The following is a 144,179-nucleotide window of genomic DNA, read 5'->3' as shown; positions in this document are numbered from 1 at the left end:
TGATGGCCAATCCTTGGTCTACGTCGGGAAAATAAAAAATCCCTGATGTTTGACTGAAGGCAGGCGGAGGCCTGCTGCAGTGACGTTTCGGCTTTGAAATTGACATCCTTCTTCTGGGCCAAAAGGATTGTGGTAGCCTAAATTAATGTGTAAGAGAAGAGAAGAAAAGAAAAACCTGTTTTAGATATAGGACATGCTCGTGAAATTGTATACACGGCAGGTAGTGTTGGATCAACAGTTAAAATACAAAGCTCAGAAACACATGAGAATGTGTGTTCTGGTGTAAAGGGGATTAAAATAACTGACCTGTGGTAAATACGGGCTGGAGAGGAACAGGTGCAGAACAGACTTGGACTGGACCGTGGTGGGTGGGATCCAGAGACTGGGTGTGTGTGACACCTTGTTAAGGCATTCAGGATGGCGGCGGTAGGTTACAGTAATGTCCGCTGGAGAGGCTGCAATACTGTCACACCAGACAAGAAAAAAAGGAAAAAAGGGGAGAGGAGAATTGTGAATGAACCTCTGGGTATGTGGTCTGGTGGTCAGCAGACATAAGGCTAAAGTTGTCAAAAATAATGGCATACCTCGAGTATTAGTCCGACATGGGGGCGGGCTGCTGAGTGGCTGTAACGGAGGAGAATCCATGTAGCTGTAAGGATAGTTGACTCTCCTGGTCAGATGCCGTGTGCACGTTCGTTACATAGTGCATCTGAAACGAGGAAAAGGGCATCCGTTAGGAGGGAGCTCTGTTGTGGAGCCAGACTGCATGAAATGAGCAGTGCAGACCAGGGTTGGCCTGCTGGGACCTATAGCCTACCTGCGCGAGTGTCAGGAAGAGGACTCGAATCGAATGCTGCTGCAGTCTGTGCGTATGTGTCCGGGCTGGAATAGGCTCGACGGAGAGTAATCTGCTGTGCGCATGTCATGTAGAGCAGTGTGCGCGGCAGAGAGGGAGAGTCGTGCAGCTGTGCGCATGCGCAGGGAGTCAGCATTACAGCTCCGGGACGGAGAGTGTAGTCCCTGGTGCGGGGACGCAATCCCCTAGAGGGATCTGCATACAGTTGTAGAGGAGCAGCCAACTGCCCCTGCAGGAAGTCCTGCCCCCCCTTTACCTGTATGCCGGCAGCCTGAAATTGCGCCATGCTTGACACCAGCAGTTGCGACTATTCTGCGTTGAAGCTTCGAGATAAAGTATCCACTAAGAAAACCCCATCAGATGTATTCCCGAAAAGATGACAATCTCTTGGAGGAGATCCCCGAAGGAATATGAAAAAGAGAGAAAGAGAAGTTGGTGACATCACAAGAAACAAGCGTGACGCACTGAGAAGACTGGCTGAAGAAGAGAATGTATGGACCTTATAGAAACTGATGATTAAGTAAAGAATCGAGTAAACAATCATGTGCGAAACAAAGATTGCACGTATGAAGAGCACTGTAGAAAATGCAACCAGTTCAATAACTACAGATGCAGCAATACAAGTAGATGAAGTAATCCTAGAAGCTGGCTATACGTAGTGAATAGACTGCAGGCAGAGCCGCCATTACATAGAAGCTGGACATCGAGCGTCACAAGCTTATTAATTTCAAACCATGAAGAGAAGGGCTGAAAGCTGTGGTGTCAAGACTGAAGGCAGCCAAAACTGGTTATTTATTCTTGAAGGTAGAGAATGTGAGAAGCTGAATCATCCCTTGTAAAGGTGCAAAGAAAGAACACCATGAGTGCCAAGTTTTATTAATTCAAGACAATTAAATGCTGCAAAATGGGCCGAATTGTCGTCTCCTGTCACGTGAGCACAGGATGAAAATAGAGCTGGGCACGCAGTTCCAGAACTATGATAAGTATGTGAAGAGAATATAAAGCAAGGCCAAGTTCAAAGACAATATTCATGGCAGAAGGTATGGGTGATGAAAGATGTTGCGCTAATTGGGTGGGGAGGTACAGTCCAGTACACCCCTGGCACCTGGGGTACGAGCTTACGTGCTGCTAATGAACCGAATGTTCCAGAAGGGCATGAGCATGGCAGCCAATCATAGAGGGCCATATAACAAAGGGTCTTATAGTTTGAGAGCCAATGATGTGCCGTGTTTCTAATAACCTTTGAAGATGACATGCACTAGGGGTGTGCATGTGTTGTCCATCTGACTGTAGAGACCCAATCACAACCCGACCCCTTATAGAAAGTATACTTAGATGTTCCCCTTAAGCCAACCACATTCCCATTTAGGATTTTCTTATTTGCCACATAGTATGACGTCACGTATGATGAGTTTCTACTATAAAAGTGTTATTTTTTATGAAATGCTTCAGGAGAACGCAGTGCGGCGCTCATTGATGTGTGTTGTAACTCCCTGTTTTAGACAATTGATAATTAAACAGAATAAGGACTTTGCCATCTTCCTGAGTTGGATTGATGATTTGGTGTAAAGAGTTATTCTGCTTCCAATCCAACTGCATGACACGTTACCTGCCAAGGGCCCTGAGTTCAAAGTTGTTGGCTAGAGTGTTAGATCGACAAAGACATCCCCAAAGTGCTGTGAACATGTCTTTAGGTCCTGGAATTCGTATTAAGCCAGTTCCTTTGGGAATAGAACAAATAATATTGCAGAGATCTTCTCCCTTTCTCCAGACTCCAAATGACAGTGGCTATAAAGTAATCTGATGGTGGGCCTCGGAGAGTAGCTAACGCTCATACGATTGCTGATCAAATTTGATTTTCGTTTACATTCCTACCTGACATTCGCTACAAGGGAATCTGTTGCATCATTGTTATGGTACTCCTTTGGTGGATCAGGTAAGTCATCCCGCGTCTATCCTTTAACATGTGCCTTTGATCTGGAGATCCCTATAGTTTTTAACATCTTAGGTAAAACCTGTTGGGGTGTATTGTTTTGGACATGCTCTCTGAAACCGCACGTGCCCTTCTGTCAGTCCAGAAAAAGTAGACACCCCTCAATGATGGAGGCAATGTATTAAGTTGGTTGAAGAACAACCGCCTCATGTGTTTAGAACTAGAAATACATAGCCATAAGCTTGACTAAAGATCTGCCATTTTGAAGTGATTGAAATCTAACCTTTGCCTCTTGCCTTCTGTTAAAACTGCTTTGCTGAAAACCTATTCTGCTCCACAAGTACATTATTGTTCATGCATAGAGCAAGGCCGCGAGAGACTTGTTGAAACATAACGCAGCGACCCAGACAGAAATGCCCGGTCTCCTCCCTCACAAATCCTTGGAAGTAAGCAAGAAGGCCTTTAATCATTACACAGGTGCCAGCTAGTCTTGCTAATGCAGTAGAAATGTTAGAAACAAACATTTAATGGCTTGAATTATGCTCTCCTTTACGCCCCCCCTACCCTGAGCCCTGGAGAGCGAGTTGACCCTCAGTACACAAATAGAAACTAGGAGATAGCGAGGCCTGGAATGTGTCTCTCCCCTGCACGCAGCTTGCTTGCAGAGAACAGAAGCAGTGTGTTCCTAAAACAAAGAATTGTGTCTGCAGGCTCATGAAATTGCAAACTGTTGTTAAATAAATATCTGAAGGTGTCATACTTGTCACAATTGTCAATCATCGAACCCAATTCAAAGGAAATACATTATGGGTGGTATTGAATGTGTCACCACTGATTGTAAGATGCTTTCTTTGAATATATGTAACTGTTTTACGATTCTCACTCTCTTGCATCCCCCAGAGTCTGGAAACACACGTCGGGGGGCGTGAGACCCTGTTGGCCAACTGAGACTATTTGCTGTGCAATAAACCCTAGCTTTTGGGAATACAACCTCGTGTATGTCGTATCAGTTTGTGTGTGGTGATTGTGCCTTGTTTCCATACGCAAGGGTCCCCTATGGGCCCCTTCACTTCAAGGTGTACAGTAAAGAGGATAATGTAGAGTGAGGTTTCTCAAGCCATCAGTGTGCCTGCTACTTCCTCTCTGTCACTTGACGGCAACTCTTCTGGATCTGCCCCTCCATTGTTGCCGTACAATTGGTAATTGCTCTGTCTGTGCCAAAATGGTCTTTGAACTCGGACTAGTCGGGTACCCATGAACTGCTTTTTTTCTATCTGGCCCTTTTTGCTCCAGTTAGGGGTCTGATACCTAGGTCCCTTTGCATACACTCTTTCTTCGGTCCATAAATAGGCAGTGGCATTAGGCAAAGGTAACATAGTTCTATCACCAAGTTGACAGAACAACTTACTTTAGTGTGAACCACTTTGCAACACCAGAAAAGATGTCTAAGGGCCCTCAACCCAACTTATGTTACCTCCAAGTATTTACCTGCACAGAGGATCCAGCAAAGTGCCTAGAGATTCTACTTTGTGTAGGTGCCTAAATGCTTGAATCTGGACTACCCAGATTCCTTATCTCACAGCTCGTATTGACGTTTAGCATTGCATTTAAGACTGCTCTGTACCTTTCTCCCATTCTTATCACATCACCCCTTACGTTATAAGGATGAGTATGTTTGTCATACATTCCCATAAGGAATCATTGTAGGCTCTGCCCACTCCTGCAGTTAGGTCTTAATCAAGCAGTTACTAGTAACATGCCCAACCCTATTTTTAACCAGTTTTCTTGTTTGGGAGTTACAAGTTGTGCATTTTGTATTGTATTGCCATTGTTTTGTTTACATTTTATCCAAAGGTAACCCTGGTGGGATTGTCGGTGAACAAAGGGTATTCAAGGAGGCTTTTGGCTTGCTTCTATTGTGCAGCAGCTCAAGAGTGTAATATGATGTACTGTAAATGGGTCTTGTAAAGAGTGTCTTCTGCCATGTGGGTGTCCTCTAGGTGCCAGGTCTGTAAAGGATCGACAGAGGGTTGTAATTAGTAGGGGGAAAAGGGAGGGGCAAGATACAAAACATGTATTGATGTATGCAGATTATCGAGGTTAGCGACGTCATCGCAGACTTTCCTGCCCGGCATGATGACATGTTCGCGAACGGGTACGCACTTCGCAAATTGGTCCGTGCTTCGCGAACAGTTAAGAACTGCATATTCCAACTCAACTAGGAACTTTGAAGCTCAAAGTTTACCCTTGCACAGCTCCTACACTTATTCTTACTCATTATCCATTAACAATCTAGCACATAACACATACTTGGAACAATATTAGGAAAACTGCTATTTATCTTAAAAATGGCATCAGGTATTGCCATGCCTCCTCCCCAAGAGCCACCACCGACACCAGCTGGAGGACGTACACAACGAAAGAATCGCAATATTTTAAAAGATAATCAAAAAGATCAGGAAGATAAGGTAGAAGAAGTGCCTACCTCTAGCACCCAGAGAGAATCATGAGTGTGGCAGTTCTTTACCACTGTTGGAAATGTACCAAAGTGAAATGCACTGATTGTACTCAGTTGCGCAATACCTGGGCAGTACTCCTACGGGACCACCTCCATGCGCCTCCACAACAAATCTGCCCAATGCAATGCTCTGAGAAAGGCTGTTCCTTTCTAAGAAAGTAGTAGGCTGTCTTCCACTACCTCATCTTCCCCAACCAATACTGTAACCAAACAGCCTATTTCTGTGGAACACAAAATTCCCCCAGCTACTGTGCAAACAATAAAAGAGGCTGTTGATCCATATCTTTAAAAATAAAACATTACTATGTATAAATTGCAACACACCACTTTGCAGGGGGGGGATCAATTTCGAAGTGCTTTTGAAGCTGTAATCAAGTAGCATGAGAAACACTGCCTGATACCTTAGATTTACCACATGCGTAACATCTTCCCCCAACCACCCGCTGCTCCATATGTGTGGTTGATGCCCATTCCCTTATTTGCCTCCCCACCTTACTTTCTATGCTGTCCTGCAAAATAAAGAAAAAAAACATCAAAAAAGGTTCCTTTAGGAACCACCTTTCACAGTAAAAAAATACAACTAAAAAAATAAGCTCATAGACGCCATCTACTTTACATTTTAATAAAGTATTTAGATCCAATAAGATTTTCCAACATTCACATTAGCATTTTCTACTATGCTAATGGAAATAATGGACAATTGTATACTAGAGAAAAAAAAGCGCAGAAACAAATTTCTGTCCAAAATTCTTCTCTCTAATATGCAATAAACACCATCATCCATTGCCGTTTATGACCATCCACAGTCTCTGCATTGCCCTGTCTAGCCCATACCTTATTAGAAAATCCAGATTGCTTGTGCACACCATCACACAGAACAGCCATTGTACTCTTTTTACTGTTATGTTTGTAACACTCCCTCATTGCCTGCTTTAAACCATTCACACATATATCCAACAATCACCTAAAACGACTCTACATACGGCCTATAAACATATTAAACTTCCACCCACCAACTGCGAGTTAACAATGTTCTACAAATCTTTTGCATCTACATTTACCATACTTATACCAGAAAATTGTAGTTTGCTCCTATAAATGCACATATACTTCGTGCAGTGACAGAAGTGCATAAATAAAAGGGGCAGTAAGGATGGACAAGTGCACATGGGAGCCCAGGAGGGAAGTGCCAAAGGATCCCAAGGTGGGAGGCCACTAGCTAACTGCTGAGACAGAGGAGTCCCAAGGATGGGGTACATCTTAACCGTAACGTCCCTTTAACAAAGTTTTTTCTATCAAACACATGACAGATTTGCAAAAGCATCCTTTCAGATACTTGTTGATGCTCCTCGCGTATGTTTGCTGCAATCCCGTCCAGCACTCCGAACTGCAGCTGCAAGCAGAATTTTCTTCTCTTTTCAACCTAGAGCTTCAGCTATGCTGCATGCCCCAATAAGTAACTTGGAGCAGGCATTCGTCCTTGCCGAGGACCAGGCCCATTGTCCATGCACCAAACTTATGTCACCATTTTTTGTGCACTTTTCCCAAGGGCGTTCAACCTACCAGTGCTTTGAGATCACACCAATAATATATAGAGTGCTATACAAATACCAAATAACATAACATAACTTTGGAAAAATAAAACATAAAACAGATTTGCAAAACCATGCTTCCAGGTCCTTGCTGATGCTCCTCACGCAGGTTTGTTGTCATTCAGTACAGCACGTCAGTCTATAGCCACAAGAGAAATATTTCTTCCCATTCATAGCTAGGGTTTGGCCATGCTGCATGCCCCAATAATAAAATCCGTATACACGATTATCAAGTAATTACAGGCCGGTAGAATGGGTAGATCACTGCGCTTCATCTAGTACTTTAAATAGATTACCCTGCTGCTGGTGTTGCGGTTCTTTTGTGAAGGTGCCCTTCCTTCTTCCTTCAAGTGTTAGGCTTCGAATAGGAGAGTGAGCCCTGTTCACCTCAGCACTGGCTTGTTCAATAAGTAACTGTTGTCACAACGAGTGCATTTTCTGCCTTGAGAACGACCCACCAGGTCGAAACACGTGTCGGCTAATTCTACAAATACAAAGAAGAATTTTGTCATGTTTTAATGTGTGGACTATTATTTCTGACATTAATTCTACGATTGTTACAACACTATTATTTGGAATACTAGTTCCAAGCGCAGTGACAGTCCGTCAATAACTCTTAAGATAACTTTACTGTACTGTGAACCTTTAGGCGGAGGGTTCACCTTTTGAAGGACTCCTGCTGCTGGCTTTACTTTTAGAAATGTACTGTTAATATTTTTATAGGTTGATGAATAGCGCACAACTCCAGTATCATTCCACTTGAACTGGTGCTGTATATATATCTGTCCTCTATCTACAGAACTGTGTAAGCATGTTCTTCGTTTGTGCATGTGTGTCCATGTACCTTCGTGCATGGATGCAAGTGTGCTTCATGGCTAATGTTACTATGTCGTGGTGTCTCCCACAATGCCAGCAAGCAGGATATTTGTCATTAGTTGATCATGTCCAGTGAGGCGCCTGGATCCATGATCAGTGTTGGGGTACACCAATGACATCCATGATGACGTTAGCATGATAGTGTTTGAATGTTTTGTCTGAGAGAATATTTGTTGGCATATGCAGTTGTCAGTGGCACTCCTGGGGCTGTCCAAACAGTCACTGACATCTTGGATCTCTGGTTCTTCAGGCTGTCATGCTTATGGGGTCAAGAGGGGCATTCCAGGGACCCTCTCTTCAGTTTAAGAAAACTCAGTACACTTTATTGCCTGACCATTCGCCTGGGTTCCGTCTGGGGTTGGTAGGTCAGTTATTGGGTGCCTCATGTTTGGCAAGAAAAATCCCTATCCAATCCATTCCTGTTTTTGATTCCATTCTACTGGTTCCGGTTCACGTTTTCTTGGTTGAAACCAAGTGTATTCTTGGAGTTGCTGTCCTGAACGCTGGTCAGAAAAAGTACTGGGAGGCATCATGTGACAGAGTGTGGTACCATCATTGAAATTCAATTGGGAGGGCTCCAGGGACATGGACCTCCCCAACTCCTGCACCCTACAACTGGGGTGGGATCAGCTCCATATTACCCGTTGATATTCCGTCAATCCTAGGTTAGGAGGGGTATCTATTCCTCCTGATGAAGTCATGACCTTACCCTGTACATACCTCCACCCTTTCACCAAAGCCCCCTCCTCTTTCAGCCATATCTAATTTTGCCCAGATATCTTTTGGGACTTTCTTTCATCCTAGACTTCTCTGATCCCAGCTAACCAGTGGGACTTGACATGGAGCTCTATCGGGATAATGATAGGAGATATGCCTCCTTGCACAACAAGCACAGAAACTGGTTGCGTGGTTCACCCAATGAGGTATGGCTGGTGTCCTATAACTTTGTTTTTGGTAGCATAAAGCCGGAATTCATCACCTGAATCCAGGAAACCTTGTCCCCACCCTCAGATATTCTGGGAAATTCAGGATCATGAGAACTTTGGTGCTCATGATTGTGCCCCTCACCTGGATTAGCACCCTTTCCATGCTGTAAGTAATCCAGTGTCGGTGGATGCAACAAGTAGCCATGTTGTTCTCTGTGCGTGGATAGCAGACTGTCTCACCCCGGATCTGACAAAGAACCCTGAAGGAATCTTCTGGCAGGTCACCCCAGTCATACAGCATCCCGTGGAAGCCTTTTTTGCTCTTGCCTTCCGTTGCTGGTTTCACTAAAGGGGTATGATCCAGCACCTGGTAAATGGGGAGAGGGCACAGATTCCTAATGGGCACTCTAACCCTACAGAGGCACAACATGCCCTCTGCCTTGCTCCTGCTCCTATATGGGAGGTCTGAGTCTTCTTCTCTGGGCCACCACTGCAGAAAAAAAGCCATGAGTTGTGCTATTTCCTTCTGGGAGGGTCCTTTATCCTCCTCAGAGATATCTCCCTGCTGTAGCCAAAGTGGTTATATCTCCACCTCTCTAGATCCCCTGGAGTTGTTTCTCTCTGTAGGTAATGGTACCGTCATGAGCTTAGGTAGATCGTCTGACTGCAGACTTTCCGGCAGCCTGTTTGGTGTTTTTCCCCAGGTTCTCCTTGGGACGGGTCTTCCGGTCTTACACCCAACCCAGTCAAGTTGACCCATCAGTCCTCCCTCAAAGTTAATTGCATGTAGCCCTGGGTCTCTCATCTCTTCTTAATCCTGGTCTGGGCTATCCTTGTCCTGGGGAGGTAAGGTTAGCCATGCAGAACTAGGCTCAAAGGGTCAGGCAGGCACAGGTTTGTGTCCTCCTCTTATCCACTCTCTATTTCCTTTTCAGGATCTACCTGTAGAGGCAGGGCTCACGGGGGGCTGAGATTGGTCTTTAGGCTCCTTCATGCCACTGCAGCACCCAGCAGTCTTCCTCGCATCAACTCGATGGCAGGTACTGCTCCACGCTCTCTGTGAATTCCTTTAGGTCCTCTTGAGGAGGTTCCTATTGTCAAGAAAATGTTTTGCGTTCAGCAATGGGACTGGATTCCCAAGGTGGAGACCAACTATCCACTCTTTGGGTCTTATTCAGTGGTCCACAGAGTATTCCACCAAAATCAGCCAACTATCTCCCCCTCTCAATCTGGACAGGGCTGCAGAGGAGGCAGACCACTAGGGCTCAGGGCTTACTACAGTGCTTTGCTGGGCTGACCACAGTAATCAGCTGGTATTATTGTTCCTTTGGATTTCTCTTGGGTTGTGATAAAATACCCCAAATTGTTTGCGGGCAGGTCTACCCTTAGGTAGGTCTTGGCGATGATCTTCTCATTCGCTGGGACCCAGTAGTTATAGGCACTTTGGACATCAAAGGCATTTTCCCATGGGGATCTTCAGGTTGGTGGGTATGCCCGGTCAGTCAGTGCCTGGAAAGTCGGACCCAGCACTCTGCTCTTCTCCATAGTGTTCTGTTCAGGTTAGTGTCTAGGACTGGATTTTGCTTGTGTCCTCATTCTTTCTCCGGTGGGCTTCCTGTGTATTGGGGCCTGAACGATTGCACAATGACACCACCTGGCATTGAAAGCTTCAATAACTTGCAGACTCTGAAGGATGGCTCAAGGGGGGGTATTTTAAGAGTGTTAAAAATCTGAGTTTGTATTCTGGTCAAGGTGGGGGCAAGGTACTCTAATCGGCTTCCCTCTCTCAATCTTCATTGGACTCACTCCACCCTAACCGAAGCATCCTAACCTAACAGCCTCCAGCTATCATAACAGGACATTGTTTTTGTGATGATAAATGATACCCTGGAGCCTTTCTCTGATGCACACACTCCCTCTCCCTCCTTTCCCTGATCTCACTACTCCTTCCGCCTTACCTTCTACTCACACTCGTTCCACTACCTTCTCCTCCTTGTCTCACACACTCCGGCCTTCTTCCTCTCCCCTCTTTCCCCTTTTTTCCCTGAAATGTAAGCAAAATAGCTCTTCTTCTCTCCCCTTCTCCTTTGTCCTCACCTTTCTACACACCATTCTTCTCACTCCATCTAGGACCTTCAGCTGGCCGCTCTGTGCAAGGCTCAATTTCAAGTTTGTCTCATCTAGTCCCAATTCCTCATGGTGGTCAGTACCACCCCACCGACACAAAGCTAGAGGGGGATGGGATAGGCTAGGCGAGTTTCAACTCATTAATAGAAAACATGCTCAAAACAAGTCAAAGCCACATTCTAGGCACTGGAAAACATTTGGAAGCACATGACTCCACCAGTGCAGGGATTAAACATGAAGGCGAGCCAAGCACCGCACCAACAGCAGCAGAGCAGTAAGCAATGAGGTTAGACATGATGAGGACGGATGCAACTGCAGTGGCTGAGTAGGCACAAAGACAGATTCTGCACAAATATGGTGCTGGGACTTGGAGCAAGCACCAATAGTCAGTTATGGAGTCACGGTTACAAAGACCAGTGCCAATGGCGCATGCTCAAGGATTTTGCCCATGCTTGCCCTAAAAATCTCCCACTCTGCGTGGCCAATCGTTGGTTGCACTAGGGACATTTTACCAATTTATAATGTAGGTATCATCTCCTCTTGCAAGAATCTGTGACCAACCACTGGAGTTTGATGGAATATTTTATTACAATAGAAAAAGAGGACCAGCAGTTGAAGAAAGGCAACTTGCTCTGTAACCCAGACCACTTTTACTGACATTTCCTTGTGTCCGTCATGGCTTCCTTTCGGGTGCTGGATTGAATAGAAGGCACAGGGATTCCCATCCTTCTGAAATCGAACACGCTAATCAGCAGAGCTCTCCATGGAAAAAACCTTCAAAAACAGACCGGATAGAAGGATGGCATAACTGCAGTAGGGTCAGAGACTGGCACTCCTTCCCCGGTGGGTGCAGTGCAGCAAATACGTGGTTCACAACTCTTGCTGATGGCCTTAAAAGATGAACATGCGTCAGTGTCGCAATCCAAGCCCAGGCATCAAACACTGAACTGATGGAGATCTGCACCTGGCTCATGTACTCTACACCAAGATTAAAATGACAAGGGCACTGTTCAATGAAAAAAAGCAACTACCTCAGAAAATGGAGGAAAGGGAGAAAGGTTACTCAGCATAGTGACTGCTGTACTCCTAGTCTAAAGTCCCCATTCCTCCATACTTACTGGAGTTCCTGCCGAGCAGGGACAGGATCCAAGCATTAGCAAAGCGCTGACTGCTTCCCCTTTAGGAATATCAATGTGAAGGCCCTTTTATCTGTTCCCACGCTCCTTCCCTTTATCCGTCTAGAGCAGGGTTGTCCGTCTCCAGGCCTCGAGGGACAGATCCGTGTCAGATATTCAGGATACCCCTCATTAATATTCATGAGATAAATCTGCATACAATGGTTCGAAATGTATGCACATTGTTTCTCATGAATGTGAATGAGGGACAGCCTGAAAACCCCTCAGGATTCCGGCCCTGGTCTAGAGGACAGGGAGAACTATGTACAAGTTTAGGGAGTTTGAGCAGTGGGTGTATGGAGGAAAGGGGATATCCGACTAGGAGTACAACAGTTACTACCATGAGTAACTATATCCTTACTTCTATAGCCCATCCCTTTTCCTACATACTGATGTGAGAGTATCAAGCACCACTCTACCTCAGGGAAGAGGAACCTACACTGCTGCAAACATTTTCCCGAGGAATGCATGTATGAATTGTGCATGAACTCTGGAGCTCATGTTAAGGGTCAGGTAATTACTGCAGGAAGCTGAATGGGAGGACATGTGGTCGCTTTGCTGATCACCTTGCATGCTACGTGCCGCTGAAAGGCTAGTGCTGTGTTCTTTGCACTAGTTAGGTGAGCATGCAGACCCATAGTGGGAGTTTTACCCTGTCATTCATAGCAATGTGTAATCCACGAGAAGATCCATCTGGCTATTGCCACATGCTTCTTTGGTTTGGTACCCCCAAATCAGGGAAAACATTTTTCTTTCAGGTGGACTTTCTAAGGATGAATATATTACAATTTGCCCAGGCACCTATGACGTTATGTGACATCCACCTTTCTCTACTTGTCTTCCCTTTAGCATACCTTTTGACCCTTGTCCCGTATTGACTGCACAACGTCTTGCAGGAGCTGTGGACTCATTCAGATTCTATTGTGTGTGCGAAGACTGCAGGTTGTTGTCTGGCTTGGGAAACTGGGCCAAAGACAGCGTCGCAGTGTCGGACTGGGACAACAAACATGCCTGGGTAACAAAACGAAGCTAAAGTGGTTCACAAACAAAAAGACGGGTCGATTGTAAAGATTTCCAGTGATTCATGGCTCTCTGCAACATACCACCTGAAAAGAAGATGGAGGGGTTGAAAAATAGGAAAAGCCATGTCAATGTATTTAGTTCCTTGCAAAAAACGAAAAGTGAAACCCCACACCTGCAAACCTCCAGAACCAGACCCAATGCAAGTATGTCCTCCTGCAACCCACATAGAGCTGTTTCCAACAAGCCCAACAAGAAATGATGAGCACATTATCAGCTGTAAAATCTTCAAATTTCAAAGTGGAGGGGGCAACTGACCGTCCTGAATTAGCCCAAGCAAACGATTGCAGTGGGGTGTAATAGTACATTCCACAGCACGCACACAGGAAAATTGGGTAAGAAGCCATACAATCTGCAAACAGTTCTTTAGAGTTACACATGAAAACCGTCAGCAGGAGCCAGCTCCCTGATACTTTACAGGGGCATTGGACAGCCTTTTATTTTGCTTGTGCCCAAATAAATGCCAATACTGTCACAGTAAAAACATATTCAAAATCCCTGTGTCTACAACATATGCCAGAATTGCCCTGTAAATCCAGCTCATGATGGTCCCATCATACGAAATTGATGCATGAGTCTGGTTTCTCTGACAAATGTGGTGCTGTGGCTTGGACCTCTCCTGCATCATTCGTCCTCCTCTCGGGGAGCTGAAGGTTTCCACGGTGGGTTAGGCTAATATGGATTAGAGGTTTTCGGCTGCGTATTTGGTTTTTCGGTTTGTCTTTGCTTGGTTTATTATCATGATTTTGGTAGTAATATTTTGGTTGTGTCCTGCCATGAACCTGGCAAAGTATTTGCAATCTATTTTCAGATCATTAAGCCCATAGGTTCTCTGGTAAACTCTAGTATGGCAATTGATTGATTGATTTATGGCAAAATGATTGTGGATCATAATCATTTTCTGGTGTTCCGATTCAGCATTTGAGTAATGGGAAAAGGCTAAAATGAGACAAAATGCACTGGCAATGGGGGAAACAGCCTGGCCCAGTTAAATAGGGGCAGAAGGGGCGAGTACAGAGCGAGTGTCCCTGTAGCCATTTTAGAACTACTTAATGGAGTCTCACTAAAAACCCCTCCCATCTCAGGCTTGTGCAAAAGTGGAGTCGCAGGAGCAAATGAAATTGTATAAGTGGTACTAAAACAAGGGACAGATATGGGCAAAGGACAGTCAAAGTAGGCAGCCGCACCACCAAAAGGCACACCTGCTCACGTCATGTTTTCTAACTACAATAGCGCTACGTGTGAGTTTCTTGATGTCTGGCATCAGTTGACGCAGGACAATTGACATGCTCAATTTCCATAAGAGGGTATTTTTAGTTTAGAAGATATTACTAGCTTTGAGACATGCCTCGAAGCACATAAGGGAAAGGCGAGCATGAGGCAGAGGGTGTATGACACGTGGTTTGAGGAAACAACAGGCAGACAGAATGCATCGAAGATTAGGAGACTGAAGTATTACAATGAATGAATAAAAGGACAAATTACATTTTTAAGAAGCAACGGGGCAAACCGCATCGGCCAGGTCATCCACCCTGATATTCCCCAAATAATAGATGAGAAATAGTATGACAGGCAAGAAGTGGTTAATGCCATTATTTTATATTATTTCTTTACTAATGTGTGCACAACGTTTTTGTGAGCTCAGGTGGTAGCTATACAGGCACCCACTGTGCCATGTCTGGTACTCACTGTAGTAATGTAGCGAGGAACGAGTACTCAAGGCCCCTTTTCCCCAGTTAGAATAGGGGAAACACGCCCCAGGTTTGTGCCAATACCTATTTCGCCCCCACATTATACTCAGTCTGTCATGAGGGGAGATACAGAGTATGTATTGGACCATGCAGTGTTTCAAGCGCTTAAAAGGCAGGTTTCAGAGACTGCAACTGGGGAAGGAGTAGAACCTGATTTACGCACCATTCATCTTCTTGAACTTGTGGGGATTTGTGAAATTTGTCCATAGAATCTCCGAATATACGAGAGGAACCTCAGCGATTTCTTAAAGAGATCCTTGCAATAATCCAGTGTTATAATCCTGCCTGGATGATCTAAATCATTTTATGAGTGTAACTATGCCTCAGGACAGCACATTAATTGCAGATAACCTAAGACAGGCAAGGAATAGGTTGGTTACTGGCATCCCTAAAGTGTGACCCCGAAAAATTGATCAGGGCAAGATAATAAAGGCAAATCTCTGGAAGGCTATTTATATCGCTTGAAAATACTATTTTCTCAACATTCAAGCATTAATAAGTCTGATGGGACAGCACAAGAGCAATTGCAAACTCTGGTCACAAGTACGATTAAAAGCCGTCTATGTAGGATGGCAAAATAAACTGTTATCAGAGCTGGTGGCCATAGCAAATCACTGTTTGGCGCGCCAGGAATAAAAAGAATAAACATTGCGAATAAGCTTATGACATCTGCTGGAAGGGGCTGATTTGGGGAAGGGCTTTGGAGCCAGGGAAGAGGAAGACAGCAGAGGAACCCCAAATGTGAAACAGGGACAGTACATGGATCCTATGGCATGTAAATAACAAATGATTTATTTATGTACAGCAGGAACAATGCTCTTTTGATCACAAAAGAACGCATTTAGGTACAGGAGGAACAATGCTCTTTTGATCACAAAAGAACGCACACTAGATAAGAAATCAGATTTGATGGGAAGCAGTGAGCTTCTTATAATGGGGTGAGCTTGAGGGACATTCTGACCAGGTTGTGGAGGGGAGTAAATGCAACAGTCACTGGGAACACTACATAAGTGGACATACATAGACAATGAACATTTGACATGTGTAAAGGCAGGTAGGCGGTACGGCCCGCTGTGCTTGGGATATGACTATGATGGGTGAAGTGGTAGAGTGGAGACAGAGGAAGTGAGGGACAGAGGCAGATTAGAGGAGAGGGAAAAATGTTAGTTAGCACGCAGATGAGAGGTAGGTTATGCGGGTAACTTTGAGGCGAGGAGGTAGGTTTTTAGTTTGGTTTTGAACAAATCTGTATGGACTGCTTCTCAGATGTCCGGGGGAAGAGAATTCCATGCAAGTGGAGCAAGGATAGAGAAGGAGCGGAAGCAAGAGGAATCACTGGCAGGGCGAAGCACCAAAAGGGTAGTAGAGGAAGCCGAGCAGCGATTACGAGAAGGCTTGTAGAGTTGGATACAGTGGTGGCTTACTGTGGATAGATTTGTGAACCAGCAGAAGAAAATTTAAATCTGGCTTTTTTTTTGCATCGTCAGCCACCCAGCCTGGTGACGGTACGAGGAAGTAGGTGTGAAGTGAGGGAGTTCAAAGAGAGTCCAGGTAACAAAGTTAATGATTTGTCGAGAGGACAGGAAGCATAGTCGGAGAGACCAAAGAGGATGTTGGCACAGTAGTCCTGTTTAGAGAAGACAAGAGTCGTTAAGAGATGCTTGGCAGTGTTGATAGGAAGGAGGTGGCGGATTTTCCTAATATTGAGGCTGAGGTGAGCTGCAGTTCCAGTTTTGGAGATGAAAATTGAGAATGTGGCAGAAGCTTCATAAATGACGCCGAAGTTTCTAGCTGAAGACGAGTGGGGAGAGTGTCTGGTGGGAACTGGATAGGCAGAGGAAGAGATGAGGAAAGCTTTTTGCAGGGAAAAAGAGCATCTCTGTTTTGGTAGAGTTTAACATCAGTGAGTGAAAAGCCATTCACTATTTAATGGCAGAGAGGCAGTTGGAAATGTTGTCAGTGAGATCAGAGGAGTGTTCAGGAAAAGAGAATAAGATCTGGGTGTCATCCGTGAAGAATTGGATTTGAGAACCTGCAGGAGGAGATTAGAACCCCAAGAGCAGAGGTGAAGAGTGTTAAGAGGTGCTAACCCAAGACAGTAAGAGAGTTGAGAGGTGTTGTTGCTCCGTGAGCCAGAGACGGAGAATTGGCGAGGTGCAGGGTAGGATTCGAACCAGGCAAGGCTTGATTGTGAATCCCAAAAAAAAGAGTATTAAGGAGATCAGAGTGATCGACAGTGTCAAAGGCAGCAATCAGGTCAAGGAGAATTAGGACAGAGGATAGGTCAGAGTGCTTAGCAGAGGCAATGAAGTTGGACACATTCATAAGAGCCATTTCTGTGGAGTGACAGGAGCGGAAACCTGCTTGTAGGGGGTCTTGAAGGTTGTGGATGTCTAAGACATTGGTAATACGGTTAGACACAACCCTTTCGAGCACTTTAGAGTAGTGCAGAAAGAGAAACACAGGGTGAAAGTTAGCCGGAAGGTCCGGGTCAGCCCCTGGCTTTTTTATGAGAGGGATGACGTGGCTGTTTTGAAAACAGAGGGAAAGCAAGCGGACTTGAAGGATAGGCTGAAAAGTTCAGCGAGGTTAGAGGCCGCTAAAGGGGAAATAGGCTTGACTAGCTGAGGAGCAAGAGGGTCTGACGGAGTACAAGAGGGGTTAGCGTTCATCAGTAGAGATAGCACTTTGTCAGTATTAGTATGACTAAACTGGGAGCTAGAGGCCGAGAATGATGGTAGAGTAGGAAGATTGTAAAATGTGGGAGGAGGGAGTGGGAGAAAGGTCAGGAGCGAGTCTCTAATTTTGGAAATGTTTGCAGCAAAATATTTAGCAAGGTCGTTAGCTGTGAGAGTGGAGTTGATAGTCATAGATTTCGGAGTGGTGTGGAGTGAGTTTAGGGTGCCTTGTAGACGGTGAGGATGGTTGGAGTGAGAGCAAATGAGGTTAGATAGAATTCCCTTTTCGCTCCACCAAATGTGGACTTGATAGAGTTCAGGGCACAGAGGTAGAGTTGCAGGTACTCATGGGAGTGGGCATGCCTCCATTTGCGCAGCAGCCGAGGCATGTCTGTGCAGGGAGAGCGCATGAATGGGGTGATCCATGGCTGAGGATACTGAGACTTAGGGGTGAAAGTAAGCAGTGGGAAGTAAGAGGAGAATGAGTCATATATTAGGGATTGGAAGCTGGAGAAGGCAATGTTGGTGAGAGAGGCATCAGGTGTGAAGGAGGAGAGTTAGAATTGTAGGTCGAAGAGAAAGGGGGAAGGTTTAAATATCCTTTTAGTAATATGTGAAGCAAGTGGTGAGGAAAGGTCAGAGGGTGGAAAGGAGATTGTGGTGGAAACAATTGAGTGATCAGAAATCGATGGTGTGACAGTAGTATTAGAGCGGTGGAGATGAATAAGAGTTACACCCTGTCTGGGCAGGTAGGTTATGGATAGAGCGGAGAGCATGGTCACTAAGACTGAAGTTCAGATTTCTGAGAAGTGGATGGAGAGGTAAGGTTAAAGTCACCTAAGTGAATGAGGTGATGTTTAGTGGAAAGAGAGTCAAAGAGTTTCCCAAGATTTTCAAAAAATTGTCTAGTCGGACAGGAGGGTGATAGATGGAGATGATGTGAAACTAGTGAGGCAGAGCAATAGTAGAGATGTGGAATTCAAAAGAGGTTTGAGAGGAAGTGCACTGGAGATTAATGAGGCATTGATGCAGGGTGAGAGAGTGTCTGATGCCCCCACCTCTGCCAGTCAGTCTAGGAGAGTGAATGAATGATAGTTTGGAGTCATGTGGGCCACCAGAGTGGCAGTGTCAAATTGAGAAATCCAGGTTTGAGTGATAGCAAGAAGGTCTAGGGGAGGAGAGCTGGAGAGAAAGTAGCAGGTGATAAAGGCAGTTTTGTTGCATACAGACTGAGCATTCCAGAGTGCAATGTTCAGTTGATGAGGTACTGAAGAGTAGAAAAATTGAGTCTCAGAGGAAGAGAGGCGAGGTGCATAGGTGTTAGAGGAGGTATGGTTAGTTCGTTGGCTTTGGTTAATGTAAGAAGATGGAAGAAAAATGGAGGTGTGAGTTTATAATAGAGATAGGAAAAGAGGAAGTTGTAGCGTGATTGGAGAAAGCATAGGGAGAGGTGAGTAGGAGGAGCAGGAGTGAATGCATTATAGGTGAGTAGCACAGTGTGGAGAGATAGTACAGTAATTAGGAAGCTAGTGGTACTCTCATGTGTAGGTGTATGCCGTGAGTTGTTTAAGTGAGTCTTGTGTTGGAGTTAGATTTGAATGTTGCTTGTGTGCTGAAAAATGGAATGCCCTTATAGATCGCAAAGAAATAATGCACCTCAATCTCAAGAGCGCTGATCTTTCCTAAATCCCAATGTGCCATTTCCCTTCATAAACCCCAACACTAATGTGCCAAGTCCCTTCCCAAATACCAGCACACCGAGGTTCATTCCAAACAAAGCATTGCAATCCCAAACTGACGAAGGCCCATTCTGACTCGGCCTGAAAGATGACCTCACTAACAGTCCCTTAATACCTGCAGATCAAACAGGTCCATACATTAAATGTGAAGTTGAGGAACAGTCAGTCTCTTTATTTAAATACATTTGTGCTAGTAAATCCGTTATTCACTCAGAATATTTTCCTACGTTCCACTATCTTAATAAACTCTGAAAACAATAGAAATAGCTAATGTTCCAATAGTACATCAAGTTACATAGCCCCTTACAGTTACCTTGGTTCCTACTACTGACATGTATGCCTTCCCTCTCAACACAGTCCGATCCAGTCAATTTACTTGGGAGATATTTGTTATGTAAATTCAATTGCACTATTTACTGCACACCTGAAGGAGAATGTCTGGGTGTTACTAGCAAGACTACAAAGGCTGTCTTAGCTACACTCTAGGTTTTGTCAGTCAAGTCAGTGTTACTTGAGCCAGAAGGTTGGTCCCCTGATTTACAAGAATTAACACTGTGCCAGAATCCTTGTGGTTATAACAAAGGCATGGTATCAAGAATAGACAGACACAAGTGATCACAGTTCAAGGGTGTTTATTAAACTGTATAATGGGTGAGATAAACACCTGATCTAAACCTAAATCTAAGATGGGAGCAAGCTACGACCATCAAATAATAATAAGGCAGTCTTAGTGGTGTCTTGTCAAATAAAAGGGCCTATACTAAAAATAAATATTGCCAATCCTTACAGCTAATTTCAAAACAGTGTGGGATAATGTTCACAAGAAAAGAAAGAAGTGTTCACAAATGATAAGTCAGGATTTTATAGCTGGGGGTCTCCCTTCCCCACATTATTAGCACAGGACAAGGCAGGACCTTTGAGCACAGCACACTCCTGGGCCTCAACAGCACGAGGTTACAGTTTGTTTCCAAAATATCAGGGCCTTCTGTGGCCAAGTCTCTTTCAGCAAAAGTATCTTGCCTCCGATGACCTGACATGTTACAATCAACCAAAACAAAAAGTTCCTTCAATAAATCTTCATGGGGTGATTACTATTCGGCTTAGGATCCCCTGGCTCCGATCCCTCGTACAACGTGGGCCTCCCTCCGTCGGGTTCACTACGGCCTTTCTTTCACAATGTAACATTCCAGAATCTCAATGGCCCTCATTACGACCCTGGCGGAAAGGGGAAAACGATGGCGGAAATGCAATACCGCCATCGAAAAGCGCTCGGTGCGACTATGACCCGTCACCGCAAAGTACGAAGCCATTAGCGACACCGTAGTGAACGCCAACGCTAACTGCACTAAGCACGCGCGCGCGCACCATGCCAAACCGCAAACACCACCATGGTGCAACGGTACGCCAATTCCGACCCTAGCGGACATGTACCTAACGCCATCAGGCATGGCGGAATGGACCATTCCGCCATGGCGAGAAATACGGCATCGTGAACCAACCGTAAATGGCCCACTGAGTGCCTGTACTCCACTCCCTGGCCACATTGCACAACTCCTGGCAGGCGCAATGTACTCACACCATGCAACCAGTGAAATCTACAATTCACCCATGCATGCCAACGTAGAAATGCATGCAGGTGTTCGAAGCGCCCCGTGAGTGGGCATCCATGTACGGCATTTCACCATAGCCGTACTGATGCAGCACAGGCATGTGAAGGTACAAGACATCAAAATGGAAATCAAGAACACATGACACAAAACAACAGTAGTCCCCCATCGCTTGCCACCAGCGCAAGGCAACATCCAAAACAGCATCCTGAGGGGGATTGCACCAGACCTGTACTCTTGCCAGTAAACAAACCAACCATCAGCAGAAGCATGTACCACACAAGTTGGCAGAGTGACTGAGCAGCCAGGCACATCCCAAGAGGGGCCGATGGGAGCTGCAGGGCACAGATGGCATGAATACAGAAGCTATTCCAATGGACATGACCCCAGTCCCCCTCCAACAAACGCACGCAAACACAGGCACCTGTGACCAGCCACATTCTGAACATCCCATCATACCATCAATCGACCTGGCTGACAGGCACCAGTCGGCCAAAAGCCAATCCCCCGCCCCTGAACAGCACATCATGTAAACAGTCACAATGGCAGCCCCTATCCGTGACCACACTGTGCTACGTAGGCAAAAGCGGCCAGTACTGTACCACACAACTCAACTCAGAAGGCGGAACACAATGCAGATCATCTCGCAATACATACCGCCACAAATCGAAAATCGCCACATCACCTGCAAAGAATAACGCAACACGCCAAATATCGGAATACAATTTAAATGCACATCCAAATGACAAAGGCCTCACAGCAATTTGTAAAATAACACCAAAACATCCATCATCACCGAGGGCTGCATCTGCAATAATTGACCAGCTTCCACTTGTGTGACGCCCTGTACCATCATGGCACACAGGGCCAACATCAACGTTCCAAAAGGCAACATGGAAGCGGCAAGAACCGCAGGTCCGTCCCATGAGGCAGGCACTAGTCCAGCTGAAAGGCCGAAATGTTGCACCTAGCCACCAGAACAGCGTAAGGGCATGTGGCCCATTGGCGATCGTCCCATAAGATCGTAATGCTGCTCCACTGATTCACCCGAAGCAGCAGGTGTCGAGAGTAAAAACCATCTGGAGGAGTGGCGTACAGATGGCATCTGCAATAGGGCAGGAGATACCTGTCACCAAAATGAAACACAAATTAACCGATTGCACTACATGACACATGATGCATCACTATCTTCATTCAACACACCAAATCCACACCCATATGCATGCTAGCCCACTCCAAATGAATATACACACCCCTAAATCAGTATCGATACATAACGAAACCAATCGAGGTTAATACACCATTGGCAACGTCGGTTACTGTGCATGCGTCCGTCAAGATAGAACCCATGACATGGGATTAGTAACGTGCCTAGACACAAGTGTATGAAGGCGCGTCGAGACAGGGAGGATCCGACAAGGGCAGATAGACGTAAGTCCCACTATGGCAGCCTTGCATCACATAGCGCAGGGGAAGGGGATTGAATCAAAAAACACATGTACATGGCAGACCCTAAATGGAATCATCTGTCCATGCATCCATTCATCATTCCCTCATCCCGCAATGAAAACGCATGAACATTCACTCACATAATATGTGAAACTTCCATCGCGTCTGTGCGTAATGCAGTCTGCAAAAACCACTGTGCTCCTGGCCGGATCTGTAGTGTCGTGAAGCTAGATGGACTTGGGAACGTCCTGCCTTATCGTCCACTACGCTATTGCGCATCCCATTCAATTCATGTCATTCATTGCTTGCTCGTTATGGGCCCTGTCCCAAGGACATTCAACAATAGAACGTTACATTTCCAGGCAGACCTGTGGGCGTCTCCTCACCGCTACTTCGCAACCAAAAATCCTGGCCTTCGAATTCCTCACTTGCAACATTACGTCGAAAAGGCTTCTGTGAACGCTTGCATTCACAATTACATCAATGTAGTGCGGCTGTGTGTCATAATGCTAACTGGCTGCAATCACAAATGGGACGCCACGCCCGTCGGTGAAGTACGATACTGTGCTGCATGAGGGTCGGCCATCGATCGAGCCCTACATACCACTGACTCTTCACAGGTATGTAAGCGGCTGCAATCATAGCATGTGTAACAATGGGAGCATAGCATGAAAATCAGTCAAAGTACATCACACTGCCATCGGGATTTGATACATGATTCCAATCCCAAGATGCCATGCGGCCAAATGCAGCCTTACGTGCGGGACGTGCTCGGCCAGAAGGGATTGCATCTGCCACAGATTCATTCAATCAGCACAGGTGGAGGCCATACAGGCCGACAGCACATATATAGCAGACCCAAACCCCTCCCACAACCACTCCCACTCCAAAATGCTACCGGCAGGACTAGCGATGTTGGGCCTGGGGCACCAGATAGCACTGCAAGTGCTACAACTACAAGAAGACGACGAACAACAACAGGTACAACAACCGGGCGCACAGGGGAGACGGAGGAGAAGGAGGAGGAGGAGGGCAAGGCAGGGTCAGCAAGGCCCACAAGCACTGCCACTACCACCACGCAGGCGGCCCGCAATCCCACGCCTCCGAGCTGATCCGTTCAACCTCACTGCTGAGCAGATCCACACCCTCTACCGTTTGGACCGGGACACCATAATCGCCATTGTGGACATGACACATGCTGACCTCGTGAGCATGATAGATAGCCCAACCGCCATCCCACCCCTACTGAAGGTGGTGTCTGTACTCCACTTCCTGGCCACAGGCACCTACCAGCACACAGTGGGACAGTTGCATGGCATTTCACAGCCACTGTTCTCACGGACACTCTCCCAAGTGCACGATGCCCTCCTGAAGCACGCCGACGACCACATCACACTACCACGCACGTACCAGGAGATTACCAACGCAAAGGTGGGATTCCATGCACTTGGCGGCATCCCGGGTTGCATTGGTGCCATCGACTGCACCCATGTTGAATTGGTTGTCCCACATGCCATGGAGGTCCAGTACCGCAACCGGAAACAATTTCATTCAATCAATGTGCAAATGGTGTGTGACTCCAACAAGATCTTTACGCATTGTTGTGCCAGATTTCCAGGATCTACCCATGATTCTATGGTCCTGAGGAACACAAGAATACCACGCTACATGGAGCGACACGCAGGGCACAGATCCTGGCTACTCGGTGAGTCTCATTCCATGCATGACATCGTGGCCCATTTGATGCGTCAATGACCTTGCAGGAGGGGGGGGGGGGCTACTTAGCACTATCATTCCACTGACACCCTTTATTCGTCCCATACAGGTGATGCCGGGTATCCACTGAAGAGATGGCTCCTTACACCAATCCGGAACCCACAGAACCAGCATGAGGAGGACTACAACCATGCCCACTCACGTAGCCGTGTGGTCATTGAACAGGCATTCGGCCTACTGAAGGCTCGTTTCCGCAGCCTCAGCAGGTCTGGCGGGGCACTCATGTACAGCCATGAGAGGGTTTCTAAGATGGTCATGGCATGTGTCATGCTGCACAACATGTGCATACGTAGGAATGTGCCCATGCCCCCTGACGCTGTACTGCATGCACCTGAAGATGATGATGATGAGGGTGGGGATGTGGAGGCACCCCAGGGAGTCCATGAGGCACAGGATGCACGTGCAATCCGACAGAGCATCATAGATGCATGCTTCTAGCAACCACGCATGGTGCCTATTACACGGAAAGGGGACCTGTGGCACTGTGTGTGTGTAGTACAGGCACATAGTGGACTGTACGCCTATGAAGGCCTCGTACGCAAATATCAATGTCCACACATGTCATTGGATGATAATGAAGTGCTGTATTGTTAATGTGATTTGATTCATACACCCTATGGACCCGCCACCCAGTGAAGCCCAACACACCCCCTCCACCCTACTTCCTCCCCCCCCAACACCAGTGTCCAGATATGCATGCTGCCCGTGGGTAGACGCTATTGCAAGCCCCCTCTACGGGTATCAGGGGCACCCCTGCCCGTGGAGCGCAGGTTCCTGCCAGATCTGCGTTGGGGGCTGCCCTGGACGGAACTTGCCACGGATGACGTCTCTGCCTGCTCGCGTCCATGCATGTCTCTGAGGGTTTGTGAGAGCTCCGAGAGCACACGGCGCACAGCAGCAAGTTCAGCACAAACGTCTTTGGACGTCGCATGCAGTTCCCCCCTCAGGCTCTCGGTGCTTTTCTCCATTTGTGCTCTCAGGCTCTCGGTGCTTCTCTCCATTTCTCCCCTGAGGCTCTCACTACTTTTCTCTATTTGTGCCCTGAGTGTCTCGGTGGATGTTTCCATGGCTGCCCTTGAACCCCCGCATTCATTTGCATGGTCCTTGAGTAGCGTGGACGCTTCCTGCTGTTGCTCGATCAGCAGGTCGAGGGACTGTTGCCTCTGCTGGGCCATGGACATTTGCGGTGGTGTGACAGGGGGGCTGCTCAACACATGTTGCCTTGGCACAGGACTTGTGGGGGTTGGCCAGTCGTCGTCTTCAGGGTGCCCCTGCGTGGTTTCGTCATGGTGTAGGGGATGGAACATGCAGGGGGATTGGGAAAGGTCATGGATGGTACCTACGTCGCCAGCACTGTTTTCCGTGTCGGAGCATGCTGGCATGACAGCTGTGTCACCTATGGTGCTGCTACCACCAGAGGCAGTGCCATCAGATACGTTCTTTGGGGGGACCTGTGGTGCTGGGGTTGTGGACTTGCTGGCTGCTGGGGTGCCTGTTGCAGTCCCCTCCAGTGTGCTGGCACTTGATTCCTGCTGCTGCCGTGTCTTGATCCTTGCACCTGAGGTGGAGGCTCTTGGGACGTTGGTCCTGGCCCTCTTTGCAGGCGTGCTGGTAGGGGTGTCCTGCAGCTCGTCGTTGGTATCGGACCCTGTGGTGGAGTAAAGAGGGGCGAGCGTTAGTTATGGGTCTGTCGGATTTGGAATGGCAACGTATCAAATGCATTGGGGTGGTACATGAGGCTGATATGGGACTGGGCCTTGGAGGTGGTCTCATTTTCGTGTGGATTGAGGATGCATTCATTTGGCTGCCTGCAGTTAGGGGGTGCATGCTGCACATGTAGGGGTTGTTTATGGCATCTTGATTCATTTGTTTATTCATTCTGACTTTTAGAGGGCGCTGTCAGGGCAAAGTATGTATTGCACTATGGGGTCACATGGTACTGCACATGTTCGTGGTTTGTGGATTTCGCATTGTTTCTCTTGGCAAACCTACCTGATTCTCCGGATGTCGGCACTCCTTTCTCCATCCCTCCGACTCCCTCTATGCTCTCCATTCCTATGGTGGAGGCGCAGATCTCCTCCCAGGGGGTCAACTTGATGGGCGACTCTGATCCCCCCCCGGTAGCTGTGGCGATGTTCCTGTTCGCAGAAAGTATGCTGCGTACGCGGATCCGCAGGTCGTCCCACCGCTTGCGACATTGCTGTGGCGTGCGGGGTGTTGTCCCCACCGCACTTACGCGCTGTGCCACAAGGGCCCATATGGCCTTCTTGTTGGCAAGGGCCGTCCTGGTCATTTGACTGGAGAAGACGACGGCGGCATTTTCCTGCAGGGTCTCGGTCAGCACGGTCAGTTCCTCTCGGGAGAAGTGGACCTGCCGCTTGCGATCACACGCTTTCTTGGCTACCTTTCCCATATTTATTTTTTTAACTGGGGTTGCTAACGGGTTGGGATGTGTGTCAGGGTCGGATTTTTAATGGTTGTGTTGGGATTCGGATTTTATAGTTGTGCGGCGTGCTGTTTCCCGTTCCGGCCACATGCTTTTACTTCCGTTTCCGTATATTTACGGTGCCCGTAATTTGCGGTGCCCGCTCATTACGGTGCCCGCTCATTACGGTGACCGCTAAGATGGGTGGCGGTATTGCACCTGGTGCAGCGTACGGCGGCGGTAAGGGCCGTTTTGGGGTCATTTCCGCCATCGCAGCCTTTCGGATTCCGCCATGGCGTAATGCTCGTGCCCGATGGGTCGTAATTAGCCGCACTTTGCTCCTTCGTGCAATGGCGGAAACGCTATTTACGCTGTTGCGGTCCGGTCAGTCAATTTCCGCAAGGGTCGTAATGAGGGCCAATGTCTTTTTAAACATGTTCACTTTGCTTTATCAATATGCAGGATTCACTCTGCTTAGCTTTTCCCTTGGCATCCCTCAGTCGGGTTCACATAGTCATTCTTGTACAGTTCATAATTTTCTCATTCTCATCAGAAAGTGGGGGTTCCCTTCACCTAACTTTCTTTTGCCATTCCTCCGTCGGGTTCACACTTGCCACACTTTTCATAACTCACTTGATGTTCACCATGTGTCAAATGATTTTACTTGACCCTCATATGACCACTTCGACACTACACACGGCCACCCATAAGGCCCCATGGTCTTGTAGTTTTGTTAGGAAACAAAATGTTCTCAGTTCAATACTTTTGCTTTCTTTCAGCAGTGGAATACCATATAGAGGCCTTTGAATGAGCACCCACGTGGTGCCGGATCACTCTATGTCTAGTTCCAATTTCACTCACAAAAAGACCTATGTCTGTTATCTTCCATTTGTATATACAATGTTGCCACTGCAAACTTGGGATCAACACAGTCCGGTTTGCTATCACTTGCTTCAAACTCACTGGCTGGGTTGAACTCGTGGGGGTTTCCCTTTTTTGCTGCGGTCAAGGGTGATACCACGATGTGAACCGTCTCTCCTCCCCGCCCTGGCAATCAGTGCGGGAGGGTTCCATGTATCACAGACCTCTGATATGCCACTCACCAGCTTTGACTGCCGTTCTTACGTTTGCTTTCGCAGAGGCTTTGTGGGTCTCGGTTCAAAAGGTGAAGGGCATTTTCCTTCTGGTCATCCTTTCAAATCTTTCTGCTTTTTTCCTCCTGTTGAACTGTTGGTTTGGTATGGCTGCTTCCTCGTGCGTTCGGTCTTGCTCGAAGTGTGCTTTTGTGCTCCGTCTTTCATCCTTGTGGGGAAGGGAAAAGGCTGTCAGGTGTGCATAGATATGGTTAATTGTCTGACTCTGCCTGACCCTTGTGTTGGGACATGTCAGGTAAACAGCCCGGGTGCTGGTCCGTTGTCTGTCTCGGTGTAGGAAAGTGTTTGTGTTGTAAAAGGGAGGGGGTAGAACTTCAGAGTATCCTACGAGCTTGGATGGGGAAAAGGTGTTACATGAAAGGGGATACCGGGTCTCACCCATTGGTGTCCTGCTTCCACTCCCCGAGGACCCCTCATCCAGGTGATCCTCCCGCACTGGTCCACCCCCAGGAACTGCATCCAATAGCCATGGCTGTTTCCTGACCACTTGGATTACAGATCCCCGGGGACTAGTCAGGGAGACACCTTCAGGTTTCTCACACGGTCCATACATAATAATGAAGTGGATAATATCCGAAATGCAGAAGCAGTCAAAATTACAATTTCTCTGTCCAAGAGGTTACTCCAAATTCCAGAGTACAATCTCAAACCTGAAACTGAAGAGGTAATAGCCCCTGTTTCAGAATCCCTCCTAAAGCAAGGGATTATTCTTACCTGTAGCCCCTGCAATAATCCAATTTTGCCTGTAAAGGAATGAGGTAGAAATCATTTATTTTTACAGGATTTAAGGGCAGTGAATTCAGTTATTATCCCTTCATTTCCAGTGGTGCCAAACCCAGCTACAATATTATCATGCTTACCGCCTACTGCCACACATTTCACGGTAATAGATCTGTGCTTTGCTTTCTTTTCCAAAACCATACATGTAGATAGTCGATTCCTGTTCACATTTACATACAGAGGAATTCAGTACATTTGAACCATGCTGCACCTGGGGTACACCAGGTCCACCACCTTCCTTTCTCAGCAACTAAAGAAATATCTAGATGATAATTATTCCCCTGTTGGGACAGTATGCTGACAATCTGTTTCTGGCTTCTCCATTACATGAGGCATGCAAATTAGATACATAGGTTCTACTGATTGCATTATCCAATAAAGGACACAAAACAACCAAGCAGCTACATATGGAAATAGTACATTAATTAGGGCATGATATCATAATGGGACCCAGGACTATAGCCCCCCCCATAGGATAAAAGCAGTATACAAAATCCCCAAACCCCAGACTCTTACACTAACAAGAGCATTTTTTGGGTATGGTGGGCTATTGCAGGCAATGGGTTCTAGGATATGCAAAGATAGAGAAAACCATTACATCACTATATGCCAACACAGTCGTACATTCTCAATAGACACCAGAGGTGAGAACACCTTTGAAAGGGTAAAGAAAAAATTATCTGAAGCTCCTGCTTTGGGCTTGCAGGTTTATAAGAAAAGTACACCATATTGCCATGCAAAAAATTGGTTTGCACTAGAAATACTGACACAAGAACATGGACATTATCAGAGACCAAATTGGTTACTAGAGTTAAGAATTTGAACCAGTAGCAGCAGGCATGCCTCCCTGTCTTAAGTATTAAGTGGGTTCCACTTCAGTAGTTGCAGTTCCTCATTCAGCAGCAGCCTGATTAGTCAAGACCAAAACAAAACAAAGGCCTACTTCCCATGAAAATAAATATGAAATATTGTTGTAGAATTTCTCCAACATTACTTTGACCCAATGCCCAGTGTTTAACCCAGCATCCCTGCATCCTACCCTTGATGCTGGTGAACCACATGAAACACATGCCGGTGAACTTGGTTGCCACTACTGATTTCCTTTTGAGTCCCAGAAGTAATTATACAGACACTCATTTAGATAATGCAGGTGTAATATATTTTGTGGATGGCTCTTGTTCCCGGATCAGAATAGTCAATTGTTGACCAGGAATGCCATATGTGCTCGAGGAGAGGTGATGGAAAGTGGAACATTGTTGAAAGTCACGTCTGCACAGATAGCTGAGCTTGTGGCATGAGCAACTAACACAGGCTTGTGATTTGGCAGAGCAACAGTCAGTTACGCCTTCAGGTTGGCCATGACTTCGGACAGTTGTGAAAACAATATTCACTGACCTCTTCTGGTTCCCTTATAAAAGAAAATCATCATTACATGAGTGCCCTGTTGGATGTCATTGTGCTGCCAAAACAAATCGCAATCAATAAATGCACAGCGCAACAGCCATTTGATAGTAAGGTTAACTGTGGTAATAATTTTGCAGACTCTATTGTAGATCTTGTGCTATTGCAGGCTCCTAGGCTTCATTGATTCCTACACAAAAGAAAGTTGCATGAGCTACCCCCATTAAAGACAATAGAAGAACTAGCACAGACACAAGAGAACACTCCTTTGATAGAAAATTGCCTGTGGATATGCAAAGGTTGTTGCTTACATGAGGATTTCCTACGGAAAGATGAATTGGGATGTCATGTAGAACCAATGTTATGGTTCTCATACTTGGTTAGGATATCTCATGTGGGCAAAGATGGAATGATTTAAATGCTAAATACACCTGTATTTGCAGCAATGGCACAATATTATGGTATTACCCATTGTTGCTGCATTTATTACCACTCCTATTTACCTCAAAAATATAGATGGTAAATTTGTATACAGTATATAGAAAGAGGGGAATGGAATAAAAGAGGGGGGCATGCTATCCCCTGCTTTTTGCAACAAAATCAGCAACACCAAAAATCACTGAAAATGTTATTTGGCGAAACAAAATAATAAAAATAAAAAAACAATCGAGGAATTTTCACAGATCCCAAGATATTAGTTAACATACAGGTGGATGTTGCCTGACTACACCATTGTAATAACCTTCAGTATATACTTCAGGTTTTAGATATATTTTCTGGCTGAGTTGAGGACTACCCCAGTCTGAGGGAAGATTTGTATTGTAATTTGTATTTATTTGAATAACAGGGATGTCAATTTCGATCAGTAGTGACTTACAATAACACATATACAAATGGTGGAAGCAGTCCAACGAAGGGTACAATAGCATAACGATGAGGACAAGTAGTAGGCCAGTTTATGAGGGTGTGCAAAATTGGGACATATAACCGGGACAAAACTCACAGAAAAAAAATCTATTTAAGAAAACAGGTGACCTACAAATGTAAGATTAACTTAAGGGGGCAAGTGCTTCAAACTAAAGAGGAGTACTAATTAAATATACAGAATTACATTATAAAGCATCACTGGAGAGATTGGTGTGGTCAGATAGGAAGGATGGGGTAGAGGGCAGGGGGAGCTACCTCTTTAGCAAGTATGTGAAGTTTAAGCCGAGCTTTGAAGAGATCCACATTTGGGGTGGCTTTGATTGTTATGGACAGCGGGTTCCAGTGCAGTGGTGCCAGTAGGGAGAAAGAGTGGAAGTGGGAGGAGGCACAGGGAAGGTTATGCAACGGTGAGGTTAAATACAGAGGAGGATCAGAGGAAACGACATGGTGATTAAAATAAGATACAATCAGACAGGTACTGAGGGGCAAGACCATTGATAGCTTTGTAGACTAGGAGAAGGAACTTAAAAACTTAAAAAGAAAGTAGTTGTGCTTGCAGAGCTCAGTAGCATGTTCTAGAAGTGGAGGAGGATCTGGGTAGGTTGTAGAGTGTGCAGGAAGCAAAGCTCAGGACTTTGTCTAGAGGGAGTAAGGAGTAGCGAGGAAGGCCAAGGAGTAGGCTTGTGCAGTAGTCCAGATTGCTGAAAACTAGAGTGGGGATGAAGATTTTCATAGAGTGGTTATTAACAAAAGGACGAATGTTCTGAATGTTGAGTTTAATATGAGCAGCAGTGGTAAAGATGGTAGGTTGCTATCAAGAGGACCCCAACAACGCAAGCTTTGGGTGAGGAAGCAAGCTCAGGCGGGAAAGAGACAGGGTATGGAAGAGATGGCTTTGGAAGCTGGGAGAAATGGCTTCCATTTTTGAAGAGTTCAGCACGAAGCAGCAGAGAGCCATCCAGTGCCAGATTGCACTGAGCCAGTTATCTGTTCTGAGAAAGCTGGGGTGAAGGAGAACAATATTTGAGTGTCATCAGCAAAAAGGTGATAGTGAAAGCCAAAGGATGAGATCAGTCTTCCTAGGGTTCCATGTGTTAATATTCCCACAATATCGCTATATTTTTGCGATGATATTAAGGCATGGAACCTGCGGGGGACACCCTCGCAACCCCTGCATTATTTTTAAAGGAGCGGGGAACACCCCCGCAAACCCTAACCCCAAAAACCCCAAAAATGATCCCCCCAAAAATATCGCCTATGGCCGTTCCAGAAGATCATATATACAGCAATATCTTTGGTGGGGATAATATGTAGTGATACCCTTCCTATGACAGAGGTACAAAGGGTGAAGATCCGAGGTCCAAGGACTGATCCAGGTCAACAGGGAGAGCAGTGGATCCAAGCGTTTGCGATTTCCAAGAGATTTTTAAGGATCAACCTTACAGGTAGGAGGTGATCCAGGCAAGAGCAGGACTGTGACAATCATGGTCCTGGAGAGTGAGGAGTAGAGGGGAGTGGTCAACCGTATCAAAAGTGGTAGAAAGGTCCAAAAGCAGGAGTATAGAAGAGAATTTGGATGGATGAGCATTAGAGAGAAAGTTGTAGACATGCACAAGTTCAGTCTCGGTGGAGTGTTTAGTACGAAAGCCAGATTGAAGTGGATCTACATTAGCCTGAAGGTACTTAGTGATCCGGTAAAAGACCACCACTGAAGGATCTTTGAATAAAGGGGAAGGTAAGAAATTGGGCGATAGTTGTCATGCACTGCAGATGGAGCGTATGGAGACGTTGGCGCCTCCATTAACGGTTCCGCTATGTTTCCCACCGCTACGCATCTAGCGGTCTAGTTTATTTTCCAAGATGGCCACCACCACTATAAGCCAGCTCTCAAACTGCCATAATGTGAGTTGTAACCCGATCATCACAGGTTAGACGCTCAGTCTGCGTTTCTGTATTCCCTATTTTCCCTCTCTGTACACTTGCCTCCCGCTGGCGTTCTGTCTCCACAGATACGCTGTTCCTCTCTCTTTCCGTTCCCTTCCTTTCCTACCTGTGCTTTTTATGGTACGCTTGCCACTGTACTGTCTGCTTTTGGCTACTCTCACTCCTCGAGAGACCTGGTAAGCTGGTGGTGCTGTCCTCTTGCACTTGCATTTCCTCCTTTGCATTGTTGGACACACACACAAACTCTCGAGTCAATTCCAGTGTGTTAGCACCTTTGGAGAATACTGTAAGAGGGCACTCTCTCTTGCTGGCTGGACCCCCTTCTTCCCCATCGGCAGATTAAGAACTCACAGCCCTTCTTGGAGGATTTACCTACAATCAGTCTGCTCAGACCTGCTACCTCCACGTCAAGCTGAAGCTCTTCCCCATCCAGATTTCTTCCACATCAACCAAGCTGCTCCAATAAGATCCCAGGGTTTTTTCCGCTGTAAGGCTTTTTCCCTGGTAGGGGTTGTCTCCTCGGAGCCCCCACTGCCTTACTGTTCCTCATTCAGGCAAGGTGGCCTCCGGAGGAGCATGCCCTTATCTCTTCGATAAAAAGGAAAAGAAAACCATGAAACCAGAGCCTAGAAAAAGAAGCAAGAAGAGAGAGACTCATGAAGATTCACCCGAAGATCCAGGTGAGGAGGGTGAAGGGGAAGGATACACTGAACCTGAGAATAGTTGCTGTGATGTTTGGGCTAGCAGAGGGTTCAATGAGGGTAAGACGATTGAAGATTCGAAGGAGGCACGGAATAGTGCAGCATAGAGAGAAAGGTTAAACAGAGAGATATGAGCAAGTGATTTAGACTAAGCAGCTCATTACGAGTTTGGCAGTGCAGTAAATAAGCAGCAGTAATTCTGCTACCGCCACTTTTACTGCACCACCAAATTACATGAACAGAAAAACAACAGCAATTCTGCTGGTGCTAATTCCGCTGGAATTACTGCCAAGAAAACCAGTGGTAATTTCGCCAGTGCTAATTCCGCCAGTCGAATTACCGTCAAAAAAAGCAAACATAATTCCACTGAATTACAGGGTAAAATACCACCGAATTACTACCAAAAACAGGCAATAATTCCTCCAAAAATGCATTTCAGTTACCTCCACCTCAAAGGTAGAGGTAAATGAATGCAGGTGTGGAAAATAGGCCTATTGCATCCCAAAGAATATTTAAGGTTCACACCTTCCACTAAACCCACTTTCAAGCAACATGCAGCCCCCAGCGGAAATGGAATATGGGCTTGATGTTATACAATGAGCTGGAGAGGCATGCATTGCAGCAACTGCCAAGGAGACTGCCTCCGCAAAGGCAGAGTTGGCGTGCCATGAGAAGACCACCCATACCCCGGGTAAGACCCTCACCCTGGACAATTATAGATGACCAGATAACAACACTCTACCGGCTGAACGGAGACACCATACCATACCTCACACAACTAGACCTCTATAGTGGGATCCAAATCAGGACAGCAATCCCACACCTGCAGAAGCTGGGAGCAGTCCGGCACTTCCAAGCTATGTCCCCCTTTCAGCACACCGTTGGGCTGCTGCATATCATGTTGCAGCCAACATTTCTATATTATTGGCACATATGCTTGACGCACTAATGCTACATGCACCTAATCACATTGCTATGCCCACAACCCCACAGCAGGTGCATGACACCAAGGCAAGTTTCTATGCCACAGTAGACTTCCCAACATGATTGCAGAGCTTTATTGCATGCTTGTGCCATTGGTACCACCCCAGGCACAGAAGTAAATATACCACAACAGAAAGCAGTACAACTCCATGAACGTACAAATGGCATGCAATGCTGATATGACAGTGAGCCACTGCTGTGCCCATTTCCCGAGTTCAACACATGATGCCATGGTCCTGAGAATCAGCACCCTGCCAGCGTTAATGAAATCCCACAAGGGCCATCATACATAGATATTGGGTAAGAAGCAACTGTGAAAATGCCATGGGCCAAAGAAAGTAAAAGTGTAAAGGGGTGTACACATATGACACATGTAAACACAAATGCAAGAACATGACGCATCTAAATGCCACAACACAAGACGACATGTGGCACAAAGCTCTACACTCCAGAGTGCACTGCCCTTTTCCCACATCACACCCTCCCATAGCAACAGTGACAAGGGTGGCCCTGATAGTAGGGCACAGAGGATACACTGATGTACATCCCTCGTTCCCCGATAATAACCACATTACAGTAACAAACAGAAAGGCATACAATTGAAAAGACTGCCCAACTATGCCCTGCACAATGCCAAATCCAAAGTAGTAGTAGGTCAGTAAAATGTAATACAGTAAGGGCACTTGTGAAAAGGGGTAACAAAGGAGGCAAATCCCTTTACCATCTGGATCAACAGCACTCCTCTGCCATTAGCCATTGTAGGGTCCACACACCCTTAATGCCATACATAGATAGGCTTCCCGTATTCCCGATGAAGTACTTGATGCCTTTATTACATATGCTGCAATGTTCAATGAGGCCTGGGTATACAACAAAAACCTTTTGCAGGTGACTCAGGCTATCCACTGCTACCATTGCTAACAACACCCATCCGAAGGCATGGGACTCCGCAGGAGATAGCGTACAACGAAGCACATGCACTGACCAGGGTGTGCATTGAGCACACATTTGGACTGATTAAGGTGTGAAAAGAGAAAAGTAATATGAGGCCGGGAAACCCAAAGGAAACACACCAAACACTAAGTCAATGACAAATCGGATAGCTATCGGCCCTCAGTACAACACAACGAACTTCAACGGGGTTCGATGTATTCAGTGAGAGAGTGTACATTGGGACATTCAGGCTTTTATACATTTCTCCAGCCTGTTGTCCAACCTCTTTGCGGGTTAACCATTCCATGAATGTATTACTGTTCTAGGGTCTCTGCCAGGTGAATCTTTTAATATATACATCAGTATGCGCATAGATCAGTTCCGTTGATACAGGTAATCCATTTACACACAGGTCAACAGAAGGACAAGGTCTCAGTTCACGACCCTAACAAGTGGCCTGTAGGCAAGTTATACATTAGCTGTACGGAGGTCATGTCGACCTACATCCTGTTCGGAATGGCATCGTCCACCATTTTGATGTACAGGGTGATTTTTACACAGCAAGAGAACCTAAAATGGCGGCTTGATTCAAGATGGCGGCCTACATCAATTTCTAAGGTCAAGACCTTGCCGTAGAGAGTTATTCGCGTACAGTTTTAAGCAACTTGGCGTAGGTCAATATACATACAATCGTTACAATAGGAGGCATAATTTAATATCCAGTTTGACAAACCCTCCTTTTGGCCTATGCCAAGTGCTAACACTACTTCTGATCTCCTTGCAAGTAACTCCATACGTCATCGTCCATACACCCTGAATCGCTGTCAGAGATATCTATGACCATCAGGTCGTTCACTAAGATCTCTTTTAACACATACTCCTTGGAAGTTTTATCCGGGGCATATACTTTATGTCCTATCGTACCTATCGCCTGAGCACAACATCCCCCTAGCATCGAACATATACTAGGCAGACATTGGATACAACAACAAAGGAATAGCAGAACTCCCAAAATGATCAGCAAAACTGAAAGTATCTTCCAACACCAAGATCGCAAGAAATCCCAAAACCAAGCACTAGGATTCCAGTTCCCCTCAGGAACATGCCCTTCTGAGCTAAGGACGTGCAGATTCTGAATTGCTTTGAAAATGGTTGGGGAGGAGTCTGGTACGAAAACACAACAAGCGGACCCCACTAATTTACATACTCCACCACGTTCAGCCAGAATGACATCTAATGCCATCCGGTTCTGGAGTGTTACTAATCTTATCACTTTCAGCTCTAATGTCATGTTATAGAGTATATCTGTGGTCCGGTTGATGGTTCTCTCCAGTACTCTTGCTAGTCTCCTGATGTCTTTGGAATTTGCTATCTGCCCCCAAAATGGCACAACTGATTTTGCTATATCTCCCATCACTTGTGCGGGGGTATCACCATTCTCGTCCCGCCGTGGACAAGCCTTTGAAACTTCCAAAGTGCTTGCTATCAATACCCCAGGTAACAGGATCCCTAAATAACAGGTTCCCTGCCAATCCCTGGGCAACCATGGAAATGCTACATTACCGCAAACGAAATAGACAGGTTCGCCTACATACAAAGGTCTGTTTTCCCCAGTCAAATTTGCAACGTTGGCACAGCCTTTAAAATCTCCCATTGACCGGGTACCATTCCTCTGTCTGCAGAAAGAAACTGAATCGGGGCTATGGTTAACAGAGTAAGAAGGAGGCACAGTATCCTTATTGCCTATCAGAGCCATTTTAAAGGAAACCAAAGATTGGAAAGGACGATATAGTCTATCAGAATGCCTAATTGAAGCAACGTTAAGTTTACTCCTATTTGCGAAAATTCAAATTAGTTCCATCAAAATTCCCCGAGATGCTATCATGCCATCGACAAAAGAAACGTGCTCTAAGAGAGGCATAACAAGCAGTCGTCAAAGGTAAGGGATGAATATACCAACCTAGCCCCTTATCCCCATGTTGCGGTAAATGCAAGCAGACCCAACAATTGGTTTTGTTAAAAATGGCATGTGTCGAATTCATAATCAACATCATAGTATTATTGTGATACTTCTGTCTATGCTGAGAGTCCCTAGGTGACAGAGTATGCAAATGTACAAAAGGAGTAAAAACAGTAGGTACAATTTCAGTTGGCAAAAGAGGCTCTAGAGGATAATTCTCCTCGACGTACCAGAATCCTAAAGCAGTTGCTATAAAAACCCCAATTATTATTATCAAAACACAGCAATACGTTTTCGGGGCCCAGGCACATTGTTCATTGTCCAAGTTGGTCACCCCCTTATTTACAAGTCCAATACGGGCAGTAGCGGTGGCAGGCATCGTAGTCTTCGGATGGAAAGCCCAATGTTCATTACTGGCGACCCCCCGGTCACGCGGCTTCTTAGTCCTTCCCCAACCCAAGCCAACAGAACCCTCTTTCTCAAATTTGGGCAAAAGCAAGCCCTTGATGATCCTTTCCTTTTTTTGAATGCACAGTCGAACCGTGCCGTAGGTCTATTTTCTCCGCCGAAGATTATATCTGGTGGTTCCCGGCACTGTTTGATCCGGAAATAAGGTAACGTCACTTCCTGAGGGAAGCAACGTATCGGAGGCAACGGAAGTTGCAGAATTCGGAGCAATTGTTTCCGGAAATGACTTTTCCAAAGAGTGTGGAGACAAAATGGACGGTTCCCCAAGCCCCACGGGCTCAGAGAGATTCTCCGACTCACTCACAGTGCTATTTGCTGCTTCAGGATCATCGATTGCAGCGGTAGTGAGGGGTTCTGTTTCTTCTGTAACGTGCAGCGTTGGGTGAGGAAGTTTCTTGACATGCGCTGCGTGTATCCAGTTCTTCTTTCCAGCCACCCGCACTGCCGTTTGGGTGACCAACAAGACCTGGAATGGTCCCCGCCAGTGAGGCGCGAGGCAAGAGGACTGCTCGTATGCTCTCACCAGGACCCAGCTTCCAGGCCGGATGTTGTGACCTGGGCCCTCGTAGCATACAGGTAAAGCTGATCGTACCTGATGATAAATGAAATACAGATTTTTAGTCAACTGGTTACAGTAGTCTGAAAGCAATACATTCTCAACACTTCTCAGTGCTTTAGGTTTCGGAAGACCCCAAATATTGGCAGGCCTCCCCATCACCACCTCCGTCCCCAAACTGCATTGTATGATGTTTGGATTACACTGATAGGCCTCTCTCCCACTATACAGGTCTCTCAAATTTAGAAGGGACTCTGTCCCCAAACTGCATTATATGAGGTTCAGATTGCTCTGATAGGCCTCTCTCCCACTATGCAGGTCTCTCAAATCTAGCAGGGGTTCTGTCTCCTAATTGCATTGTGTGATGTTTGGGTTGCACTGATGGGCCTCTCTCCCACTGTGCGGGTCTCTCAAGTTTAGCGGGGGCTCTCTTCCCAAATTACCATGTAGGATGTTCAGACTGCACTGATAGGCCTCTCTCCCACTGCACGTGTCTCTCAAAGCGCAACGGGGGCTCTGTCTCCAAACTGCACTGTGTGGTGAATTGGATTGCGCTGGTGGACGTCTCACCCCACTGTGCAGTTCTCTCAAACGTAGCAGGGGCCTTGTCCCCGAACGGCACTGTGTGATGTTTAGATTGCACTGACAGGACTCTCACCCACTATACAGATCTCTCAAATAAACTGACTGCGCTTAGTTCAGCACTCTACCAATCCCGGAAACCCACCACTACCTAACCCAACTAAATCCCATACCAGCAGACCGTTAACACCCTAACCCCGCCCCCCACCGACAGTGCACCCTTAGGAAACATACCCTACCCACCGACGGAAACAACACTGAGCCAGAGAACACCCCAGCGGATCCAGAGAAGGAAAACCGAGGTCACTGTGACCGCACAGCACAGCATAGAGGACCAACTACCATACCACACCTGCACCCAAACTGGAAAATGGCCCATACCAGAAAAGGACGCCAAGAAAGAGAACAAGATCGTGCAACAAGAGACGCAAACACACAACACCGACAGAACCCACAAGAAACAGCCACATTGGAAGAAAACACGCCTAAAACAGCCACAACCGGAACAAAAACCACAAGAGAAAAATCCTTATACCTCACACCTTACCTCGCAACAACCACGGTACACTGACACCCCAACACGAAAACCTCAAAACATGCAAAGAATTTCCTGATACACGCGGAAAAAAGACGGGGGCACTCAACAAGAGAGTGGGAGGGCTCCGACCCCATTACCCCTTACATTACAAGAACAGAGGGGCAACATTGATTTCCACTACATCCCGCACAATACGGCGAACTACCAACAACCAGCAATGCCACCTCCCACCCAACAATTGAAGAATCCACCGCTGATCATCATCCGAGGAGCATCACAGCAGAAACACCAAGACTAATCAGCCCTGTTATCAACCTACTAGACCGCTTCAATGAAGAAGCAGCTGTCGCCGTTCTTCAACCTGCCGACATCAATGCGAAACTCCATGAACAGACAATTACAAACTCGAACAACAAATAACCTCAAAACAAAATCTCACCCAGAGAATCCACTGTAATTTAATAAACGCAAGGTCAATGTCCAAACAATCAACAGAAATATACGACCTCCTGTCAGAAGGAGGCATAGACATCCTATTTGTAACCGAAACAGGGCTAGACGACAACTACAAGATCACCCTCAACAACTGCCTACCTGAAAACAGAAAATCCAAAAGGGGGGACTAGCGATCATCCACAAGGAACAACTGGCCATCGAAATGGAAGATCCACTAAACATCGATAAATGTGAATCCTTAATACTACGACTTTCAGCAAACCCGAAAACCCACCTGAAATTCATACTGATATACAGACCACCAACCTACGATGCGACTTTCGTAGACGTTTTCACGGAAGCAATCACCACCCTAGCCATCAAGTACAATCATCTGATCATCCTCAGAGATTTCAACATCTGGTTCGACGAAGAAACCACAACCACACAAAAATCACTAACCGCCCAAGTAGCAACCATGAACCTACAACAACAAGTCAAAGGAGCAACACACTCAGCAGGGCACACACTTGACACAATCTTCGCCAACAAGGATACGCTCTGATTGGTCCACAGGACCAAAGCCACAGATACGCCTACACCAACCGACAAGAACACTAAGATCAAGCACCGACATACGCCTGGAACCAAAGCCCTACAACAGAAAAAAACTCGGAGGATCGTCCTTCTCTCACCAGGCACCCAAAACCTGGAATGACCTACCTAAGAATATACGGAATACAACAAACCACCTAGCATTCAGGAAACTCCTCAAATCATGGCTCTTCAAAGCGTAACCACAGCGGAGACGCACCAAAATGCCCAGACATTAAAACAATGACGAAAATAACTCCAACCTCGACCACTCTCAAATTGGACAGACACTCAAACCAAATAACCAACCACTCGACAGATCATAAGACATCATGGAAAATAGCCACAAAGGAAGGCTGCAGAGACTGACCACATACCTAAACCCAGACGAAAGCCCCAAGTAACTCTCCCACTTGTACGTACCGGACGAACATATCCAGACCGGCAGACGCATCTGGATAGACGTTGGCCTGCGTCGCATCTGGATAGGATCGATTGAAGGACAACATGCCCACGCCCAGAAAACGTGAATGCTAACATGTGCCACACCTAGAATTGTGAACACCGGCCTGCGTGGCACTCAGATGGAGTTGTGAATGTTAGCATGCCCACACCTGGACGGGTCTCTAGACACTAGCCTGCGCCGCATCTGGATGGGGGTGTGAGGGTTGGCATGACCACTCCTGGATGGAGTCCTAATTATTGGCCGACGCCGCGTCTAGATGGGAATATGAAGGGCCAACAGGCGTCACACTCAGACTGAACTACGAATGTTAGCATGGTAAAGGTCAGGCAACCCACTAACCAATATAAACTCAAACTCTGCATACTTATCTAACTCAAAAACTCACACAACCATCTCTCGCACAACAAGCCGCACGCACTTCCCAACACTGCAACAACACATAAGCCGGAACAACAGCACACGCGGACTGACTCCGATCCGATACCCGCACCAAAGCTCAGCACCCGGTGTATACTGAGTTGAAGCTGCCAACAGAACACCACTCCTCTCACTATCCTACTCCCTTCTTCACCTTACTAACCCATCCCACCTTTATCGTTCACAGATCCGCCTGAGCGCCTGGGGTCCAATTCCGTTAGTGACGGTGCGCGGTACAAATACCTTTAACATTTAACATTTACTAAAAGCACAAATGACCACAAGGACATATTTTAAGCTATTGCACCGCTCCATCTCAATAAAATCAAAATGAACCACTTCAAAAGGGACAGAAGGAGGCCCAAAGCTACCCCTTGGAGTTACCATCCCCTTCCCCACATTGTGCTGTAGGCAAATCATGCAATTTTGGACATAATGTTGAGCAATTTTCGAAATCTTATCATTTACCCAGACTTTCTCTAACATTTTCGTAATATGTTGAGCACACACATGTGTGGGACCGTGTGCCATAGTAACCATCATGACTATGTAGGCATTAGGAAGTAACCATTTCCCTTCAACTGTGTCCACCCAACACCCATCATCATCTAATTTCCCCACGCCTTCAGCCCATTTCCTAGATTCTTCCATTGTGGCATCAGCTTGGATATCCCGCACAGACCCAATATCCTCGTCCATTACATAGACATCCCTAGTTTTTCTTTGAGCATACATTTCTGTGCGTAGATCTCTGGCAGTTTATCTGGCTATCTGATCAGCGAAAGCATTCCCTTTCCCTACATCATCTGTGATCATGATTGCTAACTGACTAGGGAGCGCAAGCGCCGAGAGCAATTGTACTATCAAGGGGCCATGCTGAATCTTGGTCCCATGTGAAGTTAGAAACCCTCTCTCTGACCAAAGTCTCCCAAAGTTGTGAGCCACCCCAAAAGCATACTGACTGTCAGTATATATATTCACTGTTAGCCCTTCGGAAAGCTCACAAGCTCGGGTTAATGCTATAATCTCTGCGGCCTGCGCACAGTTATGTGTAATTCGCTTGGTCTCTACAACCGTGCTTAATGTAGTGACTGCATAAGCAGATGTGGATGTACCATACGGAAGTTTGAAGCAGGAGCCATCACAAAATAGCTCCCCTTGCACATTATCCAAAGGAGTGTCCTTAAGATCAATTCTGCCCTTTGTTTCTTGTTCAGTAGTATACAGGCAGTCATGTGACTCATCATCACCGCACACAGTATTTTGCGGGAAAGGTAGGAGTTCAGCCGGATTAAGAACACAACACCTCCTAATTTGTATGTGGGGAGCAAATTCATATCTCGTCAATCGTGCAGAAGTGAGGTGTTGCGTTTGAGTTTTGTTCAATAGAACATCTACAGAGTGAGGGACCATCAGGGTTAGATCATGGCCTAGGACCATTCCCTCACTCTGCTTTACAGACGCGGCAGCAGCAGCGACAGCTCGCAAACATCGTGGCAAAGCGCATGCGACAGGATCAAGGGCGGAAGAGTAGTAACCGCACGGCCTATTCTTCCCTCCATGTTCCTGCGTTAATACAGCCAAAGCACATCCATCACATTCATGCACAAACAACACAAAGGCCTTGTTGTAATTTGGTGTACCCAAAACCGGGGCAGAGCATAATGCAGTCTTGAGAAGCTCAAATGATTGTTGATGTTCCGATTTCCATGGCAATGGCGAAGAAATGCCCTTCTTTGTCAAAGCCAACATCGGTTTTATCACTAGTGAAAAGTTTGGGATCCATAACCTACAGTAAGAAGCCATACCTATTAAGGCTCTGACTTCCTTCTGTGTATTTGGGACAGACATGCCAGAAATGTGTTTTATTCTTTCAGGTGTCAATCTTCTTCCCTCCTTTGACAGGAGGTAGCCTAAATAGGCAACCTCCTGGCAACAATATTGAAGCTTTGTTACCATGCTTAGCTAGATGGATGAGCAACAATACAGTGCCCTCTTTACAAGAGCTCTCAGAATCTGCTGCTAAAAGCAAGTCGTCAACGTACTGAAGCAGCGTACAAGTAGGGGGTAATTCAAGAGTATCAAGCTGTTCTTTCAAGGCCCCACTATAAATGCTAGGACTCTCGGTGTAACCTTGAGGTGCACGAGTAAATGTGAACGAGCGTCCCCCTAAGGTGAAAGCGAACAAATATCTACTGTCCTTGTGTATGGGAATACTGAAGAAAGCCTTCTTCAGGTCCACAACACTGAAGTAAGTAGCCGTAGCTGGAATCATAGTTAATATCGTCGTCACATCAGGCACAATTGGAAATTGTGGAGCGACAACTCTATTGATGGCACGCAAATCAATTATAAAACTAAACGGAATAGCATTATCGCCTTTTTTGTACACGGGTAAGATCGGACTATTGCGCAAACTTCCTGTAATCTCCTCAATCACCCCACGATGCACAAAATCGGAAACAATGCTCTTCAAAGCTCGCTCACCTTCAACCGAGATCTTATACTGTGGGATACGTGGCAGCTTAATACCATGTTTCAAGACTATTCTAACAGGCTCAATCTGTAGAACACCAACATCATTGTCGTCAGCCGCCCACAAACACTAGTTAGTCAAAAATTGTGAAACAGAAAACTGCTGTGGTGAAATCGTCAAACGCACTCCATCAGATGAACAATGAATTACCGCATTTAATTCCTTCAACAGATTCAACCCCAACAAATTCTCTCCACAATTCGAAGTCAAAAGAAATGGACAATGGTCCGTAAAGGGACCCAAAGAAATAGGTACCGGCGAAGAAACCGGACAAATGACTGGTGTGCCAGAAAACCCGAGAATGATCAATGGAGCACTTCTGTGCTCCAGTGTCTATCAAGAACTGATGTTTCCTATTTCCCACTATCATTTCAGCGTAGGGACCTTTCTGGCTAACGGGAATAGGTGTAGGTTCCAAACCCTGCTTCGGGAAATCCTAACGAAGCAGAATATCATCAGAAGGAAGCTCCTCAGAGAGGTAAGCAGCAGAAGGGTGATCAAATATGTTTCTAGTATCCACACTCGAAGTCTGATTGTCCTGTGAAAAAGGTTGCTGAGGATCCTGTGAAAACCGCCCTCTACCAGGACCCCCCACCCCGGGGCGACCTCTGGGTCGTCTACCCATACTCCCAAATGTGTTATTCGACCTCTTTCGAAGGACGGGGCATTGTGCACGCCAATGACCCTCCTGGCGACAATAGGCACACTGGTTAATGTTCACAGGACCCAAGGGCACGTTCCCTTGTGGAACATACTGACCTCTAATCTGCGAACTCCCCCCTCTGGGGCCTCTAACAATTTGTTGTAACAATACTTTAGTCTTTAAGTCTCCTTTTCTCTTTTCTACTCTATCTTTTTCATTATTGACACAGTTCTCGTAGTACTGAGCCATGTGCAGTACTTCTGATTGGGATTTCGCTTGCCAAGCGCTCTCGGAAGACATTGGCCCTCATTACAACCCAGGCGGTAAGTATCCAACATTACCGGCATGGCGTAATTAGCGTTTACGCCTTGGTCCGATGCCGTAAAGTGCGGCACATTACGACCCATCGCGCACGAGCATTACGCCATGCCGGTAATGTAAACTACGCCATGGCGTAAATGAACCCCCCAATGGCCCTTACCGTCATCATACGCCGCGCAAGGTGCACTACCGCCACCCATCATTGCGGTGACCGTAATTAGCGGTCACCGTAATTAGCGGTCACCGTAAATAAGCGGAACCGGAAATAGCGTCATCACGGCGAAACGGGAAAGAGCATGGCGGCCATCTTTAAAAACACAATCCATTGCCATCCTACCCAACCACACCACATCTGACCCTCAGACCTTGTAAAACCCATTACCCACCCATTTCCCCACCTAAACATGCCCAAAGTTCTGAAAAAATCCTGCGATCGGCAGCGGCAGGACTGCTTCAGTCGGGAAGAACTAACGATGTTGGCAGAAACGCTGCAGGAAAAGGCGGACATCGTCTTCTCGCCAGAAATGACAAGAGCAGCCATAGCCCGCAAAAAGGAAATATGGGAACTTGTGGCACAACGGGTCAGTGCCATAGGTACCACCCCACGCACCTCCAAACAGTGCCACAAAAGGTGGGATGACCTCCGGCTCCGAGTAAGGAACATACTGTCAGCCAATCGCAACCTGGGCCTGGCAACTGGCGGGGGAGCAGACTCCCCAATCAAGATGCAGCCATGGGAGGAGATTTGTGCCTCGACGATTGGCATAGAGTGCATTGAGGGCGTTGGTGGAATGGAGAGAGGAGCCCCGACATCAGGAGACACAGGTAGGTGCCTCCAATTCAGCCATGCAAAACACCCTGAATTACACTTACATGGGAATCACAATGTCGCCCCATACGGGAAACACAACACATCAGCAGGAGACCCACACCCTGCACACATGCAGCATGCACACTCCACAGCAGACACACACATTTCTGCATGCTCAACCCACCCAAAAGGGAGACAACCTGTATGTCACAGCCTACAAAGTCCACCATCTATCCTTCAAAACCATGGCAATCTTCATGCCTGCTCAATGTTCGCTGACCCATCAATAACACATTCCCTCCTCTGCTCCACCACAGACTCACAATCGGACACCGGCAGGGACAAGAGTGGCACCACCCCAGCCAAGAAGCCCAGGACAGAGGGAAGAGCACAACAACCCTCCACCTCTGCTGGACCCATGCCCAAACCACACCAGGCCAAAATCCCTGTTGAAAGACAGCCTAGGGCAGCAATGACCAACGACGAAAGTGCCATGATAGCACCCACGGAAGACACACAACAACTGCTGCCCACTGAGGGGAATATGTCTGCGGGAAGCAGTACCATTGGGGAGACTGCTGCCGTTGCAGCATGCTCCGACAGCGACATGGGGAATGTGGAGGATGACACTGAAGGTTCCCCCAACGCCCACCTTCACTCCCCACACCTGTCCCCATGTAGCCTGCACGGAGACGACACACATGGGCTATACCCTGGAGATACATGGCCAGCCACTCCCAGCACAGTGGGAGTAGGGGAGGAGGGGAGTAGTCCAATTGGGCCGGCAATTGCAACCTCCATTGCCCCAGATTTCCAGCAATCGCAGGACCAAATATCAACGAGGCAACAACAATTGTCCTCACTACTGACGCAGCATGTTGCTGATTGTGGAGGCGCCAGTGCAGGCATGGAGAGATGTGCTGAGAACATCAAGGCAGCCATCCAATCAGCAAGCAAGGACATTTGTGCAGCACTAGCTGCGGTGCGGAATATGATAAGTCAACTCATACAGACAATCATGGACACACGGCGTAGCGAGCAGGCCAGTACCTCCTCCGCAGCAAGTTCTGCCCCAGCCAGCCCCGTCCGCAAGTCATCCAGGAACCTGAGGAGCACAGGCAGGGGGGCCCCAGGTCCAGGAGAGGGGGCTGCCAATAGTGGCCGTCCAGTGCACCAATGGAACATTACCCACTTCACCACGGGCACCGTCACACCTTTGCAGGGAGTTCAGGGGGGAGGGGGGATTGGGTGTGTTGGGGAGTTCAGGGGGGAGGGGGTGGGGGGATTGGGTGTGTTGGGGAGTTCAGGGGGGAGGGGGGATTGGGTGTGTTGGGGAGTTCAGGGGGAGGGGGAGGAGGGATTGGGTGTGTTGGGGAGTTCAGGGGGGGAGGGGGGATTGGGTGTTTCAGACCTATGCACATTGATAATACACTTTTTTGATTTGCACAAATCAAATGTGTGGACATTGCTCATTGCGTATGTGTGCTTTATTGGTGTACAGTCCACAGTGTGCATGTCCCAGACACACACAGTGCCCCAAGTGCCGTCTCCATGTTACACACACCAGCCGTGTGTGCTAGAAGCATTGGTCAATGATATTCTGACGCATTTCACGGCCCTCCTGTGCATCGCTGCCTCCTTGAGGTACTGCCCCATCCCCACCCTCATCATCCTCATCGTCAGGTGGTTGCAGTTCTGCGTCAGGGGGCAGTGGAACATTCCGTCTGACACACATATTGTGTAGCATTACACATGCCATGACAATCTTTGCAACCTTCTCATGGCAGTACAGGAGTGCCTCGCCAGACCTGCTGAGGCAGCAAAACCGTGCCTTCAGTAGGCCAAATGCCTGCTCAATCACCACACGGGTACATGCATGGGCACGGTTGAAGTCCGCCTCATGCTGGTTCTGTTGGTTCCGGACTGGTGTAAGGAGCCACCTCTTCAGGGGATAGCCAGCATCACCTGTATGTAGGAAACAATGTATGTGTCAGTCATTACATCTAATTCTGAACATGACGTGCCAACATGCACATTAAACTGTTACTTTGGACCACTTTCAGTTGCGCTGATGGATTCACACTATACAAACGGTATATGTCCATGGCTCTCATGGACAGTTTTCCATGCCAACAAACCATGTATGCAGGGTGGTCGAGTGCCTTGTGAGTGCCCATCCACTGTGTCCGTCCATGCCGTATGTTTAGGTGACCCCGGCACGTGTCCTGTGATGTGAATGCTCACATGATTGCTACATTGCTGTCTGCATCATTATGGCCCCAGTGAACTATCCGGATGTTGATAGGGGCATTTTGTGGGCCTTGCTGTCTGTGCTGTGCTGTTGTGGTGTTTCTGTCCGTCATGTGCCTCCTTTGTGCGCCGTTATGTGGGACAGGCCTTTCAGTAGATGGTGTATAGTGACGTGCATGTAGGTGCATTTCGTTGGAGTCAATGGTCCAAATTGGTAAAATGCACTTGCAGATGGTTGTGTCATGGTTGGAACACACCTTCTTTGACATGGTGGGGCTGCTTCGGTCAGGCATAATGTCTACAGGTGTGAGATTATGTTAGTGCTGCTTTAGGGTATGATCGTCTCTGCTAGTCGCAGCCAGGTGGAGTATGCATCATCCCCCCCCCCCCTTTCTGCCAGGTGGAGTATGCATCATTCCCCCCCCTTTCTGCCAGGTGGAGTATGCATCATTCCCCCCCCTTTCTGCCAGGTGGAGTATGCATCATTCCCCCCCCTTTCTGCCAGGTGGAGTATGCATCATTCCCCCCCCCCTTTCTGCCAGGTGGAGTATGCATCATTCCCCCCCCTTTCTGCCAGGTGGAGTATGAATCATTCCCCCCCTTTCTGCCAGGTGGAGTATGCATCATTCCCCCCCCTTTCTGCCAGTTGGAGTATGCATCATTCCCCCCCCCCTTTCTGCCAGGTGGAGTATGCATCAACCCCCCCCCCTTTCTGCCAGGTGGAGTATGCATCATTCCCCCCCCTTTCTGCCAGGTGGAGTATGCATCATTCCCCCCCCTTTCTGCCAGGTGGAGTATGCATCATCCCCCCCCTTTCTGCCAGGTGGAGTATGCATCATTCCCCCCCCCTTTCTGCCAGGTGGAGTATGAATCATTCCCCCCCTTTCTGCCAGGTGGAGTATGCATCATTCCCCCCCCTTTCTGCCAGGTGGAGTATGCATCATTCCCCCCCTTTCTGCCAGGTGGAGTATGCATCATTCCCCCCCTTTCTGCCAGTTGGAGTATGCATCATTCCCCCCCCTTTCTGCCAGGTGGAGTATGTAACATCCCCTCCCCCTTTCTGCCAGGTGGAGTATGCATCATCCCCCCCCCCTTTCTGCCAGGTGGAGTATGCATCATTCCCCCCCCCTTTCTGCCAGGTGGAGTATGCATCATCCCCCCCCCCTTTCTGCCAGGTGGAGTATGCATCATTCCCTCCCCCCCTTTCTGCCAGGTGGAGCATGCATCATTCCACCCCCCCCCTTTCTGCCATACCAAGGTCATGACGTGAGACTCACCGAATAGCCAGGATCTTGGGCCTGCGTGTCGCTCCATGTAGCGTGGTATTGTGGAGTTCCTCAGGACCATTGAATCATGGGTTGATCCGGGGAATCGGGCACAACAATGTGTGAGGATCCTGTTGGAGTCACAGACCATCTGCACGTTGATTGAGTGAAATAGTTTACGGTTGCGGTACAGTACCTCCATGGCATGTGGGACCACCAATTCCACATGGGTGAAGTCGATGGCACCAATGTAACCAGGTATGCCGGCTAGTGCATGGAAACCCACTTTGGTGTTTGCAATCTCATGGGCAGACCATGGTAATGAGATGTGGTCGTCTGTGTGCTTGAGGAGGGCATTGAGCACTTGGATCAGTGTACGCGAGAATAATGGTTGTGAAATACCATGCAAGTGCCACACTGTGTGCTGGTAGGTGCCTGTGGCCAGGAAGTGGAATACAGACACTACCTTCAGTAGGGGTGGGATGGCAGTTGGTGTTTCTATCTTGCTGACGATGTCGTTGTGCGTCATGTCCACGATGGCGGTGATGGTGTCCCGGTCCAAAGGGTACAGGGTGTGGATCTGCTCAGCAGTGAGGTTGAATGGACTGGCTCTGATGCGTGGGATTGTGGGCTGCCTGCGTGGTGGTACTGGCTGTGCTGGTTGGCCTTGCTGGGCCTGCCTTGCCCTCCTTCTCCTCCTGCGTCTTCTCTGTGCAGCCTGTTGTTGTTGTTGTTGTAGTTGTAGTTGTAGTTGTAGCACTTGCATTGCTATCAGGTCCTCCAGCCCCAACATTGCTAGTCCTATTGGTATCATTGTGGAGTGTGACTGGATCTGGGAAGGGGTTGGGTGTGCTCTTTTTCTACTTCCTGAGTCTGTATTGCCTCCGCCTGTGCTGATTCTGTGCACCTCTGGCAGCTGGATTCACTGCACAAGGCCCTTTACGGTTGGTTTGCGATGGCGTAATTACCGGCATGGCGGTAAGGTACTTAACAGGCTGGGTGATGGCGTTAGGTGCATGTCCGCTTGGGTCGGCATTCGCGTACCTTTCCGCCATGCCGGTAATTACGGTGTGGGGGGTCGCGTGCGCGCGTCCTTGGTGCAATTAGCGGCATAATGGCTAATGGCATCGTAGTTAACGGTCACAGGTCTTAATCGGACCTAGCGGAAAACGATGGCGGTAATCCTTTACCGCCATCGTTTTTCGCTTTGCGCCAGGGTTGTAATGAGGGCCATAATCTGTGACTGGATGTCAGGCAGCAATCCACGCATGAATTTGTCCACAAATAACCTTTTCCCAGACTCTGTGCCTAAATCCTGTCCACTGAAGTCCGAGAATACTTGTTCGAACTGATTAAAGAACTCGGTGGCACCCTCAGATTTTCCTTGGACACAGGCCGTAAGCTTGTCCCAAATAATTCTTTTTTCGGGAATTATAGTTTTTAATTTCGCAATGAATCTGTCAGGCAAAGTGAGTATCACCTGAGGCGGTCTCTCACCAGCTGGTCTTTCCCCGTCAAGCCTATTTATATTAGCCCACGTGTCTCCCAACCCAGGTGCATCATCTATTGTTCTAATCTAATTCCACAAATCTACGAGCAGGAGTACAGGGAATAACAAATCAATATCGCCTAGGGTGAACACTGAGGACTGGAAGACGGACTCTATCTCTTTATAGAATCCTGTCGGATTTTTCCTAATGTCGAGAATAGATTGCCTAATAGCGTTCACTTCCTGTCGCGAAAACGGGACATGAAAAAACTGCGATACATAATGTGCGGGTATGTCCACAGCAGTTATACCTGCTGCAGCAGTAGCGGCAATCTCAACGTTTGGGACAAATGTCGGAGGTACCTCTCTCATAGGCAACTGAGATATAGGCAACTCCGAACGCTTACTAAGCAACAGAGCTAAGTCGAGCGCTAAAGCAGTCGAAGAAGTGTTAAGTGAAAAAGCTCTCTTATAAATACCCAGTAACTCTGTGGGACAACTAACCTTCTTCCTCACACATTCATCCTGCAGGTACTCTACCATTACCTGAATCACCTTCCTCTACATTTCTAGCGTATATTGACTGTATGTGTCATATACCTCAACCAGAGTCATCGATAAATCCGAAATCCATCTAATCGCATCTCTTGTACAAATTTGTGCTTCCTCAGATGTCCATTTACGACACGGAAGAAATTGTTTCTGTACATACATACTCTCTTCTTCGTCATCCTCATTCCATAACTTCTCCAAATCTCTCCTATACTCAAACAACCTCTCGACATGCTCATGTACTTTCTCCACAGTATCTCTTGATAGTGCTAAAATATTCAGATCCCTCAGCCCTTGTGGGAGAGCCGCATGATTTAATTTACCCCACATTACGCATAAATGAATCCCTAAACCTTCAATGAAAAAAATGTTCTCAGGAAAATTATCCATATTAGACAGTACATACAATGCTGAGCCCATGCAAACAAATCCCGCTTTTTATCTGTAGGGACAGTAATACGAGTAACAACCTTCGACCCCGCACCCTGATCAACTATAGTCGGTACAGAACCACTCGGAAGTGGAGGTGCAGGCAGATTCAATGGAGGTGTTATTACTGGTGCAATGGGAAGAGGTAGTAGAGCAGGCGGAGGAACAACAGCCGGAAGAATAGGAACAACAGGTAGAGCAGGGAGAGCAGGAATAACAGCAGGAAGAGGTAAAGCAACAGGAAGAGGATCATACGGAGGTGGTGCAGAGGCACCAGGCCTTTGCTCGTTTAACAATTTGTCGAGAAACTCGTCAGAAACATGAAGGTCTTTAGAAAGATAGATTTTCTGAATACCGAGTGAGAAAGCCCTATCCATATTCCTAACTGACTCAGACTGTTTGTCCTGATCATATAACAACGCCTTTTCAGCGTTCGTTTTATGACGGCGCGCATGTTTTTCCCTACTCTTAAGCTGCTGCAACGCTTCTTTTTTCCAATTCTGTAGAACATCAAATGCTGCGGGTCTGGCCTTTTTCTTTAACAAGACCGACTCTAAGTATTCAATACGAGGGATCTCAAAACTACCATTGATTGGCCACTGAAGTTCTGAGGCATGTCTGGTTTGTCTGTGCCAAATATCATTAAATACTACACTTCCAATGCCATGTTTACAATACATAGTAAACGCTGGAGACCCCTCCTGTGGTGTCGGGCGGCTAAATTCCAAAGATTGTCGATCGCTGCGGAATAATGCCCTAAAGCAGCTAGACAATTTCCCAGGCATTTCTCAAAAACTTAGTGTTACCTGGTCAATAATTGTGTCTGCAGATACAATGCGCCTAATTCAAATTGTCAGGGTTAAATTAAGAGTTGGGTCACGACTCACCTGACCAAACCTAAGGAGGACCGTACGGTTTATCAAAGAACTTACCTAACAAATTTTACCTTGTGTTTGGTGATTTCGGCAAATCAGCCCGCCTCAAAAGTGGACCCTCGTCAAGATGCCGTCTCAGACCGCACGGCTATCGTCCAAGGATCGGATCGTGCAGTGCTGTAGAGGTGTTGCGTCTCGTTCAGTCGGGCCCGTAGTGTCACACTGTCCGATCCCGGTCCGATAGCATGCGTCAACCTTCGATGGTCCGGCATCAATCTTGAGGGTCCCTATTCGGGCGCCAACTGTGAAAAGAGAAAAGTAATATGAGGCCAGGAATCCCAAAGGAAACACACCAAACACCGTTTACAAAGGAACATACAAAGTACTTTATTTTAAGGTCAAGCAATGACAAAGTCAATGACAAATCGGATAGCTATCGGCCCTCAGTATAACACAACGAACTTCAACGGGGTTCGATGTATTCAGTGAGAGAGTGTACGTTGGGACATTCAGGTTTATATACATTTCTCCAGCCAGTTATCCAACCCCTTCGCGGGTTAACCATTCCATGAATGTATTACTGGTCTAGGGTCTCTGCCAGGTCAATCTTTTAATATATACATCAGTATGCGCATAGATCAGTTCTGTTGATACAGGTAATCCATTTACACACAGGTCAACAGAAGGACAAGGTCTCAGTTCACAACCCTAACAAGTGGCCTGTAGGCAAGTTATACATTAGCTGTACGGAGGTCATGTCGACCTAGATTCTGTTTGGAATGGCATCGTCCACCATTTTGATGTGCAGGGTGATTTTTACAAAGCAAGAGAACCTAAAATGGCGGCTTGATTCAAGATGTCGGCCTACATCAATTTCTAAGGTCAAGACCTTGCCGTAGAGAGTTATTCGCGTACAGTTTTAAGCAACTTGGTGTAGGTCAATATACATACAATCGTTACAATAGGAGGCATAATTTAATATCCAGTTTGACAAAGGGAAGATTCCATTGCCTCAACCGGGCAAGTGGGGCACTCATGTACAATCCAGAGAAGGTAGGAAAGATGGTCATGGTCTGTGCAATGCTGCAAAACATGTTCATTCAGAAGAATGTCTGTATGCCTCCTGAGGAAGCCATTGGCCACTCTGACTCTGATGATTCAGGTGATCAGAGGCCACCTCGAGGTAGACATGAGGATGCAAGGGAGGGAGGCATCATCCATCATGAAATGATTCAGAAATGTTTTTGATTGCATTTATGTATGTACTGTAACATAACATCAAGACAAAAAATCATATTTTGTACGTTCAATGACTATTGTACTCATTTGCTGGAGTGAACTATTTTATTGTAAGTGAACAGGGCATTGTCCTTACACATGCCCAACTGTTCCTTGACCACTGTGAGAAAACTAACAGTGTCTTCCAAGCAAGTCCCCGGGTATCTGTCATCCAGGTGGCTAGAACACAGCCATTGCTATTGGATCCAGTTCCTAGGGTGGACCAGTGAGGGAGGAACACCTGGATGGGTGGTCCTTGGGGAGTGGGACAAGGATTGGTGAGAAGCGGTATCCCCCTTCTTTCAACACCTTTTCACCATCCTACCAAGTAGGATATTCCAAAAACACTGCCCCCCATTTTCCGACACAAACACTTTCGCACAACACACAAGATAACCGACTAAAACCAGAGCCGTTTACCTGACATGTCCCAATACAAGGATCAGGCAAAGTCAGGCAATTGACTAGAGCCACACAAACCTGACGGCCCTTTCCCTTCCCCACAGGGATAAAAGGTGGAGCACAAGACGATCAAGGCAGACCGCCCGACATGAGAGCTAACTCAGCACGGCAGTTCAAGAGGAGGAGAAAGACGGCACAGACCTAGAGAGTGACAAGGAGAGAAGTGACCTTGCCCTTTCTGACCAAGGCCCGTGAAACCTCTGCAGAAGGAACCATACATTCACAAACAATAGCCAGTGTGTGTTGCAGCAGATGTCAACGGTACACGAGACCCTACTCCGCTGATTGCCAAGCCGGGGAGAGACGCTTGTCTCTGTGGTACCAACCTTGACTCCAAGGGGAAAGAAAACCAAGCGGTTTATCACAGCCGGTGAATAGAGGGGAGTATCGATAAGAGACCGAACTGTGTTGAACGAAAAATAGCCAACGGCTAATTTGAGCTTTTCAAAACTTAAAGATACTATTGATGAAAGAGGGGAAAACCAGCAACAAAGGAGTCCGGCACCACATGGGTGCTCAGGCAGGAAACTCTGGCTGATTACCCGATGATAGAAACTACCGTAAACAGAAGCCCTTGGGAAGAGGTGAGAAGAGGTCAAAGTGATCATACAGGGGTCTTGTAAAATCCTCTATACCGTAGAAAGTCTTTGACCAACAGATAATTGCAAAGCTATGGCAAATGAATCCCGCTTGGCGAAATGAGCGCATGAACAGTGTGTTGTAAAAGTTGGTGAGAGTGAAATGGGCAGAGGGAAGCCAACAAAAAGGGGAAAAGCCTGAAGAATTGTTTGAAAACACAATAAGACTCATGAAAGTATGAAAAGCCACTGTGAACGCGAAGACGGGAGGCTGATGTCTGAAGGGGGTCCAAGCCGAAAGAGGTAGATCCGGGGGTAGAAAGTTATCACTCAAAGTTCATTGAAAAAGGAACTGTTTAGTTGATTTGTTGAATACAATTTGTGAATGGTCTACGCCCGGAAGAGGGGAACCCAGGGGTGAAGCCATCACTCAAAGTATGCGTAGAACAGAACTTTGGTATGGTATTGTTTATTTATAAAGCGCCTATACACAGGCAGTGTTTCAATGTGCTCAAGGAGGGTGGGAAAACAGGGAAGAAACAAAAGTCGCTCTGAGATGATAACTGCCTGTCAGAGTAAGTAAAAAAGATACATTTAACAGCTTGGATACAGCAAATAGGCCTGACGACGACTCTGCGGTTTTTATCAAGTGCACATAAAGGGTGGAAAACAGACAGACAATCTTCAGGCAGAGATGCATTCAGATTGTTCAAGTGCAAGATGGTCAAGGGAGGTGGGGGTCCAAGTGCGCCCAGTCTGTAGAGGCTAGGATAAGTGCAGAGAGAGCTCTCATGGATTTATTCAGAAGTGCAGTGAGGAGGATGGGGTGCCGGGCCCTGAGGCAAGTGCAAAGAGGACTGGCAGGGGGACCGGGACCTGTGAGACTCTGAGGTGCACCAGGCGGCCAGTCAGCAAAGCTGAATGGAAGAGGAGGGAGGGATGGAAAGAGCATAGAGCTACATTAGCAGGGTAGGGGGAGAGAGAAGGAGGAGGAGAAGAAAAAGGTCTTGAGGAGTTTCCGGAACTTAAGAAGATCAGGGTCAAGACGGAGGGTGGCAAGGAGGCTATTCCAAGGGGAGGCGCCTGCTGAGGATAAGGATCTCTGTCCAAATCTCTGCTTGGAGAACCGGCTCACTCGCAGAAGGTTAGAGGTAGATGAGCGGAGAGTTCGAGGGAGACAGTATTTAGGTAGATAATGGCCCAAGAAAGCATTGTCGACAATGCAAAGGGTCTTGCATTTGATCCATGCAGCCACAGATTTCAGCACCGGAGAGATGCGGTCCCTGGTCGATTCTGTTCTGGATGAGTTGCAGAGGGCACAGGGCAGACGCAGGGAGGTTGAGGAAGAGGCTTTTGCAGTAGTCCAGCCTAGAGAGAAACAGGGCTCTGGAGACAGTGAGACGCTGGGGGAAAGTGAGAAAGGCAGAGTGCCTCTGAGTTCCTCTTTGTGTTTGTTTGTAGGATACATCAGGCCTCGGAGGCAAGAGACTTTTTATTGAAAGAGACTTAACCATCGTAGAGCCTGATAGCTAGTACGGAACTGTCGGCTCGTGCAGGGAAAGCTCGAGTGTGTACTGCGCTCAGGAGATCCACCTTGAACCGTGTTCAAAACATAGGGAAGGGAAACCCCTGGCAATCACAACCTGACTTACTATTTGTGAAAACTTCTTTCTTTATTGAAAACTATATTCCCACACTCTTTCTGTAATTAGTTGTGAGGATTTGGCAATAGTGTATTTTAGTATATTTAACTTTGACAAGATGCCACAAGGACTGCTTTATTTTTCATTTGATGGTCAAAGATTACTCCCATCTTAGATTTAGGTTAGGCGTTTTTCCACCCTGCGTTTACAGTTTAATAAACACCCTTGAACTGTGATCACTTGTGTCTGTCTTTACTGTTGCCACCATGGGTTCCTTACATATGGTGTCAATTGTGGGATGCGACTCAATTGAAACTAATTGGTGAACCCTACAATTTCTAAAATATAGTCAGAGAACCTCTAGCCCTTCCATCGCCACCAAGGAATCAATAGGAAACCATCACTCGACCCCTCCGCCCCTGAGAACTACAGGCCAATCACCACGGTTCCCTTTCTTCTGAAAGTACTGGAAAAGGCTGCCTACCTACAGGTCCAAAACTTCCTGGAGACCAATAATCTCCTTGGTCTACGTCAATCAGGCTTCCACCCAAGACATGGGACGGAGACTGCGATTCTAGACCTAAAAAATCAAATTGCTGACCTTTGACACGCTGGCAAACCTGCCCTCCTCTTACTTCTCGACCTATCGGCAGCTTTTGATCTGCTCGATCATAGCACCCTCTGCCACCTCCTATCATCCTCAGCCAACTTCTCCTCCAAGGCCACTGAATGGATTGCCTCATTTCTCCAGGGCAGAGCCATGAAAGACTTTTCTGACCAAGCATGCGCCAGCCCTGACACTATCAAATGTGGTGTCCCACAAGGCTCCTGCATCTCGCCCACCCTCTACAACCTCTTCATGAAGCCCTTATTCAAATATCTGGATGAGCTGGGAATATCATATACCAACTATGCAGATGACATGCAAGTGCTCATCCCCCTCACCGGCAACTACGACGCAGACCTGGAGCAACTAAACTTCATCTAGTCCAAAATTCAAGCATGGATGGCAGAAAATTGGCTTTGCCTCAACAGGGAAAAAATGAAACTCCTTCTCATCAGGGCCCCAGCAACCCTAAAGAAACTAGACGAAAAATACATCTCCTTTTCCATTGACAGCACACCTATCCCGGTGCTGCAGGCTGTAAAAACACTAGGGGTTTGCCTAAATTAAAATCTCACCATGAACAGACAAGTTAATGCAATTGCATCAGCAGCCTCATGCCATGCCAAATTGATTAATGCAGCTAGACCCTTCCTGTCCAAAGACAACTGCCTCACTATAGCCAGGGCAATAATTGGATCAAGGCTAGATTACTGCAATGCCCTCCTGGCTGGCACCTCTGGCAAAAACATCAAGAAACTTCAGACCATACAAAATAACATGCTCTGTGCAGCCACTGGCATATCTAAAATGGAACATATCTCTACCTCCAGGCACCAAGTTCCCTGGCTTCCCATCAAGGAACGCATCACATTCAAAATACTCACCATCTCGCACAAATGCCTGAAAGACAAAGCACCACTGAATCTCGCCCAGAGATTCTCCAAACCCACCTCTGACAGGCCTACCAGAAATGCCTATTCTTACATGGTCACTGTTCCCAAAATACTCAGTCTCATGCAGGTGGCTCAGGTTTCCCCTTCATCGCCGCCTCTCAATGGAACTCTCTGCCCACAAACATTAGGTGCATCGAATCACACACAGCGTTCAAAAAGGTCATCAACAGCTGGCTCTTTGTTTAAACTGCCACTGCTGTTACCAGCTACCTGGCCATCTCAATTGGCGTTTTGTACTGCAACACCTCTATGTATAAGGCCTGCAGTTTTGTCCATTTGTAACTGTTCGCGTCCTCACTATGTCATGTCCGCTACCTGTAACCCTGGAGCGATCATCCATGAAATTGTAACTAAGTCATTTGCTTGCAAGAGCGCCTCAATGCCGCTGGGCTGCAGCGCGCTTTATAAATACAAAATAAAAATGAAAATAGGGTTTGATATCTGTAGCAGTAGGGAAGCTACGATTCCCACTGGGAAAAGAGGAATGATTCCTACAGTCTTGGTGGTGATACCCCCTCAGGGGTGTTACATTCGATTGGCCCCAAAATGTGGCCTAGCATGGAAGTTCGGGATAGACGTTTTAGCAGGCATTATTGATCCCGACTTTAGGGGAGATGTGAAGGTTCTCTTACAAAAACATGGCGCAATCCCTTTTGAGGTACGCCAGGGAGATCAAAATGCCTAGGGGATTTTGGAAAGAGCTCTATTTCCTCAGTTTAAAGAAAGGGAATCAGATAAAACAGAAAGAGGTCATTTCAATTAACATCGAAGAAAGGAAGGGAGAAGAACCCACCATCTATCCCGACCTAGCCTTCGCCCAGAGAAATGATCCAGTTTTCGCTGAAGCGTTTTTACAAGCAATTCCAGAAGAAGAAGGCTTAGAGAAGGGGTGTCCTTTTTTTCTTTCTAAAACAAGGGTTGCTTCACAGAAAAGAAACCTCCCCAGAAGGTATGGTAAAAATGCAATTGATAGTAAATAGCAATGATGACCATTAGATAGTCCTACAATGGAATGCCCTGCCACCACCCCTACGAGCTGAAAACACTCACCTGGCATTCTGCAAAGCTGTGAAAACATTGATCTTCACCTGAACACCACTTAATACACCCCATCTAGCTTGGAATTATACCTGCAAAATAAAAATGTATAATGTATGCTATGTAGTTACTAATATGTACTACTATCTGCCTTGTAACCAAGCTTCTCACAAGTAACAGCGCCATGATGCCCAAGGACATCCTGTGAGCTATGCAAAAGTAAAATCATCATCAGGAGTGTAATCACTCTCCTAATCATGATACCACTGCAGAGGCTACCCAGAGTATGTGGGCAAAGATGTGATGGTGAGAGGGAGGGAAGTGGCGGAGAGTCAAGCTAATGGGGCAGAGCCCTTATAATGGCAAGCATGTGAGGAATGTTTACCTCAGTGTCCACTGCCACCCTTGGCGCAGGGCTGAGCATTGCCACACTGGTGGCCTGAGCCACAGAGACAGATGCAGCTGTGCCGGTGGTAGCCACTGTGGCTGTTGTTGAGGCACATATGGCTGTGGTGTTGGTGGTGGTCACAGCATTACAGCTGCTGGAGGTAGGGATAGCAATGATGTCACCATGCTAGCGGGAACAGCTGCTGTTGCTGTCAGGGCATAGGGCACTATGGTGGCTGAAGCAGACTTTCTGCCTTTTTCCCATCTGCCAGCCCTCTGGCCTTCATCTGTGCAGGTGTGGCGGGAGGGTGATGCTGCGGTTGAAGTAGTGGTACCAGAGGTGCCTGCTGTGCTGCTGCCATGGCTATCTGTGAGGAGATAAATGACATGCCATCAGATACAATGTGCAAAAGGGGTTATTTGTGCATTACATTACAGTGTTATTCTTAGCCCACCCACCCAATACAGTTCTTCTGGGGAAGGGTGTGGGTGTTTCACATGTGACGCCACAGGCTTCATAGCTTTGTGCCATGCAACTGATGAATGCATATTGACTGACTGAATGCAGTAGGTACCGTGGCCCTGATCATAGCAGTGGCTGGTTGCAGTGTTTCATTGAGTAGGCTTTCACTGATGTGTGCAGCATCCCTACAGCCCTTCATGAGACTTGCTTGTGTGCCGATGGGTGGCATATGCAACACATATGCCTTTCTGATGCACTGCATTGCATGTTTGCCTATGCCTCTCTGTGTGAGGGCGATGCTGTATGCCCATGTATTGGAGAGCTGTTGGCCCATTCAGGGTACGCAAGGCAACGTATATGTTACGCACACCGCACTTCTTTTACACTGTCCTCTCACTGCACGTCAAATGTTCCTGGGTGTGAGCTAGCAGGTGCCCTGCTCATTGATGTGAACCATTGTGCATTTTATCACCAGCCCCATACTCAGGAGTTTGACTAGCAGTGGAGGTCTTGTGCACTTACCTGGCACAGTTGGCTGCCAGCTCCGCACTCAGCTGCTCCTACTCCCCCCAGCCCTACCATGGGGAGGATGGGGCTGATGGTATCCTCCCAGGGGGTCAGGACCAGGAGCACTATGGTGCCTCCTCCTGTGGCAGCTGTTTCCCTGTGGTGTTAGGAAAGAGACTGCGCACCCTGGCCTTCGGGTCATTCCATCCTTTTTTTAATGTTCTCCACATCCCTGGGTACAGTCCCCACTACCACCACGCCATAGACCTCTGACCAGATGGTGGATTTATGCTGCAGTGTTGTCTTCCTGTTACTGCCCATATACAATGCATCTGCAATGGCCAAGACCTTATGAGCCAGGAATGTTAGTTAGCTCCACCTCTGTGAATTTGGGATTAGGCAGCCTCATTTCCGGGACACACGATTTAGATTTGACTCCTGACTTGCTGGTGTCTTCCAAATAATCAGCTTAGGCTATTTCTGCCTGGCGGTAATTCCTCCATTTATGATGGCGGTAACGGTAATCCTGTCAAAAATCAGCGGAATTACCGCTCACTGTTGGATTTTGACGGTCCTGTTACCGCGAGGTGGATTTTTAAGCATCTATCACTTCATAATATGGCGGTAATTCCACCAACCACACTGACGGTAACGCTAATTCCGAATGGCAGAATTAGCAAAATGTTTACCACCAAACTCTTAATGAGCCCCTAAGTCTTTGACCATCTGGGGAGCAAAAGGGTCAATAGCAATGCAAGATGGGTTGTGTGAGAAACCTGAAGGTGTCTCACCCCCTAGTCCCCAGGGATCTGTCATCTAGGTGGGGCCAGCACACGGCCATCGCTTCTGGATCCAGTTCATGGGGGTGGATCAGTCCGGGAGGATCGCATGGATGAGGGGTCGTCTGGGAGCGAGTCACCGGATGGTGAGACGCGGTATCCCCTTCCCTCTAACACCTTTTGCACATCCTACCAGTTAGGATACTTAGGAACTCAACCCCAGCCCAGCCCCCTTTCCCGACACAAACACTTTCTCACGGACAGCTCAGTGAGAGCGAAAACGGACTAACCCCACCTTACATGTCCCAATACAATGGTTAGGCAATTAGGGATCATTACACGCACACCTGACTTCCATCACACTTCCCACAAGGATAAAAGGTGGAGCACAAAAGCACACTCTGAGCAAGGCAAAGTCCATGAGGAAGCAGCAGTTCCAAGATGGCAGTTTAATACGAGCAGAGAGACGCGAGACCAGAAAGGGTTGCAAGGAGGGAAGTGTCCAAGACCTTTTTAGACCATTACTTCCATGAACCTTGGACAATAAGAAACCTAAGACCTGGGGCTAAAGCTGAAGAAACCTGCATGGTGTGACGGAGGTACCCGGGGCTCTCATCCGCATCGATAACCTAGGTGGAGAGGATTGTTTGCCGCTGTGCGACTGTCCTTGGCACCTACAACAAAGCAGCGCCAGTTAAGACAGCACAGCCGGTGAGTCAGAGAGACTGATACCAGAACAGCCTGTGAAAGAACCAAGGTTGCAAACAGCAACATTGTATGAAGAAATCTAAAGAGAAAAGTGTGTGAAACGTATGTGACGAGCGACGCAAATATAATTGAAACCCAGAGGAGTGATTGAACTTTGGAAGCCAAGAAAGATACCGAAGATAGAGTGGTCCGGCACCACATGGGTGCTCACTCGAAGGTCTCTGTTAGGTATCCAATTGGTAAGCAATTGTTAGCAGGGAATTTTGAGATCAAAGTGGTCCTACAATGGGTCAAGCTAAACCCTGTGCACATTTGAACATCTTCAATAGTTTGAAAGAGGGAGACCTATTGTATAAGAGGAAGCATCTGAGCCCGGCTGACGGGTATTTGGGGTGAACCGTGAGTCACCTGAGAAAGAACATTCTCTGAACATTGTAAAGGGGGATCTGAGTCCGGAAGAGGGGGATCCAAAGTAATGAGCTTTGTAAAAAGGGATCTGAGCCCAGCTGTGGGGATCCAGAGTGAAGAGTGAATCATCCAAATTTAATACTTGAGAAAGCAAAAGAACTTTGTGTTTTGTTTTCATACATTAGGCCCTCTGAATCAAGAGACTTTGATGAATAAAGAGATTTGGGCACAGAAGATCCTGATGCTGGTAATGGAACTGTATCCTTGTGCCGAAAAAAGCCAGAGTGTGTGCTTTGCTCGAGGGAACCGTCTTGTCCCGTGCTGAAAACGTGGGGAAGGGAGGCCAACGGCCTGAACATCCTGACATATCATTTTATGAACACTTCTTTCTTTTTCATGAACACTTCCCCACACTATTTGTATTTAGCGGTAAGGATTGGCAATAGTTTCTTTTTAGTATAGGCCCTTTTATTTTGATGGGACTCCACTACGAATGCATTATTATTATTTGATGGTTGTAGCTTGTTCCAAACAGTAGATTTAGGGTTAGATAGGCGTTTATCACACCCTTGTTGAAGTTCAATAAACACCCTTGAACTGTGGTCACTTGTGTCTGTCTTACTGTTGATACCATGCCTTCTTTACAGTTGGCATTGGAAAGGATGGATGCTAATTCAATAGGAGAGGTAGGGGACAAGTAGTTGAGCGTAGAAGAGGTGGGGGAAGGGTGTTGGAGAGAAGGCAGCTTGGGGAGGCTGAGAGAGTTTCATGAATTTGAGAGCTTTTAGAGGAAAAGTAGTAAGCAAAGTCCAAAAAAGGGTCTGGGAGCCCTTATACCAAGACCGAAAAAGGCCAAATAACCTGTTTGCTGGGAAGGAGCCCACCTGCGAGGGTCTACAACCATGTTTTTACTCACTGTACATTTCACAGAGGAGAAATATGCATTTGCATATCAGTCTGGTTCCACCCACTCAGGCAGTCCAGCATCGAAATGTTAGGCAAGTCTCCTCTGAACAAGAGTACCAACAGCAACTCCAGGCACGTGCTTCGGCCTAGTCAGGCCTCATCAGTGAGGTGACACTGTGCCTCTCTAAGCACAGTGAGCAAAGGGTTCAAGTCTGGATTACCCTTGGTAATCCAGGGTGAAAACAAAGTTCTTAAAAATTCTAAAGATTGTCTGGGAGCCCTTTTACCGAGAATGAACACAGACAAATAACCTGATCTCTGGGAAGCAGCCCACTCGGGAGGGTCTACAACCACATTTTAGCTCACTGTTCATTTCACAGAGGAGAAAAATGCATTTGCATATCAGTCTGGTCCCACCAATTTATGGAGTCCAGCACCGAAATTCTAGGCAAATCTCCACCAAGCAAGAGTACCAATAGCACCCCAGACACGTGTTTTGGCCTAGTTGGGCCTCATCAGTGAGGTGATGCCATGCCTCTCTAAGCACAGTGAGCAAAGTCATTAGCAGCAAGGGAATCTTTGTTGGCTAGGAGTAGGGAAGGTGTCCGTAATTTGCATCAGCGTCGTAGGTCACAGTGCATGTTTCTTTTGAGGGTCTGAATTTCAGAGGTGATCCAAAACTGAGGACAGGGAAGGTGTGAATGTGCAAACAGGATAGTGTTGGTCAAATGGAGTCATAATTGCATAGTCAAAGTCAGAGAAAGCACAGTCAATGGAAGTGGAGACTGAATTAGAGAAAAATACAAGGTCAAGAGAATTCCCACCAGAGTGGGTAGGCTGGTAATGGAGGCAGTGGTCAGATAGGAGGAATTTAAGTTTAAGGCAGGTGGCTGCAGAGGACTTGTGAACGGTAAAGTTACCCAGCATTATAATCAGGATGTTGGTAGGAAGTGATTCAAGGAAAAGGGTCATAACCGAGGAAAAGGAGTTGAGAGAAACAGGGGGGTCAATAGAGAGCCAAAACAGTGAGACGAATAGGAGGGAGGAGATGAATTGTGGCATATTTAAAAGAGGAAGAATTGATGTGGGGGTAGAGGGGCAGTGTTGAGGGTCTTATTAATATGTTACCCCACATCGTTGCCCTTCCTAACAGGTTTGGAAGAGTGGGAGAAGGTAGCATAGTTAGTGTGGTGAGCTGCTAGTGTAGCAGAGTCATGAGGGGAGATCCAGGTTTCTGTGATAGCAAGAAGTGAAAGCTGAAGGTGATGAGTCAAAGTGGTCATTGATGTCGGAAGACTTGTTGCAGAGGGATTGTGAATTGCAGAGGCCAAGCGAGAATGATAAGAGGTGGTGAGAGGAGCAGGTGTTATGCAGTAGGCAAGGAGGATAGAAGACTGGAAATACTGGGATTGCAGGAGCATTTTATTTAGGGGGTGAGGGTACAGGTAGGAAGGTGGGGAGGCTGCAAACCGAACCAGAAGTTTAGGCTGAAGGTTATGAGAGGAGGAAAGGAGAACAATGAGTAGGCGAAATGGAGCGGAATCATGATGGAGGGTATAAGAGATAGGCAAGTGAAGACAATGAAGAAAGGGTGCAGCCCAAGAGAGAGGGAGAGTAGGTGTGTAAGCAGAAAGAGAATGGGTGGATGGCTCACTGACAGAAGAAGCAGTTGTAAGTTCTCAGTTTGGCTATAACGGGGCTATAGACAATCAACTGACAGATGCTGTCTCAGTGGTGAAGTCCTTCATCTGGGACTTTGTGCCAAGATTTGGGATACCTCTCAGTATAAACTGATCGAAGTACCCGTTGTATTAATCAAATAATGAAGGAACTGTTCACTGCACTTAATATCCATGCCCACACCATCCACAGTGAGCAGCAGCAGTGGAGAGAAATAACAAGATGCTTCAGAATAAACTGTCAAGCAACAAGCCTCAGGTGACCTGAAGCCCTTCTTTGGTACTATTTAGCTTGAGGAGAACGCCCAATTGAAGGATGGGTCCTAAGTCCTCATGATGTCCTCTTTTCAATAAGATTGCATTCATCTCTGCAAGCAAAGAATGTTAATGCAAGCTTACATCTTACTGACAATCTTCTCGACTATGTCAGAGTTCCAATTCCTTCGATCAATTTTAAGCATTAACAGGTGAAAGAAACGTTGCCCTAGGAACCAGCCGGGAGACTTTATGCTGGTTAAGTGTTAGCAGAGAAAATCTGCAATTGCACCAGGGTGGCTTGGACCTTATCAAGTAATTGTCAACAGTAATATGGCTGTAAAGGTAAAAGAACTGGCTACCTGGCATCACGCGTTATTGCAAAAGCGTGCAGCCACCAAACCAATGAATAACAGAAACTGCTTTTTTTTCACCCTGATTGACTTTCTTCTCTCTGAACCATACAAACCTGTTCCTACTAGACATGAGCCTGGAAGGAAGAATGACTTACCGGTAATGTTCTTTCTATGGATTCTTCTATCACAGATTCCCCTGCTTGGAAACTTTTGACAGGGGGAGTAGTGTGGTTCAACATTGTCACCCGACTTCCTGTCTCAGTCGCCCACCTCGCCTTCGGACGTGACTTTGGTTATCTTACTTAAGGAATGCACTGTGCCCCCTTAGCTCAATTTGACACTCACCCCCACACCCAGTCCCAAGTTCAGCATTCGGGAGAATAATCCTGTGCACGGCACAGAAGATCTCTTCCCATAAGAGGGGCGATGAGAAATCTGTGGGAGTAGAACCATTAGGAAAGAACAGTAATGATAAGTTATTTCATCAACAATGGACTACATTCTTCCACAGATTCCTCATCATTACAGACTCCCAAAGCAGTACTCTTAGCAGGAGATGGGAATGGAGACGACATCAAGAAACTCTGAAGGACTGCCCTAACAAAGAGGGCATGTCTGCCCTGAGCCAGGTCTAAACTATAGTGTTTGTAAAAGGTGTGCAGCAAGTGTTATGGAGTGGACCTCCAATATGTATTTCCCCTTTAATGGGGTGTGTACCTTGGTACGTTGTTACCCTTTTAAGAGGTGCCATGACTATGTCATGGCCCAAGATAATAAAAGGGAGCCTGCAGACACGTGCGGGCAGAACGGCCGCAGGCACCATGACCAACTAACTGTTGTGTGTGTCTTTTATTGTGGCCTGCAGGCCCGCCCTGAAGACACAGGGCCTGCAGGCCACGGTGCCATGAAGTTCCCTGCTTGGCCTGCCAGGCAGGGTCCTAGGAAGGACCACGGCCAGCTGTGCCAATCACTGAGGCTATGAAGCCTCCCCAGTGATGGTGTCCCATAGCACTGTAAGGTGGGGCCAGTGCGATGTCCATGGCCAGCCCCCACCCTTGCAACCTCCGGGGACATGAGCCTCCTGATGCTGGTGTCCCATAGCATCCAATGGTGGAGCTGGTACAATGTCCCCGGGCCAGCTCTACAACACAACAGCAAGGTCCATGTTGCGGCCAGACACATTTCTCTCAATAGCACTCCCTGATGAAACTGCCATGCCCCTGGTAGGGTGGGTTCTTAATCCTGGCAGCTCTTACCCACTCTATCACAGCATTTTGCTATGCATAACACCATGTCTGCTTCGCAACCGCTTGCCTGAGTCTGGAGTAGGAAAAGGCAACACAGAGCTGATTGTCTCTCCTGAGGCAATAGTTATTGACAAGTAAAAACTCAGCACGCCGATGAAGCCGTTCCTCCACCATCAAATAAAAGCTTGGGTTCCTACCTGCAGCGTGAAGCCTGCGCGATGTTATGGGGAGCGGGCGTTGCACAAGCGGGGTGTTTGCACGTGGCTGGTGCTCCCTGCACTCGCCTTTCCCCTTCGTACTCAATTGCATCCAATTTTGGATATTGTGTCTGTTTTCGGTTCCTTTCCATCTTTTCTTTTCGCTGTACGAATGCCCGCAGGCATGGAAGGGTTGAAGGAACTATCCAGACTGAAGCCCGAGGGACCTAAGTGTGTAAACCTTGCTTATTGAAGCCGGACACTGTGTGACTCTTGTGATCTCAAGCGTCCATGAGTGGCTCTAAACTTCTTTTCACTCGCAGCGCTGTGTGTTAGATTCGTGTCCGCGCTCTTCCGATTATTGCTCCCCGTGCAGTGTGATGTCATTTTTAAAGAGAAGGGGTAGGAGCCGAATGTGACATGTGGCACATGCCAAAAGCGTGCCACAGCATGCCACATATCTCTGGACTAGCTGATGTAAAATGTGCAGTTTTAAGGATTTCAAACACATTCAACAAGGGAAAAATACCCTCTCAATCATTGTGGGATTGTTTTATATTGAAACACTTTCAGCAAATGCATAGTTTAGGCACTTATCATGCCACAGCATGTCACCAATCTCGGGACTAGCTGATGTCAAATTTACTGTTTAAATGACTTCAATGACATGAAACAAGTGAATAAAAAGCCTCACAATCATTGTGAGATGTTATAAATCAAATTTAAAAAAAAAGAAAAATGTGATTTCCAACAGCTTCCTAGAACTTTGAACCTTGTGCACTGTAGTCTGAAGTTCTACCATTGCACCAATGCTTTAGGTAGGAAATCTTTGGTGCTAGTTCTTATGACCTATTCAAACAGCAGCGCCTGAAAGTCCCTTTTCAGTGTTAATTCTAACAAGGCATGCCACCTAGATATTTCTTTATATCTGCTTCAAATCAGTGCTTACATTGCTTCAAAATTACTTCAGGCATCTCACCTCTTAGTCTCTTCACGTATGTTTCATACCTTTCTGCAATTGAATGTTTGAAAACACTTGGAACTCCAGCATGCCACAGCATGTCACCCCTCTCGGGACAAGCTGATGTCAAATTTACTGTTTAAATGACTTTAAAGACATTAAACAAGTGAGTAAAAAGCCTCCCAAACATTGGGAGATGTTATAAATCAAATTTAAAAAAAAAGAAAAATTTGAATATATACAGCTACTAAGAACTTTCACCCTCGTGCACTGCAGTCTGAAGCTCTACCATTGCACCAATGCTATAGTTGTGAAAACTCTAGTGCTAGTTCTAAGGACCTATTCAAACAGCAGGGTTTGAAAGTCCCTTTTCAGCATCAATTCTAACGTGGCATGCCACCTAGATACTTCTTTATATCTGCTTCAAATCAGTGTTTTCATTGCTTCAAAATTACTTCAGGTATCTCACCTCTTAGTCTCTTGTCTTATGCTTCAAACCTTTCAGCAATTGAATGGTTGAAAGCACTTGGAACTCCAGCATGCCACAGCATGTCACCCCTCCCGGGACTAGCTGATGTCAAATTTACTGTTTAAATGGCTTTAAAGACATTAAACAAGTGGGTAAAAAGCCTCACAATCATTGGGCGATGTTATAAATCAAATAAAATATAATAAAAAATTGGAACCTGGGAGCTCCCTAGAACTTACAACCTCATGCACTTTAATCTGAAGTTCTACCATTGCACAAATGCTTCAGATGGAAACAGTTGTGGTGTTAGTTCTTATGACCTTTTCAAACAGCAGGGCCTGAAAGTCCCTTTTCTGTGTCAATTCTAATGTGGCATGCCACCTAAATATTTCTTTATATCTGCTTCAAATCAGTTTTTTCATTGCTTCAAAATTACTTCAGGCATCTTACCTCTTAGCCTCTTGTGTTATATTTCATAACTTTCAGCCACTTGGTACTCCAGCATGCCACAGCATGTCACCAATCTCTGGACTAGCTGATGTAAAATGTACTGTTTAAATGACTTCAAAGACATTAAACAAGTGAAGAAATAGCCTCACGACCATTGAGAGATGTTATAAATTAAATTTAATAATAAAAACCCTGTACGTCACCTTGCGGCTGCGAGCTGTCTGTCTCCTGTGCATTACACAACACAATATGGCCTGGATATAAGTAGAATCCTCTGACAGCGAGTAAAGCAGAGAAGGGCCTTCAAACATTCAGCAGGACCCCTCTCTGGGACAGCTGATGGACAAAGCAGCATGGGCAGGCCTAGGGCCGCTATCCCATAAACTGGACTGTCTTCTGGGCTGGGTTGCCTTCTCGCAAGGGCCGACAGCTGTGAGGCCCAGAGCTTGCAAGAGAAAATGGCACGAGGAGCATAAGGCCAGTGGCGAACCACTGTCCGAATCACGCAAAGGACACACACACGAGAGGCATGCTAAGGGAAAGGCGTGATGGAAGGGACAAGGTGACATACCCCTTAGCCCACAGGAAGACCTAAGAGGGCACTGAATGGGATTCCAATATTTGTGTTGCCTAGCGCACACCTAGGTTTAAGGTTTTTTTACAGGATTTGTTGAAAATTTACGGGGTGCCGGGGAGAATAACAACCTTGACACTGGGTTGTTTTAACCTATGTAAATCCAACAGATTGTCCACAAGATTGTGGAACTCTCCCGTCCCCTGCACACCCTTTATACTGTAGAAACAGTCAATATTTCTATACAATGGTAATATTCAGTTTCTTTCAGAAAAAAGAAGAAATTAATGAGAGAAGCTAATTCATGACACTATTATAATAAAACAGAATGATGGGGACCATCGGTTTTAATTGAATTTTAAATTAATTGTTATAGATATGAATTTCAATTCATTCATCATCCAGTCTTTGTAAACATAATAACATAAATGTGTTCATTTTGAGGTTACATTCAATATTATAATACAAGGGCATACAAGGTACTCATCACACTTTCTATACAATAGGCTTTTCACATGGTATATCCAAAGAAAGTAATGATGAATATTTTCTCGACGCGTTTCGGGGTGTCCCCTTCTTCAGGAATTGATAGCCCTCTTCATTGCCGTTAATCTTTGTTTCGTCTATAATGTATGATGCAATGATCAGATTTTAGATTCTCACTGATAACTGTCATTTAACTCTTGGGAGAAATTTTTAATAATAATCACCTGGATGTTCAATGTGGAATATCCTAACTGGATTTATTATCAATAGCAATATCAGCCCAATAATGGTTATTCAACCTGTAGATGTGATAAAAAGACAATAGGGAAAGCTCAATTAAAAACGGGATCTTAATTCATGAAGGAAAATCTAGTCATGTAATATCTAAGAAAAAATATTACCTTTCGGTATTTCTGTAAAAAGCTACTACATCCATGGAATGGGTCGCTGTGGTATGTAGAGAGTCCTCAGGTACGGAGGTAGTGCAGTAATGGGCGATTCCTCCACTCGTGTCTGTAAAAACACGTATATATACTATATTAGATACACGAAAACAATGGGGTGGGATCATTCTGTGGAGAGTATTCTGTGAAGGCCTCTAGGCTCATGATATGCAATTGGGGAGCTGTTTACAAAGGATTCTCTTACCTCCTTCCTGAGAAGATGGCCGGTGCTGTAGCTCGAACCGTTCTACACGGTTTTCGCTAAAGATGGCCACTATTTACATTATGACGTCATCACGTCGAAGCGTGACGACGTCACTATGTTTAGAACGTCAACGTGTGACGGGAAAACAGACGTCATACGAACATATTTTAGAAAACAATGTGTAATTAACCAATAGTATATAGGTGTATATCTATACTGGTGCAGGGAGTTTGAGTCAAATGAAATAAAGGTGAAAAGAGTCGAAAGATAAATGTGAGGAGTGTCTCATGTAACTTCTGGGAAATCTATTGTTTACCACGGACAAAAGTTAATCGAATATTGGACATCCGTGTGTTTACTATTTCAAGAGAAGCATGCTCACATTCTATGGTCTGTAACTTAATACATCCTATGTCAGTAAAAAATCATCCTAAGTGAACTGAACAAATTCAAAAATGTATTTAACAGCAATTGATATTGTATCCACACTGGGTTTCTGATTGGGTCAGGGGAAACAGTATTTAGTTACAAAAATGAGGCTAAACTGTAATCTTCGTTCATCCCATTGGGAGCTAGACTGTTTAGTCTCTCTATCCAGAAGATTTCCCTCTGGTTCATACGTCTGGCATGATTGCCACCTCTTGGGGCTCTGTTCACAATTTCCAAAATCACAACCTTTAGTTGAGAAATATTATGTTTCTTTATGGAAAAATGTCTTGCTACAGGTGAGTTAACACTGTTGGTACGTATGTTACTTTTGTGTTCATTCCAGCGCTCCTTGGCTTTCCTTTGTGTCTGTCCAACATAGTAAATGCCGCATGGGCAGCTTAAACCATAAATGATTGATTTCGTGTCACAAGTGGCAAAATCCTTTAGTGGGATTTTTTGGCCATTTGATGGGTGTCTTACATAGCTTCCCTTCATTATATTGTTACAATTGCCACAACTGAGACAAGCAAACGTACCTATTTTCCTCTTGGTGAGGGTTCTTTGATTGTCCACTCTCGGTCTTTCTGCTTTAATTAGGCTATCCCTGAAGTTCCGACCCCTCTTGTAGGCGATTATGGGTGGTTCAGGAAATAGTCTCTTTAGTTGTGGATCCAATTTGATTATACCCCAGTTCTTCTTGATCATCCTTGTTATGTGATGACTCTGTGCTGAATATCTTAAAGCGTAGAGAAATGGGATCTCCTTAGATCTATTTCTTGATATACGGAGGTCTTTCCTCTCCAATGTGAGTGTTTTTTCTTCTGCTTTCTTGATGATAGACTCTGGATAACCTCTTTCCTTGTATCTTTGTGTCATCAATAGGTTTTCATTCCTCAGGGTGTCAGTTGTTGAGATAATTCTCTTTAGTCTAAGGAATTGACTGTAGGGCAAATTATTCTTTAAATGCGTCGGATGATGGCTCCTGAAGTGTAACGTGTTGTTAACATCGGTGGGTTTGTGATAAATATTGGTGATTATCCCATCTTCCCCAATCTCTAGTTCAACGTCCAAAAAATGTAGTTTAGGGGTTCCAATTTCCATCGTGAATTTGATTCTGTCGTGGCCTGAATTGATGTATTTTAGGAATTCCTCTAGTTCGTGATGTTGTCCTCTCCAGATGACGAAAACATCGTCAATGTATCTTTTCCAGGTGATGATTTTTTTGCTAAATTTTGTTGGTATCAAAATCCATTTCATCTCCAAATGGTACATGAATAGATTAGCATAGGCTGGGGCCATTGCTGACCCCATTGAAGTTCCTGATGCTTGTAAATAGTACTGCGTCCTGTATCTGAAATAGTTGTTAATGAGTATAATTTTGCTTAATTTCATTAGGAAGGTTTTGTTTGCTTCACATTCATTTCTTAGTAGACACCATTCGAGTGCTTCCAAACCGTCTTGATGTGGGATGCATGTATATAGACTCTGTACATCAAACGAAACCAGTAGATCATTTCTGTTAATATCTGTTAAGGTGTCTAGGTGATTGAGAAAATCTGTGGTATCTTTAAGATATGTTGTGGTTGTTTGGACTATGGGTTGTAATGCCTTGTCCACATAAACTGCTAGTGGGTTGAAGATACTATCAGTTCCCGCAACTATCGGTCTGAGGGGGGGTTTTGTCAAGTTCTTATGTATTTTTGGCAGTCCATAGAAGATTGGAGTAATAGGATGTTCATTAATCAAAAACAATTTAGTCTTGTTGGAAATCCATCCTTGGTCCTCAGCTTCCTCAAGCGTAGTTTCAATAATGCTTGATATTTCTCTGACCGGATCTTGTTCAATTTTTATGTACGTGTTCTCATCTGTTAGGAGCTCTAAAATCTTCTCCTCATAGTATGTAGTGTCCATAATAACTATGGCCCCTCCTTTGTCTGCCGGTTTTAGGGTCAGGCTTCTGTCATCCGCAAGGTTCTTGATGATTTCATTCTGCCTTCTCCTGGTATTGTAGTTCCTTGTTCTGGTGAAATTAACCCTTTTGAGATCTTTTATCATCTGTTCTTCAAACATTCTGATGGTTATGTTATTGACTTGAGGGTCGAAATGACTCTTGGGTTTCATTTCTAAGTATTGATGTGGCTCTTGTGTAGTGTTGATTCCCATTTGTGAATCAAAAAAGACTTTGAGTCTCATTTTCCGTGCCAGTCTGTGAAGATTGATTTTTTCTTCCAGCAAATTGGAATTCTGGGTTGGTATAAATGTTAAACCTAGGTTCAATGTGTCCGTTTGGTCTTTGGATAGTGGTTTTGATGAAATATTAACAACTAGTTGTTTGGTTTGTTCCGCGATCTTAGATTTCTTATTGCCTCTTCGCGTAGTCTTTTGTCTAAAAAAACCGAGGGAGCGGTTTGTGCGTTAGAGGTAGTCGCTTCTTGTGATGTATGTATAATCGGTCCACTTTCCGCGTTCTCCCTATTGATAACTTCGTCCCCACTTGTAGGTATTTCGCTACTGGATCCACTTGGTTCTTGTCCCGGTATTGGTGTTTTGTGGTTTTGTGGTCTTCTAACTGGTGCGGTTTTGTTTTGTGCGTAGTATTCTTGCCAGGAGTATACTATATCCTGAAGATAATCCAACGTATCTCTTCTGAATTTTCGGACTTTGCGTTGTTCTATGTCTTTTTTGTAGTTGTCCAATGTTCTGTTCACTTCCTCTATGATGGTTGTTAATTCCTCTTTGTTTTTAAATTTCGACAGTTGTTCTGTCAGGTCTTCGATTTCACTGTCGAGTTTGCTGACAGATTTTGCTAATTCCTCGATTGTCAATAATATAAGATCCAAAGAGCATTTATTTAAGATCTGCTCCCATTTCTTCACAAAATCTGGGTTGTCCTTGCACAGTGTGGGTCTTAAATATACCCTTAGTCCTCTTGGGATTCTTTGTGCTCGGTAGTATTGTGCTAATGTAGTAGCGTGTAGTTTTTGCGATATCTCCCTTCTGATGACCCTCTCCAATTGTGTAATAAGTTTCTCTGGACTAGTCGTTGTTGGTGTGGTTGTTTCGATTTCCTTCAAAAGCCCTAAAATTCGTGTGGCTTCCTCTTCGTTAAATGCCAAAGTTGTGGCGTGTTTTTCTGTAATTGCATTGATCTTTGAAAAAGACATCCCTTAGGGAGGCGGAGGTGATTGTTAGTATTTCTATTGGGTGCTGCTATGGCTGTTGTGTCACTCCCTAAGCATTTTTAGGGGGGCAGAGAGCAAGAATCCAATATTTGTGTTGCCTAGCGCACACCTAGGTTTAAGGTTTTTTTACAGGATTTGTTGAAAATTTACGGGGTGCCGGGGAGAATAACAACCTTGACACTGGGTTGTTTTAACCTATGTAAATCCAACAGATTGTCCACAAGATTGTGGAACTCTCCCGTCCCCTGCACACCCTTTATACTGTAGAAACAGTCAATATTTCTATACAATGGTAATATTCAGTTTCTTTCAGAAAAAAGAAGAAATTAATGAGAGAAGCTAATTCATGACACTATTATAATAAAACAGAATGATGGGGACCATCGGTTTTAATTGAATTTTAAATTAATTGTTATAGATATGAATTTCAATTCATTCATCATCCAGTCTTTGTAAACATAATAACATAAATGTGTTCATTTTGAGGTTACATTCAATATTATAATACAAGGGCATACAAGGTACTCATCACACTTTCTATACAATAGGCTTTTCACATGGTATATCCAAAGAAAGTAATGATGAATATTTTCTCGACGCGTTTCGGGGTGTCCCCTTCTTCAGGAATTGATAGCCCTCTTCATTGCCGTTAATCTTTGTTTCGTCTATAATGTATGATACAATGATCAGATTTTAGATTCTCACTGATAACTGTCATTTAACTCTTGGGAGAAATTTTTAATAATAATCACCTGGATGTTCAATGTGGAATATCCTAACTGGATTTATTATCAATAGCAATATCAGCCCAATAATGGTTATTCAACCTGTAGATGTGATAAAAAGACAATAGGGAAAGCTCAATTAAAAACGGGATCTTAATTCATGAAGGAAAATCTAGTCATGTAATATCTAAGAAAAAATATTACCTTTCGGTATTTCTGTAAAAAGCTACTACATCCATGGAATGGGTCGCTGTGGTATGTAGAGAGTCCTCAGGTACGGAGGTAGCGCAGTAATGGGCGATTCCTCCACTCGTGTCTGTAAAAACACGTATATATACTATATTAGATACACGAAAACAATGGGGTGGGATCATTCTGTGGAGAGTATTCTGTGAAGGCCTCTAGGCTCATGATATGCAATTGGGGAGCTGTTTACAAAGGATTCTCTTACCTCCTTCCTGAGAAGATGGCCGGTGCTGTAGCTCGAACCGTTCTACACGGTTTTCGCTAAAGATGGCCACTATTTACATTATGACGTCATCACGTCGAAGCGTGACGACGTCACTATGTTTAGAACGTCAACGTGTGACGGGAAAACAGACGTCATACGAACATATTTTAGAAAACAATGTGTAATTAACCAATAGTATATAGGTGTATATCTATACTGGTGCAGGGAGTTTGAGTCAAATGAAATAAAGGTGAAAAGAGTCGAAAGATAAATGTGAGGAGTGTCTCATGTAACTTCTGGGAAATCTATTGTTTACCACGGACAAAAGTTAATCGAATATTGGACATCCGTGTGTTTACTATTTCAAGAGAAGCATGCTCACATTCTATGGTCTGTAACTTAATACATCCTATGTCAGTAAAAAATCATCCTAAGTGAACTGAACAAATTCAAAAATGTATTTAACAGCAATTGATATTGTATCCACACTGGGTTTCTGATTGGGTCAGGGGAAACAGTATTTAGTTACAAAAATGAGGCTAAACTGTAATCTTCGTTCATCCCATTGGGAGCTAGACTGTTGTGAAAACTCTAGTGCTAGTTCTAAGGACCTATTCAAACAGCAGGGTTTGAAAGTCCCTTTTCAGCATCAATTCTAACGTGGCATGCCACCTAGATACTTCTTTATATCTGCTTCAAATCAGTGTTTTCATTGCTTCAAAATTACTTCAGGTATCTCACCTCTTAGTCTCTTGTCTTATGCTTCAAACCTTTCAGCAATTGAATGGTTGAAAGCACTTGGAACTCCAGCATGCCACAGCATGTCACCCCTCCCGGGACTAGCTGATGTCAAATTTACTGTTTAAATGGCTTTAAAGACATTAAACAAGTGGGTAAAAAGCCTCACAATCATTGGGCGATGTTATAAATCAAATAAAATATAATAAAAAATTGGAACCTGGGAGCTCCCTAGAACTTACAACCTCATGCACTTTAATCTGAAGTTCTACCATTGCACAAATGCTTCAGATGGAAACAGTTGTGGTGTTAGTTCTTATGACCTTTTCAAACAGCAGGGCCTGAAAGTCCCTTTTCTGTGTCAATTCTAATGTGGCATGCCACCTAAATATTTCTTTATATCTGCTTCAAATCAGTTTTTTCATTGCTTCAAAATTACTTCAGGCATCTTACCTCTTAGCCTCTTGTGTTATATTTCATAACTTTCAGCCACTTGGTACTCCAGCATGCCACAGCATGTCACCAATCTCTGGACTAGCTGATGTAAAATGTACTGTTTAAATGACTTCAAAGACATTAAACAAGTGAAGAAATAGCCTCACGACCATTGAGAGATGTTATAAATTAAATTTAATAATAAAAACCCTGTACGTCACCTTGCGGCTGCGAGCTGTCTGTCTCCTGTGCATTACACAACACAATATGGCCTGGATATAAGTAGAATCCTCTGACAGCGAGTAAAGCAGAGAAGGGCCTTCAAACATTCAGCAGGACCCCTCTCTGGGACAGCTGATGGACAAAGCAGCATGGGCAGGCCTAGGGCCGCTATCCCATAAACTGGACTGTCTTCTGGGCTGGGTTGCCTTCTCGCAAGGGCCGACAGCTGTGAGGCCCAGAGCTTGCAAGAGAAAATGGCACGAGGAGCATAAGGCCAGTGGCGAACCACTGTCCGAATCACGCAAAGGACACACACACGAGAGGCATGCTAAGGGAAAGGCGTGATGGAAGGGACAAGGTGACATACCCCTTAGCCCACAGGAAGACCTAAGAGGGCACTGAATGGGATTCCAGCAGCACTGAGAGTTCTCACCTTTCTGTGAGCTTGGCCACTCCTCAGGAAGGAGAACCGTGCAAAAGGCACAATAAGAGCGTTTAGAAATGCAGAGATAGTTCCCTGGTCGACCCCTTTCATCCAGACCTGCTACTCCACCCGAGATCCTCGGAGGGGAAGCCCCCACTTAAGGCCAAAAGGTACTTGAGCAAGTGACTGCGCACGCCTCTAAATAAGGAGGTGAGAGGCTAATTGAAAGCACAACATCCCAGACCTTCTCTGGCGGATAAAGTAGCGGACACTCTGGAGGTGGACTCATTCATGGTGAAGCACACCAAGGACCTGAAAAGGGCATTGACCGCTCATGGATAGCATGCCAGGACACGCTCCCCGATTCCATAGGTCCACTGGCCAAAATCATTAAAATGGTCGAAGAAACCAAAGAGGCCCTGCCTACGGATGTGCATATTCTGGCTAATTGGGCACAAAGAGCAGTTTGTTTAATAAGCAATACCAACTGTACAATAGCAGCGCAGAGCAGGCGATCGATTGTAGTAAAGATCGACCTGAAACTGGCATCCTCTGAGGCCACTGCAGCAGCTAAAGGGCTTTTGTTTGGAGAAGCTTTTGTCAAAGACATGTCCAGATTTGTTAACACCTTTGCTGCTCTGGACAAAGGTCAGACATCGTTAAAAAGAGTGTTTGTGCCCTGTGTATCCGCCGGGGCGGCAGAAGCAGAGTCGTCTCTGCCAGCCACTGAGGAGGCCAGAGGCCCTATAGAGGAAACAACTGGTGACAGCAGGAAGACAGAAGGCTGAATCCTTCCTTCCCCTCCCGTGGAAGAGGCAGGGGTCGGGCTTGGCAAAGCAGCAGCAGGTGAGAGTAGAGTCGTATGCACACAGCGCAGCAGCAAGCAATGCAATTCCCACAATAGTTGGTAGGCTAGCGATGCACCTAAGCGTTTGGGAGGAGCTTACTGTGGACTCTTGGGTCGCAGAGACTGTGCAGGGGTCGGAGGGGACGGTTTCCAGGCGGCTTGTGAGTTGGTTGGTCCCACCAAATTCGAGGGAAGAAGTTAACCTTGAAGGGCTTCTCTGTCGATGGAGTTTCAGGCAATTCGGACCTGCAGCAGGGCTTCACCAGTCGTCCAGGAGTTGCACTAGTCCTCTTCCTTCAGCTCGTCTTCGGTTCTTTCGTTCCATTAGTCGACTCTGCTTTCCAAGTCCCAGAGACCTGCTTTTAAGCAGTTGTCCCCCATTCATTCCAGCCTGGCTGTCACTCACACAGCAGGGTGGCTGTTGTTGCTGGACAGCCAGCCAGCCAATCACACCAGAGTGCATTCAGGTCTCCTAGGAGATTAAGCACAGGGAGTTTCGGGCACCTCCCTCACATCCTGTCCACCCCAGACACTGAGGCGCCAGAGGAGGGCTTCAGCACTGAAACCCGTCAAAGGACAACGAACAAAGGGATCAAACCTGGTTAAACACAAGAAGGACCTTTCCTAAAAGAAACGGCAAAAAAAGTCAACCAGAGTCTGTTTTTACAGATAGGTCTTGGGCGCCATCTTGAAAAACATGGCTGACCCGATTTTTTGCTACCATTGTTCGCGGTCTGGTAAAATCATGGTAGTTTGATCTAAACCACTGCCACCAGCCATTTAAACTAGGAAAGGGTAACATTTGACTGTTACATGAGTGTTTTGACTCAGGGGATGCTAGGCAACCCCTCCAGAACTCTATAGGAAGATAGTGCGTGCTGGGTCAGTAAATATAAAGAGACTAGAACTTTACATGCTCTGGGAGACAGTAGTCAGTCCCAGAGAAAGTGTTTAAACCTTGGGGAGTCTGAAAGACACCCGTTTGCCACTGAACTGAAGGTGTTGTGTGACACAAAGAAAAAGATGATGCCTATGGAGTTGTTTTAAAACACTATAACCAAAGAACACAAAAGTAAAACACACATCAAAATACATGGAAGAGTGGGAAAAAAAGGCTCACACTCTTCCCAGGTAGAAAAATCAAATCCTAGAAATCCAGCAAAGTTGCTGGGGGTCTCAAAAGGTAAGTGAAATGAGCACATTTTGAGAATTCTCCCTAAACACAGAGGAGGAACAAAGCCTCATGGACAAGGAAGTAGGAGAGTTTCTAAAGAAAATGGCGATAAGGCCAGCGCAGCAGGTGGCGCAACGCTTCCTAAGCAATGTCTTACTGGTGGAACAGAAGCAAAAGGTCAGGCCGGTGATAATCACAGACAATTTAACGCCTTTCTCGTGTACCGACACTGCAAGATGGAGGAAATCCATCTCTTCAGGGACATTTTGCAGAAAGGACACTGGCTAACCTGCATAGATTTGAGGGATGCCTATCTAGCAGTACCCATTCCTGAGATGCACCAGCAATTTTTAGGATTCCTCTGGTGATGGCAAAGGTGGGAGTTTATGTGTCTCCTTTTTCGGACTAACTTCAGCACAGTGGTGCTTCGCAAAGCTACTCAGGAGCCAGATTGATTTTATACATCGAGGATATTTGTCTCATGGCGCAGGATCCAATGACGGGTCTCTTAGAGAAACTGGGGTTTCTCATCAATTGGGAGAAATCCGAGACCACCACAGCAGAGAATGGAGTTCCTGCGGTTTATCACAGACTCAAAGCTGGGGCACTGTCTCTGCCCCTGTAGAAAATGAACGACCCTTTGAAACATCACAGTATTGACTTTCCATTAAAGACTAAACTTTACTTGACAGTCTTATGTTTGCTCAATCACCTCTTCTGTTTAAAAGTTATTTTAACTAACTGATCAATTTCCCATCAATCATATGTCATAACAGGTTGCATTCGTCAGTAATTTTACAGTCACTTATCTAAGAAGGAATCTGCTGAACCTCCAAGGGAACCTGACAGCAGGTGCGGACACGAAACAGGCAGACAACACACGGCGGATCCGTGCTGGAGTTGGAGGCGGTTCATTACAGGTTTTGTTCTTTGCTATACCCTGTTTGAGATGGAGCCATTCATTAGAAAGCTACAGCGAGACAGTGAAAGAAAGAGGAATTGAGGATGAGGAATTGTGAGGTGATAGGACCATAATGTTGTGATTCATGGACTAGGACAAGGGTCATGCCTGAGGGCAATAGAGTTTCAAACTGCAAAGACTACATTGACACAGAAAATGTTTTTTTCTTTGATTTTTGTTTAATGTTTTTTTTCTTTTTAAGATTGCTGCTTGAGTTTTAATAAAGAAGAGTATGCATAATACGAGCCTCTTTGTCTTTAATAGAATCATGACTTTCCTGAAAGAAAGTATTGACAATCTGGACTCTACCACAGTACCAACTGCCTCAATGGAGTTTACCATAAGACAGCATTTCTGGCTAGTCCCTTTTTTTCTGGCAATGTATTCCATATCGTGTCATGGAGTGCCCCCTACATTTCTCTGTCAACAGAGCTGCCAAGTGTCCCTAAAATCGTGGAAGTCTCTTGCAAAAGGGGACGGACACCTGCACTCTCGTATTTGAGCAGGATTTTCTTTCTACATCTGCAAAGATCTTCAGCTGTGCCTCAGACAGTCCCTTTGTTTATGGCAACACTGGGGTGAAGTAAGTAACACACTGCTGAACACAGCACTCAACAGCACATGCTGGTCTAAATGGGGCTAAGCTGTGTCCTGTGCACCTCGACTGCTGAATTTCCAGCTGATCTCAGTGGCAACTTTGGATAAAGAGGGATAAATGGGATAGATAAGATGATCATGTGTTTAATTTCAGCACAGGTGGTGTGCGAGAGGCTACACAGCCCATCTGATGGTCTGACATGTATATTCTGGCACACAAACATGACTGTAGTGTCTGACAGGACATATTCTAGCTTTGCTTCTAAATATGATTAGAAACCACATCCTGCAGTCTCAGATGAAGCACAGTTTAGGGTTTCTAAGCCAGACCTTTCATTTTTTAATGTCACATCAGGAAAGGAGAGGACCTTGCTATTCTCTTATTGATTTCATGTGCAAGTTCATCACTACCAGGTTGGTGTCGCAGACACCAGTCAACGTCAAGGGATAGGCTTCACGGAGGGACTACTTCACCTTAATGTCTACTTTCCTTAAGCCTCAGCCCGAGGAAAATCCAGACACTTCCCAACAGACTGGTCCCTCTGAATGTCGCTGTGGCACATATGTCTCACAATCTGCACGACCTCTATTGTCCTTCAAAGGCATGCATGAAATGGACAACTGCCCTCAGGGCCACAGCTTTATGGAAGAAATGGCAGCAATGATATGGCTTTTCCCCTAGTCCATGTTGGCAAGAGAGTAACAATATTCTTATACTGCAGGCCCATGTGAAATATAGCTTTCTCTTAAAATCTATGTATCATATGTTTGTCCTTCGGTAGGCTGTTGATTTCTTGGAGTCATAGATGTGTGTGATGTGTTGCATTTTGATAAGTTGTTCATTGTGTGAGGCCCGTTGCTTCCGAGTCACATTTTACATGTTACTGTGTGGGATCTCAGCAGTGTGTCAAAGAATAGAAGAAAAGCATGACAGGGTTTAGTTAAAAACAATATTTCAAAATAAAAAAAAAGAAAAATAAAAAAAAAAAGAAAATATTTCCAGAGACACATGGGCTAGATGGAGCCTGGGGTCCCCTGGTATATTAAACAGGCCAGGCATTTCAGGAGCCACATAAGGAAAGAAGGAAGGCCCTTTACCCTGGAATAGGGGGTGCAGAGAGTGGGGGCTCCCAAAGCATTGATACGAACAGAAATGCGACATTCACAAATAGAGTGTGAGGTGTTCCTTGGTCTGTAGTGGTGACGTCATGTCCACCTTTACATTTTTCATCATCCTATCATGATGGACCCAAAACCCCTACTGCCAATTTTCCCAGGGTCACTTCTTCGCACACCACTCCCATTAGAGCACTTGATTGCAACTGTCATATTACATGGTCACTGTCCATTTCGATGCAGTGGCTGGCAACCCCATGGACTACCTGCTGAGTTATCCAGGTCTTCGGGCGTCGACATCAGAGGCAGTGGAAGTTGAGGCGAAAGCTCTGATTAGCATGGTCAGATCGATGACTCCTCTAAAATATTTATCACTTTGATTGTCCTGCTGCTATTTAAATTTGTTTTCAGCTGTGTGCACATCGCGATTGTCCTGCTGCTTTTTGAATTCGTTTTCAGCTGTGTGCCCATCCTGATTGTCCTGCTCCTGTTTACATTTGTTTTTAGCTGTGTGCATAACCTGCTTTTCATGAGAATGTGTTAACAAGTCCACCCCTCTGTACTCTGTCTAGTCTGCTACCGGTTCCCTCACCCTTCCTCAGTCCCATTGTCCCTCTGTGCTGTTATTCCCCTCAGCCATACACCCACTACGTCCCCTTCCTCTGCGTATTCACTATTTTTCTGTGCATATTACCTCCCCCAGCTGCCATTGTTTTTCTCCCAGTCTTGTTCCCTGTCTCCCCCCCTCTACCTTCTGCTTTCGCTGCGCCTCTGTGGCCTCAGCCTGGTTAAGTGTACCTCACTCTCTGCAGTTTGCTATGGCGCTATCTATCTCTCCTATCTTCTCAAACTGCTTCTATATCTCTTATCCTTCACCCCTTACTAAGTCTGTCAGGAAGAACCTCAAGAAGGACATACTGAGCTCTAACCCAGGCCTTCCAATTGCAGGCACCTATGTCATTGCTTCTGCCAGAGAGACTCTCACAGACATACTCTGTTGTTCCTTCACTCTCCATAGGATTGCTCTTCTCTCTCCTTTCTCTTCTTTTCCCATCAATGGTGGCCCGCTGCAAGGATTTCTTGCCCTCTCCACCTCCAGGGTCATCATCAATGTCTACTGCAATGGTACCATCATGGTCCAGGGTCCTCAAACCAACCTTCTACTCTTTCATAGGCTCCTCCCCCACCGTATCAACCTCCCTCCGCCTTTTGCACCAGCTCCTTCAGCTGCCCTGGCTCCCATGCCTGCTGTGCCCACCTCGGCTCCCTTGCCACCTCCTAACCACCCTTCTACCCTCGCCATGGCTTTCTTGCCACCACCCCACACATTGACAACCCCATCTGCCTTCTCCCCTTGGGTGAACCAGTCACCCACTAACACTGTATCTGGGGCTCCCTTGCCCCCTGTGGTGCCTCCCGCACTGGCTCCCTCCTCACCCATTATGGTCCCGGCTCCCTTACCGGACTTGGCTCCTCTGCCCCCTTCTATCTCTGTCCCCTGCTCCCCCTGTAATTCTTTCACTGATTGCAATCTGCTCCACATTGCCATGGTAAGCACTCGATCAGCTGTCAAACACTCCTCTGACATCTGCAACCTCCTTGAACTCCTGGATTGTGATGTTCTTGCCATCACTGAAAGCACTCGATCAGCTGTCAAACACTCCTCTGACATCTGCAACCTCCTTGAACTCCTGGATTGTGATGTTCTTGCCATCACTGAAACCTGGTTCAAGGATTCCTCGGTCACAAGTTTGATACACTTCTCCCAGAAGGCTACACAATACTCTCTCTTCCTAGACCAAACAGACCAGGTTGGGGAGTAGCATTGATCTTCCCTGAGTGTATCCCTGTGTCTGCAATTCCCACTCAGGCCTACTCATCCTTTGAGTCCCTGATCTGCAGGCTGTTCCTCTCTCCAAGCACTTCACTGCTGCTGTCCACCTTCTATCGGCCACCTGGTCAGCCCTCCCTCTTCCTTTCGTAATGGGCTGACCTGGCCTCCTCTCTCCTTTCCTCTTCTTCTCATCTCCTCCTACTGCGTGATCCCAACATCCATCTCGACTCACCTGATTCCTTAAGACCTTTATGCAACCTTTGTGACTCTCCCTTTCTTTCCATCTTACCGTCTGGCCCAACGCACAGCGCTGGCCACACCTTGGATGCTCTCTTCTCAACTGACATTCCGCTATCTATCCCTCTCACTACTTCTCTCTCCTGGACTGATCATTTTCTCATCTCTTCTCACTTGAAGCTCTCTTCTCCCGTTGCATAGGTAAGCCCGGCACTGCCTCCCGTCTACAAGGTCATCTGACCCATGAAAATAGTCTCAGTAGCTGCCTTTGCCTCCACCTATTATACTCATGTACTGCACTGCACTGCACCCACACACTTCTAAACCCTGTTATCCCTTTCAATATGCCTATTCACTTGCGTGATGTCAATGTGACCTAGCATTATTGAATCCGTATGCCTGCCCTCACTGTATTACAACACCCTAGCGTTGTTGCACCCTGTGACACATGTGGGTTTTCTAATAGTGAATTCCATGAAATGTCATCTGACATGCATTGTACATGGCTCATGGTCAGTAGTATTGGACCAGAGTAGAGGCGAATTTTGTAGCCAGCTTGTCTTTTGCTCGGTGTTGGAGTCATTCCAACGCTTCACAACATCACCAGCCGTGCGCCTCTCATAGCCCAAGACGCTAATACAGTCAGCGAGGCACTGCCAGTGGGTCACACGCTGTGCAGGCGTATGCGTGCTCCCTCCCTGCACCAGCATGTCACTGCCATGTTCCACCATGTAGTCCATAAGCATCTCCAGTTCCTCATCAAAGAAACTCCTCTTTCTCGACGTGTGGGACTCCTGTGCCGTGTCTGGGGTTTTAGCCTGTACTGCTGGAGCATGCTTCTGCTTCTTGTGAGGTGGTGCAGACCCTGAGTGGCGTGTACCGCTCTGGTCAGTAGGGGCTGGAGTACAGGTGGACTGGCCTATGAAATCAGCCACCAATGTAACTACAGAACGTCAGCTTGCAGGTATCAGTAGCTGGGTGCTGTTGCCAGGACTCTGCGCAACACGTGTCTTGGCCTTAGTGACAAGGGACTTTGCCCCTGAGTCACACTGGGCCGGGATCAATCCATTCCTGGCTGGGTGACCCTGAGACAGGGTGCCGGTTGCTACAGCTACCCCTGCAGCTTCCAGACCCTGGCCGGTGTGAACAGCAGATGACACTGCTGCTCCAGAAACCCGGGTGCCGGTGCCTGGGACTTGCACCGCACATGTCTTGGCCTTCGGGACATGGAAATTGGCCATTGAGTCACCCTGTCCCTGTGCCGGGACCGCTACGGTCCGGGCTGGCTGACCCTGAGCCTGGGTAGTGGTAGCCGCAGCTGCCCCTGCAGCTTCCACACTCTGGCTGCTCTGGACAGCAGATGGCACTGCTTGTCCGGGACCACGGGTGCTGGGTATGTCAGCAGCTACTGCATCTCCCTGGCCCGGTTGGGTGTGGGGCATAGTGTTCCCTGCATGGTCCTGGACACCTTGCCCACGTGGACCACCTTGGCCACCTTGGCCACCCTGGCCATGTCGCCCACCTTGGCCAGCTTGGCCACCCTGGCCAAGTTGCCCACCTTTGCCTCCCTTCCCACTTGTTGCCCTCCCAGTCATGGCACTGATGGACTAGCGCAATGGGAGGTGCAGCCAACAATTGTCCTGGGCAATTGGAGTGAGGGGCAAGGGTACGTGATGGAAAACGTACCACTGAGCTCCAGAAAGGCTCTATGTGACCCCTGGTGAAAAAATAACAGGTTGCGCAATTCTCAGGCACCCAAAAAACAAAAATCAACGTGTACGTGACCCCTTGGTAGCCCACGTTGAGTAAAAAAACATCCTGCAGTACACTGTGTCACCCAGCAACACAAAAATGTGCACGCGAGGAACACATAGGCTACTATGACTTTGAAAATGGGGAACGCGTCACACAGGGGCAACCACAGTGGGAAGAATGTGTGCACAACTCACCGTCTGTCTCGTAGAATGAAAAAAAATCACACGTGTGTGTGCGTGTAGGCAACTCCTGCGCCAAAACAAGAAGTACGCACTGCCACAGTAGTGAACTATTTGCGTGTGAAGCCACAAAAATATGAAGCTCACGCATCCGTCCCCACGAAAAGCATGTACAGTGCACTGTTGTCCTACGCAGACCTTTAACCCGATACTGAATGACAACGCTCAACGTCCAGCGCATGTCACGTAACTTACGCGCTTAGGGCCTTTCCTCTGATTACACACTAACGCGCTGTTTACGCATGAGCGGAGTCACTCTGTTTCCGGCTGGCCACGCGAAAGAATATGGAAAACCCACGCTCCTGCCTACAAGGCCATTTACCTGCCTCCAACTGCCCAAGCTGCCTCCTACGAGCCATCTGCTGATGCCAGCCCACTCTGTGTGCCTGCTGCCCATATGCCCTGCATTTTGGTGCCTGCTCATCAGCCGTTGCCAGTGATCCTGTCGTTGTGACCACCTCTGCTGATCCTGAAGACTCCTGACTGTCATACCACCGCTCCACAGTCCAGCCCCAGTACCACCTTGCCCACCCACACCTGCCTCAGGGGTTGCCATGTCTGACACCACACCATTTGAGGCAAGTGGCCACCCCCCGGCAGAGAGGCAGAGGGCTGTCAGCTTCACACCCAGGGAAGTTGGCATCCTGATAGAGCAAGTCCTTGGGCATCATGATGCCCTCTTCCACGGCCCATCGCAAGTTGGCAATGAAGGACGGAAGAAGATCTAGGGGGACATCGTGGTTGCCATCAAAGTAGAGTGGCTGGCACCCTGCGACTACCATCATGTCCACAAGTGCTGGGAAGACTTCAAGTCCAGGACCCACAACAAGGCCCGGTGCCTCATTAAGGCTGGTGATGATCGAGTGAGGTGCCGGGGCCAGTTGACCACCGACGAGATGAGGGTCCTGGAGCCTACCCAGTGCTGTACCCCCAGGTCTTGGAGTTGGTGCTCCATCTGGAGTCGAATGGTTCATGTGTTCTTGCCCACCATTGAGCATGTGCATGTTGACATGTGGCTGGAGTGTGCACTTTAGCCTTATGTCTGGCATGCCTCCTGTACAGATGTCTGTGTGCATGTCCCTGACCGTGCTGCATGAGAGTCCATTTAAGTGTGTCCCACATCAATGGTGTCTGTGTTGCGCATCGGCATGTAACGATGCGCACATGTTTGTATACCTGTGTCTGGTCTGGGGCATGCGAGAGGTGTGACACATGGGTGCTTATGTCATCATCATGGACATGCATGGTGTACATGTGCGTGTGTCTGAGTAGTGAGTGTGTAACTGCCCAACACTCCGGACGTATGTTACTTGAGTTCTTGATTTGTGATTGCCTCACGCTGCCAATTTGCCCTTGAGTGCACTGTGACATGATAGCTCCATGGCCTGCCTCATGACTGTCAGGTGATGTGTGTGAATGAGATGTGTATGTCCCATGATGTGTGTGAGCTGAATACAGAATTAACCGTCTCAAAGTTTGACATTTTGGTCAGCTTGGTACAATATTTTAGAACCATTTTCCTTAAACATATATTTGGTGCAATGTTAAATCCACATCCCAGTCTGGTCCGCCTCCCAGAGCTGGGTGAGTCAGATGGTCACATGGCCTGTCTCTCCCAGAGCAGTTGTTGACAAGGCACACCCAAATTAGCATTTTCTATTCAGTTGAAAGACTCTATTGTCTCTTTTTCCTGCCAGCACGGGAAATATCCTCCTCTCACAACAGTTCTAATTAACATGTCCAAGCGATATCCTCTCCTGTTGGTAGGAAGGTCAGGTGTGAAGGGTTCCCATGGACACAAGGAAGCTTCTTTTGTCCAGAGGGGAGGTGTGGAATCTGTTTGATCCCAGTGTGGGAACACTTTTTAACTCTGCAACCAATGTCTACAAATTGTCTCTTCTTCCAATATAACCCACATTTTTAATACATACATTAAACAATTGCTTCCTTCAAGTAATTTCAGAATATAGTTTTACATTGTCTCTACCCCTTAGGCTTCTGATAGCCAGTATTTCTTTGGCATAGTTTGGGTTCAGTTGTTCATTTTTACAAAGAAATGTTGTAAGACGGCGGCTCCTGGTAGTGGTGAGTACCTGTATTGCACCCATTCTATCTTTAAAAGGGGATTTTGTTTGATAACATATGATTCTTGCTGACATTGTATTGATGTGCAGTCTTGCAGTAGAATAATGTGGAAGACACAACAAGAAGGTTGGATCTTTTTGGTGATTTGTGAGCCATGATTTTAGCACATTTTTAACGATTAAGGTGGCCAGCACGTATGCCGTAAAGACAGACCTCCACGGAGCTCCGTCCGTGATCCTGAAACTAATGCTTTACTTTCGCTGAATTAAGGTCTACGACTCGACCTGAGGCCAGAATATCGTGGGGGAACCAATTGCCAACACCCGGCAACAATATTGGGCTGAATCGGAGTGCGGACGACGGAAAACGGGAAGCTCGAAGCCGAGCCCCCTGGGACTCCAAGATGGCGGTGCCCGCCGCGGAGTAGGACGAAGCCAGCCTCGGCCCCCTGGGCCATCTTGCGGACCGCTGCAGCTGGGGTGGCCGCTGCGGAAGAGCCTGTTCCCTGCCCCGCCGGTGGATACTCGACGGGGGGAGACCGGCGCCGGTGACTGCCGCGGAAGTCGGAGGAACCGCTGCATGGGCGCGGTCAGGAGGAGGTTGTGTCCGCCGCGGACGCTGGAACTGGGAGCACTTAGCAGTCCCGGCGGCGTGAAGGTGAGACTGTACACGCTCACAGCCTCCACTTGAGCGAGTTACGGGGAACAGTACAGAAGGCGGTGGGCCCCTCACTAACGCAAAAAGCGGGGCCGGGTCCCCCCTCACGACGCTCCCTAACGGGACCACCTGAAAACGCCTCATACGGTCCCCCAGCAGCCTGAGGGAGCAAAGCTCGGTCGGCCCTGGGGCCCATCACCGGCTCCTGCGAGGAGGACCGGCCTGGACCTGTGGGGCTGCGGTCGCCCTAGAGGCTGCCTGATACGCGGAAAGACTCGAGGGAGGCAGTCCCCAGCGGAAGGAACCCACTCACGGCACTAAGGCCCGAGAGGGAGAAGGGCGACTACTACAGTGACTGGGAGCCCCTGGGAGCCTGACCCATAGGTGGTGGGACGACATCAGCCTGCCGGCAGCTCATCGGAGGCGCAGCCCGGGACCTGTTGGCACCACAGCGACTCCCAGAACAAGGCTCCCCACACAACCTGAGCCCACAGCCACTGGTCAAGATTTTGAAACCTAATTGTGCAGACACCAGCTGCCGGCAACATCCGAAAAACTACGGTGGGATCCCTGGGCCCATAGCTCCCTCGTAGCCCACACAAAACTCTTGATACAGGGGTCGTCGACAGATCTGCACTCTGCAGGGGGTTGCACTTATAGACCTCAAACCAGGAGATGTCTCCCCCCAGGACCAAGCCGAAACTAGTCACGATGGACTCCTTTACGACAGTCAGACCCCAAAGGCAGTCATCACAACAAGATCGAGAATTCCTTGACGATCCGCCTCAACAAGAGGAGGACCTCAAACACACGCAAGTTCTCCAAGCAATAGCTGCCCTCCGCACATCACTCGAGGGACGGCTTGAAGAGGTGAAGTCAGATATGCAGCTCATGCGGCAGGACGCCCGCAACCTAACGGAAAGAGTTACGGAGACTGAGGTTGCCCTGCAGGAAAATGTTGAGAACACCCGAGATCTACAGACGACGGTCAGAGATCTGGAGCAAAAGGTAGCAAGGCTAGAGGCCCGCTCTGAGGACGCAGAAGGTCGGGCGCGCCGCAATAACATTCGCATACTGGGGGTTCCCGAAGATCTAGAAGGCCCAGACCCGACGACCTTCATTGAAACGCTCCTACAGCAAGAAATAGGGGTGGTAAACCTCTCCCAGGGATTCTCCGTCGAAAGGGCCCACAGGTCTCTCCAGAAACGTCCCCCACCTGGATCTCATCCACGTCCAATCATAGCAAAGATTTTGAATTTTAGAGACCGCAAAACCATACTGCGGTTCTCTAGAGAAGGCGGGGAGATAAAAAGAAACGGCTCCATAATAGTTATATACCCGGACTACACCCCTGCAGTACAACGAGCCAGAAACTCTTACATTCCAATAAAAGCCCGGTTGAGGAAGCTCAACTTGAAATATATGCTCTTATACCCATCATGTCTCAAGATTCTATATAAAGGGAAAGCGACGTTCCTAGAGACCCCAGCCGCAGCTAACATGTGGCTTGAGCATAACAATCTGGCGGACGACAAGGAAGTATCATCGAACTCAGACCGGGGATTACCACCCACCCCCGGTGAACACAAGCAATGGGCAATCCCCACAGAAAACAAAAGGAAATGAACACGAACCGTAGACGAACGAACCATTATGTAGGTCCTACTACTAGTCTCGCAACACCGGACGCGAGATCGGAGGAGCATACAAGCGGCGGACAAACAACCCACCCCACCAGAAAAGGTGTAAGCAGTTTGCTCACACACAACCTGATCCGGAAGGCCAGGTGTGGCCTGGAAGGCTCAGGAGCCCCTGAGCGCTGCAAGTTATAAGCAGCTGCTAGGGTCAGTTTGGAAAGTTTTGTTTAGTTTTTCCCCATTCAACACAATGGGATCTACACAAGTTCGAAAATCTCCAACCAACGAAAGATCTGGGCCTGGAACGAGAGGACAGGTGGGGAGAAGACCAAGACAGGACTGAAGGACAAACGAGGCCAACAGGGGTTGGACAACTGTGAGTGTTACTCAATTACCATATCATGGCGGCTAAAACAAATATTAAGATATTGACCTGGAATGGGAGGGGTCTGGGTTCATACCTACGCCGGAATAGAGTCAAGTCCTATTTGAACAGAAAGAGAGTACAGATAGCGTTATTGCAAGAGACACACTGCACGGCTGAATCCCTAGAGAGGCTAAGTGAACACTGGGGAGGCCAGGGGGTCGGAACTTCGTACTCTAGGTATGCAAGAGGGGTATACACTTGGATTCACCCACAACTCCCTTTCCAGATAACTAAGACCGAGTCAGACCCAGAGGGAAGGTTTGTAATACTATGGGGCAGACTAGAACAAACAGATATTTGCATAGTGAACTCCTACCTCCCCAATACCAACATCCCATCGTACCTAAACTCCATGTACGCTAAGATTGCGCCATATCGGCATGAAATCCTTTTTTGGGGGGGAGACTTCAACTGTGTCCACGACCCGATACTCGATAGGTCCCTCTCGCACCCAAAAGGGCCCTCAGCGGCTACAACGGCTCTCTCCCTGTTAGTCGATAGGTTACACTTGGCAGATACCTGGAGAGAGTGTCACCCTGACGCTCGAGGGTACTCATATTTCTCCGCTCCGCAGGGTCTACACACCAGATTGGACTACGTTTTCATAAGCAATGAGCATATGCCACAAATAGAAGAAGCCCATTATCTGGGCAGAACCATTTCCGACCACTCGCCACTCCTGGTGGGCTGGAATCACACTGGCCCCAGACCTCCTATTCCAATGTGGAGAATGCCGATAGATGCCCTGGGAGACCCAACATTTAGAGAAGATCTGCACGAATTCATAGAATCCTTCATAGAAAGAAACACCGGAAGCGTAGACCGCTTAAGCACGATGTGGGACGCCCTAAAAGTAGTGACGAGGGGGGAAATAATAGCAAAGGCAGGGGGCATAAAAAGACAACTCAGGGGCGAGCTGACCCATTGGGAGCAACAAATAGAACAATTGGAAGCAGCCCCGGTTGCCACAGAACAAAGGGAAGACAACCTCAAAGTACTTAGAACTAACTCTACCTTAGCTTGGAATAGGCTTGCCAAATTTGATTATGCCACCAAAACTAATAGAATACACACGGAGGCGGACAAACCAGGCAGAATGCTAGCCTGGCTCTGCAAGAAAGAGCACCCCAGGCACACTATCACCGGGGTACAAACCGAGGAAGGGGGGCTAGCACAGACACAGCAAGCCATAAACGATACCTTTAAGGGCTTCTATGAACGCCTTTACTCTCATAGCGACCAGATTCCCATAGAAAAAATCATGGACACCCTTGAAGAAATAGGACTCCCCAAGATGCCCCCAGAGCAATCGGAGGCCCTAGATGCAGACATCACAACTGAGGATATCACAGAAGCCATTAGATCGCTAGCCACTTGCAAGACGCCTGGGAGCGATGGTCTGCCCACAGAGTTTTATAAGGCGTACGAGCCCACCCTAACGCCCCTGCTACACGAGGTTTCTCAAGAAGCACACGAGACAGGGATATTACCTGATAGCATGAGAGAGACCCTCCTGATCCCGATAATTAAGCCTAATAAACCCCCTGACAGGTGTGACTCGTACCGTCCGATAGCAATGCTCAACTACGATGCGAAAATCCTGACAACGGTGTTAGCAAATAGACTGGCTAGAGTTATAGGGCAAGTAGTACACGAAGACCAATGCGGCTTTATACCAGCCCGAAACACAACTATGAACTTGCGCAGAGTGCAGCATGTCATTGCTCAAACTGAAGCCTGCACAGAAGCATATGCACTACTGTCCCTGGACGCCATTAAGGCGTTCGATTCGATCTTTTGGGAGTGGCTATTGGCGGTTCTGAAGGGGTTCGGCTTCGGCCCGAGGTTCATTGGGTGGATCAAGATATTATACACGAAACCTAGAGCCAGAGTAAAAACTGGGAGGCACGTATCGGAGGTCTGGAACATATGCAGAGGAACCAGACAGGGTTGTCCCCTCTCTCCCATGCTCTACGTACTAGGCCTGGAACCCATTGCTATCTACTTTCGAAAGCAATTTTTTGATGCTGGGATCCGGCTGGGAGACACTGACCACATTATCTCTCTCTACGCGGACGATGTTCTATTATTTGTCAAGGACCCATACTACAATGTGCCTACGTTGCTAGATGTCCTAGAAAATTTCGCGAAGGTTTCCGGAATAAAATTCAGCAGAGCCAAATCCTGTCTCTTCCCACTGGCAAACCTTAAGGGAAAGGAAACATCAGAGCTTCCTTCGGTGGGAATACGGTGGGAACACACCTCGTTCAAATACTTAGGCATACACATAATGCATTCCCCCGAACAAATGCATGAGCGCAACACCAAGGCTGCTCTCCTGACCTTGAGGAAATCTATGGCTTTCTGGGCGAAACTCCCCCTATCCATGATGGGCAGGGCCTCCATAACTAAAATGATTGTCCTTCCTAGATTCTTGTATGGATTTCAGAACGTACACTTTTACATCAAAGCGCCCTTCTTTCGCCTACTGGAAAGTATGCTTAGAGACTTCTTGTGGGGGAAGGGAAGACGTAAGATAGCGCGTACCACGTTGTCATTACCGTATACTCAGGGGGGAATCCAACTCCCAAACTTTGAAAAATACTATCTGGCCGCGCAGCTTAGCTTTGTCACCAAATGGTTAGCGGACGATGCCACATCGGAGACACCTCTCCTGCAGCCACTGGTCTCCCCGTTGTACATGAAAGAACTTCCCTGGGCCCCCACCCACCTGATAAGAAATGCCCCCCTAATGGTCACCCTTGGACGCAAAATCTGGCGCAGGACCGAATCCCTCGCCCATGTCAAACACCAATACTCCCCGAACATCCCGCTTATCTCGGACTTATGGAAATCCCCCGCGGACCTACTACAACTCAGACTCTGGGAACAGAAAGGGATATACTCATGGGGGGACCTATACACGGAAGGGGAGTTCAAAGAATTTGAAACGTTTCAAGAACAAAATGAGGTCCACACAGGCCAGTTTCTGTGGTATCAAAAATTAAGATCCACGACACGTGCCAGATGGTCGACATGGCCAGAGGAACCAGACACAAACCCCCAGATCACGCTACTGTACGAACTGGGAGAGGGAGGGAGACCAGTGTCTCAGATCTATAGCCTCCTAAATGACACTCCCAAGCCACGCAGTGCTGGACTCAAATCCAGATGGGAAGCTGACATAGGCCGAGAATTAACAGACGGGGAATGTGAAAGGGCTCTGACATTTCCTAAAACAGTATCTAGAAACCATAGGTTTAGACAAATACAATTGAACCTTCTGCATCGGACATACCTAACCCCATCCAGGCTGGCCAGACTCCATAAAACTCAGAGCTCCAAATGCACCTGGTGCGAAATGGACAATGCGGACCTGCTTCACGCATTCTGGCGCTGTGCCAGGACACAATCCCTGTGGTCTTCAATACAGCAGACAAGTGAAAATCTGGGGCTGACCAGATACGAATGGACTCCTGCGGAGTGCCTACTCGGCACATACCCCAGACCAGCAAAGCTAAAGCATCTAGTTAGACTAATGGACATTATGTGTATTCTGGCTAAGAGGACAATTGCAATGTCCTGGAAGAAACCATCGGGACCACAACAGAAAATCTGGCACAGAGAACTGAAACGGTGGGTGCAGGCAGAAACGAGAGCCTGGGAGGAGAGCGTGGCTAGATCCACAGATGCCTCGAGTATGACTTTAGACGCCTGGAAGGGACTCACAGACCCCTTGTTCTACCCCTCCGACGATAAGCCCCCATGAACCACCACAGACCCACAGTAGGAAGTCCCATGGATAGAACTGGAGTCCTCGAGGCAGCCCAATCACTACTTCATGTGAACCCTGCCAAGGGAAGTTCCCCCCCCCCGAAGGTCTTGATCCCCCCTGTGCCCCCACTCGGCATAGGCCTCTCAAGAAACAAACGTTTGGAGATAGTTAAAGTTTCATGTTAAGTTGTAAACGTTAATAATATGAGACGCTATGTGATTTATTGTTTGATGGCAGTAATGGTAATTTTCCTATGTTTGTAATAAATAACAAATGCCAATAAATAGATTTGAAAATAAATTAGCACATTTTTGACAATCAAGAAACAGATTCCCACACAGCTCAGTGTTGCTTTTGGCAATCAGCATTGCTTTTTCCAAGTGGTTTCAGGCTACTGTGTGGGTAGTAACCACAAAGAGGAGTTATAGGGCGGTTCCCTCCTGTTTATGCCAATCGTTTATAACACTCAAAACAACAGAAGGTAAAGTTATTGTAAGTTATTCCTGTAGCTAGATCCCTAGCCAACAACTAAATCTCCTTATCTGTGAATAATCTCTGGCCATTAAGTAGGGTCCCTAGTTAGTGCTGTTGGGCCGACTACAAAAGGTGTCGAGATCTTCTCCCTGTACTCTCTAAAAACACTTTCCTGGTGTCTGGTATGTGCACACAGGTTGGAGGTCGATTCTTGAATTTTAATATGTCGCCCCCAATTCGTGTGTCTTATCGTTAAAAAACAACAAGTGCTAATCCCAGAGTATCTGGATGAATGGCCAGATAACAATGGGGAAAGAATTTTCGTTAAAAGCTGTGTGGAAAGTGAAGATATTAATTCTTCATAACTCCCAAAGGTTTCAGATTTGAACCGCAAATTGTGTGGATAACAAATTAAGTTTCCTTGAGACAATCCCTTTGTTTTTCTTTGGAAAGGGAGTGTGGGTCTGGGTTACCCTCCAGGCCTCTTGTATGGTCAACCGGTTTCAGCGGGATTCTTGAGTTGCCGCTTTCTTCAGGACGAATACTTCAAGTTGAGGTATCCTGAACAGTGTCTTCAACACTGTTAGATGGTAGAGGGTGTCCAAGGTTTGATAGGGTAATTACTTCCTAGTCCTGTATGGACAACAAAACAAGAAAAAATGGGGACTATAATCAGTCTCATGTACCAACAGTTTCTACTTTAAAAACAGAGAATTCTAAGGTACTTCTATCAGTACCACCTCTGTATGGGGAATCATACCTCTGTGTTGTAGTTCAAGGGTAGCGGCTTGATTTTTCGGTGGTGTCCAATTTATAGCCAAAATGCTAGCAAGGTTGGTCTTATTTCATCCTTTCTTCTGGATATTATCCCTATGATTTGAAAGAAAAAGGTGTTTGTAAGAGCCTGCTATCATCTATATTGCATCTATACAAATATTTTTCATGGGTCCATCGCTTTTTAAGAGTGAGGTAGGCTTTTGTTTAAGTTGTTGTTATCCTTAATTGTTTTAGTTATTTTCAAATTGGGTTTTAGCAATGACCTCTGCTCTTATGTCAGAGATTAGAGGTCCTGCAAAGATGCCGTTTCCCGAATCTGGCTTTTCTGCATTGGTGTTGGCGCATCTTACCTCCATTCATCGGTTTGTTCCTTCCCGGATCGAATCGTATCCACTACTACGTTGCCCTGTGTCTGTTGTTCTTTTATGGTCATGTGCACGGTCACGCGGCCAAGATATCCGCTCACGTGATCACGTGCATGTGAGATATCTGATCACGTGATCACGTGCACGCAATCGCGTCCAGTGCGCGAGATCGAATAGACATGCCCGATGCGAAGCCGTCACTCTTGGCATCTTTGCAGGACCTCTAATCTCTGACATAAGAGCAGAGGTCATTGCTAAAACCCAATTTGAAAATAACTAAAACAATTAAGGATAACAACAACTTAAACAAAAGCCTACCTCACTCTTAAAAAGCGATGGACCCATGAAAAATATTTGTATAGATGCAATATAGATGATAGCAGGCTCTTACAAACACCTTTTTCTTTCAAATCATAGGGATAATATCCAGAAGAAAGGATGAAATAAGACCAACCTTGCTAGCATTTTGGCTATAAATTGGACACCACCGAAAAATCAAGCCGCTACCCTTGAACTACAACACAGAGGTATGATTCCCCATACAGAGGTGGTACTGATAGAAGTACCTTAGAATTCTCTGTTTTTAAAGTAGAAACTGTTGGTACATGAGACTGATTATAGTCCCCATTTTTTCTTGTTTTGTTGTCCATACAGGACTAGGAAGTAATTACCCTATCAAACCTTGGACACCCTCTACCATCTAACAGTGTTGAAGACACTGTTCAGGATACCTCAACTTGAAGTATTCGTCCTGAAGAAAGCGGCAACTCAAGAATCCCGCTGAAACCGGTTGACCATACAAGAGGCCTGGAGGGTAACCCAGACCCACACTCCCTTTCCAAAGAAAAACAAAGGGATTGTCTCAAGGAAACTTAATTTGTTATCCACACAATTTGCGGTTCAAATCTGAAACCTTTGGGAGTTATGACGAATTAATATCTTCACTTTCCACACAGCTTTTAACGAAAATTCTTTCCCCATTGTTATCTGGCCATTCATCCAGATACTCTGGGATTAGCACTTGTTGTTTTTTAACGATAAGACACACGAATTGGGGGCGACATATTAAAATTCAAGAATCGACCTCCAACCTGTGTGCACATACCAGACACCAGGAAAGTGTTTTTAGAGAGTACAGGGAGAAGATCTCGACACCTTTTGTAGTCGGCCCAACAGCACTAACTAGGGACCCTACTTAATGGCCAGAGATTATTCACAGATAGGGAGATTTAGTTGTTGGCTAGGGATCTAGCTACAGGAATAACTTACAATAACTTTACCTTCTGTTGTTTTGAGTGTTATAAACGATTGGCATAAACAGGAGGGAACCGCCCTATAACTCCTCTTTGTGGTTACTTATTCTTCTGGCGGCGTCACAAACCGCGAGTTAGTGCACCAGTAGGTCACTTTAAAATATAAATTGCGGACAAGAAAAAAATGTGGCATACAGTTTCAAGTACTAAATTTTAAATCTGACAAGACATTGACAAAAAATGGCAGAAGCAACATACCTGGCATTCGCGGAAGAACTAATAGAAGGGATCCTAGCGAACCCCTCGATACTAGGTGCAGAACAACAGGCTGCAATAGCCACCAAAGGAGATGACTGGAACGAATTGGAAGCACTACGGAAGAAGCTGATCAGAACCGAGTTACATGGGGCCATTATGACGGAATATCTTCGGGCACATATAGCGCCCAATGGCCTCATTATTAGGATAGAACCCAGAATTTTCCTTGAAGAACTTAAATTCAGGAAAGACTGGAGTTACATCTCTAACAAATGCACCAGAGACTGGATTATATTAATAATCAATACAGCCAAAACGGTATCTGAAAGACTAATGAACGAAATCATCACCAAGCAAGATGCTATAACAACCAAAATGATTATAGGTGACTATCAAAAGAATATGGCAGCCTTGGACGCCACAATTAAAGAGTTCAAGGACCTTAACCTTACCAAAAAGGTTACCAAACTTAAAAAAGATATTGCAGCCTTTTCGCATGAGAAAAAATACCCATACACGACAGACACATATTATGAAGAGCAAGAAAAGAATATCAATGTTTCAAATATGGGCCCTATGAGAGGCAGACAACAGAGGAATAGACCAAGACCGGGTAACTGGAATTTCTCAAGCGGAAGCTCAGACGAAGATGCCAACAAAACAGGAGGCAATGTCACCTTTGGTAACCAACAAAATAGAGGTGGCAACGCCCGGGGTTTTCAGGCCCAGAGAGGGCGAGGCAGGGCCAGAGGATGGTGGCCGGATCAATCACCCAGGGTCACCAGGAACAGAGGGAAAGGCTGGTACCAGCAGAACAGCACCCCACAGTACAACCCTTAAGATCTGTTAGTCAATCCCTGGTAGTCAATCTTTCCAGTTTCACTCCCACACAAATCCAACTAGATGTATTACAGAAGGGGCTCTCATTCGTTCCAACTACTCCCCATGATCCATTCCAGACCAGAATAGAGATCACACAACTGATGAGGAAGATTAGACTCAAACAGTTTTTTGCGGAGGATACAAACAATGGACCCCGAGACGTGACTGGATTACACAACAAATCCACATATTATCCACCCTCACACAGCATAAGTGTAGAGTCTCAGACCTTTGAAAAACTCATTCTCAAGAAACTTGACGAAATAGAAGCAGAAGACAATTTGGGCACTTACCATAATATGACCAGACAGGAAGACATAGCCCTAAAAGAACTAAAGAAGAACGAAGACATAATCATTAAACCGGCTGACAAGGGGGGTGCGATTGTTATCATGGATAGAACTGACTATGACAGGATGGTGAATACATTAATAAATGACCGAACCACGTATAGAAGACTTGGCAGTGATCCGACTAACAGACTTAGGAGCCTCATTAATCCGATCGTTGAAGAGGCTGAAGCAGAGGGACACATAAGCAGCAAAGAAGCAGCCTTCCTAGCGCCTAAATTTCCGAGATGCCCGGCCTTTTACGCACTACCAAAAATACACAAAGGTGTCCTCCCAACTCCTGGTCGCCCTATCGTGTCAGGGATTGGTTCAATCTTAGAACCCCTCTCACAATTTGCTGACTTCTTTCTAAAAGAAGAGGTCAGCAAAATGCGCTCGTATGTGAAGGACACCACGGCCATTCTAGTATACTTAAACAATCTTGTCCTAACCAATGAAGACACTTACATGATAACTATGGACATTGAGTCATTATATTCCAAAATCCCACAAGAAGAAACACTAAGGGTGATTGAAAGCATACTACGAGTTAAACCTCTCGACATGCCTATTGCGCTAATCATGCAACTGGCGGAAATAGCTTTAACAAAAATTTTTTTCATTATCGGAGACAACTTTTATGAACAGATAGCAGGAACTGCCATGGGAGCGACATTCGCCCCAACTTTGGCTAACCTGTATGTGGCCAATTTTGAAGATACCCACATTTATACAGAAACCAATCCTTTTTCCGCCAATATAATCAGCTGGCGACGATACATCGATGATGTTTTTCTATTGTTCAATGGGGACGAAATAACTGTAAATAATTTCATGGAATGGCTCAACGGACTGAATCCCTTTCTCAAATTCACCCATGAGGCAAGTAAAACGAATGCAACGTTTCTCGACTTGTTGATCACCAGGAGAGGCAACATACTGGAAACAACGGTTTTTCAAAAACCAACAGATAGAAATTCCCTGCTGGATTATAACAGTTTCCATCAGAGATCTTTGAAAGAAAACCTACCCTTTGGACAGTTCCTCCGATTTAGGAGGAATTGTACCTCTGGAGCCGAATATGACATCCAAGCAACTAGGCTCTCGAACAACCTACTAGAGAGGAATTATCCGTATAGGATTGTCAAACAGGCAAGAAAACGAGCAAGGAATATACAAAGAGAAACAACTCTTAACCAACATGGGAAAAGATCAAGGAATGACACGACCATCACTGCAGTGTTCAGCCATTCCCCTATAATCAACCGCCTGAAAAAGGAAATCCGAAAAGCATGGCACATACTCAATGTGGATGAGAAACAATTGCCGGAACCACTGTTCGCCATAAGGAGGAGAAAAAACTTAAGAGACTCTTTAGTGCACACTTATAAAGAACCACTGCCTGCCACGGACACAAACACACTATGGGATACACCGAAAGCTCAGGGCCATACACCATGTGGAACTTGTACCATTTGCAAATATACAAAACGTACTACGGTCATAGACGTAGGCTGGAAATATCCCTGGGAACAAAGAACTCTGACTAACTGCAACTCCACTAATGTTGTGTACCTTATACAATGTCCCTGCAACAAGAAATATATTGGGATGACGACCCGGACAATAAAACTACGAATAGGAGAACACCGTTCCAACATTAGGACACGAAAAAGGACGGCTCCCCTAGTGGAGCATTTCATTGAAAACCATCACACCGCAGAGGATATTATGTGGACCATAATAGAAAAAGTAAAAGCACCGACAAGAGGTGGAAACATCACAGCACTCCTATTAAAAAGAGAACAACAGTGGATATACAGAACACGCAGCCACTTGATTGGCCTCAATGATGAGATCTGCTGGCAGGCTCTGGCGACCCTTGGATGAATAGGGTTAGCCAACTATGACTCTTTATAGGGCATAGATTATTGCCTAGAATATCATCTGTGGGACCATACCCCACAAGGCCCTGCCGCCCCTCTGCCAAGTCCCATCTCCTTTAGAGACATCAAACAGAGACTTCATGGCCACAATGAATTTCAGAGACCTAGCAGTCAATAAGACCCATAGGCCAGGCGATCAATAGAGAACTCGCCTTTGGCGATCATGGTCCCCCCCCATTTTTGCACCTAAGCCTCAACTACGAATAATCAGTCTTTGACAGGTTCCCACAATGTTTTTGTGTTAACTTTTGTCCTTAATGCAAAAACTTTCATAGGTGTTGCACTCAGAGACAAAGAGAGTGTGATAGATATCTACAACGGTCATGTTCCTTCTCTATAGGAGAAACAGAGGACGACATGATCCATATGCCCCCATTTTGGAGATACGGCGTCAAAGCATACACGATGGTGAACCGATCCCGCGTTCCCGATGTGATTACGTCCCCGCCAAGAGTGACGGCTTCGCATCGGGCATGTCTATTCGATCTCGCGCACTGGACGCGATTGCGTGCACGTGATCACGTGATCAGATATCTCACATGCACGTGATCACGTGAGCGGATATCTTGGCCGCGTGACCGTGCACATGACCATAAAAGAACAACAGACACAGGGCAACGTAGTAGTGGATACGATTCGATCCGGGAAGGAACAAACCGATGAATGGAGGTAAGATGCGCCAACACCAATGCAGAAAAGCCAGATTCGGGAAACAGCATCTTTGCAGGACCTCTAATCTCTGACATAAGAGCAGAGGTCATTGCTAAAACCCAATTTGAAAATAACTAAAACAATTAAGGATAACAACAACTTAAACAAAAGCCTACCTCACTCTTAAAAAGCGATGGACCCATGAAAAATATTTGTATAGATGCAATATAGATGATAGCAGGCTCTTACAAACACCTTTTTCTTTCAAATCATAGGGATAATATCCAGAAGAAAGGATGAAATAAGACCAACCTTGCTAGCATTTTGGCTATAAACTGGACACCACCGAAAAATCAAGCCGCTACCCTTGAACTACAACACAGAGGTATGATTCCCCATACAGAGGTGGTACTGATAGAAGTACCTTAGAATTCTCTGTTTTTAAAGTAGAAACTGTTGGTACATGAGACTGATTATAGTCCCCATTTTTTCTTGTTTTGTTGTCCATACAGGACTAGGAAGTAATTACCCTATCAAACCTTGGACACCCTCTACCATCTAACAGTGTTGAAGACACTGTTCAGGATACCTCAACTTGAAGTATTCGTCCTGAAGAAAGCGGCAACTCAAGAATCCCGCTGAAACCGGTTGACCATACAAGAGGCCTGGAGGGTAACCCAGACCCACACTCCCTTTCCAAAGAAAAACAAAGGGATTGTCTCAAGGAAACTTAATTTGTTATCCACACAATTTGCGGTTCAAATCTGAAACCTTTGGGAGTTATGAAAAATTAATATCTTCACTTTCCACACAGCTTTTAACGAAAATTCTTTCCCCATTGTTATCTGGCCATTCATCCAGATACTCTGGGATTAGCACTTGTTGTTTTTTAACGATAAGACACACGAATTGGGGGCGACATATTAAAATTCAAGAATCGACCTCCAACCTGTGTGCACATACCAGACACCAGGAAAGTGTTTTTAGAGAGTACAGGGAGAAGATCTCGACACCTTTTGTAGTCGGCCCAACAGCACTAACTAGGGACCCTACTTAATGGCCAGAGATTATTCACAGATAGGGAGATTTAGTTGTTGGCTAGGGATCTAGCTACAGGAATAACTTACAATAACTTTACCTTCTGTTGTTTTGAGTGTTATAAAAAAAAAAAAAAAAAATACTGTGTGGGTAGCCCAATGGTGGTTTTGGCCAGTGATCTCCTGTGCTCACTAATATAGGCAAAAGTGGATGGCCGCCTATTTTTCAGGTTTTCACTGCGCATTGTCTGGTGATTTTGAGCGAGCAGCATGCTTACCAGTGGTCATTCTCATGTTTCTGCTGCCAGCAATGCACAGTACTGTTGCAGGTCTCGGATGAGTGGGTTAATACATCCCACAAGCCCCCCTCTTGTGATGGCCGTTGATCTTTCATCGATGGAACTTCGCAAGACTGGGATGTCCGCATCATCTCTACGGATTCCACAAATGGCACAGTTCAGCATCTTTTCCTCCATCAGGAGTGGATCGATCGGTTCTCCTCGCCAGTCCTGATGGGAGTATTGAGCGATACCCCGGGCCCCTCGGATCTTTGCTCCCGGTCCCCGGGTCATCCTCCTTGGTCAGTCTCTATGGTTTCTCTCTCCTAGGATGGCAAAGCAAAAAGGCAACAACATATTCGTAGACATTTCCCCACCACCATTAATGTAGGGGGGCAGGCATATACATTTTGTAAATCAGGATACATTTGCATTCTTATTATTGTATTTTACAGACTATGTGTGGAATGGTTTTAGAGTTGCAATTTTATTGATCTGGAGCGGCCCCCTCTGGGGTTCCAGAGGACTCCTCCAGTTGCTGCAGAGTGTGCCTGGGATGTTAACACTTTAGCTGATTTATATGGACCCACTTATCTTCCCCCTCTGCCAAACTGCCTTTGGGGATGCGGATCTTATAGGCGACTGGTGAGATCTTGTCTACAATTTCAAAAGGTCCCTTCCAGGTAGGCATACATTTTCGCTGTTTGGCCTGGTTCCTTTGGAAATTGTATAGATAAATCTGGTCTCCTACATTGTATTCTTTCCTAGTACTCTTCAAGTCATAGTGGGTCTTCATGCTATCGGCTGACCTTTCTAGATTTCGCTGAGCATAGGCAAAAGCATGTTGAAGGTGTTTTCTTAAATTTTCAACATACTCATGAGTTGTGGAGGCATTGATCAATGTCTGCTCTTGGGTCCTGTAAAGCAGATGCTGGGGAAGCACCATCCTGTGTCCAGTCATCAACTCAAATGGTGACATTTTAGTTGCATATGAAGGGGTAGATCTGATGGCCATTAGGACAAGAGGTAATCAGATATCCCAACTTGGCCCAGTATCTGCCACAAACATTTTTAAGATGCTCACAATGGTTTTATTGTAACGTTCTACTACTCCACTAGAGGCTATCCGGTAAGCAATATGTAGCTTCCTTTTAACCCCCACTATCTCCCACATCTTTGTCATTACTTCACTGGTGAAATGGCTAACTCTGTCTGACTCAATCCTTTGGGGTAGTCCAAAACGCGAAAAGATGAGGTTGATCAACAGGGCAGCTGCTGTTTCTGCCTTGCAGTTTGGGGCCGGGAGACATTCCACCCATTTAGTAAACAAGCATGTCACCTTCAACATGTATTTATTCCCCCTAGAGGAGCGAATCACGGGCCCTATAAAGTCGACTTGCAAATCTGACCATGTGTTATGCTTGATCTAAAATGGCGCTGGTGCGCAATGCATTCTGGGAGCACTCGGAGCCATGATGGATATTTACTTCATGCCGCAGTGAAAAGCTGCACACATTTTGCTGAGTGTTAGATTCACGGTGCTGAGAAAAACATGCTTTCCAAACCTGGTATGCGGTCAAGGACATTTCTGCTGGGAAAGCTAACTTTGTTATGGTTTGCTACTGTTCTCCGTGGAGCGTGTTTTTAGAGAAGGGAGGCACGGCGCTTCTTGGGGGGAGCTCTCGATTGACCCAGCTGGCAACCGACGGCTGTTCTGCAACTGCGCAAGTGCAATTTCCAGAAGGTTTGAGAATTGACTCCCCTTTGTGGAGTGTGTATATATGCGGAAGCACGGAGGTGGTCAGGTGAGACTTCAGCCGGAGAAGGACGCTTACGTCCGGCCCTCCTGTGAGCTGTGGTGCTCTCGGCCTGGCTGTTCCCGTGGTCTTCCAGCCGCTTCTGGGCGAGATGAGGAATTCTGTTACGCTCACGGTGATGTATTTCCTTGTGAATTCTTTACTTCTTCTGTGATTTATTGCCATATTATTTTTGTGAGTTATTTCTATGTACTTCTAAGCTTTGAATAAATAGCCGTATAAGAGCCGATTATCTTCTAAGACTGCGTGGCTGTGAGTTATTGCGTCTGTCTATGTTCAAAGTATTTGCTCTGTAATTGCATTGGTGATTTATGTTTGTTCCGTGCACTTTGGGGAGAGCAATACACCATGGCAGTGTCATCCCCCTCTTTTGGAGAGGCACACGGTGTGTGAGGGATGTTGGGTGAAATTGTGCACATACGAGACACCCCTTCAAGTATTGGTCGAGGTCCTGCCCCATGTGTGGCCAGTAAGCAACCTCTCTTAAGATTTCAATTGTAGTATGAAACCCCCTATGACCGGCTGTGGCCGCATCATGGGCGTGACTTAACATTCTTCGGAATGAGGTAGGGACCACCCACTGATCATGGCTAGGTAGGGATTTCCTTACCAACAAACCGTCTTGGATTCGGAACATTTTTGGACATTTCATCAACACTCTGAGGTCCTATTTCCCTATGTAATTGGTATCCGTCAGGGGGAAGTTCTCAGGGTCCTCAATGTGTTGGTAAAACTTACCAATTATTGGATCCCCTTTTTGAGCCGTAATCAAATCAGCATCTGGGGTCTCCTTACTCCATTGTGCAGTTGAAAGATCATTGTGAGCATTTGTCGGGGACCTAGTGATAGCAGTGACCTGGATTTCCCCCAACAGGGACTCGATCTCTGTTAGATCCCCTTGGATGGCCCTGGTTTTGGCCAGCTGATCAGCTAAGTAATTTCCAGTTTTGTCTGGTTCCTCTACTTTGGAATGACCCTTGATCTTTTTCCAGTAGATGGTCATCCCATTCGAGGTGACCAGATCATCAATATTTTAGATTAACTTCCCATGTTTCAAGGGCTTGTTATTATCACATAGCATGCCTCTGGTTTTCCAATTAACTATGTGTTCCACGAACCCTTTCTGCACATAATCCGAATCTGTGATTATGACCAGATCGTGGAGTTGATGTTGGACAACAGTGAGGATGGCTTGATGCACAGTCATCAACTCTTCCACTTGACTACTTCGGGGACCAATCTTGTATCCTGCTGAGGTTTCTGGGGACTCATTCACCCATGCATTCCCTATGCCGGCCACAAGTTCTTTTTCCCTGTTGTTGTCAACATGGTAAGAGCATCCATCCACATAGACAGTGGGCATTCCCTCACACTTGTCTTCTTCAAAGACTTTGTGTGGGGAATTAAGGTATGCCTCCATGTTGTCCATGGTTTTTAGACTTTCGTCCTCGAGACAGTTTTCTCTGGCACAATCATGCAAGTCAGCCAGACCTTGCGCGAGAGGACTCTTCTTGTTTTGGCCATATCTGACCTCCACAGGAAAGCCTTGCATTGACAGAATCCAGGAAGTAATTCGGGAATTACTCACATTTCCGGCCTGGATTCTGTCACTTTGGAGATATTGCAGAGGCTGGTGTGGAGTCTCCACTATGATGTGTTCCCCCTGGATAAGCGGGCAGTAAATTCTTCAATGCCCACACCGTTGCCAGGAGTGCCTTCTCACAATCGTTGAATTTTTCCTCCACAGAGGATAAAGTTTTGCTCACATAGGAGATTACTTTATTGACCTTGTCATGCTTTTGGTATAATACTGCAGTCAAGCATGTATTAGAGAACCCTGTCTCCAAGAAAAACTCCTTGTTTCTGACAGGGTAGGGTAGACAAGGTGCTTGTGAGAGGCTTCTTTTGAGCTGTCTTACTGCCTCATATTGTTCTGGACCCCATTCCCACTTGACCCCCCCTTCAAGAGATGAATCAGGGGTCTGCTGATCTCTGCGTAGGCCTCAATGAACTTTCTGCTGTAATTAGTCAGTCCAAGGAGGCTCCTTAGTTCCCGCAGAGTTGTGGGGCCTTTCAGTTTCTGGAGTGCTTCCACTTTCTTTTCCTGGGGACAGAGACCCTGAGGAGTAATCTCATGCCCCAAGAAATTAACACGGGTTCTACACCACTGTGCTTTCTGAAAGGAAAGTTTTGCTCCGGCGGCCCTCAACTGGGTCAGAACATAACGGATCTCCGCTATGTGTTGCTCAACAGTTGAGCTTTTGATGAGGACATCAACTACATAAGCCAGGTTACCCCTTTCACCCAGGTCGGGCATGGTCTTATGAAGAAAAATGTTGAATTAATTGCCGGAGTTGAGGTATCCAAAGGGAATCTGGGTCCATGTGTACTGCTGGCCCCCAAAGGTAAAAGCCAGCTTGTATTGGTCCTCCCTACTGACAGGCACAGTCCAGTATCCATTGGTCAGGTCTATTGCAGTGAATACCTGTGACCCCTGGATCTGGGCCAGCCCTTGGTCAATGTAGGGAAGAGGCCATCGGGAAGTATGGACCTGTTTGTTGAGCTCCCTAAGGTTGGCACAGAGTCTCCACTGGCCGTTTGGCTTCAATATCCCCAGCACCGAATTATTGAAGGTGCTGTGGACTGGACGGATGATCCCACGGGAGTCAATGTTCTTAATTATTTCAGTAAGGGACTCCATTGATGCGAGAGGCAAGCAATATTGCTTCACAAACACTGGAGCCATGCCTGGGTCCTTGGGAATTGTTGTTGTGTGGATGTCGGTGCGACCACAGTCATATGAGTCCACCGCAAAGAGATCTTGAAAATCCAAGAAAACTTGTTTCAGTTTTTGCTTCTGCTCCAGAGTCACACAGGCATCAGCTAGGTTGACTCTCTCTTCAACCATCTGCCTGAAGCCGGGAAAGACTTCTGGTTTCGCTATCTCAGCGGCCTCCTCTAGCTGGGTGGAGAAGTCCCTGGTCAGCGTGCTGATTTGGACTGGTGGCTTCAGGTGGGAAAGGCAGCCTTCATGGACCTGAAAAATCACCTCATCCCTCCTGAAGTCACAAGTCACATCTTCCTTACCATAAGGGCAGGAAGTGTACACCAGGAAGTTCCCCCCAATGCTGGGTAAAGATCCTGTCTGGTGTTGTATTGTCATCACTGTCACTGTCAAAACAGGGATTGGTCCTAACAGTTAATTTCCTAAATCAATGGAAAAATGTCGGTCATCAACCGCCATTTCAATAATGGTGCCTGCGGCTAGCGTGATACTCTTTAAGTCGCTGTTATCCAACTCTATTGGAATGGTGTCATGTTCTATATTGACTAATGGCGTTGGGTTTACCCCCAACCCTTGCTGTTGGAGGGAAGCATTTAGATGAAGATAAGCATCAGGGTTTTTCAATTTTTGTCCTCTTTTAACTTTCACTTCCAGGGAGAATTGTCAGGTCCTTTCTGGGATGGTGACTTCCTCTCCAATCTGAATTTCAACTACATAAGGTAGCAATTGAGCTGACCTAAATGCTTTTTCTGGATCACCAAAGCCCATGGGATTATCCGCTAATCGGGACCAAGCTTTGAAGTTTATTAGGTCCAAGCTAATGGCAAAGCGATTGAGAATGTCACTGCCTAAGTAAAAGGCAGCACTGATGTCTCGCACAACCCAACAATTATGGACAATGCTCTTGTTGCCAATGGAGATTTTGAGCATAAACCTGCTTGGCAGGATATGTTTGGAATTGGGTGTTTCCAGATCCATTTCCCAATTGTCTATCAGTTTGAATGTGGGAATGGCTGGATCTTTTGGGAGTTGGCGGAACATGGCTTTGCTGATGAAGCTCTTACCATTGTTCACACACACTCGAGCGAGAACGGAGTCCTTCGCTTCATTTAACTGAACAGGGATGACCAACTGCTCTCCAATTTGCTGAATATCAGCCAGGCTCTGAGCTGATTTCACATCTTTCTGGACTATTGGAGTGGGAATGTTTGATTGTGGATTGGTAAAGAATTTCAGAGTGTTTCCTTCCAGTGTGGAATACCACCTTAAACTTGAAGGAAGGTTGATTTTCAGAAATAGAGAGGACCCCCCATCACATTTTTGGACAAGTGGTGGGCTAATTTTCTGGTTTTAGACTTGGAGAGAGAAGAGATTTGGGCAGAATTCTGTGGGGAGTCTTGGGAATCTGAAAGAAAAAGTTGGCAACTAGAAATAGGAGAAGTTTTGGGTTCCCCTGGTTACGGTTCTGGGCTGCCCCTCCCCCCCCTTTTTGGAGGCAGTCACCAGGATGGGTTTGAACCAGGGGATTTTCTTTGTTGTTGGTTCTGGGATGGGATTCCCCTTGTGCCTCCTCCCGGTGGGTTGTCGGGGTGCTGCCCCCGTCATTGTTCTGGAGCACCAGGTCCCGAGTTTGGGGCATTCTGTGCCAGCATGCTCATCTGTGCCATGTTTTGCAACTGGCGCTCGAGCTGTGAAACCCGCTCAGGCTGATACGGGGTTCTGTTTTCTCCCCTGGGCTGATCCTGGGAAGGGTAGCTATCCCTTCTCTGGTAGTACCCCGGTTGGGAAGATTTGGGTACCCCTCCACCCTTGGCCTTCCCTCTCCCGGATTAGGTGGTCTGGACTCAGGGAATTGGGGAAGGAAGGATGGATGATTTTGGGGTTGGAAGTTGGGTGGATACCTGGGGAAAAAGTTCTGCCCAGGGTTTGGTGAATTTCTGCCCTCCTGTGGGAAGTTAGGATAGAAGTTCCTTGGGTTAGGTGCTTGGTTGGATCCCCTCCTTGGGCTGGAGGAGTCCACACATAACCCAGGATGGGTCAGTTTCCCTTGTAGCGGGGACTTACATAGTCAGGGGAGTGAGGGACCCCATTTGTGGGACTACCTCCTTGGCTCCCCGTCTGTGACTGGCCCGAGGGCCTTCTGGGCTTGGAATTATTCTGTGCAGGCAGTTTTTAGGCCCCCCCCCATCTCCAAATCTAAAATGGGGGCAACCTTTACCTCTGCCACCTTGGCAGCAGCAGGGGTGCTGGTTGGTTTGGGGCTTTTCTGAACATTATTTTTATTTTCTATGGGCTTCTGCACCTCATAGATTCGGGTGGCCTGTTCAATGACCCAGTCTAATGACCTTTTCTCATGAAAATCTCTCACTAGCTGGGTCATGATGTATTTGGGTAAGGCATGGAAAAACGTATTTACAAATTCTTTACTGTCCGTGCGCATCCTTTTGGTAGTATGCGCAAAGGCACGCTTCAACTCCTGCACAAATTCTTGTGGGGCCTGATCCTCCCCACATTGCAAATTGTAGGCTGCCTTGTGAGCCTCTTGGGGATTTCTATGAACAGAAAAGTGCTTTAAGATGGCCCCCCTATATGTGGACCATGAATGGTTTTGGTTCTCCAGCCCCGCAAAAAAACTGGAGTATTCTGGGGAGAAATGTCCATTTTACATGCTGAATGCAGCTACTGCTGTCTTTCAAATGGAAAGTCTCCATCATTTGCTCAAAGAGCTCCAAGTGTTCCCAAACAGAATACTTGGAGTTCTTATGGTAAGGAGTGATGACGCTCCTTATTGCTTTGATCTGTTTTAAGGGGTCCTTAAGGTAACCCTGGTCCATTCATCCTCTGACTCAGAAGAACTGCTCCCAGAGGTGCCCTTCTGATCTTCCAGGTTTTCCCGGATTCCGCAATCCTGGGAATGGCTGGCAGAATGTGGGGACCTAGTCTCTTGTGTCCTGGGACGCTCAGAGGAGTCTTCAGATTCCTCCTTGCTGCCCGGATTTGATGGGTACCCCCCCCACTGACCTAACTGGGCAGAGGTTTTCAGGATGCCCTTAGTGGGCCTACTCTCCCGGGGTTCCCCACTAAATTGCACTGTACTTGGGTGCCCATACCCGCCCATCCATTCCTGGGAGGTACTGGCCTATGAGCCCCATACTTCTGAATGGATAGTAATCTGCCATCCCTGTGGCCCTGGGCTCATGTGCGCCAGAAGACATGGGGGTGGCAGAGTCCAGGGACTGGGAGAGATGGAGGCCTCTGGTACTAGGGCTCCTGAGGTTATGCTCAGGTGTTTCCCTTTCCCAGCGAACCTCATCTCTATCAGCCCCTGCTCCCTGTTGCCCTGCCAGAGCCTGTGCTTTCAGTTCCTCAATCAAGGCCTTACTAGACTTTATCAGTCTCTCCTGCATGGCTACCTGTTGCTGGAGCCTATCATTGTGCTGACAGAGAGCCTCATTTTCCCTCTGTACTTCCTGGTTGGTCCTGGAGTGCTGGGCCAGTCTTTGCTGCAGGAGGGTTACCTCCTGAGTCCCATCCCTACTGGCCTGCTTCTTTCTTGCCAGAGCATCTTTCACCCTCCTGGTGTGCTCCGACAAGTTTTGATGCTCTTTTTGGAGATCACCCAGTCCCTGGAGGGCCAGGTGATTTTCTTCCAGCTTCCCTTTTAAGTGGCAGACTTCCTGGCCTAAGGTGTCCCTTTTCTGAGCAAGAGCCTGCCTCTGTGCCACCAGGTCGTCCCTCTGCCTTTGAAGGGCACCAGCGTTCTGGCACTCTTCATCAAACTCTGCCTGGGTATCCAGGTCTTTCAAAATCAATTTATTGCTCTCCTCTTTTTCTTTATCCAATTGGCTTTGCAGGGTGGCTACCTGCTTTGTGCATGCCCTGTTGAAATCTATCTGTTGCACCAGCTTCTTCTGGCTCTGCAGTAGGGAGTCCAAACCTTCTTGATACTCCTTCTGCAAGGCCAGAATTCTGGTATCCTGGTCTGCCCTTTCCTGTTGCAGGATACCCATATCCTCTTTCATTTTAATTATATACTGCCTACTATCATTTTCATATTCCTGGCTCCTCATCAAGCTCTGCTCAGAAGAGTCCAGATCAGATTGGGCCTTCTCTAATGCCAACAGTTGCCTACTTGCCAGATCTTGGCCTTCAGCATATTTGTCCTGTATGGCTTCCATATATAAATATAAATATGCTGCTATCCTGACAATCTTGTCGTGCTCATTTTTGGCCTTAGGGGCCATGTATAGTTCACTCAGGGCCACGTGTAAGGGACCCTGATCTCTCCAGATATCTAACCCAGTTGCAGTGACCTGTTGTGTGATTGCCTGCAACCACACATTCTGGTCCTGCTCAGTCCATTCACCTCTCACAAAAAACCTATGCAAAAGGTGCTCTCTAGCTATCTGTTATGCTCACCTGGTTCCCACAGGGGTGTCAAGCGGGACTGGACTGCCGCGGGCTCCACCAACGTGATGCGTAGTGCAGAGATGACTGACTGGACTGGCCCGCCTAGTTTCGTCTGCTTGACCCGTAGAAGTAATCTCCTGGAAATGGAGAAAGGGAATTAGCCACCCTTGGATTTAAGTTGTAGCACCTCACTGCGTCCCCACTATAGCCTCCGATATTCCCTTTCAAGAATCTCACCTTATGGAATTGAAAGATGAGCTCTCCATCCTGCGACGAACGCAGGGGCACGTTGATGACCAGTTACTTCACTGGGCTGAAGGTATTGGAAGAGTTCGAGAACAATCCTGACTCCAAAACTCTGGACGAAGAGCCGTAAGTATATAGTTCTTAAGAGTTCAAAATGTCTGATAATCACCCTTGTCCAATCCTTACTTCTGTTTTGCAGCTTTGACCCAAAAGAAAATTGTCTGTGGCAGTTGAAAGTGTCCAGGTAAGAGTCTGTGTTACCCAACACTGTCCGGTAAATGATGCCAAGATTTAACTTGCTGCTTTCTTCCTTCCTTCACGTGCAGCGTATGAAGATTTGGCATGCTGATGAATAATACCTCCGGCGGTAAAATCCGGTAAGTCTATGGTGGCAAAAGAGATTGTCTTTGTCTGTTCCCTGGCTCACCTTGTTGTTTTCTAGTCCCCTTAGGTGCCGGGATTCAGCGAAAAAATTATGGAGGCAGAGCCGGAGCGTAAAGATGCTGCCAGGAACGGCGAGTATGGCGCGGCGCTGCTGCTGGCAAAGCGACACGTTTAAAATGAAGTCTTTCCTTAGGTTCGAAGATGCGATGGATCCGAAATCAGGTAAAAAATCAGGTAATGTTCTTGTTCTAACCTTTCTCCTTCTTCCCTTCTTTCTAGATGCTCCGGGTTCGAGGCGGGCGTGGCAGAAGGCTGGATGCTGGCTGCAGGCCCGGTGAGCGTCGCGCTGCAGGATGCAGAATAACGCGAAGCATGTGCTGCTCTTCGGGCGTGGTTTAAATAGCATTCCAAAGTAGTCCCAGGTAAGTATTCCTCCACGACCAAACCCGAGTAAAAAATAGTCCCTAGAGTAAAGTAGTTCCTTCCAGGCCTCACATTGGCTTGGATCCTTTGCAGCATGGTCTGCATCAGGTAAGTGAAAACATATGAGCCTGGCGCCTATGGCACCAGGACTGATGCCCCCTATGAGCCTGGTGCCAAAGGCGCCAGGACTGTACCCAGATAGCCCCTAGCAGGGGTTGCTGGGCTTTCCCTGGGCAACATGATGCCTGCTCCCGGGGCTGATGGACTTGGTCTGGATGCCCGGGGCTAGGCATCATGACAGCACTCCCCCCCAAGGCCCCTCCTAAAGTCGTTCTTCCCCTTGGTTTTGGTTTGTCTGGGAAATTCTGATGGAATTTTATCACCAAACGAGGTGCATGTACTTGGTCAGTAGGTTCCCATGACCTTTCTTGTGGCCCGTAACCCTTCCAGTCGATTAAATAAAAAAAGTCTTGACTTAACCATCTTGGACTCCAGGATACTTTTAACTTCAAATTTGGGTTCCGCGTCTATAAGGATGGGGTCAGGTGGCTTGGTTAGTCTTGTCCCGGGTTGTACTGGCTTCAGAAGTGAAACATGGAAGACGGGGTGAATTTGCATATTAGCAGGCAATTCCAATTTAACGGCCACTGGGTTGATAATGGCCTTTATAGTGTAAGGTCCCAAATATCTAGGGTTAAAGGTCTGCGTTCCTTTTAGAGCTATGTGCTTTGTGGCCAGCCAAACCTGATCCCCAATCTGGTATTGTGGAGCATCACTTTTATGTTGATCAGCATTTTTCTTATATTTTTCTTTCGCTTGTTTCAAATGTTCCGTTGCTTCCTTAAAGGCTTGTGTAATAGTAGCGTGCAAATGGTTTACTGCGGGTATTTCTAAGTGGTGAGGCGAGTCAAGTTCTGAGGTTCGAGGATGGTGCCCATATATGGTATAAAAGGGGCTTTGTCCAGTTCCTGAAATTACAGAGTTATTGTATGCGTATTCGGAAATCCATAGAATATCCTTCCAATTACCTTTGGTCTGGTGTAACATACAACGCAGGTACTGTTCAAGTGTCTGGTTGGTCCTCTCCGTTTGACCATCGGTCTGGGGATGATGACCGGTTGATAACCTCACATCAATTTGCGCCAATTGATAGCATTTTCTCCAAAACTGCGAAATGAACTGGCTACCTCGGTCAGAGACTAATACGGAATGAAATCCATGTATTCAAACAATGTTTTCAAGAAACTCCTTTGCCATGGTCGAAGCAGAAGTTAACCCTTTTAAGGGAATAAAGTGGGCCATTTTGGAAAATAGATCCACTATAACTAGAATGGTGTTAAATCCATTGCATGGGGGCAGATCAGTAATAAAGTCTAATGAAAAGGTGTGCCAAGGTGTAGGCGGAATGTCCAAAGGTTGTAAAAGACCAGCTGGTTTCTTTTTCTGGCTTTTGTTTTGGGCACAGATACCACAAGAAAGCACAAAGGATTTCACGTCTTTTCGCAAGGTGAGCCACCAGAATTGTCTCCTGATTTTAGCTTCAGTCTTTGCGATTCCTGGGTGTCCTTCAATGAGAGCGTCATGGTAATTAGAGACAACTAGTTCTTGTAGTTCCTTGTGTGGTAGAAATAGACGACCTTGATAGTAAGGTAGGTCATTGCTGACTGAATAATCCTGACCTTTCTTTAACCAGTCCTGCAGGGCTGCTGGATCGAAAAGTTGTTGAAATTTTAAATGAACATCTTCTAGGGTGTGTAGAGTGGTTGCACCAAGAATCCTTTTTTCAGAAATGATAGGTACCGATCCGGGGTCTAATATGTTTCTCTCATCCCTATACGGGATAAGGCATCTGCTTTGCCATTTTTACAACCTGGTCGATAGGTGATCACGAAATTGAATTCTGCAAAGAATAATGGCCATCTAAGTTGGCGTGATGATTGGGCCTTGGCAGTCTTTAAATATTGCAAGTTCCTGTGATCGGTGATTACTGTGATGGTATGTCTGGCACCGAGAAGATAATGTCGCCAAGCCTTGAAAGCAGAATTGATGGCCAACAACTCCTTATCAGTAACTGCGTAGTTTAATTCAGGTGCTGAAAACTTCCTTGACCAGAATGCCACTGGATGAAGGTGGCCGGTTTCAGGATCCTTCTGGGAAAGAACAGCTCCCATGGCTAAACTGGATGCATCAGTTTCCACTACATATGGAAGTTCGGGGCGTGGGTGTTTTAAAACAGCTGCAGAGGTGAATTTTCTTTTCAGATTTTGGAAGGCCTTTTCGGCTTCTTCGGTCCATAGGAAGCGTTTGTTCTTTTGCAAGAGTGCAGTGATGGGGTGCACAATATGTGAGAATTAAGGAATAAACCTGCGGTAGAAATTAGCAAATCCAAGCATGCTTTGTACTCCTTTAACTGAGCTGGGCGATGGCCATTTGAGGATGGCATCCACCTTTCGAGAGACCATTCGAACTCCTTTTGGGGTCAAGATAAATCCAAGGAATTCAACTTCTGTAGAGTGAAAAACACATTTTTCCAATTTTGCATATAACTTATACTGGCGTAGTTTCTCAAGGACTGCCCGAACGTGCTTCACAGGGTCAGATTCTGAGGAGGAGTACACTAGGATATCATCTATGTATACAACAACACAGACGTCAATGAGTTTGCGAAGGACATCGTTCATAAAATACTGGAAGGCTGCCAGCGCATTACACAACCCGAAAGACATCACCTGATATTCGAATAGTCCATACTTAGTGCGAAAGGCAGTCTTCCATTCATCGCCTTTCTGTACACGTACCAGATGATATGCCCCACGGAGGTCTAATTTGGTGTAGATACAGGCATTCTTTACTTGGTCCAGCAATTCGGGAATCAGAGGCAAAGAGTATCGGTTTTTTACCGTAATTTGGTTTAATGCGCGGTAGTCAATACATGTACTAAGGTCTCCTTCCTTCTTAGGTACGAAGAATAAAGCTGAGGATGCTGTGGACTTGGATGGACGAATAAAGCCGTTAGCAAGGTATTGATCCAGGTATTGTCGTAGATGAAGATTTTTAGGTTCAGCAAGGGCATAAATCCTACTGCATGGAGGTTGTTCACCGGGTACGAGATCGATCTGACAGTCATATGATCTGTGGGGTGGTAAGGTGTTTGCCTTTTCTTTCTGAAAAACATCCTGAAATTCTTGATACTCCTGAGGTAACTGCGCAATGTGGTTGGTGACTGTGGCCAAGCCCTTATTTAAGGTTTTTGGGTAGCAGGTGTGTGCACAATCCGGAAAGGTAATTCTCTTCTATCGCCATTCAATACAAGGATTATGTGTTTCTAACCATGGCATTCCCAGAATTATTTGGAACTGCGGCGCCTTGATTAAGTCAAACACAATGCCTTCTCGATGCCCATCTTGACCCAACAGCGTCACCTCTGTAGTGGAATGAGTTACAGGCCCAGAGGCGATTTCAGTTCCATCGATGGTGGTGATGACATCAGTCGTGGTCTTTTTGCAAAGAGGTAGGTTCATCCTTGAAGCCAAATCATGGTCTATGTAATTTCCTACGGCCCCACTATCAATGTATGCTCTTACTGCGTGCATACGCAATGGTTAGCTTGAGTCAATAAGGACCATTGGCATGATTAGGTGTGAGGTCTGAGTATCCTTCTTTAAGCTCGGCAAGCGGACCTCTACGCTTGTCGGGCGTGGTCGTTTCCCGAGTCAGACTCCATATGGCTTTTCTCAGCAGCTCCTACCACTTTCTTGGGTGGTTTTACAGGGCAATCCCGAAGAAAATGTCCCGAAGTTCCACAGTATAGACACAATTGCATTTGCCATCTCTTTTCTCTTTCCTTTTGAGTCAAGGGTCCTTTAACCCCTGCGATTTGCATGGGTTCTGAGGTATCTGTTCCTTTGGGGGTAGCGTTGGGTTTAACCAATACCGGTTCTTGAACTTGGCTCGGTCAGCCTTTCTATTCTGAAGTCTGTGATCTAACTGGACCACTAAGTCTATATATTCAGCACAGTCTTGAGGTGGATTCACAACTTGAGCCAAAACATCTTTGAGTTCTCCTCGAAGTCCACTATGAAATAATGTAATCCGTTTTACCTCGGACCATCCAGATTCCACCACCACCTATTGAAGGTTGTGATGTAGGTTAAAAGATCCTGGTTGCCCTGTCGTAGGGATAAAAGCTCGTTATCCAGGGCCTGTCCAAGGGTGTGCCGGGCAAATAGTCTTTCCATGCTCATTTGAAAACCCTGAAAATCTCGAAGAATAGGGTAATCCTGATTGACTAGTGGAATTGACCAATCCGCTGCACTGCCGCTGAGGGATGATAATACAAAGGCTACTTTGGCTTGATTGTTTGGAAAGGCTCCAGGTCTGCATAAAAAGTGTAAACGGCATTGGTTCATAAACACAGCAAATCTTTTCGGGTCCCCAGCAAAGCGTTCTGGTGGGGCTAAAGGGATATTTCCTGGGGAAATCACTTGCACAGGGTTGCTTGGTGAAACAGGGGTTGGATTCCCCCCATGTCCAGGTAAGGGTGTTTGCCCAGCTTGGTTTTGCAGTAATTGTCTAGCAAGATCATCAGTGCGTTCCTTAGAAACAATCAGTTCTCTCCTGAGGGTATTAGTTTCTTGGCGGGCGGCATGTACTTCAGCCCTAAATTCCCCTAATAATTGGGCCAGTTGGTCAGTTTCTGAGGTCTCCATGACACCCGGGTGAGGATTTGTAGGAAGGCTTCGCTCACCTGGTTCCCACAATGGTGTCAAGCGGGACTGGACTGCCGCGGTCTCCACCAACGTGATGCGTAGTGCAGAGATGACTGACTGGACTGGCCCGCCTAGTTTCGTCTGCTTGACCCGTAGAAGTAATCTCCTGGAAATGGAGAAAGGGAATTAGCCACCCTTGGATTTAAGTGGTAGCACCTCACTGCGTCCCCACTATAGCCTCCGATATTCCCTTTCAAGAATCTCACCTTATGGATTTGAAAGACGAGCTCTCCATCCTGCGACGAACACAGGGGCGCGTTGATGACCAGTTACTTCACTGGCCTGAAGGTATTGGAAGAGTTCAAGAACAATCCTGACTCCAAAACTCCGGGCGAAGAGCCGTAAGTATATAGTTCTTAAGAGTTCAAAATGTCTGATAATCACCCTTGTCCAATCCTTACTTCTGTTTTGCAGCTTTGACCCAAAAGAAGATTGTCTGTGGCAGTTGAAAGTGTCCAGGTAAGAGTATGTGTTACCCAACACTGTCCGGTAAATGATGCCAAGGTTTAACTTGCTGCTTTCTTCCTTCCTTCAGGTGCAGCGTATGAAGATTTGGCGTGCTGATGAATAATACCTGCGGCGGTAAAATCAGGTAAGTCTATGGTGGCAAAAGAGATTGTCTTTGTCTGTTCCCTGGCTCACCTTGTTGTTTTCTTGTCCCCTTAGGTGCCGGGATTCAGCGAAGAAATGATGGAGGCGGAGCCGGAGCATAAAGATGCTGCCAGGAACGGTGAGTATGGCGCGGCGCTGCTGCTGGCGAAGCGGCACGTTTAAAATGAAGTCTTTCCTTAGTTTCGAAGATGCGATGGATCCGAAATCAGGTAAAAAAATCAGGTAATGTTCTTGTTCTAACCTTTCTCCTTCTTTCCATTCTTTCTAGATGCTCCAGGTTCGAGGCGGCCGTGGCAGAAGGCTGGATGCTGGCTGCAGGCACGGTGAGCATCACGCTGCAGGATGCAGAATAACGCGAAGCATGTGCTGCTCTTCGGCGTGGTTTAAATAGCCTCCAAAATAGTCCCAGGTAAGTATTCCTCCACGACCACACCCGAGTAAAAAATAGTCCCTAGAGTAAAGTAGTCCCTTCCAGGCCTCACATTGGCTTGGATCCTTTGCAGCTGCATCAGGTAGGTGAAAACATATGAGCCTGGTGCCTATGGCGCCAGGACTCTACCCAGATAGCCCCTAGCAGGGGTTGCTGGGCTTTCCTTGGGCAACATGATGCCTGCTCCCGGGGCTGATGGACTTGGTCTGGATGCCCGGGGGTAGGCATCATGACACTATCTTGATATCTACCAATGTCGTCATTCTGGAAATTGATTTCCTTCCTGACTTACAGAAGTTTGTTATTTTATTTTGCAAAACAGACCGTTTCTTGAGAGCATTCCTTTTTGAGGGGTGCTTTTACAGCCTAACACAGCGTGGTAGCCCACAGGATTTATGTATCCTATTAGTTAACTCACTGTATTAAGCTGCACAAGTCTTAGTTCTAATCCAGAATCCCCGGCTACCAAGCCCACAATCTGTAAGTGATTTCAATCCAGCAATCCAAATAAGTCAATGCTTAGTATGGGATGCCCAATGGAAGCCCTTATTTATATATTTATGTCAAAGTTCGTTAAATCTGGATGATGATCCCTTATATAACGCCCCTCTCTTTGAATCCCCCTGACCTCACTGAGCCAAGAAGTAGGTTTGTTTTGCAAATTAAAAGATTTATTTGAAGAATTAAACAATATATATATCACACTTTTATGAACAAAATAATATCTGAATAGCACACTATATGGACGGTATATATACACTATATGGACGGTAATCAACGGACGGTAATCAACGGTAATCAACAATGGGTACTATTACAAAATTGACACTCTCTTTAATCACTTAGGAGTAGGAATAGGAAGGATAAGGTAGCATAGAATACATTTATGGTTCAAGGAAATTCAATAATGGGAAAGAATGCAACACAGAAATAAACCTGATATGATTTCAATCAAAAGATAATGTGATCACTTTTTCCCCTGTGACTACTCACTCCCCCTTATGCAATATGAAGAGATGGAAATGAGGGCACACAGGTTTCAGGAATACAATCAAGAATGCAATTCAATTCCAGTTCCCCCCAGCAAGCTTAGAGAGACACAGGAATGATTTTAAAACACAGGTCAAAACGCTTTGGAATGTGATTGCAATGGATGGAAAAATATGCTAAATTGATTTTAATTCAATAAAGAGATTCAGGATGAGTGATAGTTACTTTAGATTGGTTCAGGTCAACACCAGCAATGATTCATGAATGATTATCAGATTGAAATGAAATTCAGCAGTGGAAAGCAAGAAGCAGCTGTTTTTACAAGTGGTGAAATGGAGCTAAATTGCAATTTGCGCCAATTTTTCTGCGTGTGCAAATCACGATTACAGAAAAACTATAATTAATTGGAATGGTCTGCGTTTGTTGGAAAGCTTAGGATCTTAGCTTTAAAATGACAGTTAAATTTCGCTTTTAGGACGTGCGGTTCAAATGTTACGGATGTTTTTGTGAAGGTAGATTTTCAGAAATAAAGTCAAGATTTCAGAATGACAGATGGCGCTTTACGGATTTGGAATCAACAGGATGAACACAGGATTCTATAATGCAGTTCTGGATAGGTTGAAATGAATGGAAGAGGATTACTTTAAACTAAGAGATTGGTTCTGTACAGTTCTAGACTAGATACTCACTCCGAGTTTTGGAATGGAATGGAATTGGGCCTCGTCACCGATCTGGTCAGGTTTGGACTTCACTCGCCACCGGACGGTCTCAGGCACTGGTTCTGCTCACAGCATGGCCTCTGGTCTGGGTCTGACGGTTCTGGATACAGCACTGCTCTCTATGCGTCTGTATCTGGGTTCTAGCACAGGGTTCTTAGCTAGAACAGCAAAGCAGCTCAGCCAGGCTGTTGGATTTTGAGATGCCCCTTGGAAGTTTAGGGGTTAGAATCAGGTTGCAAAAGTTCTGAGGCCTGCTGAGAAGGATTCAGCTTGTGAATTAGGCCTTTGCTTCAAAGGTCTGGATTCTGGATTCTGGAGCTTGGTTCTAGAGTCTGGTCACTGGATCTATCTGGATTCTGGAGTCTTCCGGCAGAGTGCTTCGCAAGGAATCAGTTGAAGAGTGGAAAGAGTGTGTCCTATCTGTCCTAAGCAGGCTCTTTTTATGTGTTTTCAAAGTGGGTGTGGAGGCTGATTCTACATGCCCAACCCCCTAAGGATTTGATAGGTTAGAGAATTTCCTGTTGCCTGACTGGAGAAGGGAGTAGTGTGTCATCCTGTGTCATCAGGTGTCAAGTTTATGGCTTAAGGAAAGACCACTCCCCTTTGTTTTTACTTAGAAAATCAATTTTTCATAAAAAACATATTTCCCAGATACACAAGTTGTTGAGAATACATGTACACATCACAGATTACTTAAGGTACATTCTTGTCCAGCCCTGATCTTCCTAAGAGCTTTAGTTCAGAAATGACAACTTATTTGCGATATTGGTGGGTTTGCCAAGATTGGTTCTGCACCAAATTTTACACAGACATACACGCCCTCTCTGAGCATATTACTGTAAGTTTTTATGTTTCTAGCAGAAACACCGTATCTACAATATTAATAAATCCCGGGGTTTGGTCTCAGAACATCACCCGGTGTCCAGCTTAGTCTTGAATTGTGAGTGAATTTTTCATATTAACCGTTTCAAAGTTTGACATTTTGGTCATCTTGGTACAATATTTTAGAACCATTTTCCTTAAACATATATTTGGTGCAATGTTAAATCCACATCCCAGTCTGGTCCGCCCCCCAGAGCTGGGTGAGTCAGATGGTCACATGGCCTGTCTCTCCCAGAGCAGTTGTTGACAAGGCACACCCAAATTAGCATTTTATATTCAGTTGAAAGACTCTATTGTCTCTTTTTCCTGCCAGCAGGGGAAATCTCCTCCTCTCAAAACAGTTCTAATTAACATGTCCATGCGATATCCTCTCCTGATGGTAGGAAGGCCAGGTGTGAAGGGTTCCCATGGACAGAAGCATGCTTATTTTGTCCAGGGGGGAGGTGTGGAATCTGTTTGATCCCAGTGTGGGAACACTTTTTAAATCTACAACCAATGTCAAAAAATGGTCTCTTCTTCCAACATAACCCACATTTTAAATAATTTTTAACAATTGTTTCCTTCAAGTCATTTCAGAATATAGTTTTACATTGTCTCTACCCATTAGGCTTCTGATAGCCAGTATTTCTTTGGCATAGTTTGGGTTCAGTTGTTCATTTTTACAAAGAATTGTTTTAAAACGCCGTCTTCTGGTAGTGGTGAGTACCGGTATTGCACCCATTTTTGACAGCTGTCTATCTTTAAAAGGGGATTTAGCTTGATAGCATATGATTCTTGCTGACATTGTATTGATGTGGATTCTTGCAGTAGAATAATGTGGAACACCCAACAAGAAGGTTGGATCTTTTTGGTGATTTGTGAGCCATGATTTTAGCACATTTTTGACAATCAAGAAACGGATTCCCACACAGCTCTGTGTTGCTTTTGGCAATCAGCATTGCTTTTTCCAAGTAGTTTCAGGCTACTGTGTGGGTAGCCCAATGGTGGTTTTGATCTCCTGTGCTCACTAATATAGGCAAAAGTGGATGCGCATTTTCTGGTGATTTTGAGAAAGCAGCATGCTTTCCAGTGGTCATTCTGATGTTTCTGCTGCCAGCAATGCACAGTACTGTTGCAGGGCTCGGATGAGTGGGTTAATACATCCCACAGTAGCACAAAACTGGAAGCAAGGCTACGCATTTTACAACACTTACAGGCAATTAAAAATCAGGATATGTCCTATCCCTTTGCTAAACATTTTGAAGATCTACATCAAGGTAACATCAGTTCATTGAAATACTTTGTAATTGATACTGTGCCAGCACATCCTAGAGGAGGGGACAGACTTCGGAAACTTAGACAAACAGAACTGAGATACATAGTAGCTTTCAAATCAAAGTTTCCTGGAGGTCATAACCAAGATGAAGAACTTTATGTATTTGTGGCAGACTAATGTGTCTGAAGGGAGTTTCAAAGCCTGCAAAGCTTCTCATGAAAAAACCTCAGGACTAAAGCCCAGTTTTGACAATGTATGCGGTTTCAGGATTATTAGTACAACATTCTTATCTTTTAATCTTGTTTCATGAATTTCCTGTTTAGATTTCAATTTTTATTAGTACCTCAGAATTGATTTCAAGACATATTTTTTGTTTTTGCACTTGTCAATAATATTTAGAATTCATCACATGCACAATTACCCTTTTTTTACAATATTAGAGGACTTAGTATAATGGATGGCCAGATTTTTCACACATACTGGACGGAGACATGTCAACATTGACCAGCCAAATTATGAATTTAACGAAAAATAATATTGCACCTTAATAGATAACTGGCACCCAGTAGGCATGAGACTTATTGAAGAAATAGCACATTGCACTTTAATGCATAACTAAAATCTAATATCCAAGGTCTGAATAGTTTATAGAGCATGATGCATTTTAATATAAATATCCTGAACAATAGAAATGTATTGCACCTTATTCTTAAATCACCTAGAGGTCGATTTTTAAGTATGTATTAACGTTTAGACTCTGGTGCCTGCAAGGGTTCACTGCCAGTATGTCGGCTATAGATATAAAAACATAGGCGCCCGCAAGGGTATTTAATTGCCTATTATTGGTCACCATGACCTCAATTTTTGCACATTGCACAGTACTTTACTTAAGAATCACCCACTTGGGTTGATTTCTAAATAGTCAGTTCTGGCATTATGCATTTTAAATTCCAAATGTATTCAATAGCCAACATGTTGACCATTGACAGTCATATTAAATCAGAGTACAATATATAAATGGTCAGTATAACCCTGTATTTGCACACTGCACCACACTTTAGTCATGAATCAGCCTTATGGGACGATTCCTAGACAATCAAATAGACCATACTGGCCCTATGCATTTTAATGGTAATTCATTTACAAATATGAATGTATGTGATTTACGGCACCCTCGAGGGGTAAATACTGCCTATCGTCTGTGCAATATATATGTGTCAAGCATTTTATATATTTTAATTAACATTAGCACTATGCACTTTATCTGCTTTGTTGTTATCAAAGTGAAAATGTGTAAATTACAAGACACTGATATATGAGTGTATCTAGTTCTAAATATCATCCAATAATGTTGCTGAGATTTTGATGGTGAAAAATTATTTGCACAAGATTTACTCATATAAAAGCTGAGATTAGCGACAATGGAAATATATGTATTATACATTGATTATACCAAGGCGCTTTTAATGTTAACATTTGTCTGCCCTTTTCAAAATTGAGGCATTCGCAAACATCAGGAACCCTCTCAAACAGTATGCTAGTGTGGTTGTTTCAAGACCAGAGATGATGGACTTATTAAGTCAAGTGGTATCCATAAATGCACAGTCCTCTTTCTTTTACTTTTATTTATTTATTTTTTTAATTTAAATTGTTTATTTAAGATTTTACTACAACAAGGGAACATCAATCACAAAGCCAATACAAAGCAAAAGTGGCGAATCACAACACAAGAAACAGCATGTAAAAAAAAAAAAAAAAAAAAAAACCTCCATCCCTGCAAAATATCCATTCCATTTGCCAATACAGGGTTACATACAGTTATTCGCTAATATAGTTCTAGGAATACATCACACACCTTAGCATGCACCCACAGTTTCCCCAAACGCTTATACATCCCCTTCTCAATATTTGCCAGCGAAACCATTTCATCAATCCAGCCATCTGCAGTTGGCGGAAACCGGGATTTCCAGCTTCTCAAGATTAGCTTCTTGGACACCGACGCTCCTCTGAACAAACATTTTTTCTTAGACACAGAAAGATCTTCAAGCAACTCACCAGAGCCCAGAACCATCGTTTTAAAATCCAAATCAATGTTGCAGTCCAGGACGTGCAAACACACATTGCAAACCTCATTCCAAAAGCCCCGTACCCTGACACAATCCCAGAGCATATGTTCAAGAGTTCCAACATCCAAACCACAACACCAACACACATCTGAATCAGACAAGCCCCTCCTTCTGAGCCTCTCCGGACACCAAAACACTCTGTTAAGAACCTTAATTTGCCTAGATCGCTCACACAAATTAACCGAACAAAGTTGCACATTCGCACACATCTCATTCCACACATCAATGGTGATCTCACTACCCAATCTCCTACTCCACTCATCCACCAATCCAGTATTATCTTTGTAGCTTGCAACCATCCGGCGATAAATCTTGCTCGCCACAGACTGACAATCCACGGCCATATTTTCCAAGACCTCAAAGTCACTCACCACAATTTCACCAATGCATCTTTTCAATTTCCTATAGTCCACAACAGACACATTCTCAATATTAAACTCAGTACATAGCATATCAAAATCAATCCATTTCCCACCTCTAAAAATATCCTTAATCCAGTGGACACCGCCAATAAACCACTCCGTCCAAAAAATAGGCTTGCCAGCCTCAGTAATTGATTTATTAAACCAAATCGAAGCAGAAGGTGACGTCTGAGCAAATGAACCGCACATGTCATGAACGCCCTTTTACTTTTAAACCAGACGAAGCCCGTGTAGGTTGAAACCCGTCGATTTTGTGTGTTTTGCTGCTGCCTTTCTTCTTTGTCCACAACCATGGAATAATAAAGGACGATTTTTGCACAGCAACTGAGGCTGGGATTTTGGATTGGATTCTTTCCATCTACACTCTTTATGCATTTGCTGGAGTACCACTACATTTTAGACTGGGTTTCCAGTATACCTTTCCCTTTCATATATACGCATTGTATTGTGGGATGCCAATATAAAGCTGGATATTGAACAAATATATTGGCTGACAATGGATTGATTGTGAGGAGACATATGCTGGCGTCCTGACCATTCCACGAGTGCCGTCCCCACTTGGAGAAGTGCATCGACTTTTCAATTTTTTGAAATACATGCGTGCCTAGTGAGAGTCATTGGACGAGCACCGGCTGGGCATGCAGAAGCGGAAAAGAGTACCGAGTCACACAAGGGATTCCTGTTAACGCTCCAAGCCAAGAACTAAATCAGGGGAGAAAGGCGTGAGCTGACGTTACCCGGAGTGGACCGACCAAACGGAGACGAATCCAGTTTCATCGGAGGGTGAACGGAGACATCCACGTTTCGGTAAGTGAGCCCCGGGTTGCCTGCACACTCCAAACTCCTGTCCTCATTGGTTTGTTAAAGCGGAGTGCACGATATTCTCGCGCACATTGTTTTGGCCAGGCGATAACGCCAGTTTTTCCTCAATTAACAAATTCTGACCGATAGTGTCAGAATTTTTCCATCAACGCCGCAAACTCCAGTATACAAGTTAAAAAAAAAATTCCTGAGGGAAAATGGCATCATAATTGGATAAAGAAAATGCACGCCATGAGGAGGCACAAAACCTATTTAGTGAAGCTCAACAAATCAAAGCAGCAACTAAAAATATAACTGAAAAAAATGATGCAGATAAAAGTGAGATCAGTTTATTGAAACAACTGAAAAGACTGAAAAAAAGAAGTGAGTAAATGATGGGAGGAACACTCACTCCAGAACTATGTAGATGTTGGAAGGATCCCACACGGGCTGAGAATTCTTACATCACCATCATTTGAGGAACAAGATCCGTGGGGTGATTCTACAAATTTGTGCTCAGGACAGTTTTGGAATATTTTAATCAAATATGCACGAATTGACAGACAAAATGCATTGTTGAAAATAGAAGAGATCAGTGATCAACTGTCCTCTATATCACCCAGTTAAGAAGGTAACAAACTCAGGAAAAGATTGGAAGTAACCTTAACAACCTATGAAGAAGACATTAAATTGCGTAAGCAGAGGAAGTTCCTTCGTGATAAAGAGGATTACGAAAGAGCAAGAGTCTACACTTTTGCTCGACGATTCCATCATTTGAGAAGAAACATGTCGAGCCAAAATATTGAAAATAAGTGGGAAAAAAACAACCTCGAGTGAAGTAGCAACAACATCGGATTCTGATGCATCTACTAGGGTTAACGAAAATCCTCCTAAGAAGATGATTTCTTTTAGACGAGATGAGGATACTCGGACTAGATGGCAGAAAAATCCCCACAAAATACACGGGAAGAGGCCGCGGCAAATACCAGGAATCAGGCAGAAGAAGAAAACGAGGGGACAAAGGAACAACCAGCTCAGAGTTAGATCAAGGTACAAGAACACACTCTGGGAAGAAGAAGAACAGTAGAGTCAAGTAAACCTGATAACAGCATCATCAACCTCTCGGAATGCACACTCAACAAGGAACAAATGAAAGTCCTCCAACGTGGATTCAATTTATGCCCTACAGCAGGTTATGATTACATGGAAACTAGAATTGACTTTTTCAAATATATGAGGAAGATCAGTCTAAAAAAAATCTTTATTTTGAATGCACCTAAAGGAAAACCCAAGTCTAGTTCATCAGGTCGAACAGCAGTGGCTATTGAGGATGTTGATGTATTAATTGATCTAGTCGAACTAGAATCCACAAATAATCCAACAGATTTGGTTCCTGACATCAACCCCGAAATGTTGAACATAGAGACAGTTTGGCTAATAGAGAGTACATTAAAGGCCAAATCCAGATTTAACCCTATGTTCCAGCCAGGAGGCAAGGTCGAAGCCTTCCAGGATCTCGTTATCCAGGACTTAAAGAAAGCAAGAACATACAGAAATACATCAAAATCAAACATTACACTCAAAGAGAAGAAGATCCTAAAAGACTTACAAGAACTTAATAATGTAATCATAAAAGCATCAGGTAAGGGAAGTAACATAGTCCTCTTAAATAGAAAAGACTATGCGAAAGAAGCACAAAGACAACTTTGCGATAACAGCTGCTATGGAAAGCTTGAAGAGAAACTGTTGGAATCAATAAAAAAGAAAGTTAAGTGTTTGTTGCGAAAGTGGGAATAATTGAATATTCTTGATGAAGATGACTCAAATTAACTATATAACAAAACACCTATTATTCTCATGATTTACTTCCTACCCAAAATCCACAAAAATCCGACCTATCCCCCAGGAAGACCCATTGTTACCCTAAATGGTGCCTTTTTGGAGAATATGTCAAAATATGTTGACCAAACACTATTGCTTTTAGTCTTCACGTTACCGTCATATCTACATGACACGAAATATTTTTTTAGTAAGATTGAAGGAATAACTTGGAAAAAGAATTCATGTTTGCAACATTAGACGTAGTATCGCTCTACACCTCCATTGAACATAATGATGGAAAAAAAGCCTGCAAATACTTTCTTGACAGCAGATCATTGAACCTTAGTCATGGTCAAATGATCATGGAGATGATAGATATGTGCCTAACTAACAACGTCTTTTTGTTCGACAATATCTATTATAACCAATTGCGAGGAACGGCGATGGGAACAAGCTCTGCACCATTATGCGCAAACTTAACAATGGGTTGGTGGGAAAAATTCATTGTATGGACAGATGCCAACATCGAGCACACCGATCAGGTGGCCCTCTGGTTACGTTTTTTTGACCATCTATTCATCCTATGGAACAGTAAAGAGAAGGAATAACTCGACTTTGTAAATATGTTGAACATTAACAATTTGTATCTCAAGTTTACTGAGACACATAGTCGTGACTCCTTAAACTTTTTAGATGTACTGGTGAAAACAGATCAAAAAGAAATTATTACTGAGCTATATTGAAAACCAACAAGCTCAGACATGCCATTGTTTGCCAGCAGTAATAATCCAATGCCATTAAAATGGTGTATACCTTACGGGCAGTTTGTCAGAATTTGTTGGAATTCTAGAACTCCAAGCTCAGGAGATGGCAGCATAGAAGCTGTGCTCCTGTGCCCTGCTTGATAGCTATATACTCCCTTGAAAGTATGTCAGACCCAATTTTAGCAGAGTCTTCTTAGCCAGCAAAGCGTCAGAAGGGGTGAGAGGAGGATGTGGAGGTGAGAGATGACAAGCTGTTGGACCTTCTTACTAAGGTTACTATTGACATCTCAGAAATAAAAGCCAGGATGATTAAGGCAGAAGAAAGGTTCTCAGCGCTCACATGTAAAGTTTCTGAGATTGAACACCACCTGACAGCTACAGATGAGAAGACTTTGAAACTACATGACAGAATCAATGAATTGGAGGTGCAAAATGGAAAGCTATTGGAGAAGCTGTCAGAGCAAGAAAAGTTCTCAAGGAGAAATAATATCTGCGTGGCTGGTTTTCCGAAAGATGTTGAGCGTGGGAATCCTATGCAGTTTCTGGAGAAGGCATTAACCTCAATACTGAAATTGGACGACTCTGTCTCCTTGGAAATGGAAAGGGCACAGAGGTCCTTGGGCAGGAAGCCAGCAATGGGTCAAAGACCAAGGCATTTTGTGGTGAAGTTCCTCAGATACCCCACCAGAGAACTGATTTTGAAAAAGTCACGCGAGTTGGGTGACTTAGCTTTGTGGGGAATAAGATTATGATATTTAGTGATCTTAGTAAGGATGTGTTGGACAAAAGAAGGCTTTTTAAAGTGACAAAGGAGAAAGCGAGGAACTGGAAACTGCAGTATTATATGGTTTACCCCGCAATTTTAAGGCTGATAGTGGATGGCCAGACTCATTCCTTTACAGACCATGTTAATGCTGAAGCTTTTTTGACACAACTGGACTCTTCAAATATGGAAATCACTCCATCTGCACCTCAGAAGTGTGCCATGAAAAAGAAAAGATAATTTGTTTTCTACATTTCAATGTCTTTGACTTTCATCTTTTCTTGTTTGTTCATTTTGGGTTATAAAAATATTTGGGTTTGACGTTTACCATTGTATTAAATGGATGTGGTAAACGATCTTAGAATGTTCTGCTGGTTCAAACATATACAGTGAATGATGCAGAGCAGTATAAATTGAGTAAAGGACCTAGTCCCTTTGAATATTAGATCACGTGGCTTACGCACGCAAGGCCTTGCATTCAGGAAGTGAATGACAGTCTACACACATAGATCTGTCTGGGCCAGGAAGATATTACGGAATGATTCTACTTTGAAGAAAGTGGCTTGAAGGACAATCATATGTTTCCTGGCAAGTGAGTACTGAAACAAACCTCCTCAATGTTTAAGGTCGTCTCCCCGCAGGTTTTCTTTGCAAGGCGTGCTCCGAAACAAAGCAAACAAACAAACGGAAAGCTGACACCGGAATCTCAGTTTTAAACATAACCCGTTGTTAGTTAATATTGTTCATTCTCTTTCACCTTCTGCCATCTAGTGGATTTTCTGGGAGTAACACATCAGAAAAAACTGCTTTCTCTCCAAACAGTGTATTTAATGTCATTCTCTGCTGTGTTACCCAACTAGTTCTAATGGTTTCATTTTGGGTTTAAGGAGCTCATTCTAAATGCTGCCTGTGTATTGCGGAATGTCAGGAATGGAAAGTCCCTGAATATTAACTCTGTGTCAGTGAATGGGTTTTAAAGGCGGATGCAACTTTACTTATATTAGGGTATCCATTTAAACATCCGCGCATACATATAATGACTTCAAATGTGCTCTGGTCAGTCAATCTACTCTCGCGCCACATTGCAATTGGACTCTTGTGCACACTGCTTGCTATACCACGAAAATGGTTATGATACGTGGGGAGGAGGTGGACACCATGGTACAGGGGTCGCAATGTGGTACGGACACAAATGGAAGCAGGTGCAGGAAAGCAAAAGCAAAGATGAATCTGTTACTTATGAGGAGCAAACATCGGCAACTGGATCTCAGCTCCAGATTTTGTTTAAATGACTGTGGTGAAGCGTGATTACTGCAGTAAGGGAGAACACGCTGGGGAGCCGGGGCAGAAATGCACTAGAGCAGTAGGAACATCCGTGTTCTGAAAGCACTTTTAGTCCAATTTAAGAAAAAAAAACATTAAATTCAGTTCAGTGGAACCACAAGCGATCATATACAGTGAATGGTGTTGGTGGCAGTGAGACATCAGATGGGGACAACTCTTGATGGTTGGGTGATCCTCTACAGTGCGCACTTCAACGTATTGCCCTCATTGCACTGCATTACTGCATGGGAATAACTGAATGCGGAATGGAAGTAAAAAGCCATGAACCGCTGTGGATTTGCTGAACTGAGGGAAGCAAGCGTATTGTGGATGCAAGTTGATCCTGGACATGATATGTGAAGATGACGAAGGGGAAACAATGGTGCCATAATCCGTCTACATGACTGGCACTGTGTGCCTTGTTTTCAGCCTTGAACAGTAGAACAATTCTTGGTGTACATTGAGGGACTGTTGCAAATTTGGTGGATTATTACATGGTGATGGGACAGGTGGATCATATTCTTGCTTCAATGATTGAATGGAAATGTTGCAGTGGATTTGATAAACGTTTTTGCTTTGTCTCTGATGGATATTTGTTGTGATATTAATTAAAATATGGATTTCAACTTCATTTGGACTGGTGCCAATACATCTTTGAAATTTGTTGCGGTTAACGCTTTTCCTGATTGACAACTTCATAATATTATATTGGAAATATGTTTTTAGAAATGATATTACCGAAATGTACTTATTTATTTAGGATAGTTGAATTTATCATTCCAGATGCACGTTATAATATTGATAACGAACTGGAGGATCTTACGCAATGTTCGAGATGTTGTTTAGTTTTATTATCAGTCATTTTATTATTTGATATCTTGGTAATATAGCGATATGAAGGTTGGAGGTCTCTAGTGTAGGTCTTCAATTGCTAGTATAAGCTAAAATAATTTGATCATTCCTCATACTGGTCAATGGTTCAGTTGCTGTTATTGATCTGTGATGGAATAATCAAATAGAGCTATAGGATTAAAGTGATGTTGTTTTGATATTAGAGGGGGTTACATTTTATTCATATAGCATACTTATTCAATGTTGAATTTTGATTTAAAAAATAGGTAATTGTTTGATTTGACTAATGTTTGTTACCAGCGGGGTGGGTATGTGTATAACTAATTGACTGGGTTAAGAAATGTGATATGTTTAGATTCAATATTATGGTTTTTGAAATATTGAGTGGGAGCTACATGGGAATTATGTAGATTGTTGTTAAAGGGAGAAATATTGTGATTATATATGGGTTGGGCATAGGTTCTGAGGCTTGTAGTTAAGTAGCATCAGGTTATATGTTTACTTTCATTGATTTGTCCTCGACTTGGACAATATTCAAGATGATTTGGAGTTGTTTGTGTTTTGTTTGTATGCTTTGTGTATTTTTGGGGTAATAGGTTACTTATATATATATGTATATATATATATTTTTTTTTTTTTTGCTTCACTTTACTGTTGGTCTTGGGAGCAGTATTGATTATAGGATTCAACACTGTATGTAGGAAATGGATATTCTGACTGATCATTAATTTGTAGATGATGGAGTCACTACATTTTGTCACATGGAATGTTAAAGGGATGAATTGTCCAAAGAAGGGGAAGTCTATAATGCTCAAATTGAAAAGGGTAAAGGCGGATGTCATTTTCTTACAGGAGACTTATTTGACGGAACAACCAAGTACTTTTTATGGCACTTAAAAATATATGAATGTTCTGTTGAATTGTTACACAGGAAGATCAAGAGGAGTGGGTCTGCTATTTCGGAAAACCCTAGCCATGAAAGTTGAGAATGTTGTTATGGATGATGACAGACAATTTATTTTGGTTGATGTCTTATATAAAGGAAAGCTTTTGACATTGGGATCTATAGATAGCCCTTGTAGAAATGGTATTGGTTTTTTTAACACGTTAACAGATTGTTTAAAAACCATGAAGGGTGACACTCAGGCCGATTCATGGAATTAATGTGCGCTGGAAAAATCGGTGCACGTGTGCGAAAACGTGCGATTCGCAGTGTTACTTGAAAAATCGCAGTGCAAGTGCGAATATCGCAGGGAAACCAGTGCACATCTATCCATGGAAGTCCCTGCACGTGTAATATGTGGGCTGTGCGCTGAAAAAGTACACGGCGCACGACGGCGCACAGGTCATCTAACGGCGTGCGCTAAGGCCACAGCAAAATCGCACATAGCGCGGCGCACATAACAAAAGTAGGTGGAACACGGGGCGTTACACGCAGAATGGGGAACAACTCGTGAAAATGTGGGCGTCACGGGGGAAGTACAGGAGGCAAGTGCACGGAACGCCCACACGCTCGCCTACAGCACGTATTCATGGAATCGAATAGGGCAAACCAGCGCACGGGCAAAGACGCGCACAGGGCCATACACGTCTGCCACACGAAAGCAGGTGGTAGCATTCCTGCGCAGGAAAAAAATGTGGGCCAAAATGTGCGCTAACAAAAAGCACGTATATACAGCTATGATGAATGTCCCATACTGTGGCCCTCTAGGACAAATGACGTGCAAAGGGGTACGCGACAAACACGGACACCCGCTGTGTCAAAAATAGCGTGTATTCCTGGCGTGCGCGGGAAGTTTTACACGCGATTGGCCTGTGTATGTGTATTTCAGGGGTGCGGGTGTTTTCACACGCGATCGGGCCTGGGGGAGCGGGTACGTGTATTTCAGGGGTGCGCGAGAATTTTTACACGCGATTGGCCTGGGTACGTGTATTTCGGGGTGCGCGGGTGTTTTCACACGCAATCGGGCTTGGGGGAGCGGGCACATGTATTTCAGGGGTGCGCGAGAAGTATTACACGCGATTGGCCTGTGTACGTGTATTTCAGGAGTGTGCAGGTGTTTTCACACGCGATCGGGCCTGGGGGAGCGCTGGAACGACCTTAAGCGCAGGGCAAACAAAAAGCTGGCCTCAAGTCATGTCGCAACTCTGGTGACTGGAGGTGGGTCTCCACAAGAGGACATTGAACTCACTCTACATGAGCATGTTGCTGGGACCTACGTCACAGAGGAGCAGATCCAAGGTGTGGGAGGACTGCCGGATTATGAGGCATTGTCCAGTGAGTGCACATGCATGTGTGTGTGATCCATGTGTATGTTGTTTGTGGGAGGGGTTCTGGTTGAGTGCCAGGTGAGGGTGTGTGTGCCTGAGTGGTTCGGGTCACCCATGTGCTTCATCCAATACATCCTGCGGCCCTGGATTTGGGTATTACAGTATCCCTTCTGCCCACAGTAGACATTTTGCACTACATCACGCCAGTTGCCCTTGAAGTGGCATCCTGCAACAACATTGTTCTGTATTTTGCTGTGTTCATTCAGGCTGATTGTTTGAATTCCCCCACTTTTACTACGCATTTCTCTGCCCTATTGTCACATATATGACATGCCTATGGTACATGCCATCTGTGTGATGGCATGTGTCATGTATGTGGATTGGACATGCCACTCACAGGCCAATGTGTGATGGCACTGCCAGCCAGCATACAGCTAATGTGATGGTCTTCCATCTTGGTGTCATCAGTGTCTGACATTTTCCTCCCCTTCCAACTCAGTCACAGTGCATGCATGGGAGGGTTATAGTCATGTGGGACATGTGTCAATCAAGTACTGGTTCTGTAGCTTGTCTGGCCTAATTGTGTGCCATGGTGCTAATGCCTGTTTCCATTTTTGTCTTTCATGTTTTTCCAGAGGATGACGCACTTGATGCTGTTGAGGGTGAGGAGATGGTGCAGACCCAGGAGGGATATCAAGCACGACCGGGCACCAGTGGGGGACGTGTTTTGGTGGTGGGGGAGAACCCTCTCTTGCTGAAGGCCATAGTGTCCAGGGGTGTCTCTGGCTGCACCTCCCCAGACCTCTTTTCAGGTGTTGATTCGGATGAGACCTATGTGGATTCGCAGGTATGTGTTCATGGAAGGGATACTGTTCTGTCCGACCCACCTGCACCAGGGGTAGAGCCCACTATGGGGATGTCAGTGTTGGTAGGTGCGCCTTTGGTGGTTACGGATGCAGGGCCACACTCCGCAACATCTGATCCTGTTCCTGGGCCAGCAGATCAGAGGGGGAATGCAGTCCTGCAGCCTCAGACAGTGCAGACACAGCAAGGCGCAGTTCGCCTTGCCTCAGACAGGTGTGGTGCCCGCCAACAGCCACCAGGCAATACCGCAATGGAGCAATCCATATACGGTATGGCAAACCAACAGGCAGCATCATCTGAGATGATGGCTCAAGCCATGGAGAGGGTGGCCACTTCCATTGTCCCCCCAGAAAGGCAGATGGAGCAACTACAGCAGGCAACAGACTCCATTTGCCAATCACTCAGGGAGGACATGTTGGCGTCCAACAGGGACAGATGGGCGGCCATGGACAATCTGAGGGAATCCATTTCTTTAGAGGCCCAGGGCCAGAGGGAAGCCCTGAGGGGAGAAGTCTGGCACCTCAGGCAGACTCTTGTGGACCTTGAGGCTTCCACTGTCATGAGGACGGAACAGCTGCTGGAGCGCGTCACCCGTACGCTCTCAGCAGAGATGCAGGCAACTCTGGTGGAGATCCGGGCATCACGTCGGGTGGTGCATGGGGATCTCCGCACCATATACCTCCAGAACGAGACCTTCCACACCTGCATGCTTGCTGCCATGGAGGACCAAACTAGGGCTTTGCGTGGGCTGCCTCCCATAGCACCACCACCTCCTGTGGCAGCAGCAGCAGAGGTTGAGGAGAGCAAATCCAGCGATGAATCTCCCACGATGTCGTAGCCGTGCAGGCCATGAGCCCATGGAGGTGTTTTTTTTTTAGCAACAGGTGGCTGTTGGTGAGCACCCTGTCCTCGGACCTCCTGGCTGGCCTCCCCCACACCCCCTTGCCCACACATGGCCATTTTTGATTCTTGATTTTTAATTTTTGAATTTTTGATTTTGGATTTTTTGTTGCAGTGTGTTGCCTTGTGTGGCTCCCGTGGGCATCCACTGTATTCCGGCTAGGCACATGCAGGCTTGTCCTGAGTTTGGGTTAGATGCTTGGGTTCATGAGACACACACCCCTCCTGCTTCCCGTTTCCATGAACTTGCAAAGGGGGTGCCCAAGTGACAGTGACTTACACAGTGATGTTGGACTCCCACGACATGTGTGGGCAGTCTGTAGTCAATGCTGTGTATACATTCCTAGTGCATATTGTTGTTGTATTGTGCACTGCATGGTGTATTGATGTGTGCTTGTGCATCCATGTCTCCCTCCTAATTTGCAGGTTCATTCCTCATGTCTTCACAAGGCCGTCCACTTTGGAGATGGAGTTCATGTTGTGAGCAGTGGACTTCCAGATGTGCGTGGCAACAACACTCTACAGTTGGAGGTGGTGGATGTGCTGGCATTCTCATGTTATAAGACTACGTATCCTTTACCTTAGTACTGTCATGTTTATGCTATGTGGATTGTATTGTGGTAAGTATTTGGTCATGTGTGTTGTTATTTCTACATTTATGTGGGCATATTGTGTGTGGCCAGTTTCCATTCGGGACACTGTACTTTGTGACACTTGTGTCATGTTTGGGGGATGACTTTGTTTGCTCTCACATGGCATGTCATGCCATGGTGTGTTGGGTTGCGGTGCTGGGGAGGGGTTGGGTGACATGGAACTGTTGTCATGTTGTATCTTGCAAGGGGGTAATGATTTTAGCAGCATAGAAGTGTGTCTTTTGACGACACAGCATTGGTGGTGTTTGTGTAGGTAGGGAATCACACAATGGAACACTTCCAGATGTACAATCTCAGGCTGGCATGGTTGTGACAGTTGACTGTCCATTGAGGCATCATCATTGTCAGATTGATTCATCATTGATTGTCAGCTGGTATGTGCCAGGGCTGTGTGCACTCCACAGGGGTGTGATTTTATGTGAAGTAATTAGCCACCAGCTGCGTACGGGCTGCCTCACCCCGTGCCCTTTCCCCTCCTATGCGCAGCGGGCATGCATGTGGTTGGGGATGTGGGGGCACCACCATGTCCACGGCCAGGCCCCGGCGTGTTGCAACGTTGTGCAGGACACATGCTGCCACTATGATCCTGCACACTACTGGGGGAGTGTATAACAGCTGCCCGTCAGAACGGTCAAGGGAGCGAAAGCGTGACTTGAGCACTCCGAATGTGCGCTCCACGATGCCCCCGGTTGCAATGTGGGCTGTGTTGTATCTTACCTGGGGTGGCGTAGTGGGGTTCCGAATTGGCGTTATCATGTGGGTGCTCAGAGGGTAGGCACTGTCCCCTGGGGAGGTGGTGATGGGTATCATTAGTGGGGTTGTGACATTACTCAGTATCTGACATGCATGCATGCGCAGTGGCATTTGTAGTCACCGAGCAGCCATGTATCGCCATGCATCGCCATGCCGCCCAGCTTCTATGCCCCGGTTTAGTGTAGACATTCTGTAAATGAAACTGTCGTGGGTGGAGCCTGGATAGTAGGCGTATACTGAGGTGATGATTCCCTTGGCATCACATACTACCTGGACGTTGATGGAATGCCAGTGCTTGCGGTTTCTATAGATGTGCTCAGTTGCCCTGAGGGGACGTAGAGCCACATGGGTGCAATCAATGGCACCTAGCACTTTGTGGAATTGTGCCACCCCGTAGAAATCCTGGGCGACAGCCTGCCTTTCTGCAGGTGTTCTATGTATGTGTGCCTGCGGACTGATGGGCGTGCAGTCATGATGGCCAAGACCTGGTGTAGGCAGCGTGACTGCGTGGCCTGTGACACCTCCCCCCACTATGGCCTTTTTTTCCGCTGAAATGATCCAGTGGCCAAGAAGTGCAGTACATTAAGGACCTTCTCCAGGAGGCTGAGTGCTTGGGAGCACAGGGTGGTTGATGTGAGGTCATCCTCCCACTCACTGACCAGGTCGAGTATTATGTGAGGTGAAAACCTCTACCTCCCATACACATGGCCATCAGGCATCCCAAAAAGTCTTGTTCTGGGTGTAAAAATTCTGGCCCTGACTATCCTCCTCCTCCTCCTGCGGTATCCCACGGCCACTGCTGCTAGGAACGGTATATTCATCCTGGCGTCTGAGCTTGTTTGTTGTTTGCGTGCACTTTTATGCTGTGCGGGTCGACGTACGCCTGCTTCCTGCTGGCGTACATGTTTCCGGATTGGCCACGTTTGATTCCATGAATGCGTGTTGTAGGCGAGCGTGTAATACTTCCCGCGCACCCCTGAAATACACGTACCCAGCCCAATCGTGTGTAAAACTTCCCGCGCACCCCTGAAATACACGTACCCGCTCCCCCAGGCCCGATCGCGTTTGTAAACACACGCGCACCCCTGAAATGCACGTACCCAGCCCAATCGCGTGTAAAACTTCGCGCGCACCCATGAAATACACGCACACGCTCCCCCAGGCCCGATCGCATGTGAAACTTCTCGTGCACCCCTGAAATACACGCACCCAGGCCAATTGCGTGTAAGACTTCTCGCGCACCCCTGAAATACACGCACACGCTCCCCCAGGCCCGATCGCGTGTAAAACTTCCCACGCACCCCTGAAATACACGCACCCAGGCCAATCGTGTGTAAAATTTCCCACGCACCCCTGAAATACACATACCCAGGACAATCGCGTGTGAAGACACCCGCGTACCCCTGAAATACACGTACCCAGCCCAGTCGCGTGTAAAACTTCTTGCGCACCCCTGAAATACACGCACACGCTCCCCCAGGCCCGATCCCGTGTGAAACTTCTCGCGCACCCCTGAAATACATGCGCCCAGGCCAATCGCGTGTAAGACTTCCCGTGCACCCATGAAATACACGTACCCAGCCCAATCGCATGTAAAACTTCCCGCGCACCCCTGAAATACACATACCCAGGACAATCACGTGTGCAGACATCCGCGCACCCCTGAAATAAACGCACCCAGGCCAATTGCGTGTAAGACTTCTCGCGCACCCCTGAAATACACGCACACGCTCCCCCAGGCCCGATCGCGTGTAAAACTTCCCGCGCACCCCTGAAATACACGCACCCAGGCCAATTGCGTGTAAGACTTCCCGCGCACCCATGAAATACACGTACCCAGCCCAATCGCTTGTAAAACTTCCCACGCACCCCTGAAATACACGTACCCAGGACAATCGCGTGTGAAGACACCCGCGCACCCCTGAAATACACGTACCCAGCCCAGTTGCGTGTAAAACTTCTCGCGCACCCCTGAAATACACGCACACGCTCCCCCAGGCCCGATTGCGTGTAAAACTTCCCGCGCACCCCTGAAATACACGCACCCAGGCCAATCGCATGTAAGACTTCCCGCGCACCCATGAAATACACGTACCCAGCCCAATTGCGTGTAAAACTTCCCGCGCACCCCTGAAATACACGTACCCGCTCCCCCAGGCCCGATCGTGTGTGTAAACACACGCGCACCCCTGGAGTACACGTACCCAGCCCAATCGCGTGTTACCGCAAAACCCGTAATACACATTCCCCGCTTGGCGTTTGCTGTTTGGCAGTCCGGTAAACTGGTCAAGGGTTGGCGCAGCCCTTTGCGCTGGTTTTGGGATGTTGATGGCTTTTCCTTGCGCGAGGGCGTTCTTGGGGGCGTAACTGGCGCTGCTGCAGGCTCGCTGCGCCACGCTGCGCCGCGGATGGTTTTGGATGCGAGAATCCATGAATACGCTGTGCGCAGAAATCGATTTCATCGCACGCGGCTGGCTCAGACATTCGCACGGGCAAGCTGTGCGCAAGCCGCGTGCGACACTTTTGTGCGAAATTCCATGAATTACCCTGAAGATTGTTTTAGGTGGTGGTTTTAATTGTGTTTTGGATACTTCTTTGGATAGATTGTCAAAATGTGGATTTTCAGGTTCAAAATTGAGTGGTGTTTTTAACAATTTTTTTAGATACGTTTGATTTAGTGGCTAGTTGGAGACTATTACATCCCAAGGATAAGGAATTCACGTTCTATTCTCCAGTTCACGATTCTTACTCAAGATTGGATTATTTGTTGGTGACTGACATGTTGATTGATGATATTATGGGTGTTGATATAGGTGAGAGGTGTCTTTCAGACCATGCTTTGGTATACTTGAATATTGATAGGAAAATGGGTTCCTTGAACAGAGATACATGGAGACTAAAGACACTCATTCTAAAAGATGAGAAGGTGTGTGAAGAGCTGAATGTTTTTACTGACAACTACTTTGGGGAGAATTTGAATTCTGCAGATGATCTGGTGGTATGGGATGCTTTCAAAGCTACCATTCAGGGAGAATTGATTAACTGGACTTCAAGAAAGCGAAAAGAGGGGGAGAAACAGATAAACAATCTTGAATTGAAATTAAAACTCATGCAACAAAAATATGCATTATCTGGTAAGAAAAGGGATAGGTTGGGAGTTGATGAAGCCAAGAGTAAGTTGAAAGACGTTTTGGAGGAACAGGTTGAAAGAGGTTTCATAAAGCAAAAGTTTTGGGAGGAAGGGGATAAGAGTTGTCGTTTATTGGCTAATAGGTTGAAGAGTCTGACTGAAAGATCATTTATTCATAAGATTTTGGATAATGCTGGGAATGTTCAGGTTAAAAGTAGATATATTTGTGACTGCTTTAAAACATTTTATGCTTCCTTATACTCAGAGAATTCTCAGTCTGATGAAATGATGCTGAATAATTTATTTGCGAAAATAGAATTATCGGTTTTGTCTGAGGAGGGGAGAGACGCTCTTGATGCTCCGATTTGTGAAAGTGAGGTGAGTGAAGCAATTAGTCTCCTTAAGGTTGGTAAATCTCTGGGTTTTGACGGGTTACCGACTGAATTTTATAAATCCTTTAGTATGGCTTTGGTCCTGAGACTGTGCAGGCTTTATAATCAGCTACTCTCAGAAGGGAAATTATCTCCTTCGATGCGGGAGGCAATTGTTACACTAATTCCCAAACAAGGGAAGGATTCAACCAAATGTGGTAGTTATAGACCTATCTCTCTTCTAAATGTTGATATGAACATTTTTACGAAGATTATGGCTACTAGATTACAGAAATACATTGGGGAGCTGGTAGATTACTCACAAGTTGGCTTTATGAACAATAGATATGGATACGATAATATTACAACCTTATTGAATATAATCGGTTTGTCAAGAACAGAAGTGAATGAAGTAATGATTGTGTTTTTCAATGCCGAAAAGGCATTTGACTGTGTCAACTGGTCTTTTCTGAATTACACACTGATTCGGATGGGTTTTGGTACACAATTTTTGAATATGGTCGGTGCTCTGCAATATGATATTTCTGCTAGAATATGCGTTAATGACATAATGTTTAATTCTTTCAAACTATTTAGGGGAACTAGGCAGGGTTGTCCACTTTCTACCTTTTTATTTAACTTAGTGCTTGAACTGCTGCTGTCATATATTAGGCAAGCAATACATATTAGTGGGTGGAAATTGAGAGATGGTGAGGTGAAGGTGTTAGCATATGCTGATGATTTAACGTAGTGTTGTCAAATCCGGTTGAAGGGGGAACCTTACTTCAGAGTATGTTACAGGAGGTGGAACGGTTATCGGGTTATAAGGTTAACTGGGGGAAGACAGTTGTTTTTCCATTGAAAATGAATCCAAAAAGTAGAAGGTTGTTGGATTGGGATTGTCAATGGGCGGAAGTTTCAGTAAAGTATTTGGGTATTTATTTGGTGCGAGATGTAAGAAGGACTGTGGATTTTAATATGGATAAATTGAAAGAAACTCTATTGAAGGATATACATAGATGGGATAGGCTGCCTTTGAATATATGGGCAAAAATTAATGCGGTTAAAATGGTTTTGCGTCCAAAGGTTTTGTATTACATACAATCTCTTCCTCTAAAATTTACTAAGAAAGTACTGAAACGCATTGATAAGGTTTTTATGGAATTTTTGTGGGGAGTGGGAAAAAACCTGAAGATTCCAAGGTTTATTTTGGCACGTAGTGTTCGGGTTGGGGGTTTTGGATATCCATTATTGGGAAATTACTACAAGGGGTTCCTTTTAAAGAAAGCTTATTATTATTTTAGGGGAGATGGTTATTTGGATCAGTTTTGGCTTCGGATGGAAAAGGAAAAGATGGACCCATTACCCGTTGATTCTTTATATTCGTATGGAAAGTTACCAAAACCCAGGTTAAGGATTGAGGCGTTAGAAGTTACAGTCAACTTTGGTCTCATTGATTAAAGGGTGTGATGAGAACATATTCCTTTATAGCACTGCTTCTATATGGTTGAATCCGGGTTTGCAGATTGAGAATAAAATGTTGTATTGGAAAGGATGGGCCAACAAAGGAATTTTGAGGATAGGAGATTTGTGGGGAGATGATCGAATAGTAGCGTTTGAGGATCTTGTACTCAGATTTGGATTGAGCAATAGGGAAATCGAGAGGTATAGATGTTTGAAGCAGTTGCTGTTGGAAAGACTTGGAATGCTCAGTGAACCCTTGAGTGACAAACCACAAATGTGTATTCTGTTTGGTGCTGCTCCAAATGTAGTTTCCACATTTACTAAATTGATACCTGTACAGGAATGCATGCGGACTTCATGGGAGACATTGAGAATGAAGTGGGTGACTGAGTTGGGGAGGGATTTATCGGAAAGGGATTGGGATACTGCTTGGAGGGTGACGGCGAGAGATGAAATGGATTTGAATTTAAGATATACTCATCAGCGAATTTTAGGGCGTATGTATTGGACTCCAGCGAGGATGATGGCGAGGGGTTTAATAGATTCAGATTTGTGCTGGGGGTGTAATCATTTAGGAGGAACTTATTTAAATATGTTGTGGGAGTGTGAAAGAGTGCTTGCTTTTTGGAAGGATGTTCTGGATCGAGTAGATCTACAGGCCGATTCATGGAATTCATGTGCGCTGAAATTTTCAGCGCAAGCGTGCGAAAGCATGCGATTCGCAGGGCCAGTGCGAAAATCGCATCGAAACCCGCGCACAGCGATTCATGGAAGTCCGTGCACGTGTAAATCCCAGGATGTGCGCCAAAATTCTGCATGGCGCACGCTGGCGCACACGTCTCCAAACAGCGTGCGCTACGCGCACAGCGAAATCACACATAGCGCAGCCCACACAATAAAAGTAGGAGGAACAGAGCGCGTGACACGCAGAATGGGGAACAACGCGTGAAAATGTGGGTGTCACGGGGGAAGTACAGGAGGCAAATGCACGGAACGCCCACACGCACGTTCAAAACAAGTATTCATGGATTTGAACGGGGCTAACGCGTGCGCCAAAAAAGACGCGCTAATCCAGAAACACGTACGCCAGCAGGAAGCAGGCGTACGTGGACCCGCACAGCATAAAAGTGTGCGCAAACAACAAACAAGCTCAGACGCCAGGATGAATATACCGTTCCTAGCAGCAGTGGTCGTGGGATACCGCAGGAGGAGGAGGAGGATAGTCAGGCCCAGAATTTTCACACCCAGAACCAGCTTTTTTGATATGCCTGATGACCAGGTGTATGGGAGGTACAGGTTTCCGCCTCACATAATACTCAACCTGGTCAGTGAGTGGGAGGATGAGCTCACATCACCCACCCTGTGCTCCCAAGCACTCAGGCCCCTGGAGAAGGTCCTCAATGTACTGCACTTCTTAGCCACTGGATCATTTCAGCGGACAAGTGCTATAGTGGGGGGGGGGTGTCACAGGCCACGCAGTCACGCTGCCTACACCAGGTCTTGGCCATCATGACTGCATGCCCATCAGTCCGCAGGCACATATACCTGCCCAGAACACCTGCAGAAAGGCAGGCTGCCGTTCAGGATTTCTACGGGGTGGCACAATTCCCCAAAGTCCTAGGAGCCATTGATTGCACACATGTGGCTCTACGTCCCCCCAGGGCATCAGAGCACATCTATAGAAACCGCAAGCACTGGCATTCCATCAACGTCCAGGTAGTATGTGATGCCAAGGGAATCATAACCTCAGTATATGCCAACTATCCAGGGTCCACCCACGACAGTTTTATTTACAGAATGTCAACCCTAAACCGGGACCTAGAAGCTAGGCGGCATGGCAATACATGGCTGCTCGGTGAATATAAATGCCACAGCACATGCATGCATGTCAGATACTGAGTAATGTCACAACCCCACTAATGATACCCATCACCACCTCCCCAGGGGACAGTGCCTACCCTCTGAGCACCCACATGTTGACGCCAATTCGGAACCCCACCACGCCACCCGAGGTAAGATACAACACAGCCCACATTGCAACCCGGGGCATAGTGGAGCGCACATTCGGAGTGCTCAAGTCACGCTTTCGCTCCCTTGACCGTTCTGGCAGGCAGCTGTTATACACTCCCCCAGTAGTGTGCAGGATCATAGTGGCAGCATGTGTCCTGCACAACGTTGCAACATGCTGGGGCCTGCCCGTGGACATGGTGGTGCCCCCACCTCCCCAACCACATGCACGGCCGCTGCGAATACGAGGGGAAAGGGCACGGGGTGAGGCAGCCCGTACGCAGCTGGTGGCTAATTACTTCACCTAAAATCACACCCCTGTGGAGTGCGCACAGCCCTGGCACATACCATCTGAAAATCAATGATGATGACATAAGGGACAGTCAACTGTCACAACCATACCAGCCTAAGATTGGT

The 144,179-nt window shown here is 46.1% G+C and overlaps 1 long non-coding RNA gene across 1 annotated transcript; it reads right to left on the bottom strand.

The window, feature by feature from the left end:
- Positions 1-74,524: 74,524 nt before the first annotated feature.
- LOC138574539 (uncharacterized) lies at positions 74,525-75,170 on the bottom strand. The gene is made up of 2 exons (XR_011303937.1): positions 74,922-75,170; positions 74,525-74,834 (listed from the first exon to the last, which is right to left on the bottom strand). It is a non-coding gene; the product is annotated as an uncharacterized lncRNA (long non-coding RNA).
- Positions 75,171-144,179: the final 69,009 nt, after the last annotated feature.

Source organism: Ambystoma mexicanum, chromosome 1p (assembly GCF_040938575.1).
Source record: "Ambystoma mexicanum isolate Mex_15411 chromosome 1p, UKY_AmexF1_1, whole genome shotgun sequence".
Taxonomy (NCBI): domain Eukaryota; kingdom Metazoa; phylum Chordata; class Amphibia; order Caudata; family Ambystomatidae; genus Ambystoma; species Ambystoma mexicanum.
This window is presented reverse-complemented; position numbering and strand designations above follow the sequence as displayed.